The sequence below is a fragment of the Pristiophorus japonicus genome, chromosome 15 (genome assembly GCF_044704955.1).
Source record: "Pristiophorus japonicus isolate sPriJap1 chromosome 15, sPriJap1.hap1, whole genome shotgun sequence".
NCBI classification, from domain to species: Eukaryota; Metazoa; Chordata; class Chondrichthyes; family Pristiophoridae; genus Pristiophorus; species Pristiophorus japonicus.
This window is the reverse complement of record NC_091991.1, coordinates 186,801,925-186,946,103: the sequence shown is the minus strand read 5'-3', so window position 1 is coordinate 186,946,103 and position 144,179 is coordinate 186,801,925. Positions and strand designations below refer to the sequence as shown.

The 144,179-nt window shown below is 48.1% G+C and overlaps 1 protein-coding gene across 2 annotated transcripts; it reads left to right on the top strand.

Annotated features, from left to right (window-relative positions):
• The first annotated feature begins 39,449 nt into the window (after positions 1-39,449).
• gid4 (GID complex subunit 4 homolog) lies at positions 39,450-141,386 on the top strand. Of its 2 annotated transcripts, XM_070901490.1 has the most exons (6): positions 39,450-39,749; positions 55,621-55,680; positions 97,008-97,115; positions 102,819-102,920; positions 114,074-114,204; positions 136,113-141,386. In XM_070901490.1, the coding sequence occupies exons 1-6, from the start codon at positions 39,453-39,455 to the stop codon at positions 136,174-136,176; spliced, it is 762 nt and encodes a 253-aa protein (XP_070757591.1). In that variant the 5' UTR covers positions 39,450-39,452; the 3' UTR covers positions 136,177-141,386. The 2 variants fall into 2 exon arrangements, with proteins under 2 accessions (XP_070757591.1, XP_070757592.1); XM_070901491.1 differs by lacking the exon at positions 55,621-55,680.
• Positions 141,387-144,179: the final 2,793 nt, after the last annotated feature.

Below are 144,179 nucleotides of genomic sequence, written 5' to 3'. Positions count from 1 at the left end.
CGGGCGGCCAGAGTCGGGCGCCTAGAAAAAGAGGTGCTCGACCTGGAAGCCCGTCTCGGTCAAGTCGTCCAGGACCCGGCCCTGCGGACGGTGTACGAAGCGAAGAAGGCCGCGCTGAAGGACCTGCAGCTCGTCGGGTCCCGAGGCGCGTTCGTGAGGTCGCGGATCCGGTTCCTGCGGGATCTGGACCGCGGCTCCCCCTTCTTCTACTCGCTGGAAAAAAGGCAGAGTGTCCGTAAGCAGCTCTTGACGCTGCTGGCCGACGACGGCTCTCTCGTCTCGGATCCGGAGGGCGTCAACAACAGGGTCCGTGAATATTACGGGGCTCTGTTCTCTCCGGATCCGTCCAGCGAGGAAGCGCGTAGAGTTTTGTGGGAGGACCTGCCGAAGGTCAGCCCGGAGGGCGCCGAAAATCTGGAAGCTCCGCTAAGCCTGGCGGAGCTGACCGGTGCCCTCGCCCGGCTCTCGAGGGGAAAATCCCCGGGGCTGGACGGGCTGACCGTGGAGTTCCACAGGGCGTTCTGGGACGTCCTGGGGGGCGACTACGCGCGGGTCCTGGGGGAAAGTCTGGCGACCGGGGAGATGCCCCTCTCTTGGCGCAGGGCAGTCATCGTCCTGCTGCCTAAGAAGGGCGATCTCCGCCTCCTTAAGAACTGGCGCCCGGTCTCCCTCCTCAGCACGGACTACAAAATCTTCGCCAGGGCGATGTCTGCTCGCCTTGGTGCCGTGCTGGACCACATGATCCACCCCGACCAGTCATACACGGTCCCGGGCCGGACAATCCACGACAACATCCATCTGGTCCGGGACCTCATCCATTGCTCCCAGGAGGCTGGTCTGTCGGTCGCCTTCCTATCCCTCGACCAAGAGAAGGCGTTCGACAGGGTGGATCACGACTATCTGCTCGGAACTCTGCGCGCTTTCGGGTTCGGGACGCATTTCGTCGCCCGGATCCGACTTTTGTACGCCGCCGCGGAGTGTCTGATTAAGGTTAACGGGTCCTTGACGGCGCCCCTTCGCTTTAGGAGAGGGGTGCGCCAGGGATGCCCCATGTCCGGCCAGTTATACGCCGTTTGCGTGGAGCCTTTCCTGCGCCTCTTGCGGACGAGGTTGACGGGACTGGCTCTGCAAGGGCCGGGCGTGGAGGTCGTCCTCTCGGCTTACGCCGATGACGTGCTCCTCGCGGTAGAGGATCCCGCTGACCTGCGGAGGATGCGTGAGTGCCAGGAGATTTACTCGGCCGCGTCCTCCGCCAGGATCAACTGGGAGAAATGTTCCGGACTCCTGGTGGGTCAGTGGCGGGTGGACTCCCTGCCGGAGGAGCTCAGGTCTTTTGCCTGGAGCACGACCCATCTCCTCTATCTGGGAGTCTACCTTAGCCCCGACGAGGAAGCCTGGCCGGCGAACTGGCAGGAGCTGGAGGCCAAGGTCGCCGCTCGCCTAGGGCGCTGGACAGGACTGCTCCGAGTGCTGTCCTACAGGGGTCGAGCGCTAGTCATAAACCAGCTGGTGGCCGCAATGCTGTGGTACCGGCTGGTCACTTTGACCCCTCCCCCTGCGTTTGTCGCCAAGATACAGAAGAAGCTGGTGGACTTCTTCTGGAACAACAGGAAGCACTGGGTCTCTGCCGCGGTCTTGAGTCTCCCGCTTGAGGAGGGCGGTCAGTCGTTGGTGTGCGTCAGCGCCCAGCTCGCGACTTTCCGTCTTCAGACCCTGCAGAGATACCTTTACGTCGAGCCCCCTCCTAGGTGGTGCGCTCTGGCGAGGTATTTCTTCCGCCAGCAGCTCGACCTCAATTATGACACGCAGCTCCTGTTTGTGAACTTGGGGGGTGCCAGGACCGCCCTCCGGGAGCTGCCTGTCTTTTACAGGGAACTCATCAGGGTCTGGAACAAAGTCTCCACCAAGCGCAGCTCTCCGCCGGCTGGAGTGGCGGCCGTCCTGCAGGAACCGCTGCTCGGGAATCCGTACCTCCACGGCCGAGGCTTTATGTGGCGGTCGGAAGAGAGGGCTGTGGCTGGTGAGGTGACCAGGGTCAGGGACCTGCTCGATGGCGGAGGAGCGGGCTGGATGGCGCCAGACACGCTGGCGCGGCGCCTAAATTCTGCCAACGTCCGCCACGCGGCCGATGCCATCGAGTCGCTAAAAACAGCTCTGGGCCCTGACTCCGTTAGGTGCATCGAGGAGGCTCAAGCACGTGGGGAGATCCCGTCCGAACTGACCCCCGTCCGGACGGAATTCCTCATCGGCGCCAAACCCCGGAACCTCCCTCGGGGGCCGGCGCCTCACAACTTGAGCCGCCTCCGGGAAATCCCCTCCGTGCCTTTCAGTTCCGCGCGGAGGGGTTTCCTGTACGGGCTGCTCCTGCACACCCTCAACTTTGCCATCCTCGCCGGCCGTCCGGACACGCCATGGCGTACCATCTTGCCGTCCGGAGGAGGCGGGGGTCCCCGATGGAGGGCACTCTACGCAGGGGTCCTCCCACTATTCATCGGGGACTTGGCCTGGAGGGTGGTGCACGGAGCAGTGCCGTGCAACAAATTTTTAAGCCGGTTCACGGACTCCCAGGCCGCCTGCAATTTCTGCGGTCTGGAGGAGTCCGTGTTCCATGTTTTTATAGAGTGCACAAGGTTGCAGCCCCTGTTCCATTATTTGAAGGGGCTGCTCCTGAAATTCTGGCTGCACTTCAGTCCCACTCTCCTGATCTTTGGGCACCCTGTGCGGAGGGGAGCGGGTAGGTCCGAAGGCCTCCTCGTAGGACTGCTCCTGGGCACGGCCAAGGGTGCCATCAGCCGGTCCAGGCAGCGGGCGGTCGAGGGGGTCGTTCAACCTGACTGCCTGCCTCTCTTCCGCTCTTACATCCGGTCCAGGGTGTCCTTGGAGATGGAGCACGCGGTGTCCATCGGTACGCTCGCGGCCTTCCGCGAGAGGTGGGCACCGGAGGGACTGGAGTGCATCATCACGCCCGGCAACCAAATTTTAATTTGATTTTACGTTTTAAAGTTAATTTGTTTTAATTGCCGGTGCTTTTAGTGTCCCCTTCCCTTTTATAGGGGGCACTGGGGAAAAATTGTGATTTTAGTGCCCAAAAAAAAAAAAAAAAAAAAAAAAAAAGGGCTTGAAAATGTCTGCTGTGTCACCCAGGTCGGGTGGCACAGTTTAATGTTGTTTATGTTTTGCAGGTAGACTCCTAAAAGAGTTTCATGCACAAGGAGCCAATGGTAGAGCAGTAGAGGCGTGTCCTGCTCAGTTGGAGCTGTGAGCAGTGAGGAGAGCTGCTAGCAACTTGAGCTCCTGCCTGGAGAGCCCTGAGACCAGCCCAGGAAGAGAAGGAAGGAAGGGGCTTCACCACAACTTCTACCCAGAGGGAGAGGAGGAGAACAGAAAACTTTGCTACAACTTCATCATTCTGCAAGGAGTTGGAGAGAGGGGGAAAAGACAAACAACATCCAGTGTGGAAGGAGGGAGACTCAACATTTCTACAGGTGGGTGTGGGTGCATTTCCCCAAACAGACTTTGTTGTATCGGTGGGGGGAGGAAAGAAGACCACTGAGGGCCGGAACATCGCGGGGGGTGTGTGTGTGTGTGTGGTAGTGTGCGTGGGGGCTGTGCTTACAACTGGGCCCCCCCACAATTGGAACCCCCCCCACCCCCCCCACATTTGCCTAGCCTGGGATAGCTGGAGCTACCAGGCTGAAGAGTCATTAATCACCCTATTGAGGATCGTTAAGAGTGCCTGGTGGCTCCAGCTACCCCAGGTGAAGACATCTTCTCCCCACACCTGAAGACCACCCCAAAGACTTTTGTGTTTTGCCATCTGGGGAGTGCACCCACCCACAGCTGCGAGGGGAGACCTGCCCTCGCAGCCCCCCCCCCTTCCCACCCCCCCCTCTCTCTTTCTCCGTTACCCTCTGTTTCTCCCCTCTCTCTCTGAGAACCCTTTCCTTCCAAATTAATAAAAAAAACCCAATTAAGACAACTGAGCAGAGGGAGCAAGGCCTCTCCCCAATTGTCAACAAGGGGAGAGGTGCCTCGTTAAGGGCTCCTCTGCTCAGTTAACATAAGAGGCCATTAAAGACCATTAAGGCCTGTGACTTTGGGGTGGGTGTAGCCCTTAAAGGGACCCCGTGATGGCGACCCCATCCACGCCGGTGGCAGGGCCAGCAAGGACGTATGCGCAGGCGGTGTCCACATCCACGGCACCTCCTGCGCCACCCGCTGCCCTGCCACCGTTCAGACTTATAACCAGGAAACACGGGGTCAAGAGCTACACTCACCCCACAATGAGCATTGAGGAGTGCGTGCGGGCGATGGCTGGGGTAGTCGGCCCCTCGGCCATTGTCGCAGCCTCCAAGATGTCTGGGAAGGCCGTGTTCTTCCTGGGGTCGGAGCGGGCGGTGTCCCTGGCCCTTGAAAAGGGGCTCACGGTGGGCGGGACGTTCCTGCCGGTGGACCCTCTCGAGGCCACCGCACAGAGGGTCATCATTTCAAACGTCCCGCCCTTTGTTTCCGCTGAGCTCCTCCTCCCTCACCTACAACAACTGGGGGAGGTAAGGTCAGGGATCAACCCCATACCGCTCGGCCTCAGGGAGAGCAGCCTGCGCCACGTGTTCTCCTTCCGCCGCCAGCTCTTTGTCCGGCTGGCGCGGGAGGACACGACGGAGGGAGATTTTAATGTGGTGCACGAGGGGACTGCCTACCGCGTCTTCTGGACGTCGGACGGCGTGCGGTGCCATGCCTGCAAGAACTGCCCCGCCTCCAAGGCCGCCAAACCACCGAAGGCGGCCAAGGCTGGCGCTGCCGCCACCCCTCCCCCTAGTTGCGTCCGCGTGCCGGGAGCCATGGGTGCGCGGGCATCGTCGGAGGCCTTTGTTTTCAGGGCCTCCGGCGGGGGGGAGGGAGAGCGTCCGAGCGGAAAGAAGGCGCGGAAGAAGGAGAAACATCTAGAGGCGGGTCCCCTCGGTGCGCCGGAAAGTCTGACCACCGCGCTCAGCCCAACCCAGTCACCGGCGAGCGCGGGGTGCCCCGAGCCCGTGCCCGGGCCCTTGAATACCACCACAGAGGGGCCCAGGCGCGGGCAAGAAAAGGAAAAGGGGGGGGCGGAGCGGGAGGCCTCGGCAGACATGGAGGTCTCCCTGACTCCGCGCGCCCCCAGGAACAAAAAGAGGCACCGCCCCAATGAGGCGGAGGGGGAACAACATCCCTCCGCGGAGGAGGCGGTGCCCGCCGCGTGTCCCGCGTCCCCCACCAGCGCCCCCAAATTGCGCTGCAGGCGCGAGGAGTCTTTCCCCGGGGAGGGTGAGACAGTTGAGGCTGCCCAGCCTCTGCCTCCCGGGGATGGAGTGGAAGATCTGCCTGTCGTGGGGGGCGTGGGGACCGCGGAGGAATGCGTAGCCGCCGGGCCGGGCGTCCCGGGGACTGAGGCGGGCGAGGCCGAAAAGGCCGAACCTGAGCCCGCCCAGCTATTATCCAACTTCCCCCGGGAGTCGCTCGACCCGGCAGAAAAACAATTAAATAATTATGACACTGTAGATGCTGGGCCGGGGGGTGGCAGCGGGGAGGGGGAGGAACACCCACCCTCGCCCCTTACTTTGGAGCTGGAGCACTTGGAGGGCCTGGGGATTTCCTATGGCCGGGTCTCTCCTTGTTCTCCGGTTCCTGGGGCGGAGGGGGAACCCCTTCCGCTGTCATTTCCCGACCCAGCACCATTTTTAAAAGAGCCCAGTGGGGACTCCTCTGCCGACGATCCTGGGGGTGGGATCGGGGCAGTGCCAGGGCCGGTTGGAGCGGCCGGTTCATTTGCCGTACCTTGTGCGGTCGATGGGCCGGCTGCTGGCGGCCACCTCCCGGAGGAGGACGGGGACTCGGTGGGGGACGCGGGTGAAGACCTAGAGACCACCGCCAGGGAGGCGGTGGATCTGCTCGCGGCCGCCGCTGAGGCCCTCCTCGTTCCTGCAAAGGAACTCCGGGACTTTTTGGCCCAGAGCCGGGGTCGCCGCGACCAAGCCCGACTGGCCCTGGAAAAATGGTCCGAGCCGGAGCTGATCAAGGGGTCCGTCCGCGCCGCCGTTAAAACCTTGGCCGCGGGCGGGCCCTTGACAAAGGAGCAGCACCTTGAGCTGCGCGAGCTCGAGGGACTCCTCGCTGGGCTGCGGAGGGAGCGGAGTTCAACAAAAGACTCCGCTCCCTCCCCCACAATAGGTTAAGGTAGAGGTTGCACTATGCTTTTGTCATGAAGATAACCATAGCCAGCCTCAACATCAACGGCGGCAGAGGGGCACGCCGTAGATTTGACAATTTTTCGCTCCTGCGGGAGGGGAAATATGCGGTGTGCTTCCTGCAAGAAACCCACACCGTTCCGGGAGACGAAGCCACGTGGCTCCTGGAATGGCAAGGAGAGGTCCGCATGAGCCACCTCACCGCCATTTCTAGTGGGGTGGCCATCTTGCTGGGCCCGCATTTTCAGCCGGAGATCTTGGGGGTCGAGGAGCCCGTGCCAGGCCGCTTGCTGCACGTAACGGTTCGCCTGGGGGACGTGCCGCTCCATCTCGTGAACGTGTACGCCCCTCATCCCGGCCCGCAGCAAACGCGCTTCTTTGAAGAGGTGTCCGCTCTTCTTGGCTCCGTCGACGTCGGCGACTGCATTGTCCTCGGGGGGGATTTTAACTGCACCCTCGAGGCGAGGGACCGCTCCGGTGCCCCGCAGTGCATGACGGCGATGGAGAAGTTGAGGGACCTGGTCGGGTCCTTCGACTTGGTGGACGTCTGGCGAAATCTCCACCCCGACTCCAGCGCCTTTACTTGGGTGAGGCCTGGAGTTGGATGGTCTAGAGTCGACCGCCTTTACGTGTCTCGGGCGTACGTTTCCTGCGTCCCGGCGGCCTCCATGCGGCCGGTGCCGTGTTCGGACCACCACCTGGTGTGGGCGGAGCTCGCTTCGCTCCGCGCGAGGACGGGGTCCGCGTACTGGCACTTTAACAACCGGCTGCTGGAGGACGTGCGGTTCCAGGACTCGTTCCGTCGATTCTGGTCCGACTGGAGAAGGAAGCAGGGGGGCTTCCCCTCCTTGAGGCTATGGTGGGACGTGGGCAAGGCTCACGTCCGCGTCTTCTGTCAAGAGTACGCGAGGGGGTCGACCAAGAGGCGGGCGGCCAGAGTCGGGCGCCTAGAAAAAGAGGTGCTCGACCTGGAAGCCCGTCTCGGTCAAGTCGTCCAGGACCCGGCCCTGCGGACGGTGTACGAAGCGAAGAAGGCCGCGCTGAAGGACCTGCAGCTCGTCGGGTCCCGAGGCGCGTTCGTGAGGTCGCGGATCCGGTTCCTGCGGGATCTGGACCGCGGCTCCCCCTTCTTCTACTCGCTGGAAAAAAGGCAGAGTGTCCGTAAGCAGCTCTTGACGCTGCTGGCCGACGACGGCTCTCTCGTCTCGGATCCGGAGGGCGTCAACAACAGGGTCCGTGAATATTACGGGGCTCTGTTCTCTCCGGATCCGTCCAACGAGGAAGCGCGTAGAGTTTTGTGGGAGGACCTGCCGAAGGTCAACCCGGAGGGCGCCGAAAATCTGGAAGCTCCGCTAAGCCTGGCGGAGCTGACCGGTGCCCTCGCCCGGCTCTCGAGGGGAAAATCCCCGGGGCTGGACGGGCTGACCGTGGAGTTCCACAGGGCGTTCTGGGACGTCCTGGGGAGCGACTACGCGCGGGTCCTGGGGGAAAGTCTGGCGACCGGGGAGATGCCCCTCTCTTGGCGCAGGGCAGTCATCGTCCTGCTGCCTAAGAAGGGCGATCTCCGCCTCCTTAAGAACTGGCGCCCGGTCTCCCTCCTCAGCACGGACTACAAAATCTTCGCCAGGGCGATGTCTGCTCGCCTTGGTGCCGTGCTGGACCACATGATTCACCCCGACCAGTCATACACGGTCCCGGGCCGGACGATCCACGACAACATCCATCTGGTCCGGGACCTCATCCATTGCTCCCAGGAGGCTGGTCTGTCGGTCGCCTTCCTATCCCTCGACCAAGAGAAGGCGTTCGACAGGGTGGATCACGACTATCTGCTCGGAACTCTGCGCGCTTTCGGGTTCGGGACGCATTTCGTCGCCCGGATCCGACTTTTGTACGCCGCCGCGGAGTGTCTGATTAAGGTTAACGGGTCCTTGACGGCGCCCCTTCGCTTTAGGAGAGGGGTGCGCCAGGGATGCCCCATGTCCGGCCAGTTATACGCCGTTTGCGTGGAGCCTTTCCTGCGCCTCTTGCGGACGAGGTTGACGGGACTGGCTCTGCAAGGGCCGGGCGTGGAGGTCGTCCTCTCGGCTTACGCCGATGACGTGCTCCTCGCGGTAGAGGATCCCGCTGACCTGCGGAGGATGCGTGAGTGCCAGGAGATTTACTCGGCCGCGTCCTCCGCCAGGATCAACTGGGAGAAATGTTCCGGACTCCTGGTGGGTCAGTGGCGGGTGGACTCCCTGCCGGAGGAGCTCAGGCCTTTTGCCTGGAGCACGACCCATCTCCTCTATCTGGGAGTCTACCTTAGCCCCGACGAGGAAGCCTGGCCGGCGAACTGGCAGGAGCTGGAGGCCAAGGTCGCCGCTCGCCTAGGGCGCTGGACAGGACTGCTCCGAGTGCTGTCCTACAGGGGTCGAGCGCTAGTCATAAACCAGCTGGTGGCCGCAATGCTGTGGTACCGGCTGGTCACTTTGACCCCTCCCCCTGCGTTTGTCGCCAAGATACAGAAGAAGCTGGTGGACTTCTTCTGGAACAACAGGAAGCACTGGGTCTCTGTCGCGGTCTTGAGTCTCCCGCTTGAGGAGGGCGGTCAGTCGTTGGTGTGCGTCAGCGCCCAGCTCGCGACTTTCCGTCTTCAGACCCTGCAGAGATACCTTTACGTCGAGCCCCCTCCTAGGTGGTGTGCTCTGGCGAGGTATTTCTTCCGCCAGCAGCTCGACCTCAATTATGACACGCAGCTCCTGTTTGTGAACTTGGGGGGTGCCAGGACCGCCCTCCGGGAGCTGCCTGTCTTTTACAGGGAACTCATCAGGGTCTGGAACAAAGTCTCCACCAAGCGCAGCTCTCCGCCGGCTGGAGTGGCGGCCGTCCTGCAGGAACCGCTGCTCGGGAATCCGTACCTCCACGGCCGAGGCTTCATGTGGCGGTCGGAAGAGAGGGCTGTGGCTGGTGAGGTGACCAGGGTCAGGGACCTGCTCGATGGCGGAGGAGCGGGCTGGATGGCGCCAGTCACGCTGGCGCGGCGCCTAAATTCTGCCAACGTCCGCCGCGCGGCCGATGCCATCGAGTCGCTAAAAACAGCTCTGGGCCCTGACTCCGTTAGGTGTATCGAGGAGGCTCAAGCACGTGGGGAGATCCCGTCCGAACTGACCCCCGTCCGGACGGAATTCCTCATCGGCGCCAAACCCCGGAACCTCCCTCGGGGACCGGCGCCTCACAACTTGAGCCGCCTCGGGGAAATCCCCTCCGTGCCTTTCAGTTCCGCGCGGAGGGGTTTCCTGTACGGGCTGCTCCTGCACACCCTCAACTTTGCCATCCTCGCCGGCCGTCCGGACACGCCATGGCGTACCATCTTGCCGTCCGGAGGAGGCGGGGGTCCCCGATGGAGGGCACTCTACGCAGGGGTCCTCCCACTATTCATCGGGGACTTGGCCTGGAGGGTGGTGCACGGAGCAGTGCCGTGCAACAAATTTTTAAGCCGGTTCACGGACTCCCAAGCCGCCTGCAATTTCTGCGGTCTGGAGGAGTCCGTGTTCCATGTTTTTATTGAATGCACAAGGTTGCAGCCCCTGTTCCACTATTTGAAGGGGCTGCTCCTGAAATTCTGGCTGCACTTCAGTCCCACTCTCCTGATCTTTGGGCACCCTGTGCGGAGGGGAGCGGGTAGGTCCGAGGGCCTCCTCGTAGGACTGCTCCTGGGCACGGCCAAGGGTGCCATCAGCCGGTCCAGGCAGCGGGCGGTCGAGGGGGTCGTTCAACCTGACTGCCTGCCTCTCTTCTGCTCTTACATCCGATCCAGGGTGTCCTTGGAGATGGAGCACGCGGTGTCCACCGGTACGCTCGCGGCCTTCCGCGAGAGGTGGGCACCGGAGGGACTGGAGTGCATCATCACGCCCGGCAACCAAATTTTAATTTGATTTTACGTTTTAAAGTTTAATTTGTTTTAATTGCCGGTGTTTTTAGTGTCCCCCTCTCCTTTTATAGGGGGCACTGGAAAAATTTGATTTTAGCGCCCCAAAAAAAAAAAAAACCAAAAACCAAAAAAAAAAAGGGGGCTTGAAAATGTCTGCTGTGTCACCCAGGTCGGGTGGCACAGTTTAATGTTGTTTATGTTTTGCAGGTAGACTCCTAAAAGAGTTTCATGCACAAGGAGCCAATGGTAGAGCAGTAGAGGCGTGTCCTGCTCAGTTGGAGCTGTGAGCAGTGAGGAGAGCTGCTAGCAACTTGAGCTCCTGCCTGGAGAGCCCTGAGACCAGCCCAGGAACAGAAGGAAGGAAGGGGCTTCACGATCAACTTCTATCCAGAGGGAGAGGAGGAGGAAGCAGAAAACTTTGTACATCTTTACCATTCTGCAAGGAGTTGGAGAGAGGGGGAAAAGACAAACAACATCCAGTGTGGAAGGAGGGAGACTCAACATTTCAACAGGTGGGTGTGGGTGCATTTCCCAAAAAGACTTTGTTGTATCGGTGGGGGGAGGAAAGAAGACCACTGAGGGCCGGAACATCGCGGGGGGTGTGTGTGTGTGTGGAAGTGTGCGTGGGGGCCGTGCTTACAACTAGGCCCCCCCCACAATTGGAACCCCCCCACCCCCCCACATTTGCCTAGCCTGGGATAGCTGGAGCTACCAGGCTGAAGATTGTTGTTTTTCTCAATCACCCAATTAAAGATCGTTGGGAGTGCCTGGTGGCTCCAGCTACCCCAGGTGAAGACATCTTCTCCCCCCACCTGAAGACCACCCCAAAGACTTTTGTGTTTTGCCATCTGGGGAGTGCACCCACCCACAGCTGCGAGGGGAGACCTGCCCTCGCAGCCCCCCCCCCTTCCCACCCCCCTCTCTCTTTCTCTGCTACTCTGTTTCTCCCCTCTCTCTCTGAGAACCCTTTCCTTCCAAATTTAAAAAAAAAAAAAAAAAACAATTAAGACAACTGAGCAGAGGGAGCAAGGCCTCTCCCCAATTGTCAACGAGGGGAGAGGTGCCTCGTTAAGGGCTCCTCTGCTCAGTTAAATACACGAGGCCATTAAAGACCATTAAGGCCTGTGACTTTGGGGTGGGTGTAGCCCTTAAAGGGACCCTGTGATGGCGACCCCATCCACGCCGGTGGCAGGGCCAGCAAGGACGTATGCGCAGGTGGCAACCGCTTCCACAGCACCTCCTGCGCCACCCGCTGCCCTGCCACCATTTACACTTATAACAAAAAAACACGGGGTCAAGAGCTACACTCACCCCACAATGAGCATCGAGGAGTGCGTGCGGGCGATGGCTGGGGTAGTCGGCCCCTCGGCCATTGTCGCAGCCTCCAAGATGTCTGGGAAGGCTGTTTTCTTCCTGGGGTCGGAGCGGGCGGTGTCCCTGGCCCTCGAAAAGGGGCTCACGGTGGGCGGGACGTTCCTGCCGGTGGATCCTCTCGAGGCCACCGCGCAGAGGGTCATCGTGTCGAACGTCCCGCCCTTTGTTCCCGCTGGGCTCCTCCTCCCTCACCTACAACAACTGGGGGAGGTAAGGTCAGGGATCAACCCCATACCGCTCGGCCTCAGGGAGAACAGCCTGCGCCACGTGTTCTCCTTCCGCCGCCAGCTCTTTGTCCGGCTGGCGCGGGAGGAGACGACGGAGGGGAACTTTAATGTGGTGCACGAGGGGACTGCCTACCGCGTCTTCTGGACGTCGGACGGCGTGCGGTGCCATGCCTGTAGGGAGGTGGGGCATGTTCGTAAGAACTGCCCCGCCTCCAAGGCCGCCAAACCACCGAAGGCGGCCAAGGCTGGCACCGCCGCCACCCCTCCCCCTAGTTGCGTCCGCGTGCCGGGAGCCATGGGTGCGCGGGCATCGTCGGAGGCCTTTGTTTTCAGGGCCTCCGGCGGGGGGGAGGGAGAGCGTTCGACCGGAAAGAAGGCGCGGAAGAAGGCGAAACATCTCGAGGCGGGTCCCCTCAGTGCGCCGGAAAATTTGACCACCGCGCTCAGCCCAACCCCGTCACCGGCGAGCGCGGGGTGCCCTGAGCCCGTGCCTGAGCCCTTGACCAATACCGCGGAGGGGCCCGGGCGCGGGCAAGAAAAGGAAAAGGGGGGGGCGGAGCGGGAGGCCTCGGCAGACACAGAGGTCTCCCTGCCTTCGCGCACCCCCAGGAACAAAAAGAGGCACCGCCCCAATGAGGCGGAGGGGGAACAACATCCCTCCGCGGAGGAGGCGGTGCCCGCCGCGTGTCCCGCGTCCCCCACCAGCGCCCCCAAATTGCGCTGCAGGCGCGAGGAGTCTGTCCCCGGGGAGGATGAGGCAGTCGAGGCTGCCCAGCCGCTGCCTCCTGGGGTGGGCGTGGAAGATCTGCCTGTCGTGGGGGGCGTGGGGCCAGTGGAAGAATGCGTAGCCGCCGGGTCGAGCGTCCCGGGGACCGAGGCGGGCGGGGCCGAAAAGGCCGAACCTGAGCCCGCCCAGCCAATACCCAACTTCCCCCGGGATTTGCTCGACCCGGTAGAAACTGAGAATATGAACAATTTTAATGAATCCGTACACGCTGGGCTGGGGGGAGGCGGCGGGGAGGGGGAAGAACAACAACCCTCGCCCCCTACTTTGGAGCTGGGGGACTTGGTGGACCTGGAGAACTTCCTAAACCGGGTCTCTCCGTGTTCCCCGGTTCCTGGGGCGGAGGAGGAACCCCTTCCGCTGTCGCTTCCCGACCCAGCACCAATTTTAAAAGAGCCCAGTGGGGACTCCTCTGCCGACGATCCTGGGGGTGGGATCGGGGCAGAGCCAGGGCCAGATGGAGCGGCCGGGCCGTTTGCCGTACCTCGTGCGGTCGACGGGCCGGCTGCTAGCGGCGACCTCCCGGAGGGGGACGGGGACTCGGTGGAGGACGTGGGTGAAGATCTCGAGTCCATCGCCAGTGAGGCGGTGGATCTGCTCGCGGCCGCCACTGAGACCCTCCTCATTCCCGCAGAGGAACTCCGGGACTTTTTGGTCCAGTGCCGGGGTCGCCGCGACCAAGCCCGTCTGGCCCTGGAAAGATGGTCCGAGCCGGGGCTGCTCGTCGCATCCGTCCGCGCCGCCGCTAAAACCATGGCCGCGGGCGGGCCCTTATCAAAGGCTCAGGGCCTTGAGCTGCGCCGGCTCAAAAAGTTCCTCGCTGGGCTGCTGAAGGAGCGGAGTTCAACAAAAGACTCCGCTCCCTCCCCCACAATAGGTTAAGGTAGAGGTTGTACTATGCTTTTGCCATGAAGATAACCATAGCCAGCCTCAACATCAACGGCGGCAGAGGGGCACGCCGTAGATTTGACAATTTTTCGCTCCTGCGGGAGGGGAAATATGCGGTGTGCTTCCTGCAAGAAACCCACACCGTTCCGGGAGACGAAGCCACGTGGCTCCTGGAATGGCAAGGAGAGGTCCGCATGAGCCACCTCACCGCCATTTCTAGTGGGGTGGCCATCTTGCTGGGCCCGCATTTTCAGCCGGAGATCTTGGGGGTCGAGGAGCCCGTGCCAGGCCGCTTGCTGCACGTAACGGTTCGCCTGGGGGACGTGCCGCTCCATCTCGTGAACGTGTACGCCCCTCATCCCGGCCCGCAGCAAACGCGCTTCTTTGAAGAGGTGTCCGCTCTTCTTGGCTCCGTCGACGTCGGCGACTGCATTGTCCTCGGGGGGGATTTTAACTGCACCCTCGAGGCGAGGGACCGCTCCGGTGCCCCGCAGTGCATGACGGCGATGGAGAAGTTGAGGGACCTGGTCGGGTCCTTCGACTTGGTGGACGTCTGGCGAAATCTCCACCCCGACTCCAGCGCCTTTACTTGGGTGAGGCCTGGAGTTGGATGGTCTAGAGTCGACCGCCTTTACGTGTCTCGGGCGTACGTTTCCTGCGTCCCGGCGGCCTCCATGCGGCCGGTGCCGTGTTCGGACCACCACCTGGTGTGGGCGGAGCTCGCTTCGCTCCGCGCGAGGACGGGGTCCGCGTACTGGCACTTTAACAACCGGCTGCTGGAGGACGTGCGGTTCCAGGACTCGTTCCGTCGATTCTGGTCCGACTGGAGAAGGAAGCAGGGGGGCTTCCCCTCCTTGAGGCTATGGTGGGACGTGGGCAAGGCTCACGTCCGCGTCTTCTGTCAAGAGTACGCGAGGGGGTCGACCAAGAGGCGGGCGGCCAGAGTCGGGCGCCTAGAAAAAGAGGTGCTCGACCTGGAAGCCCGTCTCGGTCAAGTCGTCCAGGACCCGGCCCTGCGGACGGTGTACGAAGCGAAGAAGGCCGCGCTGAAGGACCTGCAGCTCGTCGGGTCCCGAGGCGCGTTCGTGAGGTCGCGGATCCGGTTCCTGCGGGATCTGGACCGCGGCTCCCCCTTCTTCTACTCGCTGGAAAAAAGGCAGAGTGTCCGTAAGCAGCTCTTGACGCTGCTGGCCGACGACGGCTCTCTCGTCTCGGATCCGGAGGGCGTCAACAACAGGGTCCGTGAATATTACGGGGCTCTGTTCTCTCCGGATCCGTCCAGCGAGGAAGCGCGTAGAGTTTTGTGGGAGGACCTGCCGAAGGTCGGCCCGGAGGGCGACGAAAATCTGGAAGCTCCGCTAAGCCTGGCGGAGCTGACCGGTGCCCTCGCCCGGCTCTCGAGGGGAAAATCCCCGGGGCTGGACGGGCTGACCGTGGAGTTCCACAGGGCGTTCTGGGACGTCCTGGGGAGCGACTACGCGCGGGTCCTGGGGGAAAGTCTGGCGACCGGGGAGATGCCCCTCTCTTGGCGCAGGGCAGTCATCGTCCTGCTGCCTAAGAAGGGCGATCTCCGCCTCCTTAAGAACTGGCGCCCGGTCTCCCTCCTCAGCACGGACTACAAAATCTTCGCCAGGGCGATGTCTGCTCGCCTTGGTGCCGTGCTGGACCACATGATCCACCCCGACCAGTCATACACGGTCCCGGGCCGGACGATCCACGATAACATCCATCTGGTCCGGGACCTCATCCATTGTTCCCAGGAGGCTGGTCTGTCGGTCGCCTTCCTATCCCTCGACCAAGAGAAGGCGTTCGACAGGGTGGATCACGACTATCTGCTCGGAACTCTGCGCGCTTTCGGGTTCGGGACGCATTTCGTCGCCCGGATCCGACTTTTGTACGCCGCCGCGGAGTGTCTGATTAAGGTTAACGGGTCCTTGACGGCGCCCCTTCGCTTTAGGAGAGGGGTGCGACAGGGATGCCCCATGTCCGGCCAGTTATACGCCGTTTGCGTGGAGCCTTTCCTGCGCCTCTTGCGGACGAGGTTGACGGGACTGGCTCTGCAAGGGCCGGGCGTGGAGGTCGTCCTCTCGGCTTACGCCGATGACGTGCTCCTCGCGATAGAGGATCCCGCTGACCTGCGGAGGATGCGTGAGTGCCAGGAGATTTACTCGGCCGCGTCCTCCGCCAGGATCAACTGGGAGAAATGTTCCGGACTCCTGGTGGGTCAGTGGCGGGTGGACTCCCTGCCGGAGGAGCTCAGGCCTTTTGCCTGGAGCACGACCCATCTCCTCTATCTGGGAGTCTACCTTAGCCCCGACGAGGGAGCCTGGCCGGCGAACTGGCAGGAGCTGGAGGCCAAGGTCGCCGCTCGCCTAGGGCGCTGGACAGGACTGCTCCGAGTGCTGTCCTACAGGGGTCGAGCGCTAGTCATAAACCAGCTGGTGGCCGCAATGCTGTGGTACCGGCTGGTCACTTTGACCCCTCCCCCTGCGTTTGTCGCCAAGATACAGAAGAAGCTGGTGGACTTCTTCTGGAACAACAGGAAGCACTGGGTCTCTGCCGCGGTCTTGAGTCTCCCGCTTGAGGAGGGCGGTCAGTCGTTGGTGTGCGTCAGCGCCCAGCTCGCGACTTTCCGTCTTCAGACCCTGCAGAGATACCTTTACGTCGAGCCCCCTCCTAGGTGGTGCGCTCTGGCGAGGTATTTCTTCCGCCAGCAGCTCGACCTCAATTATGACACGCAGCTCCTGTTTGTGAACTTGGGGGGTGCCAGGACCGCCCTCCGGGAGCTGCCTGTCTTTTACAGGGAACTCATCAGGGTCTGGAACAAAGTCTCCACCAAGCGCAGCTCTCCGCCGGCTGGAGTGGCGGCCGTCCTGCAGGAGCCGCTGCTCGGGAATCCGTACCTCCACGGCCGAGGCTTCATGTGGCGGTCGGAAGAGAGGGCTGTGGCTGGTGAGGTGACCAGGGTCAGGGACCTGCTCGATGGCGGAGGAGCGGGCTGGATGGCGCCAGACACGCTGGCGCGGCGCCTAAACTCTGCCAACGTCCGCCACGCGGCCGATGCCATCGAGTCGCTAAAAACAGCTCTGGGCCCTGACTCCGTTAGGTGCATCGAGGAGGCTCAAGCACGTGGGGAGATCCCGTCCGAACTGACCCCCGTCCGGACGGAATTCCTCATCGGCGCCAAACTCCGGAACCTCCCTCGGGGGCCGGCGCCTCACAACTTGAGCCGCCTCGGGGAAATCCCCTCCGTGCCTTTCAGTTCCGCGCGGAGGGGTTTCCTGTACGGGCTGCTCCTGCACACCCTCAACTTTGCCATCCTCGCCGGCCGTCCGGACACGCCATGGCGTACCATCTTGCCGTCCGGAGGAGGCGGGGGTCCCCGATGGAGGGCACTCTACGCAGGGGTCCTCCCACTATTCATCGGGGACTTGGCCTGGAGGGTGGTGCACGGAGCAGTGCCGTGCAACAAATTTTTAAGCCGGTTCACAGACTCCCAGGCCGCCTGCAATTTCTGCGGTCTGGAGGAGTCCGTGTTCCATGTTTTTATGGAGTGCACAAGGTTGCAGCCCCTGTTCCATTATTTGAAGGGGCTGCTCCTGAAATTCTGGCTGCACTTCAGTCCCACTCTCCTGATCTTTGGGCACCCTGTGCGGAGGGGAGCGGGTAGGTCCGAAGGCCTCCTCGTAGGACTGCTCCTGGGCACGGCCAAGGGTGCCATCAGCCGGTCCAGGCAGCGGGCGGTCGAGGGGGTCGTTCAACCTGACTGCCTGCCTCTCTTCCGCTCTTACATCCGGTCCAGGGTGTCCTTGGAGATGGAGCACGCGGTGTCCACCGGTACGCTCGCGGCCTTCCGCGAGAGGTGGGCACCGGAGGGACTGGAGTGCATCATCACGCCCGGCAACCAAATTTTAATTTGATTTTACGTTTTTAAGTTTAATTTGTTTTAATTGCCGGTGCTTTTAGTGTCCCCCTTCCCTTTTATAGGGGGCACTGGGGAAAAATTGTGATTTTAGTGCCTAAAAAAAAACAAAAAAAAAAAGAAAAAACACAAAAAAGGGGAAAAAAAAAAAAAAGGGCCTTGTAAATGTCTGGAGTGTCACCCAGGTCGGGTGGCACCGTTTAATGTTTTATGTTTTCACAGATAAACTCAAAAGAGTTTCATGCACAAGGACCCCCAGGTCCCTCTGCACCTCAGCATGTTGTAATTTCTCCCCATTCAAATAATATTCCCTTTTACTGTTTTTTTTCCCCAAGGTGGATGACCTCACATTTTCCGACATTGTATTCCATCTGCCAAACCTTAGCCGATTCGCTTAACCTATCTAAATCTTTTTGCAGCCTCTCTGTGTCCTCTACACAACCCGCTTTCCCACTAATCTTTGTGTCATCTGCAAATTTTGTTACACTACACTCTGTCCCCTCTTCCAGGTCATCTATGTATATTGTAAACAGTTGCGGTCCCAGCACCAATCCCTGTGGCACACCACTAATCACCGATTTCCAACCTGAAAAGGACCCATTTATCCCGACTCTCTGCTTTCTGTTCACCAGCCAATTCTCTATCCATGCTAATACACTTCCTCTGACTCCGCGTACCTCTATCTCCTGCAGTAACCTTTTGTGTGGCACCTTATTGAATGCCTTTTGGAAATCTAAATACACCACATCCATTGGTACACCTCTATCCACCATGCTCGTTATATCCTCAAAGAATTCCGTAATTAGTTAAACATGATTTCTCCTTCATGAATCCATGTTGCGTCTGCTTGATTGCACTATTCCTATCTAGATGTCCCTCTATTTCTTCCTTAATGATAGTTTCAAGCATTTTCCCCACTACAGATGTTAAACTAACCGGCCTATAGTTACCTGCCTTTTGTCTGCCCCCTTTTTTAAATAGAGCCGTTACATTAGCTGCTTTCCAATCTGCTGGTACCTCCCCAGAGTCCAGAGAATTTTGGTAGATTATAACGAATGCATCTGCTATAACTCCCGCCATCTCTTTTAATACCCTGGGATGCATTTCATCAGGACCAGGGGACTTGTCTACCTTGAGTCCCATTAGCCTGTCCAGCACTACCCCCCTAGTGATAGTGATTGTCTCAAGGTCCTCCCTTCCCACATTCCTATGACCAGCAATTTTTGGTATGGTTTTTGTATCTTCCACTGTGAAGACCGAAGCAAAATAATTGTTTAAAGTCTCAGCCATTTCCACATTTCCCATTATTAAATCCCTCTTCTCATCTTCTAAGGGACCAACATTTACTTTCGTCACTCTTTTCCGTTTTATATCTATAAAAGCTTTTACTATCTGTTTTTATGTTTTGCGCAAGTTTACCTTCGTAATCTATCTTTCCTTTCTTTATTGCTTTTTTAGTCATTCTTTGCTGTTGTTTAAAATTTTCCCAATCTTCTAGTTTCCCACTAACCTTGGCCACCTTATACGCATTGGTCTTTGATTTGATACTCTCCTTTATTTCCTTTGTTATCCACAGCTGGTTATCCCTTCTCTTACCACCCTTCTTTTTCACTGGAATATATTTTTGTTGAGCACTATGAAAGAGCTCCTTAAAAACCCTCCACTGTTCCTCAATTGTGCCACCTCCAGAACCAGGGGTCACAGTCTAAGGATAAGGGGTAAGCCATTTAAGACCGAGATGAGGAGAAACTTCTTCACCCAGAGTAATGAACCTGTGGAATTCTCTATCACAGAAAGTTGTTGAGGCCAATTCACTGAATATATTCAAAAAGGAGTTAGATGTAGTCCTTACTGCTAGGGGGATCAAGGGGTATGGCGAGAAAGCAGGAATGGGGTACTGAAGTTGCATGTTCAGCCATGAACTCATTGAATGGCGGTGCAGGCTCTAAGGGCTGATTGGCCTACTCCTGCACCTATTTTCTATGTTTCTATAGGAGCAGGGAGGTCTTGCTGCAGCTGTACAGGGCCTTGATGAGGCCTCACCTGGAATATTGTGTTCAGTTTTGGTCTGCTAATCTGAGGAAGGACGTTCTTGCTATTGAGGGAGTGCATCGAAGGTTCACCAGACTTATTCCCGGGATGGCAGGACTGACATATGAGAAGAGGTCGGATCGACTGGGCCTGTATTCACTGGAGTTTAGAAGAATGAGAGGCGGTCTCATGGAAACATATAAAATTCTGACAGGACTGGACAGGTTAGATGCAGGGAGAATGTTCCCGATGTTCGGGGGAGTCCAGAACCAGGGGTCACAGTCTAAGGATAAGGGGTAGGCCATTTAGGACCGAGATAAGGAGAAATTTCTTCACTCAGAGAGTTGTTAACCTGTGGAATTCTCTACCGCAGAGAATTGTTGATGCCAGTTCATTAGATATATTCAAGAGGGAGTTAGATATGGCCCTTACGGCTAAAGGGATCAAGGGATATAGAGAGAAAGCAGGAAAGGGGTACTGAGGTGGATGATCAGCCATGATCTTATTGAATGGTGGGGCAGGCTCGAAGGGCCGAATGGCCTACTCCTGCACCTATTTTCTATGTTTCTATGTTACACTCTCTGAACTCGTCCTCAAAGATACCTTTTCCAATTTAATTTGTCCAATCAATATGAAGATTAAAATCTCCCATGATTATTGCAGTACCTTTCTTACAAGCCCCCGTTATTTCATGATGTATCCTGTTCTACTCCCACCAGTGACTTTTTTTCCCTTATTATTCCTTATCTCTACCCAAACTGTTTTTACATCTTGATCTTCTGAGCCAATATAATTTCTCACTACTGCCCTGATCTCATCCTTTATTAACAGAGCTAGCCCACCTCCTTTTCCTTTCTGCCTCTCCTTCCAAAATGTCAAATACCCCTGAATATTCAGTTCCCAGCCTTAGTCACCTTGCAACCACGTCTTTATAATGGCTATCAGATCATACCTATTTGTACCGTCAACTCATCTATCTTGTTACGAATGCTACGTGCATTCAGATAAAGAGCCTTTAATTTTGTCTTTTTACCATTTTTCACTATGCCAACTCTGGAGCTAAATTCTCCCAGGTCATTTGCGCCATTTTTTGGCGTATTTATTTTTTTCCAAGTTTCCCCCTGTGATCTGCGCTGCCTTACTGATTTAGTTACGATTTTTCTCGGCCAGTTTTTTTTGACGTCACATGTCTGTGCCGGGTTTTTTAAGTTTTCTCATTTTTTTTACTCACTCACACGCTACCACCAAATGCCTTGAAGCAGGGCTGAAGGGTTGTAACTTTGACCAGCAGAATCGGCCCCAGGCCCGAACACAGGAACTTGGCTAGAAAACAAGCCGTGGGGGGAGTGGGGATGGTGGAGAGAGAGAGAGAGAGAGAGCGAGGTTCCGATCGGAAGGCTTGGAGCCCGGGGAGCGAGGTGCCGATCAGAAGGCTTCTGAAGACTACAATGGGGCGACGCGGAGGGGGGTAAGAGAGAGAAAGGGAGAAGTCACAAGACTGCAATTAGTTAAGGGGGACGGGGGAAGAGAGGAGAAGTCACAAGACCTTGGGTGTGATCCATCCATACAGACCTTGGGGAGAGAGAGAACTGTGAACCTGTCCTGCCTGCTTTCCTGCCGTTTTGAGCTTCTTTCAAAGGTTAAATTTAAGTATGGAGGCAACACTGACAATGCCATATCCTGTGCGAGTCTTCTGCCTCATGGTGCTAAGTAGGAGACAATTGATTCGACGTCATCACATCAGGAACATCAGAGCCCATAGGGTGCTGGGCAGGAGGCCCTACCCACCTCGGGTATATCGAGACAGGCATTCGTACCTGCACCTGAGTGATGCAGACTTTGTCAGAAGGCTGCATTTCTGCAAATAAGTTGTAACCAAGATCTGTGAGTTGGTCAAACCAGACCTGCAACCTAGAAGCATCAGGAGGACTGCTTTGTCAGTTGAAGTGAAGGTTGCAGCTGCACTTTCATTCTATGCCTCCGGATCATTTCAAGCTACAACTGGGGATGTGTGCGCCATCTCTCAACATGCAACACATGTCTCCATTCGCCAGGCCACGGCTGCACTGTAAGCATGGAGGAATGACTTCAGAAAGTTCCTCATGACCGCCCAAGCAATCCATGACAGGACTGTGGATTGCTGGCTTCCCAAAGGTACAGGGCTGCATTGCTTGTATCCACATTGCCTTCGGAGCACCTTTGGAGGATTCTGAGATGTACAGGAACAGAAAAGGCTTCCACTCCATTAATGTACAGCTCGTATGTGACGACATGCATCATATCATGTCAGTTGATGCAAGATACCCTGGCAGCATGCATAATGTGTTCATCTTAAGCAACAGCATTATATCTGCCATGTTTCAGCAGCAGCCAGAAGGGCAGAGATGGCTACTGGGAGACAAAGGGTACGGCCTCGCCACCTGGCTCAAGACACCCCTACGTGTAACCCGGATGAAATCTGACTGTGAATACAACATGTCGCACATTGCGACGCGCAGCATCATAGAGGACCATTGGCATCTTGAAACACCGCAGGCTATTTGCTGTACTCCCCTGAGATTGTCGGTGTTATGTATGCAATAAAGGTTCAAACTGATTACTGTTTAACTAAGTAAGGTACAACCTTGGCTCTGCTTTATTTAGGCCCAAAGTGCCTAACTCTCAAAATGGCTGGCCTTTTATACCTGAGCAGCACCATGTGCGTGCTGCTCAGTGGCCTCCAACAATGACGCCATCTGGTGGCTACAAACAGAATGTACATACATGACAATATCCCCCGCTGAGATCTTATCACAGTCTTTCACAGGTTGAGAGGGTCCAATGCTTTGCGTCCCGGGTTGACTGTCTCAGTTCGATTCCAGCCTTGGATGAGTGTGCGGGGTCTGTTGTGGCTAATGGTTGGATGACTGACTTGTTGGGGATGGCAGTGGCCATGTCAGGAATTGCAAGTCCATTTTTATTGAACAGGTCCATGATGGAAATTCCAGGTTCACTGATGACCCTTGAGTTCTCTGAAGACTGCTGGTAGGTTGGTTGGTCGTCGATGGTTTCTTCATCTGACTGTTCTGGCTCATCTGTATGTCTCAGCTTTGTCTGATCCATGTGTTTCCTGCAAGTTTGCCCATTCTTGAGCTTAATAAAAATACTCTATTGCCCTCCTTGGCCATGACCATACCAGCGATCCATTTGGGACCCTGACCATAGTTCAATACATATACAGGATCAGTAACAGAAATCTTGTGTGACACAGTTGCGCGATCGTGGTACCCATGTTGACTTTGTCTTCTGTATTCAACATGATTATTTAAATCCGGGTGTACCAGAGATAGCTTGATCTTAAGACATCTTTTTATCATGAGTTCAGCAGGCGAGACCCCTGTGAATGTATGGGGTCTTGTCCTGTAACTCAGCAGTATGCAGGATAAGCGGGTCTGCAGTGACCCTTGGGTTACTCTCCTCATGCTTTGCTTGATAATTTGTACTGCACATTCTGCTTGCCTGTTGGATGCCAACTTGAACGATGCTGACCTGACATGTTTTATGGGTCACAAACTCCTGACTGGTGAAGCGTGACCCATTGTCGCTCACCACTATGTTAGGCAGACCATGTGTCGCAAACATGACACTGAGATTCTCTATGGTTGCCGTGGCCGTGCTGGATGACATGATTATGCATTCTATCCACTTCAAATAAGCGTCAACCACCACTAAAAACATCTTGCCCAGGAAGGGACCTGCAAAAGCTACATGAATCCTGGACCAAGCTTTGGATGGCCACGACCACAGACACAGCAGCGATTCCGCTGGTGCTTTGCTGAATTGCATGCAAGTGTTGCACTGATGCATGCATGTTTCCAGCTCAGAATCAATTCCTGGCCACCATACATGGGACATGGCGATGGCCTTCATCATCACTATACCAGGATGTGTGCTGTGTAACTCACGCACAAACTTCTCTCTCCCTTTCTTGGGCATTACAACGCGATTGCCCCAAAATATGCAATCAGCTTGAATAGACAGTTCGTCCTTGCGACGAATGTATGATTTGGCCTCCTCGCACATTTGCTTAGGTATGGCAGACCAATCCTCTTTGAGGATGCAACCCTTTACCACCGATAAAATCGCGTCCTGGCTCGTCCAGATCTTAACTTGTTGAGCCGTGACAGAGGTTCCTTCACTCTCAAAAGCATCCACGATTAACATTAGATCCGCCGGTTGTGGCGTTTCCACCTCCAGTGTGAGCAACGGCAACCGGCTCAAAGCATCGGCACAATTCTCTGTGCCAGGTCTGTGGCGAATAACATAATCATTGGCAGATGTCAGCACCCACCTTTGGATGCAGGATGAAGCGTTGGTATGGATACCTTTGCTCTCGGAAAACAATGAAATAAACGATTTGTGAGCAGTCTCTAATCGAACCTCAGACCGAACAGGTATTGATGCATCTTTTTAACACCATATACACACGCTAAAGCTTCTTTTTCTGCCATGCTGTAGGCGCTTTCTGCTTTAGACAAACTTTTGGATGCATACGCGACAGATTGAAGTTTCCCCGACCCATTGGCTTGTTGGACAACCAATTCCATATGACGATGTGTCACAGGCCAAAACTAAAAATTTTTGTGGGTCATAATGTACCAGCAGCTTGTTCGAGCAAAACAGCTTGGTGGCTTTCTCAAAAGCTCTGTCTTGCGATGCGCCCCACACCCAGTTGTCGACTTTTCTCAATAGTATGTGCAGTGGTTCTAGTCAGGTGCTCAATTTAGGTAGGAAGTTACCAAAGTAGTTCAGTAGACCCAGGAATGAACGCAGTTCCATCACATTCTGCGGCTTGGGTGCATTCTTGATGGCCTTTGTTTTTACGTCAGTAGGTCTGATGCCATCAGTCGCGATTTTCCTCCCAAGGCATTCGATCTCTGGTGCCATGAAGACGCATTTCGAGCGTTTCAGTCTGAGTCGCACTCTATCCAAACGCAGAAGAACCTCTTCCAGGTTGTTCAGATGTTCCTTGGAGTCATGACTGGTGATCAGGATGTCATCTTGGAACATGACGGTTCTAGGAACAGACTTCAGTAGACTTTCCCTATTCCTGTGGAATATTGCTGCAGCCGAGCGAATTCCGAAAGGGCACCGGTGGTAAATAAACAGTTCTTTGTGTGTGTTAATGCACATAAGTCTCTTCGACGTCTCGACCAACTCCTGTGTCATATAGGCCGTCGTCAAGTCCAGTTTTGTGAACGACTAGCGTCGCAAACAAGTCATCAGCCTTCGGTAACGGGTACTGATCTTGTTTCGGAGCCTTGTAGTCTCCACAGATTCTGACTGTGCCAACACTTTTCAGCACAGGAACAATGGGCTGGCCCATTCATTAAATTCGACCGGTAATATGATCCCTTCATGCTGGAGTCTGTCCAGTTCAATTTCGACCTTCGCCCTCATCATATACGGCACTGCCCGGGTCTTGCATCTGAATCCACGTGTGTCATGTACCCAGACATGTTTACTGCTTGTACTATTACATATGAAGTGCCACCAGAGGGCACTACTATGGGAAACTTGTACACCAGCTGTATGGTCACTAAGGTGTGCCACCAGAGGGCACTGCAGTGTGATACTTGTAGGTTACCTGTACAGATGTGCCAGGCCTAGAATAAAAGGCAGGCCACCATGTGTGATCATTACTCTGGAGTTATATTAAATGGACGAAGGTCACTACAGTTCAAGTGCAATACTTTGCCTCATGGAGTCGTTATCAGAGCATCTAAAGACACAATAATTGGCGATGAGATTACGGACTTTCACGCGAAAAAGGCTAACTTTGGTACGTTGCAGCAGTTCGCCTATGGGGATGATTGGGATACCTTTGTGGGGAGGCTCAACCATTTCTTCACAGCAAATGACCTGGCAGGCGATGATCCGGCCACACCGGCTGATAAACGCAGAGCTATCCTGCTCACCAGTTGTGGGCCCACCGTCTATGGCCTCGTCAGGGACTTGCTGGCACCAGCGAAGAAAACAACCAAGACATACGAGGAGCTTGTAACGCTTATCCAAGAACAACTCAAGCCCAAAGAGAGCATCCTCACAGCCAGACACCGGTTTTACACCCACCGACGGCCTGAAGGCCAGGAAATCGCAAAATATGCTGCAGACCTCAGGAGGCTGGCGGCACCGTGTGATTTCGGCGAATACCTCACCGAAGTGCTGCGGGATATCTTTGTCATCGGAATCGGACACGAGGGCCTTCTTCACAGACTACTATCTGCGGATACCACAGTCACACTGCAGAAGGCCATCACCATGAGCCAGGCATTCACGACCTCGACCTGCGGCTCTAGGCGGATGATTCATCCTCAGGACTCAAACCCGGCAAGTACTGTACACAGACTGGTGCCTTTTAGAGGCTGGACTGTAGAACGTGAATCTCCTCAGGGGAGAGCGAACAGGCCCCCGAGTACCTTAACTCTGAGTCCGCCGAGGGGGGCTAATCGGTTCACACCATGCTGGCGTTGCGGAGGAAATCACCGGGCTCACCAGTGCCATTTTAAGGACTATATGTGCAAAGGGTGCAGCACAAAGGGTCAGCTCCAGTGAATGTGTAAAAGAAATAGGACTCACCATGTTGATGAAGAATCTGCAGAGGGCCATCAATCCAACGCGGATTATGAAGAAGTGATCAGAGAGGCAGCTCAGCCCCACGATGAGGTGTATGGAATGTTTACCTGCACCACAGAATATTCCCCGTTGAGAATGGAAGTCGAGATAAACGGCGCTCCAGTCTTCATGGAGGTGGATACAGGGGCGAGCCTGTCAGTAATGAATCAAGAAGCCTTTGAGAGGCTATGAGACAATCAAGCTGAACAACCCAAGTTGGTCCCGATTCAGGCAAAGCTGCGCACTTACACCGATGAAGTTATCCCAGCCGTTGGTAGTGCAGATGTAAAGGTACTCCATGATGGCACAAGTTACCACTGTGGATTGTTGCAGGTGATGGACCAATGCTACTCGGAAGAAGGTGGATGGTGAAGATCCATTAGATTTCATCCCTCCAGCAATCGACATCCCCCATGCTCAGAGGCAACGCAAGCCCCCACCTGAGGTTGGATCCGGCACCAGAGAGCAGACCAACACAGCACCCGAGGCACAGACCGCTCAGCACGACTGCGTGAAGATGATCCAGCTGAGACGACCCGAACGCACCTTCCAGGCTCCAGTGGCAGGATTCTGGAGGAAGAAAATCGGATCCAAAGGCGACTTCCCAGCTTCCCGGGGAGAAGAGGATCACAACAGTCGACATCATGGATGGAAGAAAGATGGCACCCAAACCACGAGGTGACCCGTTGAAAAAAAATGGCGGCAGCCAGACCACGAGGTGCAGCGCTGATGGAGCAACATGTGGCACCAAGCAAAGAAGATGGTTGGGGTAAAGATGGCAAAGCTCTCTTAAAGGAGGCCAGCAACCCATCACACTTAAAGGGACAGTTCCACATTCTCAATCAATGTAACAGCAACTGTGAGTTAAATGTAAAGCTTGTAATTGATGATCAAAGTTTTATACATGTAATAAGCAAAGAAAAGTCGTGTGATTGCGATCGGAGCTACAGTTTATCTACAATGAGTAACGAAATGTTGTGCGATGAAGGATTTCAACTGTATTCAGATAATGTAGCGAGCAAACACCCATCGGGAGCACACAGGTCCAGCGGGCTACTCAATGCTGTAACCTGCATCCCTGGGACCAGAGTGATGCACCACAGAGTGTGGCCACAAGCAGCTAATATAGACAAGCTGCAGAGCAAGCAATCTCAGGAGGGCAATGGCACTGATTTCGATACCCTGCCCCTGATTGGCTCTACCTCTCAGGCACTCGATGGCACCAATCGCCACGAGCCTGAAAGAGCAAACTGCGCCTTCCCTGACTCTATCGCCACTAAGGCTACACCCGGGAACAAAGGGTCACCCGCAACGGTTCTCCCAAATGGGACCGGGACCAATCAAGATCCCAAACCAATTAACGCCCAGGCAAGCGAGTCAGCAGTTCCCTGTGCACTGCTAGACGACTGCTCCTCAGGGAGCAGCAGTGATCCGGGGCGTAAGGAAAGGACAGGGAGGTCACAGGCATCTGTGAATCTGCCCGACACTAGGAGCAACAGCAAAGGCCCCGAGAGCAGGCAACTTGAGCCAACCAGGTTCCACTGCCAGCACTGGGCACCGCGCCGCTACCAGACTACCTGGACACCATCCGGCAGTTCTGGAACTAGCTTGCCCTCACACACCGGTGCTGACACCAGTACTAATTCCAAGTATGTATCAAGAATGTATCTCACCAGTCAAATGTACTTGCCTCACAACTGTACCACAAATGTAATGATGTTAAGTGCAATTTTTTTTTCTGGACTTGAATGTATATGAATGTAATCTATATGTGGGGGGAAGAGAATGGAGTAATCATGGATTCACAAACAGAAACCACCAGCACCTCTACTGCCAACTAAACACCACCGACTCACCCAAGATGGAAACGACCCTCCAAGGGTCAACCAGATAGAGCTAAGCCCAGAGTACAGTCAATGTATGAAGACGATTTGCACTAAGGACTTGGGGGAGAGTGATGTCATGTATCCAGACATGTTTACTGCTTGTACTATTACATATGATGTGCCACCAGAGGGCACTACTGTGGGAAACTTGTACACCAGCTGTATGGTCACTAAGATGTGCCAGCAGAGGGCACTGTAGTGGGAGACTTGTAGGTTACCTGTACAGGTGTGCCAGGCCTAGTATAAAAGGCAGGCCACCATGTGCGATCATCACTCTGGAGTTATATTAAATGGACTAAGGTCACTACAGTTCAAGTGCAATACTTTGCCTCATGGAGTCATTATCAGAGCATCTAAAGGCATAACAACGTGGATCTGCACCTTGGCTCCCGTGAAGTTGTCGATACCCGGTTCAAACAGCAAGGGAAACTTGCTCAATACTTGGGCACATGTATCTTCCTCCAATGACAACGCCTTTATATCGTTCCAGTCGCATCTGATTTTCTCCAACCAACTCCTGCCGAGCAGCGTTGGACCATTGCCTGGAACAATCCACAGCGGTAACTCGTGAACCGCACCGTTATATGACACATTAATTTGTGCACTGCCAATCACCTTTATCAGTTCTTTGGTGTATGTGCGCAGCTTGGAGTTAACAGGGCTCAGCCTGGGCCTCACAGTCTTAGTATCCCACAGCTTATTAAATGCCCTCTCATTCATGATCGATAGACTCACCTCCGTGTCCAGTTCCATCGATACCGGTATCCCGTTAAACTTCACGTTAATCAAAATTGGTTTACTCTTCATTATGAAGGAGTTCAGTTCATACACTTCCTCCTCTGGCATCTCGGATTGCATATCCGGATCCGCACTAGTCTGACTCTCATCCTCCACACGTTATGTCGCAGCTCCCTTGCTCATTGTGCTGGAGATTCCCCACTCTCAGACAGCCTTTGCAACTACATTGCTTAAATCGGCACTGCTGGTGCCGATGATTTCCCCTGTAGTGTATGAATAAAGAGTCTGGCCAGATACTGTGAGCTCAAAGTAAAGTGTGACCGTAGTCTTTTATTGTAGGTCTCCAGAGTGCCTCTCCAGCCTGTGAGGCCTCCTTAAGTACCGGTTGGATTGTGGGATCCCTTGGGACTCCAGGGGATGAGCGCTCTGGTGGTTAAACAAGGTATTTACAGGTTTACATATATAACAACACTTCCCCCCCAAAGTCAATAGTGTAACTATTTACAAGGCGAGTCGATCTGGGGCCTTTCTTTCCCTGGTTCATCGTCTCGGTGCAAATGTTGGTTTTGGTGAGTCGTTTGTTGGGCCCTCACTGGGCTGCTGTGCAGCTGGCCTTCCTGGGCTGCCTGGTGTAGTGAGTCCTGCTGGGCTGCTGCGGGTGATGGGTTCTGCTTCGTGGTCAACCGCGGTGTCGGTTGCCACTGGTGTGTGTGTTGGAGGGTCAAAAAAGGTCGGGTCTAATGTGGGTTGTTCTGGATAGTCTGTGAATCTCAGTTTGGTTTGGTCCAAGTGTTTCCTATAGATGAGTCCATTTGAAAGTTTGACCCGAAACACCCTACTCCCCTCTATGGCCACGACAGTGCCGGGAAGCCAGTTGGGACCTTGTCCATAGTTCAACACAAGTACAGGATTATTAATCTCAATTTCACATGACACATTTGCGCGATCATGAAATGTACTTTGTTGAAGCCGCCTGCTTGCTACCTGTTCGTGTAGATCAGGATGGACTAACAAGAGCCTTGTCTTAAGTGCCCTTTTCATGAGCAGTTCAGCGGGTAGAATCCCAGTGAGTGAGTGGGGTCTCATGCGGTAACTAAGCAGAATTCGGGATAGGCGAGTCTGCAGTGAGCCTTCAGTTACTCTCTTCAAGCTTTGCTTGATTATTTGTCCTGCTCTTTCTGCCTGACCATTGGATGCTGGTTTGAACGGGGAAGATGTGATATGTTTGATCCCATTGCGAGTCATGAACTCTTTGAACTCAACACTGATGAAACACGGCCCGTTGTCACTCACAAGGACATCAGGCAGGCCGTCCGTGGCAAACATGGCCCGCAGGATTTCAGTGGTGGCAGCAGACGTGCTTGCCGACATTATCTCACATTCTATCCATTTAGAGTACGCATCTACAACCACTTGGAACATTCTTCCTGAGAACGGGCCTGCATAGTTAACATGGATCCTAGACCACGGTTTGGAGGGCCAAGGCCATAAACTTCGTGGTGCCTCCCTGGGTGCATTGCTTAACTGTGAACGTGTGTTACATTTGTGCACGCAGGACTCTAAGTCCGCATCGATACCGGGCCACCACATGTGGGATCTGGCTATCACTTTCATCATTACAATGCCTGGGCGGGTACTGTGGAGATCACTAATGATAGTGTCCCTGCCCTTTTTTGGCACCACTACACAATTACCTCACAGAAGGCAGTCTACCTGTAAAGACATTTCAGCTTTGTGCCGCTGGTACGGCTTTATTTCTTCCTGCATTTCTAATGGGACATTGTAGCAGCTCCCGTGAAACACAGTTTTCTTTACTAAGGACAGTAAGGGGTCCTGGCTCGTCCAGGTTCTAATCTATCAGGCGGTAACAGGTGATTGCTCACTCTCGAATGCTTCCATTACCATAACTAAATCTACGGGCTGTGCCATTTCCACCCCGGTGGTGGGCAATGGCAGCCTACTGAGAGTATCGGCAGTTTTCTGTGCCTGGCCTGTGGCGGATGGCGTAGTTGTATGCGGACAACGTGAGCACCCATCTCTGGATGTGGGTCGATGCATTCGTATTTATCGCCTTGCTATCTGAAAAGAGGGATATCAGTGGTTTATGGTCACTTTCCAATTCAAATTTAAACCCAAACAGATATTGATGCATTTTCTTTACCCCATAAACACTCACTAACGCTTCTTTTTCAATCATGCTGTAGGCTCTCTCAGCCTTAGACAGACTTCTGGATGCATAAGAACCGGTTGCAATTTCCCAGATTCATTAGCTTGTTGCAATACACATCCGACATCATATGACGAAGCATCACACGCTAGTACCAAACGTTTACATGGATCATACAACACAAGCAATTTGTTTGAGCATAACAATTTTCTAGCTTTTACAAAGGCATTTTCTTGGTTTTTACCCCATGCCCATTCGTCTCCTTTGCGCAGACAAGCGTGCAATGGTTCTAACAGTGTGCTGAGACCCGGTAAGAAGTTACCAGAGTAGTTCAGGAGTCCGAGAAGCATCCGCAGCTCCATCACGTTCTGTGGCCTCGGTGCGTTCTCAATTGCCTGTCTGCGAATCGGTGGGCTTGATGCCGTCCGCCGCGATTCTTCTCCCCAGGAACTCCACTTCTGATGCCAGAAAAATGCACTTCAAGCGTTTTAACCTGAGCCCCACACAATTAAGCAGACTAAGAATCTCCTCCAGGTTCTGCAGATACTCGACTGTGTCCCAACCTGTAACCAAGATGTCGTCCTGGAAGACCACCGTGCATGGGACCGACTTCAGTAAACTTTCCATGTTTCTCTGGAATATCGCCGTGGCTGATCGAATCCCAAACGGGCATCTGTTGTAAATGAAGAGACCTTTGTGCATGTTGATCAGGTGAGGCCCTTCGATGATTCCTCCAGCTCCTGCATCATGTAGGCCGAGGTCAAGTCCAGCTTCGTGAACGTCATTCCTCCCGCCAGCGTCGCAAAAAGGTCGTCTGCCTTTGGTACTGAGTATTGATCCTGCAGGAAGAAACGATTGATAGTAACTTTGTAATCACCACAGATTCTGTCGATGCCGTCTCCCTTGAGGACTGGAACAACCGGACTGGCCCACTTGTTGAATTCGATCAGCGAAATGATGCCCTCTTGTTGCAGCTGGTCCAGCTCAATCTCCACCCTCTCTCTCATCGTGTACGGTACTGTTCTCGCCTTGTGATGGATGGGTCGCGCCCCCGGAATTAGGTGGATCTGCACTTTTGCTCCTTGGAACTTCCCAAAGTCTGGTTCGAACAGCGAGGGGAACTTGTTTTGGATCTGGGCACACAAAGCGTCGTCGACGGGCGAGAGCGCTCGGATGTTGTCCCAGTTCCAGCCTATCTTCCCCAGCCAGCTCCTGCTGAGCAGTGTGGGGCCATCGCCCGGTACCACCCAGAGTGGTAACTTGTGCACCACTCCATCATAGGAGACCTTTACTGTAGCACTGCCGATTACGGGAATCAGTTCCTTTGTGTAAGTTCTCGGTTTAGTGCGAATGGGAGTCAGGACTGGCCTTGAGGCCTTGCTGCACCACAGTTTATCGAAAGTCTTTTTGCTCATAATGGACTGGCTTGCGCCCGTGTCCAGCTCCATTGACACCGGAAGTCCATTTAATTCAACCTTCAGCATTATCGGGGGACACTTTTTGGTAAATGTGTGAACCCTATATATCTCTGCCACCTCGGTCTGAGGCTCTGGTTCGTCGTTATCCACCGTGGATCTGTTCTCCTCTGCAACATGGTGGTTTGCAGGATTAACAGGGTTTGCAGCTCGCCTGCACATACGTCAGAGATGTCCCATTGTTCCACAGCCCTTGCAAAAGTATCCTTTGAAGCGGCATGAATGGAAATGATCATCACCCCCGCAGCGCCAACAAGGTGTTAATGGCCTAGCATTCATCACACTTGATGGTGGACTCTGAGACATCTGCGGACGTGCAGCTGCAGGCATGTGAAGCCTGCCCTGTACGTTACAATTCGAAAACATCATTACTTTGTTCACAGTACTTGTAGCAGCACTCTTGTGCTGAGAGATTTGCTTGGTATTGTCACTGGTGGCAATGAACGCCTGGACTATCGCTATGGCTTTACTCAAGGTTGGGGTCTCTACAGTCAAAAGTTTGTGAAGTATTACTTCATGGCCAATGCCAAGTACAAAGTCGTCCCTGAGCATGTGCTCCAGATGTCCTTCAAATTCTCAATAGCCTGCAAGGTGTCTTAGCTCGGCGACATAGCTCACCACTTCCTGGCCTTCAGACCTCTTGCACATGTAGAACTGGTACCTCGCCATCAGAATGTCTTCCTTCGGTTTAAGATGCTCCCGGACCAGTGTGCAGAAATCATCATACGATTTCTCTGTGGGTTTCGCTGGAGCAAGCAGATTTTTCATGAGGCCATACGTTAGTGCCCTGCAAACGGTGATGAGGATCGCCCTTCGTTTGGCAGCGTTCGCTTCTCCTTCCAGCTCGTTGGCCACGAAGTATTGGTCGAGTCGCTCCACGAAGGTTTCCCAATTATTTCCCTCCAAAGATTTCTCCAGGATGCCCACTGTTCTCTACATCGTTGCGGTGGGGTTCGTCATCTGTATGTTGTCACCAGTTGTAGTGTATGAATAAAGAGTCTGGCCAGATACTGTGAGCTCAAAGTAAAGAGTGACATTAGTCTTTTATTGCAGGTCATCAGAGTGCCTCTCCAGCCTGTGAGGCCTCCAAAAATACCGGTGCTCCTTGGGACTCCAGGGGATGAGCCCTCTGGTGGTAAAAAAAGTATTTAAAGGTTTACATATGTAACATCCCCCACAACGCCAACACAGAGAAGTTGGATACGTTCCCGCTGGCGGACTTTGGGCATTCATAGGTTTTGCGAATGCAGCCGGTAGGCCCTGCCGTGTTCTGCTCTGCCGAATGCCGAATCAATTTCATTTACAGTACTTGCCGAGGTTCAGTTCTTCACCGCTATTTGCTTTAGATTCCTGTCTGTCATCATACATGATTGAGCGATCTGGATGGCCCTTTTTAAATCCAACTCCTCCACCACCAGAAGCTTGCGCAGGATCACCTCGTGGTTGACACCGATAACAAAGAAGTCACGCAGCATATCTGCCAACACCGTCCCGAACTTGCACGGTCCCGCTAGACGTCTCAGGTCGGCAACGAATTCTGCCGTGCTCTGGCCCTCCAATCGAACGTGTGTATAAAACCTGTATCTCAAGATGATGATGCCATTGTCTGGCTTGAGGTGCTCCTGTACCAATGTACACAACTCCTCGTACGTTTTCTCTGTTGGATCACTAGGCATGAGTAGATTCTTTATCAGACCGTAGATCTTTGAACCGCACACAGTGAGGAACACGGCCCGGCGCCGATCTGCATCATCAACTCCCTTCATTTTGCTGGCCACGAAGTACTGGTTCAAACGGCTCACAAAGTTTGCCCAATCTTCTCCCTCCATGAATTGCTCTAAAAATCCAATCGTGCTCATTTTGCACAGGTTCTTGTATTCTCGCTGCCAAATGTTATGTATGCAATAAAGGTACAAACGGAGTACTGTTTAACTAAGCAAGGTACAACCTTGGCTCTGCTTTATTTAGGCCCAAAGTGCCTGACTCTCAAAATGGCTGGCCTTTTCTACTTGAGCAGCACCATCTGGTGGCTACAAACAGAATGTACATACATGACAGTCGGTCAGTTCACTGTTGTGTGCTGCAAGCTGCATAACTTAAGCCATCATGAGGCAGCAGCACCTGGTAGTGGAAGACCCACCTGCGGTGAGAGTGGCTGATGATGTTGGGGAAGATGGGGATGACGATAAGGAGGAGGACGAGGAAGCCATGCAAGTGCCTGAGGCTGGAGCACGACGGCGGAGAAGGCCCCTTTAACAATTGCTCAAGTCTTGCGCCAGCAGCTCATCCGTGAACGCTTTATTGATGCCTGAGGGCTCAGCGACAACTATTCCACATGGACCATGTTTGGAGCTATTCCGTAATTTTGTGTTGTGTTAATGGAACAAATAATGGAAATGATACAGTTTTAATGTAAAATATATTTTATTCAAAAGTTTAACAAACAGTTCTTTTATACTTAACTTAAATAAAATGATTCTTGTATCAAACTTTACTTTAAGATCACTTAAAAGCTTAAAGATCACTTACAAACTTTTAAACTTGTAAATTTACATAGCTTACAAAAAACTTTTAATTTGAGAACAGTTATAATAGTAACAACAATAATAACAGCAGCAAAGAAAGGCTGCACCTACCCATCTCTCCTCTCCCTTATTCTAAGACCACCCACTGCGCCTGCCCGCAGGCGGTGGCACAGTGTTTCTGGGCTTGGCACCAAGCTTATTCTTTCTAAGATCTTGGGTACTGCGCACCTGTTGGGGGGGGGGGGGGGGGGGGCGCCATTGGTGGCAGGTTGGAGGGCCCAGCTTTGGACTCTTCAGAAGCTGGTGTGGGGATTGCAGTGGGAGTGGCAGTTGATTCTGTCAATGGCCGCAGGGTCTGAGCATGTTCTCTTATTGCATCAGCTAACTCCAACATGCCGTCCCTCATGCACCCTGACAGTGTCTCAATGACCTGCAACATTCCCTCCCTCATGGTCAGTGATGTGGTTTGCACTACCTCTGACATTCCCTCCCTCATGGCCATTATTCCCTCACTGATCGTCCTGGACATCGTTCCCATTTCTCGTGTCATTGCTGTTACTTCTCTCGACAGTCCCGCTACCTCATCACTCAACCCACTGATGGCATCTGGGAGTAATCAGGTAAGGTCAATGCTCTCCGCACTCAATGACATCATCTGAACCACGTTAGATCCTGCGCCTCAGGAGAGCATGGTCGAGCTCTCCTTCCCCTCCTCCCCACAGGTGCGCCTCGCTGTACCCCAACACTGGGACCCGCAACCTCGGAAGGTGGGGACCTGGGTATGCCTCACTGCACCACACCACTGGGACCCGCAACCTCGGAAGTTGGGAAACCATGGAATGTCCCACCAACACTCAAACCACTAGTCACGGAAGGGGCTTTCAACGCAATGAGTGGCACCTCCTCCAAAGTGAGTAAAACAGTGGGAGCTTCATCCAGCTCCATCCCCTCCCCCTCCCCCCATGTTCTTGGTCTGGAGGGTTGAATTGAAAGATGTTCTCCTCTTCAGGCTCGTCCGCGTCTGAATCTTCTGCTGCATTGTCAGGGTTGGCCTCAAGTTCTGCAAAACATAACAAAATGGTCAAATGGCTAGCAGCAGAGGAGGGGACAGGATGGGTGGCATGAGTAGGCTCACATATCGGAGGCCAGGCAGCAGGCTGATTTGAAGGACCACGATGAATTTGCAGGACTTACCCTCTCCCTTGAATGTGGGCCCAGCTTGTGCAGTGGTGATTGCTTTTCTCTAGGCAGGACCCATCAAAGCAGCGACCCTCTCTTCTAAGGGTGTCAGTGGGTACAGATTTGCCGGGTCTCCTGCTGTTAAGAGTTCTTTCCCTTTTATTATGTGCCACCTTCCTCTGCAAAGATGAAAACCTAACTTTTTAAAGAGGTTGTCTTTCTGCTGGGTGAGACATACAGATGGTCACATTTACAATTGCAATTCCATTGAATAAATGAAAATATTATTTACACTAACTACTTGACCAAGGTCCTGCCACTTCTTTTTACACTGGCCTCCAGATCTCGTGGTGGTCACCATTTCACAGTAATCTTCTGCAAGTTGGTTCCATTTCTTTATGTGACCTCTGCTGGTGTCCGGCGCCCGCCATCTGTTGTCATTCACAGTAACTAGTGCCTCCACTTCTTCCTTGGTCCTTGCACCGCGTTGCATCTTGTATTGCTGCAGATCAGATTTTTCCAATGCTGTCACACAGCATTCAATGTTCTCACACACAATTGGCTCTTTAAGAATGGCCACCAAATCTGAGATGTAATGAACATGCGCTTCCATTGCAACGATGTCAAAAACATAACTTTTTTGTCTTGCATGCGCAGGTGCGGCATCATTTTTTGGCATAAACGGCAGGCTCCACCTCAAATTATACCTCTATCCCCCAAATTATACTGTCCCCTACCACTACATTTCTTTTAATTTCCCCCAACTTGAATAGCCCCCTGTACCACAGTGCTGTGGTCAGTTTGCTCATCCTCCCTGCAGTCCCTGCTCTTGTCCACCCAGGGAGCAAGAACCTCGTACCTGTTGGACAAGAGCAAGGGCTGAGGCTCCTTCAATGCTACCTACTGGATCCCAATACTTGCCTCACTTATAGTCCCCTATCCCTCACACCCTCCTGTCCCTGACCACGGACCAAATTTGAAGTATTTAACCTAAGGGATATGACTGCCTGCTGGAACAAACAGATCAGGTAACTCTCCCCCTCCCTGATGGATAGTAATGTCTGAAGCTTGGACTCCAGTTCATCAACACAGAGCCGAAGCTCCTCGAGCCACAAACACTTGCTGCAGGCGTGGTCGAAGTGGTGTCCACAAGCTCCCATATGCTACAGCTGCAACACATCACCTGCCCTGCCATCTTTGTTATATTTTATTTAAATAATTTCCCCTCATAGGTCCGTTCGCTCTGCTCCCGCTCCCGGCCACTGCCCCTCTGCTCCCGCTCCCGGCCATTGGCCCTCTGTTCCCGGCTGTTCGCTTTGCTCCCGCTCCTGGCCATTGGCCTTCTACTCCAGCTCCCGGCCGTTCGCTCTGCTCCCGCTCATTGGCCCTCTGCTCCTGCTCCCGGCCGTTCGCTCTGCTCCTGCTCCTGGCCGTTCGCTCTGCTCCTGCTCCCGGCCACTGCCCCTCTGCTCCTGCTCCCGGCTGTTCGCTCTGCTCCCGCTCCTGGCCATTGGCCTTCTGCTCCAGCTCCCGGCAGTTCGCTCTGCTCCTGCTCCCGGCCACTGCCCCTCTGCTCCTGCTCCCGGCCGTTCGCTCTGCTCCCGGCCATTCGCTCTGCTCCCGGCCATTGGCCTTCTGCTCCCGCTCCTGGCCATTCGCTCTGCTCCTGCTCCCGGCCCTCTGCTCTTGCTCCTGGCCGTTCACTCTGCTCCTGCTCCCGGCCACTGCCCCTCTGCTCCAGCTCCCGGCCGTTCGCTCTGCTCCCGCTCCCGGCCATTGGCCTTCTGCTCCCGCTCCTGGCCATTCGCTCTGCTCCCGCTCCCGGCCATTGGCCCTCTGCTCCAGCTCCCGGCCGTTCGCTCTGCTCCTGCTCCCGGCCATTCGCTCTGCTCCTGCTCCCGGCCATTGGCCTTCTGCTCCCGCTCCCCTGCTCCTGGCCGTTCACTGCTCCTGCTCCCGGCCACTGCCCCTCTGCTCCCGCTCCCGGCCGTTCGCTCTGCTCCCGCTCCCGGCCGTTCGCTCTGTTCCCGCTCCCGGCCGTTTGCTCTGTTCCCGCTCCCGGCCATTGGCCCTCTGCTCCCGCTCCCGGCCGTTCGCTCTGCTCCCGGCCATTGGCCCTCTGCTCCCGCTCCCGGCCATTGGCCCTCTGCTCCCGCTCCCGGCCATTGGCCCTCTGCTCCCGCTCCCGGCCATTGGCCCTCTGCTCCCGCTCCCGGCCATTGGCCCTCTGCTCCCGCTCCCGGCCGTTCACTCTGCTCCTGCTCCCGGCCGTTCGCTCTGCTCCCGCTCCCGGCCGTTCGCTCTGCTCCTGCTCCCGGCCGTTCACTCTGCTCCTGCTCCCGGCTGTTCGCTCTGCTCCTGCTCCCGCTCCCGGCCATTGGCCCTCTGCTCCTGCTCCCGGCCACTGCCCCTCTGCTCTGCTTCCACTCTTGAAGGTAGAAATGTCTTCACCCAGAGGGTGGTGGGGGCCTGGATTTCACTGCCTGAAAGGGGGGTAGAGGCAGAAACCCTCATTTGCCTTTAAGAAGTACCTGAAGTGCCATAACCTACAGGGCTACGGACCAAGAGCTGGAAAGTGGGATTAGTTCTTTTTCGACTGGCACAGACATGATTGGCCTCAATCTGTGCTTTAAATTTCTATCTTTTTCTTCCCTGAAGGATATCAGCGACCCAGATGGGTTTTTACATCAATCTGGTCATTTCATGGTCACCATTACTAGCACGAGCTTTTTAATTCCAGGTTTATTTAATTAACTAACACGGTGCGACTTGAACTCATGTCTCCAGATCATTAGTCTAGGCCTCCCCAAAGCCTTTCCACCATCTAAAGGCACAGGTCAGGGTGTGAGGGAACACTCCCCACTTGCCTGGATGGTGCAGCTCCAACACTCGAGAAGCTCGACACCATCCAGGACAAAGCAGCCCCCCATTCCCCACCGTCAACACTCACTCCCCCCACCCCCCGGCGCACCGTGGCTGCAGTGTGCACCATCTACACGGCGCAGCACCTCCCTAACCCGCGGCCTCTACCCCGAGACAGGGGCAGCAGGCCCATGGGAACCCCTCCCCCTCCCAGTCACACACCGCCCTGACTGGGAAATATATCGGCCTTCCTTCATCGTCCTGGGTCACAATCCTGGGACTCCCTCCTTCACCACACGGGCCGCAGCGGTTCAAGGCGGCAGCTCACCTCCCGCACCCCTCCCTCACTCTCACCCTCCCCGGCGCCGGACAATAAGCGCAGGCCACGCCCACATCCCGTCACGGCCTTTCCCGCCAGTTGGACGTGGCTTCACGGAGCAGCGTCAGAGCGCGGACTACAACTCCCTGCATGCGCCGGGAGCGCCGCGCAGGCGCAGTGAGCGTGCTCGCCGTCAGGCCACTGTGACCTGGCCCTCGGCTCTCCGCCAATGAGAAGGCGCAGCCAGGTCAGGTGCGCGGTGACGGCGCGCCGTGGGCCAATGGGGAGCGGTGATGCTGGTGTGGGGGCGGCAGTGGGAGGCCCGCGGCCCGCGGCCATCTCGCGTTGTCAGGGGTTGTGGAGAAGCGGCGGAGGCGGCCCGGATACCCACCCGGCCCAGGCCCTGGCTCCGGCCCGCCCCAGGGCACAGCGTCATGCCGGTCCGCACCGAGTCCGCCTCGCTCATCCCGCCGCCCCCCATCAACACCCAGCAGCCCGGGGTCGCCACCACGCTGTTGTACAGCGGCTCCCGCTTCCGGGGCCACCAGAAGAGCAAGGGCAACTCGTATGACGTGGAGGTGGTGCTGCAGGTAACGCTCCGTCCCTCACTCCCGGGGCTCACTCCCAGGGCCCGGTCTGGGGTCCATCCGCCACTCCCAGGGAGGCTCAGTCCCGGGGGGAGGTGGTGCTGCAGGTAAACTCATCATGGCTCAGTCCTGCACTCAATGTTGACATTGGGTTTGCAATCTGATTCACTCCTCTTTGCTGATCAGTGCCACTTCTGATCGCTGGACATATCCAAGAGAAAGAAAAGGCACTTTGGACCACCGAGCCCACTCTATTCCCAGCCCATTCCCTGCCTGTAATGATAATTATCAGATCTTTTAATGTCATTCATCATTTAAGAAGTGACCATTTGAACGCCTGTCTTACTAGAATGTTTTTAGAAACTAAAACAGAAAATGCTAGAAACGCTCAGCTGGTCAGGCAGCATCTGTGGAGCGAACACACTCAGCGTTTTCGGTACTAACTCAAATCTATAACATTGGGAGATTTGTGGTCTGGTTGTCTCATTCCTATTGACTTTATTGCTGCAGATTTATCCTAACACCCTCTCGGCTTGTAGGGAAGGCTCTTCCTTTGCCTGTCAGACCTAATTGTTATTGGGAGTGACAGTTCATTTTAAATAAAAAGTGGCCTTTTTATCAACTTTAAACTACATTCTGTTACCTGCTGGTGATGACTATCATGCCTAATATTACTTTGCAGTTGGAGCTCTAAATTTGCTTCTGTGTGGCCCATAAGAACTTGAGCAGGCCTTTCACCCCCTCGAACCTGATACCTTCGCCCAATAAATATCTATAATTTTCAGTCTTATGTGGAAAAAGTGGTTCCTGATTTCACTCATTGACTGTCCCAGCTCTAATTTTAAGATTGTGCCCCCTTGTTTTGAATTCCTCCAGCAGAGGAAACTTTTTCTGTATCTACCCTAGTGAATACTTTTATAATTTTAAACACCTCAATTAGATCACCCCTCAACCTACTAAACTTGAGGGAATACAAACTCTCAATCCTGGTATCCTTCTGGTGAATTGGTGCTGTAGCCCTCCAAGGCCAATATATCCTGCCTGTAGCACGGTACCCAGAACTGGAAGCAGTACTCCAGATCAGGGTCGGACCAAGGCTCTGTACAAACTCCAATCAGAGTACGTTCCCTTTATCCCTACTGTCTGTCTCCCACCTTCCAACCCATGTAAGGTTGCCTCCAGTTCCAAACACTTTCATTTTTGGTAATAATTCCTTGTGTGGCCCTTTAACAAATGCCACCTGGAGTTCCATATAGGCAACATCCATAGACACCGTCTTGCCCATCACGTTACTGACCTCAAAAAAAAATTCAACTAAATTAGTCAGATGTGACCTGTGTTTCAAATCCATTCTTCCTCTCTGATCAGCTCATGCTTGTCCAAGTGCTCAGTCACTGTAGTTTCCTTCCCTCCTTTCTTAAATAATGGAGTGACATCTGCAACTTTTCAATCCAATGGTACGAGCTTTGGAAAACGATTTCAACGCATTGACAATTTCTTTTAATACCCATGAGTGAAAACCATCAGGTCCTGGAGATTTGTCTCATTATTTGTCCCATTATTTTCTTCATTACCTTTTTTATTTGTATTGACTGACTTATTTTTAGTTTCCCTTGTAACGCTGTTTTCTTTATCCTCTTCCTCTCCTGTAAAGACGGATACAAGTCCTCATTTAACAACCTGCCATGTCCTTATTGTCAATTGCAGTGTCTCCTGTGTCTTTCTATAATGGGTGCACAATCCCCATTACCAGTCTTTTTCACAATATATTTATAAAAATGTTTACTGTTCAGTTTTGATATCCCTTGCAAGTTTTTAAAATTCCTTTTTATACTTAATACGTTCTTTGTATCACTTTTTTTTATAGCTCTTCCAGTATCGGTATTGGTGTCACTGTTGGTTCTGTCAGTAGAAATGTGCACATCAACCTTGATCTAACATTTCTGTCTGTCTCTCTCAATCCCTCTCTTCACAACTGTACGAATATGCACTGCAAATTTCCTCTGATATTGCTGTCTCACTGTGTGGCTCTGCTGATATGTCTGTCACCACTATCTCACGTATGGAGTATGTACCTTGCCTTCACTTTCAAGTGTGTACAGACCATTGCCTCTCTAAGGGTGGGCGTAGCAAAATCACTTGAACATCTACGTGCCTGCTTATATGCTTGTCACTGTAAAACCCCTGTTGAAAATTTTACACCCCTGTTTAAATCCCGCATCTACAGGCCAGTTAGCCCAACATCGATGGGGAAATGTTTAGAGACAATAATCCATAGCTGATGGAGTTTTATATTTTGACTCGACTATTGTTTCCATGCAGATTATGCCATTGACAATACTGGACTCGATGGTTATATTATTTAGGATGCTAATGATTTCATAAGATGTTATTAAATGTGGAGCAGGCCCGAGGGGCCAAATGGCCGACTCCTGTTCCTATTCCTTATGTTGATACACTAGGTGTACAGGATTACATCTACTTGTTTCTCAGTTATACCGATCAGGAAAGGATGAACAGGCTGGGCCTTTATCTCTCTTGAAAAAAGGAGGTTGAGGGGTGACCTAATAGAGGTCTTCAAAATTATGAAAGGTTTTGCCTAGAGTAAACACCCAGAGAGTGTTTCCACTTGTGGGGAAGGGCAAAACTAAAGGCCATCAATATAAGACCTTCACCAAGAAATCAAATAGGAAATTCAGAAGAAACTTCTTTACCCAGAGAGTGGTGAGAATGTGGAACTCGGGCAAAAATATAGATCCTTTAAAGGGAAGCTAGATAAGCTACGGGAGAAAGGATTAGAGGGTTATGCTGATAGAGTTAGATGAGGAAGTACAGGAGGAGGCTCGAGTGGAGCATAAACGCCGGCATGGACTGGTTTGGCCGAATGGCCTGTTTCTGTGCCGTATATCCTGTGTAGTCCAGGACAAAATGAATTGGCATTTGGAAAAGTATGAGCTAATGAATGTCAGTGCGGATTTGTTAAAGGCATATCGTATTTGACTAACTTGATTGAGTTCTTTGAAGTAATGGAGAGGGTTGATGAGGGTAGTGCGGTTGATGTGTATGTGAACTTTCAAAAGATGTTTGACAAAGAACCGCATAATAGTGTTGTTTGCAGAATTAAAGCCCACGGGATTAAAGGGACAGTGGCCACGTGGATACAACATTAGCTAAGGGACAGAGGGCCGCGGTGAAAGGTTGTTTTTCCAGATTGGAGGGAAGAGGTGTTCCCCAGGGGTCAATATGAGGACTGTGACTCTTTCTGATATATATTAATGACCTAGATTTGGAGATACAGGATATAATTTCAAAGTTTGGATATGATATGAAACTCAGAAATACAGTAAACAATGAGAGGATAGTGGAGAGAAAGCAGAGGTAACATTTTGGGTCAACGACCCTTCATCAGAACTGGAGAATGTTCGGAAAGAACGGATTCTTAACGAGCACTGAAAGGAGTGGAAGAAAGACCAAAAAGGAAGGTCTGTGATAGGGTGGAAGGCAGGAGAGATTAGAGAGATAAGAAATGATGGGCCAAATTGAAATGGTAATGACAGAAGTTAGAAAAACATTAGTCAAGATAGGGTGTGAATGGCGGAATGGGGATAGGCTTTTGACTTCTCCGTCTTCATTTCTGGGGATAGGCTTTCAACCAGTATCCACAGATCATCATCATAGACAGTCCCTCGGAATCGAGGAAGACTTGCTTCCACTATTTAAAAAAAAAATTAGGTGGCTGAATAGTCCAATACGAGAGTCACAAGTGGGACAGATAGTCGTTGAGGGAAAGGGTGGGTTTGAAGTATCCACTATAAGCCCACTGACTCCCAAAGCAACCTGGACTACACTTCTTCCCACCCCGGATCCTGGAAGGACTCCATTCCATTCTCCCCAGTTTCTCCATTGCATCTGCTCTGATGACGCCACCTTTCACACTAGTGCCTCTGACATGTCTTCCTTTTTCTCAACAGAGGATTCCCCTCTGCCATGGTTGACATGGCCCTCGACCATGTCCGTTCTATTTCCTGCACTTCTGCTCTCGCCCCTTCCCCTCTCTCAGTACCACGACAGGGTTCCCCTTGTCCTCACCTTTCACCCCACCAGCCTCCACATTCAACGGATCATCCTCCGCCATTTCCGTCACCTCCAACGTGATCCCACCACCAATCACATCTTCCCCTCCCCTCCCCTCCCCCCTCAGCATTCCGTAGGGTCCGCTCCCTCCGCGACACCCTGGTCCATTCCGCAGTCACCCCCAGCATCCCCTCCCCTTCCCGTGCAAGTGCAGGAGATGCAGCACCTTTTACCTCCTCCCTTCCCAATGTCCAGGGCCCCAAACACTCCTCCCAGGTGAAGCAGCGATTTACTTTACTTCTTTCAATTTAGTATAGTGTATTCGCTGCTCACAATGTGGTGGTCTCTACATTGGGGAGACCAAGCATAGATTGAGTGACCACTTTGCGGAACTCCGTTCAGTCCGTAAGTGTGACCCCGAGCTTCCGGTCGCCTGTCACTTCAATCCCACTCTGACCTCCCCGTCCTTGGTCTCCTACACTGTTCCACCGAAGCTCAACGCAAGCTCGAGGAACAGCACCTTCTCATCTTTCGTTTAGGCACTTTGCAGTCTCCTGGACTCAACATCGAGTTCAACAATTTCAGAGCGTAACCACTACCAATTCTCACCCCCGCACCGAACCGGTTTCCTTTTTTCTCCTTGTCCCTAATGGCAGCTGGTCATTATTCCGCCATTCACACCCTATCTTGATTAATGTTTTTACAAGAAATAGGAGCAGGAGTAGGCCATACAGCCCCTCGAGCCTGCTCCGCCATTTAATACGATCATGGCTGATCCGATCATGGACTCGGGTCCACTTCCCTGCCCACTCCCCATAACCCCTTGTTCCCTTATCAGTTAAGAAACTGTCTATCTCTGTCTTAAATTTATTCAATGCCCCAGCTTCCACAGTTCTCTGAGGCAGCGAATTTCACAGATTTGCTCCTCATCTCAGTTTTAAATGGGCGGCCCCTTAATCTAAGACTATGTCCCCAAGTTTTAGTCTCCCCTATTAGTGGAAACAGCCTCTCTGCATCCACCTTATCAAGCCCCCTCATAATCTTATACGTTCCGATAAGATCACCTCTCATTCTTCTGAATTCCAATGAGTAGAGGCCCAACCTACTCAACCTTTCCTCATAAGTCAATCCCCTCATCTCCGGAATCAACCTAGTGAGCCTTCTCAACTGCCTACAAAGCAAGAAAATCCTTTCGTAAATATGAAAACCAAAACTGTACGCAGTATTCCAGGTGTGGCCTCACCAATACCCTGTATAACTGTAGCAAGACTTCCCTGCTTTTATACTCCATCCCCTTTGCGATAAAGGCCAAGATACCATTGGCCTTCCTGATCACTTGCTGTACCTGCTTACTAACCTTTCGTGATTTATGCACAAGTACCCCCAGGTCCCGCTGTACTGTAGCACTTGGCAATTTTTCTTCTTTAAATAATAATTTGCTCTGATTTTTTTCTGCCAAAGTGCATAACTTCACACTTTCCAACATTATACTCCATCTGCCAAATTTTTGCCCACTCACTTAGCCTGTCTATGTCCTTTTGCAGATTTTTTGTGTCCTCCTCACACATTGCTTTTTCTCCCATCTTTGTATCGCCAGCAAACTTGGCTACGTTACACTCGGTCCCTTCTTCCAAGTCATTAATATAGATTGTAAATAGTTGGGGTCCCAGCACTTATCCCTGTGGCACCCCACTAGTTACTGATTGCCAACCCGAGAATGAACCATTTATCCCGACTCTGTTCTCTCTTAGTTAGCCAATCCTCTATCCATGCTAATATATAACCCCCAACCCTGTGAACTTTTATCTTGTGCAGCAACCTTTTATGTGGCACCTTGTCAAATGCCTTCCGGAGATCCAAATACACCACATCCACTGGTTCCTCTTTATCCACCCTGTTCGTTACATGCTCAAAGAATTCCAGCAAATTTGTCAAACATGACTTCCCCTTCATAAATCCATGCTGACTCTGCCTGACCAAATTATGCTTTTCCAAATGTCCTGCTACAACTTCTTTAATAATGGACTCCAACATTTTCCCAACCACAGATATTAGGTTAACTAGCCTATAGTTTTCTGCTTTTCGTCTGCCTCCTTTTTTAAATAGGGGTGTTACATTTGCAGTTTTCCAATCTGCTGGGACCTCCAGAATCCAGGGAATTTTGGTAAATTACAACCAATGCATCCACAATCCCTGCTGCTACTTAAGACCCTAGGATGAAAGCCATCAGGTCCAGGGGATTTATCTGCCTTTTGTCCCATTATCTTACTGAGTACCACCTCCTTAGTGATTGTGATTGTGTTAAGTTCCTCCCACCCCCCAAGCCCCTCGACTATCCACTGTCGGAATATTATCAGTGTCCTCTACTGTAAAGATCCTGCATAGAAACATCGAGCAGTAGTAGGCCATTCGGCCCTTCGAGTCTGCACCACCATTCAATATGATCATGTGGCTGATCCTCTATCTCAACATCTTTTTCCCCATCCCCCTTGATGCCTTTTGTTTCTGGAAATTTATCAATCTCCCTCTTAAATATATTCAGTGACCTGGCCTCCACAGCCTTCTGAGGCATCGACCTCGGCACCAGCTTCGGTCAAGACAACGGCACACTCAGCCCAGTCAATCCCTCACTAACATCTGGGAACTTGTACCAAAATTGGGAGAGTTGTCCCACAGACTAGTCAAGCAAAAGCCTGACAGTCATACTCACAGAATTACACCTTTCAGCCAATGTTACCATCCCTGGGTATGTCCTGTCCAACAATGTGGAAAGCTGCCCAGGTATTCCTGTCCACAAAAAGCAGGGCCGATCCAATCCGGCCAATTACTGCTCCATCAGTCTACTCTCAATCATCAGCAAAGTGATGGAAGGTGTCATCAACAATGCTATCAAGTGGCACTTACTCACGGATAGTTCTATTGATAAAGGATGGAATCACTGCAACAGTGAGAAACGATATTGGCTCAAATGATCAGGATGTTGAAACAGTTTGGGTGGAGTTAAGGAATAATAAGGGGAAAAAGTCGCTGGTGGGCATAGTCTATAGGCCCCGTAACAGTAGCAACTCTGTTGGTCAGAGTATAAACCAGGAAATAGTGGGGGCTTGTAAAAAGGAAATAGCAATAATCATGGGTGATTTTAACTCCATATTGACTGGACAAATCAAATTGGTCAGGGCAGCCTTGAGAAGGAGTTCATAGAGTGCATAAGGGATGGTTCCTTGATCAGTATGTAACAGAACCAACCAGGGGGCAGGCTGGTCCTTATAATGAGACAGGATTAATAAATAATGTCCTGGTAAAGGATCCCCTTGGTATGAGTGATCATAGCATGATTGAATTTCAAATTCAGATGGAGGGTGAGAAAGTTGGATCTCTAACCAGCGTACTAAGCTTAAATAAAGGAGACTATGAAGGTATGAGGGCAGAGTTGGCTAAAGTGGTCTGGGAAGATAGATTAAAGTGTAGGACGGTTGATGAACAGTGGTGTGTGTACATTTAAGGAGATATTTCACAACTCTCAAGAAAAGTATATTCCAGTAAGGAGTAAAGAGTGTAAGAGAAAAGATAGCCATCCATGGCTAACTAAAGAAATAAAGGACAGTATCCAATTTAAAAACAAGGGCATAAAAACTGGCCAAAACTAGTGGGAGAACAGAAGACTAGGAAGCTTTTAAAAGCCAGCAAAGAATGACTAAAAAAATGATTAAGAAAGGGAAGATAGACTATGAAAGTAAACTAGCACAAAATATAAAAACAGATAGCAAAAGTTTCTATAGGTATATAAAAAGGAAAAGAGTGGCTAAAGTAAATGTTGGTCCCTTGGAGGACGAGAATGGGGAACGAGTAATGGGGAACATGGAGGTGGCAGAAACTCTGAACAAACCGTCCGGTTTTATTCTTATTATTGTTTCTTGTAGCAGTTTCTTACAACTGAGTGTCTCGCTGGGCCATTTCAGGGGGCAGTTAAGAGTCAACCACATTGCTGTAGGTCTGGAGTCACATATAGGCCTGACCGGATAAGGATTTCCTTCCCTAAAGGACATTAGTGAACTAGATGGGTTTTTAACGATAATCCAGTAGTTTCATGGTCACCATAACTGACACTAACTTTTTAATCCAGATTTATTTAATTAACTGAATTTTATTTCCTCAGCTGCCACGGTGGGATTTGAACTTGCGTCTCGGGATTATTAGTCCAGGTCTCTGCATTACTAGTCCCGCAGTTTAACCACTATGCTACTGTTCCCATTAGAGTAACAATATTACCAAAGTTGACAGATCATGTGTGGATATGAAACAGAAAGGGTAGCATTTAAGCTCGAATCCATGTGGAGTAAATCCGAGCCAGAGTCAGTAGCTGAGAAAAGATATGTGGCTGTGAACTCCCGTTTTAAGGAACAAAAGATAGGAAACAGATAACAACGAAGGTGATTCGGGTACAAGAGATAAACAAAAATCACATCAAAGGGAAGAGCAGAACTTCAAAGTGAATATTCCTGGAAGATAAATGACAGTAAATTAAACACTAAAACAAAAAGCAAAATACTGCAGATGCTGAAAATCAATATCTGGTCAGGCAACATCTGTGGCGAGAGGAAGGGAGAGTTAATATTTCCGGTCTCTGAGCTTTTGTCAGAATCTGGTTGTGTTTTTTATTAGTAGGGCTGCACTACTGGCGATCTTGGTGCATTTGAGGATATGTGTAGGTTTACCCTGCTGCTTGGTGTGTACAGTGGATCTCTGGTGTTGCAGGTAAATCTTGCCAAACTATTGAATGTGGTAACTCATTCAAGTCAGACATACATACATATAACATGTTTATTTTGCATTACTTCACTAAATAGACCCTGAAGTCAGATCTAAATCAGCAAAAAGAAGTTTGAATTTAATTTTTAACTTGGCCAGTGGGATGAGTTTTGCTTGTCTGCGTGTATAAAGGGATCAAATCAGAAAGTGGCTGTTTAATAGACACTAAACTTCAAGTGGCATAACCCACTCATTGATGGTGTTTATCAATTAGATGCTTGGAATTATTGTGGTTTATTTTCTGTGGTTGACCAATGCCTGTATCTGCCACTGAAGTTATTATTCCAATGTCTTTCTATTTTCTGCCCTTTTAACTCCAATGTAAGGTGCATTTCCTGTACCATGGAGGGATTTGTAAACCAGATGTGTCAACTTTGAGAACATTGCAGGCAGGTAAGTAAACAAGCCAGACTTGCTGCCTATGGAATGTCCATGACAGACCAACAGAGGTTGTTTACTGATAACGCTCGAGGAGGCATTACCTCCATAATAAGTACTCATGTCTTTGATAGCTGACAGCAGGCTAAACCAATCAATGTCTGTTGAAGCAGACAAAGAGGATGCTCCCATAGACATAGTAAAGGAAGAATCCTCCTTCAATATGGGGGGGTGATGCCAGAGGACTGGAGAATTACATTGCAGGGCTACGGGAAAGGGCGGGGGAGTGGGACTGGCTCTTGTACAGAGCCGGCAGGGGCTCGACGGGCCGAATCATTACAGCATGGAACAAAAAACCATTCTATGGACAGTTTGGGGCATGCAGTCCACCTTCACCTGTTGAGTATGGGTGGGCTGATGCTGTGGAATCTACTCTACACTATAAATGGGTGATTTTTGCAGCATCTGGGATCTGGTGCCATCAGAAACAAGAAGCAGCATTTAAACAAGGCCTCTGCAATAGTAAGACATTCCAAGGTACTTCACACAGATGGAGCAGTGATGGGACAAACAGGGATATGAACAGATGTCAGAGGTAGGTCTTAAAGAAGCTTTTGATTGAGGGAGAACGGTTGCAAGTTGGCGGGGTTTCAGGACAGGGCTCCACATGGCTGAAGGCTGTGCTGTGAGAGCCCGTAATGTAGGACTGGTGGAGGTTGCAGAGGGTGGGAACCATCATTGCTTTGAATTGTATCATTGGCGAGCTAGTGGAGGTTTTCCAGGATAATAGGGAAAGACTTGTTGCATGATGGGATGCAGGTAACAGAGGTTTGAATGAGTTGTAGTTCATCTGGGGGGGGGGGGGTGGTCCTGGCCCTGCGGGGGGGGGGGGGGGTGGCCTGGCCCTGCGGGGGGAGGGGGGGGTGGGTGGCCTGGCCCTGCGGGGGGAGGGGGGGTGGTGGTCATGGCCCTGCGGGGGGAGGGGGTGGTGGTCATGGCCCTGCGGGGGTGGGTGGGGGGGTGGTCCTGAACCTGCGGGGGGGGGGGGGGGGGGGGGGGGTGGGTGACCTGGCCCTGCGGGGGGAGGGGGGGTGGTGGTCATGGCCGTGGGTGGGGGGGTGGTCCTGGACCTGCGGGGGGGGGGGGGGGGGGGGGGGGGGGTGACCTGGCCCTGCGGGGGGAGGGGGGGTGGTGGTCATGGCCCTGCGGGGGGAGGGGGAGGGGGGGTGGCCTGGCCCCAGTCTCTCTATAATAATTTGGGTGAATACACATCAGAATACTCAATGTAAGTAATGTATTTTATAATTTCTTCACTATGAATGCAGAGCTCTCCAGCACATTCATGTAAGTTGCAGTGATTGATGCAAAAAAAATAATGCTTTAAGATTAGCCAGAAAGATTCAGGAGTGAATAATATGTATCATGTAAATCACTTTATTATTGGTCTGGTACCAGTAGAGATTTAAAACTAGCCATCTGCTGCACTTTTGTCTACAAATTAAATCCATGTTCTTAGTATTTTTGTATATTTGGAGATCTTGGTGTTCTGATTTAAGACTTAACCACCAGTGAAGCAACAGCGTCACAAACAATCCTTGCCAAGGTTTTTAAAATTCAAATCGGACAAGCCAGCAAGTAAGAGATGTAAATCCAAATAAAAGGGAGTTGCTTTGGCTTTGCTGGCTACGTATGGTCAGGGTTGGACATCCCTGCACTGAGTTTTGACGTGACTGTTTAGAGGTTCAATGTGCTGTGTTATAGAGGGGTAGAATGAATTTGTGCCTGGAATTCACCTTGTAGGGAGGTTCCCAGTGGAGCCAAAATGTGTCTACAAAGAAAGAAAATCAGATGTGCAGTCACTCCCAAACTGGACCAGCACACATCATGTCATTCATGAAAGCTGTGTATCCTCACTGACTGCCTCCTTTGTTACAATCTGCCTCACTGTGCTTCTCCTAAGGAGATATGGTCTTCATGAAAACTTGATAAATTGTTTCAATCTATTTTTATCAATACTGGTCACTGTTGGAGGGTATACCGATCAAGAAAGGATGAGCAGGCTGAGTTTCTTTTCTTTTGAAAAGACAAGGCCGAGCGGTGGCCTCATAGTGGTCTTTAAAATTTTGAAAGGTTTTAATAGCGTAGACAGTGTTTCCACGTGGGGATTAGCACAACTAGAGGCTATCAATATAAGATAGTCATCAAGAAATCAAATGGGGAATTCAGAAGAAAATTCTTTACCTAAAGAGTGGTGAGAATGTGGAACTCGCTGCCACAGGGAGTGGTTGAAGTGAATAGTATCGATGCATTTAAGGGGAGGCTGGACAAGCATATGAAGGAGAAGGGAATAGAGGGTTATGCTGATAGATTTAGATGAGGAAAGACGGGAGGAGGCTCGAGTGGAGCATAAACGCCGGCATGGACAGGTTGGGCTGAATGGCCTGTTCCTGAGCCGTATATCCAATATAATTCCTTTAGGACAAGAACAAACTCAAGTCATTTTACCTGCTCTTCCTCTACCTCTTCACTATTGATATTCAAAATCATTGTACAATCTCCTCAAACTCATTCAGGATCTCAGACTTGTGGCACTCCTTTGGCTTTTCTTCATCCGACAATGCAAACATAATACCCAAGTTTCCAGTCACCAAGCTGCTATTTTCACCTAAAGGTGTTGATTTCTGATAAAGTACGGTTTCACAGCTACTCGCTGCCCTTGAGTACAGCACTTAAGTAGCCCTTCTTAACATGTGACTCTAGACCGTGATTGTTGACAGGCTGTTCAACCATGGAGGGCATCACAACTGAGCCTGATCCTGACCATATTTGATATTTACACATGCATGCTTCCAGCACTGGTCTCTGAAGTGGAAAGCTGGATGATTCCCCCTCCCTTGCCCAAGGTGCAGAACTCATTTGGAGGGCCTGTACTACCCTGGCTGAGCTCTATACTCACCTTGGACCGAGGCTGTAAACTACCTGCAGTAATTGTCACCAATTTCATCTAGTGAAATCTGGGATATGCTCCTATGTGATAATTGAAAAGTCTGCGACCACAAGCTTTTTTCCAGTCCGCCACCCTGTACACTCTTGTTTCTGTGTGAGGTGAAGCTGGGATTGCTGATATTTTGGTCTGTTGCCCTGTATCAAGCTGGGAATTTAAGCAGTTTATCCACACTGACCTGTTTGTGAACTACATTTGCCCTGACTCAAAGCTTTGTGGTGTGTGAAGGATAAGTGACAGCAATTTCATTTCAAATCAATATATAAATGTCTTTTCCCAAGTTAGCAATCTCGCTTCATTGAGGCCCCCTTGTTGTCTTGTGTGGGAAATGGAGATGTTAGATGGGTGAGGGAATGCCCCTGTGAGTTTTAGGACAGTGGGAGGACATTTACTCTGGATCTAACTCTCAATCTGCAAATGCTTGCATGTCAAAAGTGAAAAACTGTCAATTCTTATTTTTAAATAATTTAATTTTACATAAATTTCTCTTGCATTTGACTATCCCAGTGCTAATATCAAAACTCTGTTCTCCCTTCTTCCTGCAGACTACAACCTTTTAAAACCCTGAACTCGGAGTGCCTAACCACATGTTTATTTGGCTCCTGTTTTAAGTTTTGGTGGTGGGGCCCTGGCCTCTCCTAGGTTTCCCAATTTAAAAGGAAGTCATATCATTTTACAGACCTTCACTGATGTCACTCCTTTTTATTACCTTTATCTTTTGTCATTTGCAGCAACTTTTATTGCGTCTCCTTTGCCACAGCTTGACATTGTAATGAAGTTACTTAAAACAGCAAAAATTACGAGAGTGCAAATATAAAGAATAACCCTAGCTGGCTAGTACAAGATAGTAGTTGAACCAAATGGTATTGACAACATTACAAATTGCTGAAGCTTTTGTTCTTGTGGTTTGCAGGCCTCCTTGACTCATTTACTGCATTGTGCCTCCTTGCCAGAAGCTCTGTTTTTGCAGATTTCTATGTAGTTACAGTACATAGTTTATTGAAACTGCTCAAAAGAGCTTGTAAATCCTGTAGCTGTGCGCCTTCAGACTCTGTCCTCTTTTGGGGCTGTTACATTATGTGTACCACAGGCATTATTTTATTCTCAGGATGTGGGTGATGCAAGGCTGTATTTATTACCCATCCCTCACAGCCCTGAATAAATAGGCCTTCTATTTGAAGCAATTGTTTGTACAACTGAGCGCCTTGCTCTAAGGGGATTAAGAGCTAACTCCATTGTGTGGATGTTGGCCAGACTGAGTAAGAGTGGCAGGTTCCCATTCCTGTAGGACATTGGTTAGATTTTTACAACAATTGAGCTTGTTTTGATAGCCATAAATTCAATTTGAGAAGTTGCAATGGAGGATTTGAACTTGTAATCTCTGGGTTGTTAGTCTTGTGCCATGACCAATTGATCCCAGTGGCAAACACCAAATCCATTTCAAGGCCTTTGTTAATAAATGTACCCATTTGACTTCTAGTGAGATCCAATTATGAACAATTTCTTCTTAGGCAGTCTTTCGGAGTCGAGGATGACTTGCTTCCTCACTAAAAATGAGTTCTCAGGTGACTGATGAGTCCAATGCAGGCCTACAGTCTCTGTCACAGGTGGGGCAGACAGTGGGTGGAGTGCCTGGGTTGTCGTGTGCCCCTTCCGCTGTTTGTGCTTGTTCTCCGCTTGCTCCTGGCGAAGAGACTCGGTGTTGGATGCTTCTTCTCCACTTTGAGCGGTCTTGGGCCGGGGATTCCCAGGTGTCACTGTGGATGGACGGGCCACATCGTCTATATGTCTGATACGATACTCCCAAAATAGGCGCTCTACTCGGAGCTCCGACACGGCAAGTGAACCCCGGGTGGGCAGAGGAAATGCTTCAAGGACACACTCGAAGCCTCCTTGAAAAATGCAAATCCTCACTGACACCTGGGAATCCCTGGCCCAAGACTGCTCAAAGTGGCAGAGAAGCATCCAGGAAGGTGCCAAATACCGCGAGTCTCTTTGCTGGGAGCACGCGGAGGCCAAGCGGAAGGAGTGCGTAACAATTCCAGCACCCCACCCATCCATCCCTTCAACCACCATCTACCCCACCTGTGATAGAGACTGTAGGTTCCGTATCAGACTCATCAGCCACCTGAACTCATATATTTTTAGTGTGGAAGCAAGTCATCCTTGACTCCAAGGGACTACCCAAGAAGAAGAGGTTTATTAGCAAAGGTTAAACAATCACACTACACATTACAGTTCATCCACCAGGCTCACAACCACCTGCCTCATCGTGGATACCCTGAACCCAACTGGCTGGGGTTTTATTGAGTCTTGGGAACATCGTGTGACTGGCTAAGCCACTTCCAACTCAACAGCTGTACAAACCTGTGAGCATGCTCACCAGTGCATATATTACAGAACTGTGGAATTTATTTGTGCATCTGGTTTTTGCCTCTCCCAGGAGATCACATGGCTGCAGTTGGGGTGGAGTGTAGATGTTTTTAATATAAGGGGTGTTGCAGTGGCGTGGGGCGGACTGGTTGCTCTTTGCCTTTCCGTTATTCATGGGTTTGTATATAACCTTTAGGGCTGCTGACGAAGGGCCGTGGGGCTCTTTGTTGGCCGGCGCAGACACCATGGGCCGAAATGGCCTCCTTCTGTGCTGTAAATTTCTATGTTTCTATTTAAGTTTACAACAGGATAAAGGATGATTAGCTGTTAAGCTTCGAGTAGAAGCATTATCCACTGTGATGGAGTTTCCTCTGTGGATGCCATAGTGGCTAAAACCAGGATGTTGAGGCTTTGGAGAGGATGCAACACAAGTATGTCAGGTCGTTGCTTGCTATGAGGAAATACAAGAACTAAGAAAGACTTGAAAATTGCGTTAGAACATTGCAGATTACGAGACAGTATAATAATGCCTAAAATTATGAAGGGATGGGATTAAATGCAAGTGATTTAGAAGAGCAGGAGGAAAAGCATCTTCACAAAGTTGTGAGACAATGGGATTCACAGGATTAGTGGTTGAGGCAGAAACTGTCATCATTCCAGATTAGATTGGAAAAGGGGATAGAGGGATATGGGAACAGGGGGGGCTAAATGTGATTAGAACTATTTGCTTGTGTGGAGGGTAAACACTGACACATGACTGGTTGGGCCAAATGGCCTGTTTCCATGTTGTAACTGCTATGTATTTCTCTGTACTGGTGGTGCAAACAATCTGAGCCGATGAATGTGGAATTGTCCCCAGGTATAGTTCAGCATCTGCGAGCGAGATCATCAAAAATTCCACTGCTGTTGATCATCATTGATGATCAGTCACATAGTTGCTGTAGGAGGTCGTTCTGTCCATCATGCCTGTGTAGGCCAAAACACATCCCATTGCTCCCTGCTGTCCCCATAACCCTGTTTCTTACTCAATTTCAAATATTTATCCAATTTTCCCTTAATGAATGCAATGGTCTCAGTTTCAACCGCTACCTGTGACAAAATGTTCCATGCTCCTAATACCTCTGCATAAAGAAATTTCTCCTCACCCCTTTCCTCCACCTAAATAACTTTCCATGGCTCGAATTGTTAAATGCAAACAAATCAAATCCTAACTAACGCATTTGTTTATTTCTGTAGCACGTTGACATGGAAAACTCCTTTCTCTGTGGATACCTAAAGATCAAGGGGCTCACTGAGGTAAGCCATTTAGAGCACAGATTCTGAGCTGAAATGCAAAATTAAAATATCAGTGGACAAAATTGTTTGTGTACAATGTACAAACAAAAATACATTAACATTTTACAATTAGCCCTACTCTTAGTTGAATTGTAGCATATTTACTTCTGACTGAGTATGTGGTGCATTGTCAGGAAAGATAAATCCAGCCAATGCGTTCTGCCAGTATTGCAGAATACACTTCCCACTTCAGTGCGTCCCAGATCAGTAAAAGTTTTTGCCCCAGGTTTTCTCTCCTCCTGATGGGGCTGACTTGCTGGTGTAACTGCTTGGAACAGAGGAGGCTGAGAAGATTCCTTGAGGTATATAACATTTTGAGGGGCCTGGATATAGTGGATAGCAAGGGCCCATTTCCCTTGGTGGAGTGGTCAATTACTAGGGGACATAGTTTTAAGGTGGTTGGTGGAAGGTTCAGAGGGGATTTGAGGAGAGGCTTCTTCACGCAGAGGGTTGTAGGGGTCTGGAACTCTGCCTGGAAGTGTGGTGGATGCAGAAACCATCACCATATTTAAAAGGTGCTTGGATGGGTTACGGGCCTAGAGCTGGTAAGTAGGATTAGACTGGATAACCTCTTATTGGCTGGTGCAGAAGACGGTAAATACTGCAGGTAATCAAATACGGCCAGGTGATCTCCTGGACTAGTTTTGATTGCTTGGATGGGTTGGAGAGGAATTTTCCCAGATTTTTTCCCCCCAATTGGCCTGGGTTTTATCTTTTTTTGCCTCTCCCAGGAGATCGCATGGCTCCTGTTGCGGTGGAGTGTAGAATGTTTCCGTGCAAGGGTGTCGCAGTTGTGTGAGGCGGACTGGTTTCCGCCATTGTTCATTGTTCATAGGTTTATATGTAACCTTCAGGGCTGCTGACCGAGAGCCGTGTGGCTCTTTGTTGGCTGGTGCGGACACGATGGGCCGAAATGGCCTCCTTCTGTGCTGTAGATTTCTATGTTTCTTACGTATGGTTCCGCAATGCAGGTTCCCCTCGGGTAGCTATCTTCATGCATTAGTTTAGACAATGAATATTGGTAGACCATCATGGAAAGTATCATAGCCAAGGCCAATGTTGCTCAAAGACAACATGCATAGTTTCCAGCAGAGGTTGCTGGAGAACGATCAGGACTGGGTACCTTGATTAATTTTTCTCCTGCTTAGCGAAGAGGGATTGAGGGAATTGTGCTCCAATTGCTGGACTTGGAAAACTTGGTACAGATCAGGAATCAAAGCTGCTCCTTCTGATTTGTATGGCTTAGCATTGCACATAGTGGTATGTTCAGCCACGAGACCCTTGAAGAAACATGGATTGGTAAAAGTGATTCAACATAACTGGAAACTATAGACCAGTTAGCCTAACATCTGTGGTTGGGAAAATGTTGGAGTCCATTATTAAAGAAGCAGTAGCAGGACATTTGGAAAAGCATAATTTGGTCAGGCAGAGTCAGCATGGATTTATGAAGGGGAAATCATGTTTGATAAATTTGCTGGAATTCATGTAACAAACAGGTTGGATAAAGGGGAACCAGTGGATGTCGTGTATTTGGACTTCCAGAAGTCATTGGACAAGGTGCCACATAAAAGGTTACTGAAGAAGATAAAAGTTCACAGGGTTGGGGGTAATATATCAGCATGGAAAGAAGATTGGCTAACTAACAGAAAACAGGGAGTCGGGATAAATGGTTCATTCTCAGGTTGGCAATCTAATTAGTGGGGTGCTGCAAGGATCAGTGCTGGGACCCCAACTATTTACAATCTATATTAACAACTTCGTATCCAAGTTTGCTGACGATACAAAGATGGGAGGAAAAGCAATGTGTGAGGAGGACACAAAAAATCTGCAAAAGGACATAGACAGGCTAAGTGAGTGGACAAAAATTTGGCAGATGGAGTATAATGTTGGAAAGTGTGAGGTTATGCACTTTGGCAGAAAAAAATCAAAGAGCAAATTATTATTTAAATGAAGAAAAGTTGCCAAGTGCTGCAGTACAGTAGGACCTGGAAGTAGTTGTACATGAAACACAAAAGGTTAGTATGCAGGTACAGCAAGTGATCAGGAAGGCCAATGGAATCTTGGCCTTTATTGCAAAGGGGATGGAGTATAAAAGCAGGGAAGCCTTGCTACAGTTATACAGGGTATTGGTGAGGCCACACCTGGAATACTTCGTGCAGTTTTGGTTTCCATATTTACGAAAGGATATACTTGCTTTGGAGGCAGTTCAAAGAAGGTTCACTCGGTTGATTCCGGAGATGAGGGGATTGACTTATGAGGAAAGGTCGAGTAGGTTGGGCCTCTACTCATTGGAATTCAGAAGAATGAGGGGTGATCTTATCGAAACATATAAGATTATGAGGGGGCTTGTCAAGGTGGATGCAGAGAGGATGTTTCCACTAATAGGGGAGACTAGAACTAGAGGGCGTAGTCTTAGAATAAGGAGCCGTCCATTTAAAACTGAGATGAGGAGGAATTTCTTCTCTGAGGGTTGTAAATCTGGAATTCGCTGCCTCAGAGAGCTGTGGACATTGAATAAACAGAGATAGACAGTTTCTTAATTATGAAGGTGTTATGGGGAGCGGGCAGGGAAGTGGACCTGAGTCCATGATCAGATCAGTCATGATCTTATTCAATGGCAGAGCAGGCTCGAGGGGCTGTATGGCCTACTCCTGCTCCTATTTCTTATGTTCTTATTCTTGTTATGTTCTAGTCAGATGATCGAAGACCTGAACAAAAGAACAGCCCTGCTTAGCTGGCACTGCCCTTGCACATCATGGTAATCTCAGTGTACAATACCTAGAATAGAAAACTTTTATGACTGGAAAAGGTTATTAGGTGGAACAACTTGACTGGCTGACTTTGATGGTCAGCTGAGATGGGATTTGGCCAAATTGGACTGGGAATGGCTACTTGATGGTTAATTAGTGTCGGAGCAGTAGGAGGCATTCAAGGAGGAAATCCTGAGGGTACAGAACAAGTATGTTTTCCTTTTTTTTAAAAAAAAAAGAGTGGGGCTAACAAATCTGCAGCCCCCTGGATGTTATGGGACATTCAGGTTAAAGTAAAGAAAAAAGGAAAGCCGATGACAGATACCGAGAACTCAACACTGAAGAAACTCTTGCGGAATATAAGAAGTGCAGGGCTGCAATTAAAAAAGGTATCAGGAAAGCAAAGAGAGAGCATGAAAGAATGTTGGTAAATAAAATCAGGGGCAACCCAAAGATGTTTTATAAATACATTAAGAGCAAGAGGATAACTAGAGAAAGAGTGGGGCCTATTAGAGACCATAAAGGTAATGTGTGTGTGGAGGCAGAAGATGTGGGTAGGATTCTTAATGAATACTTTGCATCCGTTTTCACAAAAGAGAGGGGCAATGCAGACATTGCAATGAGGGAGGAGGAGTGTGAAATATTAGACATTTCTGTGGCTGCAGACGTGACTCCAGGATGGTATGTTGCCTCCCTGGTGCCAGGGTCAAGGATGTCACCGAGTGGCTGCAGGAAATTCTGGGAAGAGAGGGTGAACAGCCAGAGATCGTGCTCCATATTGGCATCAATGACAGGAAGAAAGAGGGATGAGGTCCTGCAGGCAGATTTTAGGGAGCTAGGAGAGGGATTAAAAAGCAGGACCCAAAAGGTAGTAATCTCCGGATTACTCTCGATGCCACGTTCTGGTGAGTACAGAAATAGGAAGATATTATGGATGAATAAGAGGCTGGAGAGATGGTGCAGGAGGGAGGGCTTTAGATTCCTGGGGCATTGGGACTGTTTCTGGGGGAGATAGGACCTGTACAAGCTGGACGGGTTGCACCTCACAGAGCCGGGACCAACATCCTCGTGGGGCGGTGGGGTGGGGGAGGAATGCTAGTGCTATTGGGGAGGGTTTAAACTAGATTGGCAGGGGATGAGAACCTGAGAGCATTGTAGGGACAGAAGCCGAGCTGAAAATGGAAGGCAGAACCTTAGTAAGCGAGTTTGGAAGGCAGGGGAAACAGGCTAAGAAATGGCAGTTTGGCAATGCTAAATGGTATGTACTTCAATACAAGGAATCGAGGGAATAAGGCAGATGAGCTGAGGGCACAGATGGACACGTGGGAGTATGATATTATAGCCATTATTGAGACATGGCTGAAAGAAGGGCAGGAATGGCAGCTCAACATTACAGGGTTTTCAGACGGGATAGAGAGGGGGTTAAAAAGGGAGGGGGTTTGCAGTATTGATTAAATAAACAATAAATACAGCTGCAGGGATGATATGTTAGCGGGATCATCAAACGAGGCCATAGGGATTGAATTGAAGAACAAAAAAGGGGCGATCACACTGCTGGCAGTGTACTATAGACCCTCAAACAGTCCGAGGGTGATAGAAGAGCAAATTTACATAAGAACATAAGAATTAGGAACAGGAGTAGGCCATCTAGCCCCTCGAGCCTGCTCAGCCATTGAACAAGATCATGGCTGATCTGGCCGTGGACTCAGCTCCACTTACCCGCCCACTCCCCATAACCCTTAATTCCCTTATTGGTTAAAAATCTATATCTGTGATTTGAATACATTCAATGAGCTATCCTCAACTGCTTCCCTGGGCAGAGAATTCCACAGATTCACAACTCGGTTTTAAATTGGCTCCCCCGTATTTTGAGGCTGTGCCCCCTAGTTCTAGTCTCCCCGACCAGTGGAAACAATCTCTCTGCCTCTATCTTGTCTATCCCTTTCATTATTTTATGTTTCTATAAGATCACCCCTCGTCCTTCTGAACTCCAACGAGTAAAGACCCAGTCTACTCAATCTATCATCATAAGGTAACCCCCTCATCTCCGGAATCAGCCGAGTGAATCGTCTCTGTACCCCCTCCAAAGCCAGTATATCCTTCCTTAAGTAAGGTGACCAAAACTTGTAGGCAAATTTCTGACAAGTGCAACAACAATAGGGCAGTAATAGTGGGGTTTTCAATTACCCGAATATTAACTGGGATACGATCTGTTTAAAAGGTACAAAGAGCACAGAATTCCTAAATTATATTCTGGAGAACCTTTTTTAGCCAATACATAGCCAGCCAAGCAAGAGGGGTGGCGGTTCTAGATTTAGTTTTAGGGAATGAAGCTGGGCAGGTGGAAGGAGTAGCAGCGGGAGAGCATTTTTGTGGTAGTGATCATAATCCAGTTAGTTTTAGCATCATTATGGATAAGGACAAAGAAAAAAACAGGAGTAAGGGTTCTAAATTGGGGGAAGGCCAACATTACTAGGCTGAGAAGTGATTTAACTAAAATGGACTGGAAACAGTTACTTGAAGGTAAATCAGTGCCAGAGCAGCGGGACGCATTCAAAAGGGAGGTACATGGAGTTCAGGGTAAACTGTTCCCGCAAAGAAAAAGGGTAGAACTATAAAATTTAGAGCCCCCTGGATGACGAAATGCATATTGGGTAAGATAAGGCAAAGAATGGAAGCCTGTATCAGATATCGTGAGCTCAATACTACAGAAAGCCGAGAAGAGTATAGAAAATTAGGAAAGCAAAACGAGGGCATGGAAAAATTACTAGCAAGCAGAATCAAACAAAATGCAAAGATGTTTTACAATCACAAAAAGAGCAAGAGGATAACCAAGGAAAGAGTTGGGTTTGTTAGGAACCAAAATGGTGATCTGTGTGTAGAGGCGGCGATTGTGGGTAAGGTACTAGAAACATAGAAAATAGGTGCAGGAGTAGGCCATTCAGCCCTTCGAGCCTGCACCACCATTCAATAAAGATCATGGCTGATCATTCACCTTAGTACCCCTTTCCTGCTTTCTCTCCATATCCCTTGATCCCTTTAGCCATAAGGGCCATATCTAACTCCCTCTTGTATATATCCAGTGAACTGGCATCAACAACTCTCTGCGGTAGGGAATTCCATAGGTTAACAACTGTGAGTGAATAAGTTTCTCCTCATCTCAGTCCTAAATGGCTTACCCCTTATCCTTAGACTGTCTCCCCTGGTTCTGGACTTCCCCAACATTGGGAACATTCTTCCTGCCTCTAACCTGTCCAGTCACGTCAGAATTTTATATGTTTCTATGGTATTCCCGCTCATCCTTCTATACTCCAGTGAATAAAGGCCCAGTCGATCCAGTCTCTCCTCATGTCAGTCCTGCCATCCCGGGAATCAGTCTGGTGAACCTTCGCAGCACTCCCTCAACAGCAAGAACATCCTTCCTCAGATTAGGAGACCAAAACTGAACACAATATTCTAGGTGAGGCCTCACCAAGGCCCTGTACAATTGCAGTAAGATCTCCCTGCTCCTATACTAAAAACCCCTAGCTATGAAGGCCAACATATCATTTGCCACCTTCACCGCCTGCTGTACTTGCATGCCAACTTTCAATGACTGATGTACCATGACACCCAAGTCTTGTTGCAACTCCCCTTTTCCGAATCTGCCGCCATTCAGATAATCTGCCTTCATGTTTTTGTCCCCCAAAGTGGATAACCTCACATTTATCCACATTATACTGCATCTGCCATGCATTTGTCCACTCACCTAACCTGTCCAAGTCACCCTGCAGCCTCTTAGCGTCCTCCTCACAGCTCACACCGCCACCCAGTTTAGTGTCAAACTTGGAGATATTACACTCAATTCCTTCATCCAAATCATTGATGTAAATTGTAAATAGCTGGGGTCCCAGCACTGAGCCCTGCGGCACCCCACTAGTCACAGCCTGCCATTCTGAATAGGACCCGTTTATCCCAACTCTCTGCTTCCTGTCTGCCAACCAGTTCTCTATCCACGTCAGTACATTACACCCAATACCATGTGCTTTAATTTTGCACACCAATCTCTTGTGTAGTACCTTGTCAAAAGCCTTTTGAAAGTCCAAATATACCACATCCACTGGTTCTCCCTTGTCCACTCTCCTAGTTACATCCTCACAAAAATCCAGAAGATTTGTCAAGCATAATTTCCCTTTCATAAATCCATGTTGACTTGGACCGATCCTGTCACTGCTTTCCAAATAGCTGTTATTTCATCTTTAATAATGGATTCCAACATTTTCCCCACTACTGATGTCAAGCTAACTGGTCTATAATTACCCGTTTTCTCTCTCCCTCCTTTTTTAAAAAGTGGTGTTACATTAGCAACCCTCCAGTCCATAGGAACTGATCCAGAGTCGATAGACTGTTGGAAAATGATCACCAATGCATCCACTACTTCTAGGGCCACTTCCTTAAGTACTCTGGGATGTAGACTATCAGGTCCTGGGGATTTATCGGCCTTCAATCCCATCAATTTCCCTAACACAATTTCTCGCCTAATAAGGATATTCTTCAGTTCCTCCTTCTCACTAGACCCTCGGTCCCCTCGTACTTCTGGAAGGTTATTTGTGTCTTCCTTCGTTAAGAACAGAACCAAAGTATTTGTTCAACTGGTCTGCCATTTCTTTGTTCCCCATTATAAACTCACCTGAATCTGACTGCAAGGGACCTATCTTCACTAATCTTTTTCTCTTCACATATCTATAGAAGCTTTTGCAGTCAGTTTTTAATGTACCCAGCAAGCTTCCTCTCATACTCTATTTCACCCTCCTAATTAAACTCTTTGTCCTCCTCTGCTGAATTCTAAATTTCTCCTGCAGTCCTCAGGTTTGCTGCTTTTTCTGGCCAATTTATATGCCTCTTGGATTTAACACTATCCTTAATTTCCCTTTTTAGCCACGGTTGAGCCACCTTCCCCATTTTATTTTTACTCCAGACAGGAATGTACAATTGTTGAAGTTCATCCATGTGATCTTTAAATGTTTGCCATTGCCTATCCACCGTAAACCCTTTAAGTATCACTCGCCAGTCTATTCTAGCCAATTCACGTCTCATACCATCGAAGTTACCTTTCCTTAAGTTCAAGACCCTAGTCTCTGAATTAACTGTGTCACACTCCATCTTAATAAAGAATTCTACCATATTATGGTCACTCTTTTCCAAGGGGCCTCGCAGAACAAGATTGCTAATTGGTCCTTTCTCATTACACATCACCCAGTCTAGGATGGCCAGCCCTTTAGCTGGTTCCTCGACATACTGGTCCAGAAAGCCATTGCTAATACACTCCAGGAAATCCTCCTCCACCATATTGCTACTAGTTTGGTTAGCCCAATCTATATGTAGATTAAAGTTGCCCATGATGATTGCTGTACCTTTATTGCATGCATTCCTAATTTCTTGTTTGATGCTGTCTCCAACCAAACTACTACTGTTTGGTGGTCTGTACACAACTCCCATTAGTGTTTTCTGCCCTTTGGTATTCTGCAGCTCCACCCATACAGATTCCACATCATCCAAGCTAATGTCCTTCCTTACTATTGCGTTAATTTCCTCTTTAACCAGCAACGCAACCCCACCTCCTTTTCCTTTCTGTCTATCCTTCCTGAATGTTGAATAACCCTGGATGTTGAGTTCCCAGCCTAAATGAATACTTTGCGGCTGTCTTCACAAAAGAGGGGGACGATGCCGACGTTGAAGTTGAGCAGGAAGAGTGTGAAATGTTGAAAGTAGATAAACATAGTAAGAGAGGAAGTTTTAAGGGGTTTAGCATCCTTGAAAGTAGATAAATCACCAGGACCAGATGAAATAAATGTTGGGGGTATGATTTAAGAAGTTTGCAGATGATATTAAAATCGGCTGTGTGATAATGAAGAAAGAAGCCGTAGACTGCAGGAAGATATCAGTGAACTGGTCAGGTGAGCAAAACAGTGGCAAATGGAATTCAATCCGGATAAGTGTGAGATAATGCATTTGGGGAGGTCTAACAAGACAAGGGAATACACATTAAATGGTATGACACTGAAAAGTGTAGAGGAACAAAGGAACCTTGGAACAGGAAGGCAGAATATTATCTAAATGGTGACAGATTTGGAAAAGGGGAGGTGCAACTAGAAATGGGTGTCATGGTACATCAGTCATTGAAAGTTGGCATGCAGGTACAACAGGTAGTGAAGAAGGCAAATGACATGTTGGCCTTCATAGCGAGAGGATTTGTGTATAGGAGCAGGGAGGTCTTACTGCAGTTGTACAGGGCCTTGGTGAGGCCACATCTGGAATATTGTGTTCAGTTTTGGTCTCCTAATCTGAGGAAGTTCATTCTTGCTTTTGAGGGAGTGCAACGAAGGTTCACCAGATTGATTCCTGGGGTGGCAGGACTGACCTATGAAGCAAGACTGGATTGACTAGGCTTATATTCATTGGAATTTAGAAGAATGAGAGGGGATTTCATAGAAACATATAAAATTCTGATGGGACTGGACAGGTTCGATGCAGGAAGAATGTTCCCGATGTTGGGGAAGTCCAGAACCAGGGGTCACAGTCTAAGGAAAAGGGGTAAGCCATTTAGGATTGAGATGAGGAGAAACCGCTTCACTCAGAGTTGTTAACCTGTGGAATGCCCTACCACTGAAAGTTGTTGAAGCCAGTTCGTTAGATATATTCAAAAGGGAGTTAGATGTGGCCCTTATGGCTAAAGGGATCAAGGGGTATGGAGAGAAAGCAGGAATGGGGTACTAAAGTTGCATGATCAGCCATGATCATATTGAATGGTGGTGCAGGCTCAAAGGGCCGAATGGCCTACTCCTGCACCTATTTTTATGTTTCTGTGAAGGTCGCAGGCCAAGTAGATAAAGTGGTTAAGAAGATATATGGAATACTTGCCTTTATAAGTCGAGGCATGGAATACAAGCGCAAGAAGATTATGCTTAGGCCGCGCTGGAGTACTGTGTGCCGTTCTGATCACCACATTACAGGATAGATGTGATTGCACTGGAAAGGGTGCAGGGGAAATTTACAAGAATGTTGCCTGGACTGGAAAATTTTGGCTATGAGGAAAGATTGGAGGTGCTGGGTCTGTTTTCTTTGGAACAGAGGAGGCTAAGGGGAGACCTGATTGAGGTGTATAAAAGGGGCCTTGATAAAGTGGATAGGGAGGACCCGTTTCCCTTGGTCGAGGGGTCAACAACCAGGGGGCATAGATTTAAAGTAATTGGAGAGAGGTATAGAGGAGATATGAAGGGAAATGTCTTCACCCAGAGGGTGGTGGGGGTCTGGAACTCACTGCCTGAAAGGGTGGTAGAGGCAGAAACCCTCACCACATTTAAAAAGTACTTGGATGTGCACTTAAAGTGCTGTAACCTACAGGGCTATGGACCAAGAGCTGGAAAGTGGGATTAGGCTGGATAGCTCTTGGTAAGTCGGCACAGACAGGATGGGCCGAAATGGCCTCCTCCCGTGCTGTAAATTTCTTTGATTCTATGAAATATATCCGAGACTATTAAAAGAAGCAAGGGAGGAAATTGTGGAGGCTCTGACCATCATTTTCCAATTCTCCCTGGCTACAGAAGTTGTGCCAGAGGATTGGAGAACTGTAACGTACCGTTGTTTAAAAAGGGAGGAAGGGATAAACCGAGTAATTACAGGCCAGTTAGTTTAACCTCGATGGTGGGCCAATTATTAGAATTGATTCTGAGGGACAGTATAAACCTTCATTTAGAAAGACACAGATTAATCAAGGACAGTCAGCATGGATTTGTTACGGGAAGGTCGTGTCTGACTAACTTGATTGAGAGATCTTTCAGGAGATAACAAGGAGGGTCGATGAGGGCAGTGTGTTTGATGTAGTCTACATGGATTTTAGCAAAACTTTTGACAAGGTCCCACGTGGCAGGCTGATCAAAAAAGGAAAGGCCCATGGGATCCAAGGGAGAGTGGCAAATTGGACCCAAAATTGGCTCAGTGGCAGGAAGCAAAGGGCAATGGTTGAGGGCGGTTTTTGTGACCAGAAGTCTGTTTCCAGTGGGGTTCCACAGGGCTCAGTACTCAGTCCCTTACTTTTTGTAGTATATATTAATGATTTCAACTTAAATGTAGGGGGCATGATAAAGAAATTTGCAGATGATACAAAAATTGTCCGTGTGTTTGAGTGAGGAGGAAAGCACCAGACTGCAGGAAGATATCGATGAACTGGTCAGTTGGGCAGAAAATTGGCAGATGGCATTCAATCCGTAAAAATGTGAGGTAATGCATTTGGGGAGGGGCAACAAGGCAAGGGAATACACAATAAATGGGAGGATACTGAGAGGTGTGGAGGAACAGAGGGACCTTGGAGTGCATTCGTTATAATCTACCAAAATTCTCTGGACTCTGGGGAGGTACCAGCGGATTGGAAAGCAGCTAATGTAACACCTCTGTTTAAAAAAGGGGGCAGACAAAAGGCAGGTAACTATAGACCTGTTAGTTTAACATCTGTAGTGGGGAAAATGCTTGAAGCTATCAAGGTCCCACACAAGAGATTGATGTGCAAAGTTAGAGCACATGGGATTGGGGGTAGTGTACTGACATGGATTGAGAACTGGTTGTCATACAGGAAGCAAAGAGTAGGAGTAAATGGGTACTTTTCAGAATGGGAGGCAGTGACTAGTGGGGTACCGCAAGGTTCTGTGCTGGGGCCCCAGCTGTTTACACTGTATATTAATGATTTAGATGAGGGGATTCAATGTAGTTTCTCCAAATTTGCGGATGACACTAAGTTGGGTGGCAGTGTGAGCTGCGAGGAGGATGCTGTGAGGCTGCAGAGCGACTTGGATAGGTTAGGTGAGTGGGCAAATGCATGGCAGATGAAGTATAATGTGGATAAATGTGAGGTTATCCACTTTGGTGGTAAAAACAGAGAGACAGACTATTATCTGAATGGTGACAGATTAGGAAAAGGGGAGGTGCAAAGAGACCTGGGTGTCATGGTACATCAGTCATTGAAGGTTGGCATGCAGGTGCAGCAGGCGGTTAAGAAAGCAAATGGCATGTTGTCCTTCATAGCAAGGGGATTTGAGTACAGGGGCAGGGAGGTGTTGCTACAGTTGTACAGGGCATTGGTGAGGCCACACCTGGAGTATTGTGTACAGTTTTGGTCTCCTAACCTGAGGAAGGACATTCTTGCTATTGAGGGAGTGCAGCGAAGGTTCACCAGACTGATTCCCGGGATGGCGGGACTGACCTATCAAGAAAAACTGGATCAACTGGGCTTGTATTCACTGGAGTTCAGAAGAATGAGAGGGGACCTCATAGAAACGTTTAAAATTCTGACGGGGTTAGACAGGTTAGATGCAGGAAGAATGTTCCCAATGTTGGGGAAGTCCAGAACCAGAGGTCACAGTCTAAGGATAAGGGGTAAGCCATTTAGGACCGAGATGCGGAGGAACTTCTTCACCCAGAGAGTGGTGAACCTGTGGAATTCTCTACCACAGAAAGTTGTTGAGGCCAATTCACTAAATATATTCAAAAAGGAGTTAGATGAGGTCCTTACTACTAGGGGGATCAAGGGGTATGGCAAGAAAGCAGGAATGGGGTACTGAAGTTGAATGTTCAGCCATGAACTCATTGAATGGCGGTGCAGGCTAGAAGGGCCGAATGGCCTACTCCTGCACCTATTTTCTATGTTTCTATGTTTCTATTAAGGAAGAAATAGCGGGACATCTAGATAGGAATAGTGCAATCAAGCAGACGCAGCATGGATTCATGAAGGGGAAATCATGTTTAACTAATTTACTGGAATTATTTGAGGATATAATGAGCATGGTGGATAGAGGTGTACCGATGGATGTGGTGTATTTAGATTTCCAAAAGGCATTCGATAAGGTGCCACACAAAAGGTTACTGCAGAAGATAGAGGTACGCGGAGTCAGAGGAAATGTATTAGCATGGATAGAGAATTGGCTGGCGAACAGAAAGCGGAGAGTCGGGATAAATGGGTCCTTTTCGGGTTGGAAATCGGTGGTTAGTGGTGTGCCACAGGGATCGGTGCTGGGACCACAACTGTTTACAGTATACATAGATGACCTGGAAGAGGGGACAGAGTGTAGTGTAACAAAATTTGCAGATGACACTAAGATTAGTGGGAAAGCGGGTTGTGTAGAGGACAAAGAGAGGCTGCAAAGAGATTTGGATAGGTTAAGCAAATGGGCTAAGGTTTGGCAGATGGAATACAATGTCGTAAAGTGTGAGGTCATCCACCTTGGGGGAAAAAAATCAGTAAAAGGGAATATTATTTGAATGGGGAGAAATTACAACATGCTGAGGTGCAGCGGGACCTGGGGGGTCCTTGTGCATGAAACTCTTTTGGAGTTAACAATGACCCTAACGTGATTTGAACACACAACCTTCTGATCTGGAGTCAGACACACTACCGTTGCACCATGAGGCCTACAAATAATAAACACCAGAAGTGGGATTTGAACCCATGTCTTCAGAGTAGATTTTGAACTGAACACAGAACCTTAGACCGCTCGGCCATTGTGCATGAAACTCTTTTTGGAGTTTTTCTGCAAAACAAAACACATTATCCCAAAAAGTTAGTTTGCAGGTGCAGCAGGTAATCAGAAAGGCAAATGGAATGTTGGCCTTCATTGCGAGAGGGATGGAGTACAAAAGCAGGGAGGTCCTGCTGCAACTGTACAGGGTATTGGTAAGGCCGCACCTGGAGTACTGCGTGCAGTTTTGGTCACCTTACTTAAGGAAGGATATACTGGCTTTGGAGGGGGTACAGAGACGATTCACTAGGCTGATTCCGGAGATGAGGGGGTTACCTTATGATGATAGATTGAGTAGACTGGGTCTGTACTCGTTGGAGTTCAGAAGGATGAGGGGTGATCTTATAGAAACATTTAAAATAATGAAGGGGATAGACAAGATAGAGGCAGAGAGATTATTTCCACTGGTCGGGGAGACTAGAACTAGGGGGCACAGCCTCAAAATACGGGGGAGCCAATTTAAAACCGAGTTGAGAAGGAATTTCTTCTCCCAGAGGGTTGTGAATCTGTGGAATTCTCTGCCCAAGGAAGCAGTTGAGGCGAGCTCATTGAATGTATTCAAGTCACAGATATAGATTTTTAACCAATAAGGGAATTAAGGGTTATGGGGAGCGGGCGGGTAAATGGAGCTGAGTCCACGGCCAGATCAGCCATGACCTTATTGAATGGCGGATCAGGCTCGAGGGGCTAGATGGCCTACTCCTGTTCCTAATTCTTATGTTCTTATGTATGTCCACAGATCCTTAAAGGTAGCAGGACAGGTCGATGTAGTTAAAAAGGCAGATGGAATGCTTTCCTTTATTAGCCGAGGTATAGAATACAAGAGCAGGGACGTTATGCTAGAACTGTATACAACAATAGTTGGGCAACACCTTGAATACTGTGTGCATTTCTGGTCACCACATTACAGGAAGGATGTGATTGCACTAGAAAGGGTGCAGAGGAGATTTGCAAGGATGGTGCAGGACTGAATAGGCTGGGGTTGTTTTCCTTGGAACAGAGGAGGCAGGGGGGAGATTTAATTGAGGGACCTATATAGGTCCTTCCTATCCACTCTATTTCCCTTAGTGGGATCAATAACCAGGGGGCATAGATTTAAAGTAGTTGGTAGCAGGAAACCTTTTTTCACCCAGAGGGTGGTGGGGGTCTGGAACTCACTGCCTCAAAGGGTGGTAGAGGCAGAAGCCCTCATCACATTTAAAAGGTACTTGGATGTGCACTTGAAGTGCCGTAACCCGCATGGCTACGGACCGAGTGCTGGAAGATGGGATTAGGCTGGGTAGCTCTTTTTTGACCGGCATGGACTCAATGGGTCGAATGGCCTCCTGAGTTGTAATTTTTCTGTGATTCTAACCTCTTGCTCTTTTTCAAGTGGTGCCACACAATCTTTAGCATCCACCTGAAACATCAAGGCAGGCAGTTGGGACCTTGGTTTAACGTTTAACCTGTGATCCTAATTTCTATTGTGGTTTTAGAAGCTAAACCAGGAATGGAGAACCTGAAGCATGGGGACCGATATTTACGGAGGGGGTGCGGGGTAACGCGAGGAAAACCCAGAAAGGCTGGGCACGTGGAGGCCCTTCTGAATTAACGGCAGGACCTCCTTCGTTTTGTCAGTGAATGGAAAGAAGTACAATCCAAGTAAATCGTTGCTTAGGGTCCTGGACGGTGGGAAGGAAGGTGGTAATGGGCAGGTGTTGCATCTCTTGCGCTTGCATGGGTAGATGCCGTGGGAGGAGACGGGGTGATAGAGGAGTGGACTAGGGTGTCACGGAGGGAACGGTTCCTTTGGAATGTTGAGGGGGTCGGCGAGGGGAAGATTTGTTTGGTGCAGACCTGGTGGGTTGCCAGATTGGATGACTGCTTTGTGGAATGCCTCCGTTCAGTCTGCAAGCGTGTCCCCGAGCTTCCGGTCGCCTGCCCCAGTCCCTCTCTGATCTCTCGGCCTCCTACACTGTTCCAATGAAGCTCAATGTAAGCTCGAGGAACAACTCCTCATCTTTCGATTAGGCACTTTACAGCTCTCCTGTCTCACCATTGAATTCAACAATTTCAGATCATAACCTCTGCTGCCATTTCTTCGACCTAACTTCCTGTATCTATACCCGCCTTTGGTTAACAAAAGTCTATCGTTCTCGGATTTAAAATGTAACAATTGATCTAGCATTAACTGCCATTTATGGAAGAGAGTTCCAAACTTCTACCGCCCTATGGCCCCAAGTTTCCACATGATTTGCTCCTGATTTTGAGGAGCAACTGGTGTCGAACGGAGTATCTTAGAAATCGGAATTCTCTACATTTAGTTTTCTGCAGTTCTCGTCAGGTAGAACAGTTTCACTTTGGAACTGAATTTTTTTTTCAAAAGGGGGTGTGTCCGGCCACTGACGCCTGATTTGAAAGTTTCCACAGTGAAAACGTACTCCAAACTAACTTAGAATGGAGCAAGTGAAGATTTTTATACGCTTGAAAAAACCTTGTCTACACTTTAAAAAAAAAAAATCAGGCGCAGGTTACAAATTAGGTGTCGGGAACGAGGTGGGGGGGGAGGGGAGGGAAGGGAAGTCATTAAATTCTACAATTAATCCTTAGTTATACTTATACAAATATTATACAAATAAATTCAACCTGAATAAAAATTTATAAACAAAGAAAAGATTAAATAAACCATGTTCCTACCTGTGTGAAAGTGCTTCAGGCAGGCCTTTCAGGCAGCGGTGTGGAGTCGGTCTCGGGGCCAGGCAGCAAGCATCGCTTCAGGCAGCGGTGTGGCGTCGGTCTCGGGGCCAGGGGCAGGCAGCAAGCATCGCTTCAGGCAGCGGTGTGGCGTCGGTCTCGGGGCCAGGGGCAGGCAGCAAGCATCGCTTCAGGCAGCGGTGTGGCGTCGGTCTCGGGGCCAGGGGCAGGCAGCAAGCATCGCTTCAGGCAGCGGTGTGGAGTCGGTCTCGGGGCCAGGCAGCAAGCATCGCTTCAGGCAGCGGTGTGGAGTCGGTCTCGGGGCCAGGCAGCAAGCATCGCTTCAGGCAGCGGTGTGGCGTCGGTCTCGGGGCCAGGGGCAGGGGCAGGCAGCAAGCAGCCTTGGTGCTTGAGGCAGGCCTTCATTCCCCGTGAAGATGCAGCACCCGGACGGACTTGAGGCCATTCGGCCATGGGATTGCAGCGGCGTCAGTGGCTGGTCGGGAGCAGCAGCAGCCTTCTAGCTGTGAGGGGGACTGACTGCTAAAAGCACTCCCTCACACACAGAAATATCAAGACAATTAAAATGCAAGCCTTTGCAAGGGTTCAATAAATAAATTTTCACATTTTCTGCAGCACTTTTAAAAATGGCCGAGTGCCAATGTTTCCTTCAGACTGCGCGTGCGCGAACGCTCCAACGCGCACGCGCAGGGTTGCCGGCACCAAAAAAACTCATTTAAATGGTACCCGCCCCCTCCTACTTACAAAATCGGCGCGAGTGGTAGGCTCCGCCCCCTGTGCGCCGCACCAAGCAGACATCGAGCTGCAAAGCGCTCGAGAATACCGCGTTTTTTTTCAGGCGCCGTTTTCGGCGCGAAAAACAGGCGCCCAGCTCCGAGGGGCCCCTTTTTCACCGCGTGTGGAAACTTGGGGCCTTTGTGTGTAGAAGTGTTTCCTAATTTCACTCCTGAAAGGTCTGACTCTAATTTCTAGGCTATGCCCCCTAGTCCGAGAATCCCCAACCAGCGGGAACAGTTTCTCTCCATCTACCCTCTCTTCCCCTTATTATCCTGAAAACTTCAATCAGATCACCCCTTAACCGTCTAAATTCCAGGGAATACAGCCCTAGTCTGTGTAATCTTTCCTCGTAACTTAACCCTTGGAATCCGGGTATAGAACAAAAAATAATAAATAGGAGCAGGAGCAGGCCATTCAGTCCCTCGAGCCTGATCCACCATTCACTAAGATCATGGCTGATTTGATCTTGGCTTCAACTCTACTTTCCTGCCTGTTCCCCATAACCCTTGACTCCCTTGACTATTATTCTGGTAAACCTACGCTGCACTCCCTCCAAGGCTAATATATCCTTCTTAAAATGTGGTGTCCAGAATACTCTCAGTACTCCAGGTGTGGTCCAACCAGGGTTTTGTATAGCTGCAGCACAACTCTACTCTTGTATTCGAGTACTCTAGATATAGGATATAAAGGTCAGCATTTCATTAGGGTTTTTGTTATTTTCTGTCCCTGTTCATGACATTTTAATTATATATGTACCTTGCCCCCCCCGCTCTCTTTGGACCGCCACTGTTTTTAGCCTTTCACCATTTAGAAAGTACCCTTTTTGGGTCCAAAGTGGATGACCTCACATTTGCCAACATTGAAATCTATTTGCCACAGTATTGCCCATTCATTTAATCTATCGATAATCCCTTTGTAATTTTATGCTTTTATCTACAATACCACCTATCTTTGTCATCAGCAAATTTGGAGCTGTAAAAATTCATTGATGAGCTGTGGGCGTCGCTGGCAAGGCCAATATTTATTGCCCATCCCTAATTGCCCTTGAGAAGATGATGGTCAGCTGCCGTCTTGAACCGCTGCAGTCCGTGTGGTGACGGTGCTCCCACAGTGCTGTTAGGGAGAGGGTTCCGGGATTTTGACCCAGTGATGATGGAGTGGCGATATACTTCCAAGTCAGTATGTTGTGTGACTTGGAGGGGAACGTGGAGGTAATGGTGTTCCCATGCGCCTGCTGCCCTTGTCTTCTAGGCGTTAGAAGTCGCGGGTTTGGGAGGTGCTGCCGAAGCAGCCTTGGCGCGTTGCTGCAGTGCATCTTGTAGATGGTACACACTGCAGCCACGGTGCGCGGTGGTGGAGGGAGTGAATGTCTAAGGTGGTGGATGGGGTGTCAATGAAGCAGGGCTGCTTTGTCCTGGATGATGTTGAGCTTCTTGATAAGTTTCTGGTCAATGGTGACCCCCAGGATGTTGATGGTGGAGGATTCGGTGATGGTAATGCCGTTGAATGTCAAGGGACGGTGGTTAGACTCTCGCTTGTTGGAGATAGTCATTGCCTGGCACTTGTGTGGTGTGAATGTTACCTGCCACTTATCAGTCCAAGCCTGAATGTCGTCCAGGTCTTGCTGCATGCGGGCATGGACTGTTTCATTATCTGAGGAGTTGCGAATGGCACTGAACACTGTACAGTCATCAGCGAATATCCCCACTTCTGGAGGGAAGGTCATTGATGAAGCAGCTGAAGATGATTGGACCCAGGACACTGCACTGACGAACTCTTGCAGCGATGTCCTGGGGCTGGGCTGATTGACCTCCAACAACCACAACAATCTTTTTTTGTGCTAGGTATGACTCCAGCCAATGGAGAGTTTTCCCCCTGATTCCCATTGACTTCAGTTTTATTAGGTCTCCTTAATGCCACACTTGGTCAAATGCTGCCTTGATATCAAGGGCAGACACTCTCTCCCCTCTGGAATTCAGCTCTTTTGTCCATGTTTGGACCAAGGATGTAATGAGGTCTGGAGCGGAGAGGTCCTGGCGGAACCCAAACTGAGCATCAGTGAGCAGGTTATTGGTGAGTAAGTGCCACTTGATGGCACTGTTGACGTCACCTTCCATCACTTTGCTGATGATTGAGAGTAGACTGATGGGGCAGTAATTGGCCGGATTGGATTTGTCCTGCTTTTTGTGGACAGGACATACTTGGGCAGTTTTTCACATTGTCGGGTTGATGCCAGTGTTGCTGCTGTACTGGAACAGCTTGGCTAGAGGCGCGGCTAGTTCTGGAGCACATGTCTTCAGCACTACAGCTGGGTGTTGTCGGGACCCACAACCTTTGCTGTAACTAGTTTCTTGATATCATGTGGAGTGAATCGAATTGGCTGAAGACTGGTTTTTGTGATGGTGGGGACCTCAGGAGGAGGCCGATATGGATCATCCACTCGGCACTTCTGGCTGAAGATGGTTGCAAATGTTTCAGCCTTGTCTTTTGCACTCGCGTGCTGAGCTCTGCCATCATTGAGGATGGGGATATTCATGGAGCCGCCTCCTCCTGTTAGTTGTTTAATGGTCCACCACCATTCACGACTGGATGTGGCAGGACTGCAGAGCTTTGATCAGATCCGTTGATTGTGGGATCGCTTAACCCTGTCAATAGCATGCTGCTCCCGCTGTTTAGCATGTATGTAATCATGTATGTAGCTTCCCCAGCTTGGCACCTTACTTTTAGGTACGTCTGGTACTGCTCCTGGCATGCCCTTCTGCACCCTTCATTGAACCAGGGTTGGTCCCCAGGCTTGATGATGATGGTAGAGTGAGGCACATGCTGGGTCATGAGGTTACAATTCTGCTGCTGTTGATGGTCCACAGTACCTCATGGACACCCAGTTTTGAGCTGCTAGATCTCTTCCGAATCTATCTGGTGAACAGGTTAGGTGAGTGGGAAATGCATGGCAGATGCAGTATAATGTGGATAAATGTGAGGTTATCCACTTTGGGGGCAAAAACACGAAGGTAGAATATTATCTGAATGGCGGCAGATTAGGAAAAGGGGAGGTGCAAAGAGACCTGGGTGTCAGGGTATATGAGTCATTGAAAGTTGGCATGCAGGTACAGCAGGCGGTGAAGAAGGCAAATGGTATGCTGGCCTTCATAGCTAGGGGATTTGAGTATAGGAGCAGGGAGGTCTTACTGCAATTGTACAGAGCCTTGGTGAGACCTCATGGAATATTGTGTTCAGTTTTGGTCTCCTAATCTGAGGAAGGATGTTCTTGCTATTGAGGGAGTGCAGCGAAGGTTCACCAGACTGATTCCAGGGATGGCTGGACTGACATATGAGGAGAGACGAGATCAACTGGGCTTTTATACACTGGAGTTTAGAAGGATGAGAGGGGATCTCATAGAAACGTATAAGATTCTGACGGGACTGGACAGGTTAGCTGTGGGAAGAATGTTCCCAATGTTGGGGAAGTCCAGAACCAGGGGACACAGTCTTAGGATAAGGGGTAAGCCATTTAGGACTGAGATGAGGAGAAACATCTTCACTCGGAGTTGTTAACCTGTGGAATTCCCTGCCACAGAGAGTTGTTGAGGCCAGTTCATTGGATATATTCAAGAGGGAGTTACTTATGGCCCTTACGGCTAAAGGGATCAAGGGGTATGGAGAGAAAGCAGGAAAGGGGCACCGAGGGAATGATCAGCCATGATCTAATTGAATGGTAGTGCAGGTTCGAAGGGCCGACTGGCCTACTCCTGCACCTATTTTCTATGTTTCTATGTTTCTTATCCCATTTAGCACGGTGGTAGTGTCACACAACACGATGGAGGGTGTCCTCAGTGTGAAAACGGGACTTTGTCTCCACAATGACTGTGCAGTAGTCGCTGCTAACAATGCTATCATGGACAGATGCATTTGCGACAGGTAGATTGGCGAGGACAAGGTCAAGTAGATTTTTCGCTCGTGTTGGTTGTCTCACCATCTGCCACAGGCCCAGTCTGGCAGCTATGTCCTTCAGGGCTCGGTCAGTAGTGGTGCTCTTTGGACATTGAAGTCCCCCACCCGGAGTACCTTCTGTGCCCTTGCTACTTTCTGTGCTTCTTCCAAGTGTTGTTCAACATGATGGCGTACTGATTGATCAGCTGAGGGAGGGCGCTAGGTGGTAATCAGCAGGCGGTTTCCTTGCCCATGCTTAACCTGAAGCCATGAGACTTCATGGGGTCCGGAGTCAATGTTGAGGACTCCCAGGGCCACTCCCTCCCGACTGTATACCACTATGCCCCCACCCCTGGTGGGTCAGTCCTGCCGGTGGGACAGGACATACCCAGAGATGGTGATGGAGGAGTCTGGGACATTGGCTGAAAGGTATAATTCTGTGAGTATGACTATGTCAGGCTGTTGCTTGACTAGACTGTGGGACAGCTCTCCCAATTTTGGCACAAGTCCCCAGATGTTAGTGAGAAGGACTTTGCCGGGTGGACTGGGCTGGTGTGCCTTTGTCGTGTTCGTAGCCAATGCCGAGGTCGATGCCAGGTGGTCCATCCGGTTTTATTATTCATGATTTTCGTAGCGGTTGTGTACAACTGAGTGGCAGTTAAGAGTCAATCACAATGCTGTGCGTCTGGAGTCACATATAGGTTGGACCAGGTAAGGACGGCAGATTTCCTTCCCTGAAGGACATGAGTGAACCAAATGGGTTTTTACAACAATCCGGTAGTTTCATGGTCACCATTATTGATACTAGCTTTTTATTCCAGATTTATTTAATGAACTGAATTTATATTTCCCAGCTGCTGTGGTGGGATGTTAACTCACGTCTCTGGATCATTCGTCCAGGTCTCGGGATTACTGTCTAGTAACATTGCCACTATGGTACCATTCCTGCTGGGTGTGGGGTGTCGAGGAGAAGTTGGGTTGTGGTGTGTGAGGTTGAGGTGGGGTTCGAGTTAGGAATGGGGGGGTCTCCGGGCTGAGCAACAGCCCCGCTCTTTCCCACACTGGTCTGGTGTTGCGGTCGGGGTCAATGATTGAGGAAGTTGGGTGTGAGTGGACTGGGATTGTGTAGTTGGGGTGGTGAGGTATTGGTGCGGGTGGGTGAGTGTGATGGGTGTGTGGGATTGGGTTCGGTGGGGGTGGGGTTTTGGAGTTGGGTGAGTGTGGTGGGATTGGGTTCGGTGGAGGTGGGGTTTTGGAGTTGGGTGAGTGTGATGGGTGTGTGGGATTGGGTTAGGTGGGGGTGGGGTTTTGGAGTTGGGTGAGTGTGGTGGGTTAGGTGTTTGGGTTGGGTGCGGTGGGGTGAGTTTGGTGGTTTGGGCTGGGTTAGGGGCGGAGTGTTAGGGTGGGGGTGAGTTTGGGGTGAGTGTGGTTAGGAGTGGGTGTGGAGTTATTGGGTTTGGGGTGAGTGTGACGGCTGTGTGTGGATGTCTGGGGTTAGATGGGCGGTGAGTGTTTGGGTTTGTGGGGGATGTTGGGTTGGGGTGAGTGATGGGCTAGGCGTGGGGTCGGAGTTGATGAGTGGTTAGGTGTATTTGATTGGAGTTTTTGTGTGGACATGAATGATTGGATTGGGGTGAGTTTGGTGGGTTAGGTTGGGCTAGATGTGGAGTTGGGTTAGAGGGCGGTGTGTTTGGGTTTGTGGTGGGGTGGGATGGGGGGGGGGAGAATGAAACATTGGTGAACCTGATGGGTTTTTACAACAATTCGGTAGTTTCATGGTCACCATTAATGATACGAGCTTTTTATTTCAGATTCATTTAATTAACTGAATTTAAATTCCCCAGCTGCCGTGGTGGGATTTGTACACATGTCTCTGGATCATGTCCAGGCCTCTGGATTACTAGTCCAGTGACGTTACCACTATGCTACTGTTCCCGCTATGACTTTCTATGTCATCATCTAAGTCGATAATAAATACGGTGAATGGTTGAGGTCCCAGCACAGAGCCCTGCGGGACACCACTCGTCACATGCTGCCGATTTGAGTACCTATCCATTAACCCTATTCTGTCTCCTGCCGTTCAGCCAATTTCCTAACCAGGTCAATCATTTGCTCTCAATTCCATGGGCTTCCACCTTAGTTAACAATCACCGATGTAGGACTTTATCAAAAGCCTTCTGGAAGTCCATATAAATAACATCCATAAACATTCCCCTGTCCATTACTTTAGACACCTCAAAATATTCAATCGGGTTTGTCGGGCATGACCTGCCTTTCACAAACCCATGCTGGCTCTCTGCTCAACTGAAAAATTTTCGAGGTGTTCAGTCACCCTATCCTTAATTATAGACTATAATAATTTCCCCACAACAGATGTTAGGCTAACTGGTCTATAATTCCCTGATTTCCCCCTTTCGCCATTCTTAAATAGAGGAGTGACGTGCAATTTTTCAATCTAAAATCAGAACAAATGTTTGACAAATTTAACAAATAAGTTGCCTTTTAATTTAGCCCACAAAATCCGCTATGCTGAATCATTTTATTTTGAATTGTGATTGTAAGCATTTCCCTGCAGCTATTATTTTTAGAAGTGTGAGGGAATGCATTCGAGGAGTGCGAACAAGGGCAAGGGAATACACAATAAATGGTCGGATACTGAAATATTGAGGCACAGCGGAACAAACTATAATTATATAAATAAAATCAGATTGCTAGAGATGGCAGGGCAGGTGATGTGTGGTAACAGCAGCATGTGAGAGTTGGTGCAGGAGGCCATTCAAGTGGGGGACAGGGGTAAGAAGGAATGTGGTCGGGGACAGTATAGTCAGGGGTACATACTGTTCTCTGCAGCCGTGACAGGGAGTTCCGCAGGTTGTGTTGCCTGCCTGGTGCCAGGGTTAAGGATATCTACTCGCAGCTGGAGAAACACTTGCAATAGAAGGGGGAGGATCCAGTTGTCGTGGTCTACATAGGAACCAATGACATCGCTAGAACCAGGAATGAGGTTCTGCTGAGGGAGTTTGAGGAGTTAGGATCTAAATTAAAAAGCAGAACCTCAAAATTAATATTTTCTGGATTCTTACCTGAGCCATGCACAAATTGGCATAGGGACAAGCAGATTAGAGGTTTATATGCGTGGCTCAGAGTGGTGTGGGAGGAAGGGGTTTCAGTTCATGGGGCACTGGCACCAGTACTGGGAAAAGATGGATCTGTTCCGTTGGGACTTGTTCCACTTAAACCTGGCAAACCGAATAACTAGGGCAGTACACAGGGTTTTAAACTAATGAAGAGGTGCGGGGGGAGATTCAGGAAAGAGTAAATTTTAAAGCAGCAAGAGAAATGTCAAGGCTCCAGAGCAGAGCAGAGTTTGGGGTAAAAGTAAGCCGAGTGGGTCAGGAAGGGACAGAGAGTAACAAAGGTCATAGGGCATCAGTGACTAAGGTGACATCAGGGAAAAATATAAAAAGCTAAAGGTACCATATCTGAATGCATGAAGCATTTGCAACAAAATAGATGAATTAATAGCGCAGATAGAAATGAATAGGTTTGATCTAATAGCCACTACAGAGACGTGATTGCAAAGTGATCAAGGTTGGGAACTAAATATGCCAGGATACTTAACTTTTAGAAGAGATAGGCAAAATGGAAAAGGAGGACGGGTTGCCCTGATAATAAAGGATGGGATAAAGGGTGTTAAAAAAACAAGCCTGAAGGCTTTGTGTCTTAATGCAAGGAGTATCCGCAATAAGGTGGATGAATTAACTGTGCAAATAGATGTTAACAAATATGATGTGATTGGGATTACGGAGACGTGGCTCCAGGATGATCAGGGCTGGGAACTCAATATCCAGGGGTATTCAACATTCAGGAAGGATAGAATAAAAGGAAAAGGAGGTGGGGTAGCATTGCTGGTTAAAGTGGAGATTAATGCAATAGTTAGGAAAGACATTAGCTTGGATGATGTGGAATCTATATATGGGTAGAGCTGCAGAACACCAAAGGGCAAAAAATGTTAGTGGGAGTTGTATACAGACCTCCAAACAGTAGTAGTGATGTTGGGGAGGGCATCAAACAGGAAATTAGGGGTGCATGCAATAAAGGTGCAGCAGTTATAATGGGTGACTTTAATATGCACATAGATTGGGCTAGCCAAACTGGAAGCAATACGGTGGAGGAGGATTTCCTGGAGTGCATAAGGAATGGTTTTTGAGACCAATATGTCGAGGAACCAACTAGGGGGGAGGCCATCTTAGACTGGGTGTTGTGTAATGAGAGAGGACTAATTAGCAATCTCATTGTGCGAGGCCCCTTGGGGAAGAGTGACCATAATATGGTGGAATTCTGCATTAGGATGGAGAATGATGCAGTTAATTCGGAGACCATGGTCCAGAACTTAAAGAAGGGTAACATTGAAGGTATGAGGCGTGAATTGGCTTGGATAGATTGGCGAATGATACTTAAGGGGTTGACTGTGGATGGGCAATGGCAGACATTTAGAGATCGCATGGATGAATTACAACAATTGTACAATCCTGTCTGACGTAAAAATAAAAAAGGGAAGGTGGCTCAACCGTGGCTATCAAGGGAAATCAGGGATAGTATTAAAGCCAAGGAAGTGGCATACAAATTGGCCAGAAATAGCAGCGAACCTGGGGACTGGGAGAAATTTAGAACTCAGCAGAGGAGGACAAAGGGTTTGATTAGGGCAGGGAAAATGGAGTACGAGAAGAAGCTTGCAGGGAACATTAAGGCGGATTGCAAAAGTTTCTATAGGTATGTAAAGAGAAAAAGGTTAGTAAAGACAAATGTAGGTCCCCTGCAGTCAGAATCAGGGGAAGTCATAACGGAGAACAAAGAAATGGCAGACCAATTGAACAAGTACTTTGGTTCAGTATTCACTAAGGAGGACACAAACAATTCACTAAATATATTCAAAAGGGAGTTAGATGAAGTCCTTACTACTCGGGGGATCAAGGGGTATGGCGAGAAAGCAGGAAGAGGGTACTGAAGTTTCATGTTCAGCCATGAACTCATTGAATTGCGGTGCGGGCTAGAAAGGCTGAATGGCCTGCTCCTGCACCTATTTTTCTATGTTTCTATGTTTCTAAAGACAGCAGAGAGAAAGGATCTTAGCTCCGAAAATACAGTAGAATCAGTTTGGGTGGAACTAAGGAACAGCAAGGGGCAGAAACCATTGGTGGGAGTTGTTTATAGGCCCCAAACAGTAACTGTAATGTAGGGCAGAGTATAAATCAGGAAATTAGAAACGCTTGTAATAAGGATAATACGGTAACCATGGGGGACTTTAATCTACATCTTGACTGGGCAAACCAAATTTGCAGTAATAGGGTAGAGGACGAGTTCATGGAATGTGTACAAGATGGTTTTCCAGATCAGTATGTTGAGGAACCAACGAGGGAACAGGCTATTTTAGATTGCGCAATGAGAAAATATTAATTTATTAATTAAGTTTGTAGTAAAGGAGCCTTTAGGGAAGAGTGACTATAATATGATAGAATTTTATATTGAGTTTGAAAATGATTTAGTTAAATCCGAAACTAGGATCTTAAATCTAGTTGGCTAAGGTAGATTGGAAAACTACATTAAACGGTATGACGGTAAAGAATTAATACATTATTTACAACAATCCAATTCCTTTAAGGCACAAAAATCCCACTGAAATAGCATTGGGTCAAAGGAACAGGCTTATAATGTTGCTGAAAAGTGTAGTAAGCCTGAGGATAGGGAGGGTTTTAGAATTCAGCAAAAGAGGACCAAGAAATTGATAAAGAAAGGGAAAATAGAATGAGAGTAAACTAGTGGATGTGGTGTATCTAGATTTTCAGAAGGCATTCAATAAGGTGCCACACATGAGATTAGTAAACAAAATTTGGGCTCATGGGATTGGGGGTAATATACTAGCCTGGATTGGTTAAAGGGGAGAAAAAAGAGACTATAGAATCATAGAAATTTATAGCATGGAAGGAGGCCATTTCAGCCCATCGTGTCCGTGTCTGCCGACAAAGAGCTACCCAGCCTAATCTCACTTTCCAGCTCATGGTTCGTAACTCAGTAGGTTGCGGCACTTCAAGTACTTTTTAAATGTGGTGAGGGTTTCTGCCTCTACCACCCTTTCAGGTACTGAATTCCAGACCCCCACCACCCTCTGGATGAAGAAATTTCACCTCTTATCACCTCTAAACCGCCTACCAATTACTTTAAATCTATGCCCCCTGGTTGTTGACACCTCTGCTAAGGGAAATAGGTCCTTCCTATCCATTCTATCTAGACCCCTCATAATTTTATATACCTCAATAAGGTCTCCCCTCAGCCTCCTGTTCTAAAGAAAACAACCCCAGCCTATCCAATCTTTCCCCATAGCTAAAATTCTCCAGCCCAGGCAGCATCCTCGTAAATCTCCTCTGTACCCTCTCTAATGCAATCACATCTTTCCTGTAATGTGGTGACCAGAACTGCACGCAGTACTCCAGCTGTGGCCTCACTAGTGTTTTATAAAGAAAGACTTGGATTTATTTAGCGCCTTTCACGACCATCAGATGTCTCAGAAAAATAGAAAATAGGTGCAGGAGCAGGCCATTCGGCCCTTCGAGCCTGCACCACCATTCAATATGAGCATGGCTGATCATGCAACTTCAGTACCCCACTCCTGTCTTCTCTCCATACTCCCTGATCCCTTTAGTTGTAAGGGCCACATCTAACTCCCTTTTGAAGATATCCAATGAACTGGACTCAACAACTTTCTGTGGTAGAGAATTCCATAGGTTCACAATTCTCTGGGTGAAGAAGTTTCTCCTCATCTCAGTCCTATATGGCTTACTCCTTATCCTTAGACTGTGACCATTGGTTCTGGACTTCCCCAACATCGGGAACAATTTTCCTGCATCTAACCTGTCCAGTCCCATCAGAATTTTTATGAGATCCCCTCTTTGTTCTAAATATCAGTGAATATAAACCTAGTCGATCCAGTCTTTCTTCATATGTCAGTCATACCATCCCGGGAATCAGTCCAGTGAACCTTCGCTGCACTCCCTCAATAGCAAGAATGTCCTTCCTCCAATTAGGAGACCAAAACTGCACACAATACTCAAGGTGTGGTCTTATCAAGGCCTTGTACAACTGCAGCAAGACCTCCCTGCTCCTATATTCAAATCCTCTCGCTATGAAGGCCAACATGCCATTTGCTTTCTTAACTGCCTGCTATACCTGCATGCCTACTTTCAATGACTGATGTACCATGACACCCAGGTCTCGTTGCACCTCCCCTTTTCCTAATCTATCACCATTCAGATAATCTGCCTTCCTGTTTTTGCCACCAAAGTGGATAACCTCACACTTATCCACATTATACTGCATCTGCCATGCATTTGCCCACTCACCTAACCTGTCCAAGTCACCCTGCAGCCTCTTAGCATCCTCCTCACAGCTCACACTGCCACCCAGCTTAGTGTCATCTGCAAACTTGGAGATATTACATTCAATTCCTTCGTCTAAATCATTAATATATATTGTAAATAGCTGGGGTCCCAGCACTGAACCTTGCGGTACCCCACACTAGTCACTGCCTGCCATTCTGAAAAGGACCTGTTTATTCCCACTCTTTACTTCCTTTTGCCAACCAGTTCTCTATCCACGTCAATAAATTATCCCCCAATACCATGTGCCTTAATTTTGCACACTAATCTCTTGTGAGGGACCTTGTCAAAAGCCTTTTGAAAGTCCAAATGCATCGCATTCACTGTTCTCCCTTATCCACTCTACTGGAAACATCCTCAAAAAATTCCAGAAGATTTGTCAAGCATGATTTCCCTTTCATAAATCCATGCTGACTTGGACCGATCCTGTCACTGCTTTCCAAGTGCGCTGCTATTACATCTTTAATAATTGATTCCAGCATTTTCCCCACTACCGATGTCAGGCTAACCGGTCTATAATTCCCTGTTTTCTCACTCACTCCTTTTTTAAAAAGTGGGATTACATTAGCTACCTTCCAATCCATAGTAACTGATCCAGAATCCATGGACTGTTGGAAAATGACCACCAAAGCGTCTACTATTTCTATTGCCGCTTCCTTAAGTACTCTGGGATGCAGACTATCGGGCCCTGGGGATTTATCAGCCTTCAATCCCATCAATTTCCCAAACACCATTTCATAACTAATAAGGAGTTCCCTCAGTTCCTTCTTCTTGCTAGACCCTCAGTCCCCTAGTATTTTCGGGAGATTATTTGTGTCTTCCTTAGTGAAGACAGAACCAAAGTATTTGTTCAGTTGGTCTGCCATTTCCTTGTTCCTCATTATGAATTCACCTGATTCTGACTGCAAGGGACCTACATTAGTCTTCACTAATCTTTTTCTCTTCACATATCTATAGAAGCTTTTGCAGTTAGCTTTTATGTTCCCTGCAAGCTCACTCTCATACTCTATTTTCTCCCTCCTAATTAAACCCTTAATCCTCCTCTGCTGAATTCTAAATTTCTCCCAGTCCTCAGGTTTGCTGCTTTTACTGGCCAATTTATGTGCCTTTTCCTTGGATTTAACACTATCCCTAATTTCCCTTGTTGGCCACGGTTGAGCTATCTTCCCTGTTTTATTTTTACGCCAATTGTTGTAGTTCACCCATGTGATCTTTAAATGTCTGCCATTGTCTTTCTACCATCAACCCTTTTAAGTATCATTCGTCAGTCTATCCTAGCGAATTCACGTCTCATACCATCGAAGTTAACTTTCTTTAAGTTCAGGACCCTAGTCTCTGAGTTAACTGTCACGCTCCATCTTAATAAAGAATTCTACCATATTATGGTCACCCTTCCCCAAGGGGCCTTGCACGACAAGATTGCTAATTAATCCTCTCTCATTACACAAGACCCAGTCTAGAATGGCCTGCTCTCTAGTTGGTTCCTCGACATATTGGTCTAGAAAGCCATCCCTTATACACGCCAGGAAATCCTCCTCCACAGTATTGCTACCAGTTTGGTTAGCCCAATCTATATGTAGATTAAAGTCACCCATGATAACTGCTGTACCTTTATTGCACGCATGCCTAATCTCAAAGCACTTTACAGCCAATGAAGTACTTTTGGAGTGCAGTCACTTGTAACACAGGAAACATGGCAGCCAAATTGCGCACAGCAAGCTCCCACAAACCACAATGTGATAATGACCAGATAATCTGTTTTTTTGTAATGTTGATTGAGGGTTAAATATTGGCCAGGACACTGGGGAGAACTCCACTGCTCTTCTTCGAAATAGTGCCATGGGATCTTTTACGTCCACTTGAGAGAGCAGATGGGGCCTCTGTTTAATGTCTCTTCCGAATTATACAGTACAAGCATAACCTCCCTGGTCTTGTATTCTATACCTTGGATAATAAAGGCAAGTATTCCTTATGCCTTCTTAATCACCTTATCTACCTGGCCTGCGACCTTCAGGGATCTGTGAACCTGCACTCCAAGGTCCCTTTGTTCTTCTACACCGCAGTGTCCTACCATTTAATGTGTATTCTCTTGCCTTGTTAGCCCTCCCCCAATGCATTACCTCACACTTCTCCGGATTGAATTCCATTTGCCACTGTTCTGCTCACCTGACCAGCTCATTGATATCTTCCTGCAGTCTACAGCTTTCTTCTTCATTATCAACCACACGGCCAATTTTTGTATCATCTGCAAACTTCTTAATCATACCCCCTACATTCAAGTCTAAATCATTGATGTATACCACAAAAAGCAAGGGACCGAATACTGAGCCATGTGGAACCCCACTGGAACTAGCCTCCCAGTCACAAAAACACCCGTCAACCATTACCCTTTGCTTCCTACCTCTGAGCCAATTTTGGATCCAACTTGTCACTTTGCCCTGGATCCCATGGGCTTTTACTTTCGTGACCAGTCTGCCATGTGGGATCTTATCAAAAGCCTTGCTAAAATCCATATACACTACATCATACGCACCACCCTCATTGACCCTCCTGGTTACCTCCTCGAAAACTTCAATTAAGTCAGTCAGACATGATCTTCCCTTAATGAATCCATGCTGAGAATAGGAATAAGTGGGTCATTTTCAGGTCGGCAGACTGTAACTAGTGGGGTACTGCAAGGATCGGTGCTTGGGCCCCAGTTATTCACAATTTATATCAGTGATTTGGATGAGGAGACCAAATGTAATATATCCAAGTTTGCTGATGATACAAAGCTAGGTGGAATTGTAACTTGTGAGGAGGATGCAGAGACTTTAAGGGGATATAAACAGGCTAAGTGATTGGGCAAGAACATGGCAAATGGAATATAATGTGGAGAAATGTGAAGTTAGCCACTTTGGTAGGAAAAATAGAAAATGATGAGAGATTGGGAAATGTTGGTGTTGAGGGACCTGGGAGTCCTTGTACTCAAATCACTAAAGTTAACATGCAGGTACAGCAAGTGATTAAGAAAGCAAATGGTATGCATGTTGGCCTTTATTACAAGAGGATTTGAGTAAAGACATCTGACTGCTATTATATAGGGCCCTGGTGAGACCGCACCTAGAGTATTGTGTACAGTTTTGGCCTCCTTATCCAAGAAAGGATATAGTTGCCATAGAGGGAGTGCACCGAAGGTTCCTGGAATGGTGGGGGGTTGTCCTATGAGGAGAGATTGTGTAGACTAGGCCTGTATTCTCTGGAATTTAGAAGAATGAGAGGGGATCTCATTGAAACATACAAAATTCTTACAGGGCCTTAACAGGGTAGATGCAGTAAGGATGTTTCCCCTGGCTGGAGAGTCTAGAACCAGGGGTCACAGTCTCAGAATAAGGGGTCGGCCATTTAGGACTGAGATGAAGAGGAATTTCTTCACTTAGGGTTGTGAATCTTTGGAATTCTCTACCCCAGAGGGCTGTAGAAGCTCAGTGATTGAGTAAATTCAAGACCGAGATCGATAGATTTTTGGATATTAACGGAATCCAGGGATATGTGGACAGTGCAGGCAAGTGGAGTTGAGTTAGAAGATCAGCCATGATCTCATTGAATGGTGGAGCAGGCTCAAGGGGCTGAATGGCCTACTCCTGCTCCTAATTTTTGCGTCCTTATGATTTTGGAGTGCAGGTCCACAGATCCCTGAAGGTAACAGCCCAGATAGACAAGGTGGTTAAGAAGGTATATGAAATACTTGCCTTTATTAGCTGAGGCATAGAATATAAGAGCAGGGAGGTTATGCTTAAATTGTATAAAACACTAGTTAGGCCACAGCTTGAATGCTGCGTGCAGTTCTGGTCACCGCATTGCAGGGACGACGTGATTGCACTGGAGAGGGTACAGAGGAGATTTAGGAGGATGTTGCCTGGACTGGAGAATTTTAGCTATTAGGATAGATTGGATAGACTGGGATTGTTTTCTTTGGAACAGAGAAGGCTGAGAGGAGACCTCATTGAGGTGCATAAAATTATGAGGGGCCTAGATCATCATCATAGGCAGTCCTCGGAATTGAGGAAGACTTGCTTCCACTCCTGAAGTGAGTTCTTTTGGTGGCTGAACAGTCCAATATGAGAGCCACAGACCCTGTCACAGGTGGGACAGACATTCGTCGAGGGAATGGGTGGGTGGGACTGGTTTGCTGCACGCTCCTTCCGCTGCCTGCGCTTGACCTCTTCACGCTCTCGGCGTTGAGATTCAAAGAGCTCAACGCCCTCCCGGATGCACTTTCTCCACCTCGGGTGGTCTTTGGCCAGGGTCTCCCAGGTGTCCGTGGTGATGTTGCACTTTATCAGAGAGGCTTTGAGGGTGTCCTTGTAACATTTCCGCTGCCCGCCTTTGGCTCGTTTGCCGTGAAGGAGCTCCGCATAGAGCATTTGCTTTGGGAGTCTTGTGCCAGGCATGCGAACAATGTGGCCCACCCAGCGAAGCTGATCGAGTGTAGTCAGTGCTTCAATACTGGGGATGTTGACCTGGACGAGGACACTGATGTTGGTCCGCCTGTCCTCCCAGGGGATTTGCAGGATCTTGCGGAGACATCGTTTGTGATATATCTCCAGTGACTTGAGGTGTCTTCTGTACATCGTCCATGCCTCAGATCCATACAGGAGGGCTGGTATTACTACAGCCCTGTAAACCATGAGCTTGGTGGTAGATTTGAGGGCCTGGTCTTCGAGAACACTTTTCCTCAGGCGGCCAAAGGCTGCACTGGCGCACTGGAGGCGATGTTGAATCTCTGCATCAATGCCTGCTTTTGTTAAGAGACTCCCGAGATATGGGAAGTGGTCCATGTTGTCAAGGGCCACGCCGTGAATCTTGATGACTGGGGGGGACAGTGCTGTGTGGAGAGGACAGTCTGGTGGAGGACCTTTGTCTTACGGATGTTAAGCGTAAGGCCCATGCTTTCGTGTGCCTCGGTGAATACGTTGACTATATCCTGGAGTTCAACCTCAGAATATGTGCAGACGCAGGCGGCGTCCGCGTACTGTAGCTCAACAACAGAGGTTGGGGTGATCTTGGACCTGGCCTGGAGGCAGCGTAGGTTAAACAGCTTCCCACTGGTTCTGTAGTTTAGTTCCACTCCAGCGGGGAGCTTGTTGACTGAGGTGAAACATGGCATCGAGGAAGATTGAGAAGAGGGTTGGAGCGATGTCACAGCCCTGTTTGACTCCGGTCCGGACGTGAATTAGGTCTGTAATGGGTCTGTTGGTAAGGATCACGGTCTGCATGTCGTCGTGAAACAGGCGAAGGATGTTGACAAACTTTTGGGGGCATCCGAAATGGAGGACAACGCTCCATAGACCCTCACAGTTGACCGTGTCAAAGGCCTTTGTAAGATCGAAAAAGGCCATGTATAAGGGCTGGCGCTGCTCCCTGCATTTTTCCTGCAGCTGTCGCGCTGCAATGATCTTGTCCATTGGGCCCTGTAGGGGATGAAATCCGCATTGTGATTCCGGGAGGAGCTCCTCGGCCACAGAGAGAAGACGATTGAGGAGAACTCGAGCGACAACTTTCCCAGTGGCTGATAGCAGGGAGATTCCCCTGTAGTTGCCGCAGTCGGACTTGTCCCCTTTTTTAAAGATGGTGACGATCACTGCATCGCTGAGATTTCCTGGCATGTTCTCCTCCTTCCAGATGTGAGTGATAAGGTCATGTATCCGCACCAACAGTGCCTCTGCGCCATACTTTAGCGCCTCAGCAGGGATTCCATCCGCACCCGTAGCCTTGTTATTCTTGAGCTGTTTTATGGCTTTGTCTACCTCGTGCAGTGTTGGGGTTTCACTGAGGTGGTGGCGGGTCGCATGCTGTGGGATGGAGTCGAGAACACTCGAGTCAAAGGCAGAGCCTCGATTGAGGGACCCTGACCGCCTCAGTGTCCTTGATGAGTGTTTCCCCATTCTTGGCCAGCAGTGGGTTGGGAGTTTGGACCGTAGGTGGTGGCCTTGACTGCAATGAAGAATCCTCGCATATCGGGTCTGTCGGCCAGTTGTTGTATCTCCTGTGCTTTCTCCATCCACCACCTGTTCTTTAGGTCCTGCGTTTTTTGTTGGACCTGAGCCTTGAGCCGTCTGTAACGTTGCTTTGCTGCTCCCGAGTTGGGTTGTTGCTTGAGGCTCAGAAATGCTCTGAGCTTGCGATCTATTAGTTCTTGGATCTCCTGATCATTTTCATCAAACCAGTCCTGATGTTTTCTGGTTGAGTGATCAAGTGTCTCTTAGGCACTGATTATGGAGGCCTGGAGGGCAGACTAAGCGCTGTGGGCATTCAGCATCTCAGGGTCATCAAGGCACGCCAGATTGGCTGTGAGGCGCTGGCTGTATAGGGCTCTCTTAACTGGGTCTTTAAGTGCCCCAGCATTAACTTTTTTGCGGCACTGCTTCTGCTGTCCCCACTGCTTTGGAGCTATGTTAATGTTGATGATGGATCGGATTAGGCAGTGGTCCGTCCATCAGTCGTCAGCTCCTGTCATGGCGCGGGTGATGCGCACATCCTTGCGATCCCTGGCTCGGACGATGACATAGTCAAGCAGGTGCCAGTGTTTGGAACGAAGGTGTTGCCACGATGCGTTGTATTTGTCCCTCTGGCGGAACAGAGTGTTGGTGATGAGGAGTTCATGTTCTAGACATTTTGTCAGGAGTAGGGTACCGCTGGAGTTAACTTTCCCTACCCACTCTCTGCCAATCACACTTCCCCAGAGGGCTGTGTCTTTGCCGACCCTGGCATTAAAGTCACCTAGGAGGATCAATTTGTCGCCCGTGGGGACGCGGGACAGGGATGTCTCGAGGTGGGAATAAAAACCCTCTTTAGTCTCATTCGTTGCATCGAGTGTTGGGGCGTACGCACTGATGACTGTGGCGTATTGTTCCGGGACAGGGTTAGACAAAGAGTCATGAGGCGTTCGTTAACCCCACAGGGGGAGTCTTTGAGGCGGTCGATCAGCTCATTTTGACGGCGAAGCCGACTCCATGAAGACGCCGTTCACCATGTTCCTTGAGCTGGCCTTCACCTGCCTGCCAGGTCTTGCTTAGGGCGGCGATGTCGATGTCAAAGCGTCTAAGTTCCCGGGCAACTATGGCGGTGTGGCGTTCCGGCCTGTTGGTGTTGGAATTGTCCATGAGGTCCTGACATTCCAGGTCCTGAACTTCATATTAACGAAGTGGAAGATGCCTGTGTGTAAATTCTTTTAACGTGGGGTGGCCGCTACACACACCGGCTACCACACGGGCTTAGCTGAGCAAGATCGTGGTCCAGTGACAAGGGGGTCCAAGACGACTGGAGACCAGGCACGGCTGTATAAGCTTAATTGCCTACAGCGAAGTGTTGGCCGCAAGCTCGGCGCCGAGTAGCACCATTGATGCTGGGTGGCCCAAGGCTTGGTTAGGGGGCAGGCATTAGGAAGGTCAGCTGTCCGCTGGAGTTCCGAGGGATGTTTTAAAAAGTTTCTTCCAAAGTTTCAAAAGTTGTTTAAAAGTTTAAAGTTATTTCCAAATTGTTTAAAAAGTTACTCAGGTTGATTTAAAAGTTTAAAAGATAGATTGAGAGTTGGTTAAAGATTGATTAAAAAGTGTAAAATGTAAATCAGTAGTAGATTATAAAAGTTTTCCCAAATTGTTTAAAAGTTGATTAAAAGTTTAAGATGTGAGTCAGTAGAAGGAATTCCTGCCCCTCGAAGAAATTACGGCAGCTTGGTCCCTTTGGCCTGTTCAACACCGGTCCTGGAGTCCCGTCGATCGGTTCAACGCTGGCTCTGGTGTCCCTTCGGCTGGTTTTAAAAAGTCTTGGATGATGTCCCCGGTGTAGGCCGCAGGCCGTGTGGGGGTCCCTTCGGCCCGGGATAGAAGCGGGCCGGTGCGGAGTCCCTTCGGCCTCGGATAGAAGCGGGTCGGTGCGGAGTCCCTTCGGCCTCGGATAGAAGCGGGTCGGTGCGGAGTCCCTTCGGCCCGGGATAGAAGCGGGCCGGTGCGGAGTCCCTTTGGCCCGGGATAGAAGCGGGCCGGTGCGGAGTCCCTTTGGCCCGGGATAGAAGCGGGCCGGTGCGGAGTCCCTTCGGCCCGGGATAGAAGCGGGCCGGTGCGGAGTCCCTTCGGCCCGGGATAGAAGCGGGCCGGTGCGGAGTCCCTTCGGCCCGGGATAGAAGCGGGCCGGTGCGGGGGTCCCGTCGGCCCGGGATAGAAGCGGGCCGGTGCGGAGTCCCTTTGGCCCGGGATAGAAGCGGGCCGGTGCGGAGTCCCTTCGGCCCGGGATAGAAGCGGGCCGGTGCGGAGTCCCTTCGGCCCGGGATAGAAGCGGGCCGGTGCGGAGTCCCTTCGGCCCGGGATAGAAGCGGGCCGGTGCGGAGTCCCTTCGGCCCGGGATAGAAGCGGGTCGGTGCGGAGTCCCTTCGGCCCGGGATAGAAGCGGGCCGGTGCGGAGTCCCTTCAGCCCGGGATAGAAGTGGGCCGGTGCGGAGTCCCTTCGGCCTCGGATAGAAGCGGGCCGGTGCGGAGTCCCGTCGGCCCGGGATAGAAGTGGGCCGGTGCGGAGTCCCGTCGGCCCGGGATAGAAGCGGGTCGCTGCGGAGTCCCTTTGGTTTGTTCAGCTGGCATTCCTACATTACCAGTACAAACCGGACGGTCTGCACCTGGGCAGGACTGGAACCAATGTCCTAAGGGGAGTGTTTGCTCGTGCTGTTGGGGAGGGGTTAAACTAATATGGCGGGGATAGCAACCTATGCAGGGAGACAGAGGGAAGTAGAATGGGGGCAGAAGCAAAAGATAGAAAGAAGAAAAGTAAAAGTGGAGGCAGAGAAACGCAAGGCAAAAATCAAAAAGGGCCACCTTACAGCAAAATTCTAAAGGGGCAAAGTGTGTTAAAAAGACAAGCCTGAAGGCTCTGTGCCTCAATGCAAGGAGTATTCGTAATAAGGTGGACGATTTTAACTGTACAGGCAGCAATTAATGAATGATATAATTGGCATCACGGAGACATGGCTCCAGGGTGACCAAGGCTGGGAACTCAACATCCAGGGGTATTCAACATTCAGGAAGGATAGACAGAAAGGAAAAGGAGGTGGGGTAGCGTTGCTGGTTGAAGAGGAAATTAACGCAATTGTAAGGAAGGACATAAGGAAGGATGATGTGGAATCTGTATGGGTGGAGCTGCGGAATACCAAAGGGCAGAAAACGCTAGTGGGAGTTGTGTACAGACCACCAAACAGTAGTAGAGAGGTTGGGGACAGCATCAAACAAGAAATTAGGGATGCGTGCAATAAAGGTACAGCAGTTATCATGGGCGACTTTAATCTACGTCTAGATTGGGCTAACCAAACTGGTAGCAATACGGTGGAGGAGGATTTCCTGGAGTGTATTGGGGATGGTTTTCAAGATCAATATGTCGAGGAACCAACTAGGGAGCTGGCCATCCTAGACTGGGTGATGTGTAATGAGAACTGTGTTCAGTTTTGGTCTCCTAATCTGAGGAAGGACGTTCTTGCTATTGAGGGAGTGCAGCGAAGGTTCATCAGACTGATTCCCAGGATGGCAGGACTGACATATGAGGAGAGACTAGATCGACTGAGCCTGTATTCACTGGCGTTTAGAAGGATGAGAGGGGATCTTACAGAAACATAAAATTCTGATGGGACTGGACAGGTTAGATGCAGGAAGAATGTTCCCGATGTTGGGGAAATCCAGAACCAGGGGACACAGTCTTAGAATAAGGGGTAGGCCATTTAGGACTGAGATGAGGAGAAACTTCTTCACTCAGAGAGTTGTTAACCTGTGGAATTCCCTGCCACAGAGTGTTGTTGATGCCAGTTCGTTGGATATATTCAAGAGGGAGTTAGATATGGCCCTTACGGCTAAAGGGATCAATGTGTATGGGGAGAAAGCAGGAAAGGGGTACTGAGGTGAATGACCAGCCATGATCTTATTGAATGGTGGTGCAGGTTCGAAGGACCGAATGGCCTACTCCTGCACCTATTTTCTATGTTTCTATGTTTACAACAGTAACTACACAGACTCAGAGGCTCGAGGCCTAGATATAGTGGATAGAAAGGGCCTATTTCCCTTTGCACAAGTGTCAACAACCAGGGGGCATAGATTTAAAGTAATTAGTAGAAGGATTAGAGGGGAGTGGAGGAAAATATTTTCACCCAGAGGGTGGTGGGGGTCTGGAACTCACTGCCTGAAAAGGTGGTAGAGGCAGAAACCCTCACCACATTTAAAAAGTACTTGGATGTGTGGCTGAAGTCTGTAACCTACAGGGCTACGGACCAAGAGCTGGAAAATGGGATTAGTCTGGGTAGCTTTGTTGGCTGGCACAGACACGATGGGCCAAATGGCCTCCCTCTGTGCTGTAAATTTCTATGAACTAAGTTTAGACTAATTAGATATCCAGGCTGAAGAGTGAGATGGGAAACCTTGTGATGTCTCCGTTATTAATGGCTGCCTGTTGTTGCCTAGAAGCAGACTGGATGATACCTTTGAGCATAAGGAGATAATCAATTCTTGCTTGTAGGGTTAGGGTTTGGGATTGCTGCACTGTTGCAGGTGAGTTCTTTCGTTTGAGATGTTTAAACCGAGGTCCCGTCTGCTCTCAGGTGGACGTAAAAGATGCCATGGCACTATTTCGAAGAGGAGCAGGGGAGTTATCCCTGGTGTCCTGTCCGATATTTATCTCTCAACTAACATCACCTAAACAGATTATCTGGTCATTATCAATTACGGTTTGTGGGAGCTTGCTGTGCACAAAATGGCTGCTATGTTTCCTACATTGCAAAAGTGACAACACTTCAAAAGTACTTCATTGGCTGTAAAGCACTTTGGGCCATCTGAGGTCGTGAAAGGAGCTATATAAATGCAAGTCTTTCCTATGAGAACTCCGTAAGCCTGGTGGCAGGCACCTGGACCAAACCTTGCAAATAAATTCCGTAGCCCCATGATATGTCTGGATAATTCCTGGTGGGGTGGATCTGTTTCTGTATAAATGTCGTACCAAACATCTGAAAGCCTATAAACACTACTGTGAAATCAGCTTTTGATGGTATATGGAGTGATGGACCCTGTATTTTCTATCTTCTACCAGACTCTGCTTACGTGTATCATGCCAGTGTTGCTGGGTGATGGTCCCGACTGGAGACATGACAAAGGCCCACCAAAGAAATGAATTTTTCCCTTCCTTAGCAAAATACTTGCAGTTATTTAGCACCTTTCATGACCTCAGGATGTCCGAAACAGCTTTTGAAGTGTGGTCACTGTTATAATGTAAAACACAACAGCCAACTTATGCACAGCGAGCTCCCACAAACAGCAATGAGATGATGAATAGATAATCTGTTTTGATTAAATAAAAACAGAAAATGCTGGAAATACTCAGCAGGTCATCGAGCTGAAACTAACTGTTTCTCTCTTCCCAGATGCTGTCTGCCCTGCTGAGCAATTTCAGCATTTTCTGTTTTTAGTTCAGTATTCCAGCATCTGCAGTATTTTGCTTTTGTATCTGTTTTGATGATGCTGATTGAAGGATAAATATTGTCCAGGTCACTGGAGAGAATTCCTCCTGCTCTTCGAAATAGTGCAATGGGACTTTTGCATCCACCTGAGAGCAGATGGGGGCCTCTCTTCAATATCTCATCTGAAAGACGGCACCTCTGACAGTGCAGTGCTCCCTCAGTACTGCATTGGGGTGTCGGCCCAGGTTTTTCTTGTGTTCACACTTGAATCCACAACATTCTGACTCGGGCATGAGTGCTACTGACTGAGTCACAGCTGACACGGTGATGGTGAGGTAGAGGTGGGAAGGGGAGCAGAGGAGTTATCCCCAGTTCCTGGCTAATATTTATCCTTCAATCAACATAACAAAAAAAAATTATCTGGTCATTATCACATTGCTGTTTGTGGGATCTTGCTGTGTGCAAATTGACTGTCGTGTTTCCTACAGTACAACACTAATTCCACTCCAAAAGTACTTAATTGGCTGTAAAGCACTTTGAGACGTCTGGTGGTCGTGAAAGGCGTTATGTAAATCCAAATCTTTTCTTTCTCTCGACCCTCCACGGTCTGTAAATTGTCAGACTGCTTGTCCGACATCCAGTACTGGATGAGCAGAAATTTTCTCCAATTAAATATTGGGAAGACTGAAGCCATTGTCTTCAGTCCCCACCACAAACTCTGTTCTTTAGCCACTGACTGCATCCTTCTCTCTCGCATCTGTCTGAGGCTAAACCACACTGTTTGCAACCTTAGTGTAATATTTGACCCTGAAATTAGCTTATGACCACATATCTGCAGCATAACTAAGACTGCCTATTTCCACCTCCGTAACATCGCCCGTCTCCACCCCTGCCTCAGCTCATTTGCTGCTGAAACCCTCAGCCACGCCTTTGTTACCTCCAGACTTGTGTATTCAAACGCAATCCTGGCTGGCCTCCCACGTAAACTTGAGGTCGTCCAAAACTCGGCTTCCCGTGTCCTAACTCGCACCAAGTCCCGTTCACCCATCGCCCCTGTGCTCGCTGACCTACATTGGCTCCTGGTTAAGCAACACTTGGATTTTAAAATTCTCATCCTTGTTTACAAATCCCTCCACGGCCTCGCCCCTCCATATCTCTGTAATCTCCTCCAGCCCCACAGATATCTGCGCTCCTCTAATTCTGCCCTCCTGCGCATCCCTGATTATAATCGCTGCACCATTGGTGGCCGTGCCTTTAGCTGCCTGGGCCCTAAGCTCTAGAATTACTCCCTAAACTTCTCCGCCTCTCTACCTCCTTTTAAGATGCTCCTTAAAACCTACTTCTTTGAGCAAGCTTTTGGTCATCTGCCCTAATTTCTCCTTATGTGGTTCGGTGTCAAAATTTTTTGTCTTGTAATTCTCCTGTGAAGCACCTTGGGACATTTCACGGCTATATAAATATAAGTTGTTGTTGTATTTATCTTGTACTTGGCCTTTAAGATCTTGAATAATTCTGCAACACTGCGCCATCTTATTGAGTTTTATCTAACTGGTTCCAGGTGCAGGTTTACAATGTCCATGCTGCTGATCGAACAATTATGAAGTAGCAAGATATAATAATGAGGGATGAATTTTGTTTGAAGGTTCCTAATGAAATGGTGGGGTCTTACAGTCTGTGTTAAATTTATACCTTTCAGGAATATCCAACTCTTACCACCTTCTTTGAAGGAGAACTCATCAGTAAAAAACACCCATTTTTAACGAGAAAATGGGATGCAGATGAAGATGTAGATCGAAAACATTGGGTAAGTGAGAAATGTTTTACACTTTCACTTTGTGGCCTGGATATTAACGGGTGGGTATGTGATGGAGGGGGTGGGACCTGGATATTAACGGGTGGATATGTGGTGGGGGGGGGGGTGGGATCTGTATATTAACGGGTGGGTATGTGGGGGAGGGGGGGTGGCACCTGGATATTAACGGGTGGGTGTGGGAGGGGGGGGGAGATCTGGATATTAACGGGTGGGTATGTCGGGGGGGGGGGGGGGGATCTGGATATTAACGGGTGGGTATGTAGTTGTGGGGGGGGGGGTGAGATTTTGGAAGTCCGGGATTTCCCACATGCTGTGGAATTTTAATTCCAAAACCGTGCGCCTTTTGTACTTGATCGATTCCCTGACCGGATGTCAGCCTGGTTGACTGGCTTGGCTTCGAGTTGGGTGAGGAGCTCCAGAGCAGGCCTCAGGAACATGCAGGTCTGATCCTCCACCCCGGGAGGGGGGATCAGATTGTGTGGTTCTTTGTATTGGGGGGCGGCGGCGGTCGGAGGGAAGCACTCGTGCTCCTCCTGGCCCATAAACAGTGTTGTAAAGGCACTTGCCCTTTCCCCAAAGCTGTCCACGCCTCCCCTTAGTTGCTGGGTTCCCGAAACCTGGCCAACCACTGTAAAACCTACAAAACAGGTTAAGTCATAGGCTACCAGTCTCATTAAAGTGTTTAATTTGCCAAGTCGCCTCCTGGGAGCGGGTTGGGCTGCCTGCCTCTTGTCCCGCCTCTGTTAAATCCAGAAATAGGCGGATTAAGGTCAGGTTTCAGATTTTAAAGATTTTAAACATTTTAACATCAGATGCAACCTCAACCCACCCATTTTTGGGTGTTAAAATTCAGCCCTTTGTGTCTTGTACAGTTTGCATGAACATTATGTTCATCAATGTTACAGATACTGGGAAGTGGAATATTGATCACTCCTAGGTCGGGTACAGCATGAGACTGGATGTAAAATAAGGTTCCTATTCTCCCCCAACAATGTGTCTCGCCCCAGCCTTAGAAGAGTCATGTGTCCGCCCCACAACCCTGTCATTTTTCCATTTTGCTTAGCAGGCTTCTTAATGTGTAACAACGTCATGAGCCATGTAACATGCTGTGCCACGGAGGGTTGGAAGGTGGGCCTCCACCTGCAGTTCCTCCGTGTGGTGAGTTTCCAGTCACAACATAGTGCTGACATGAGATGCTGGAAGTTGCTGAGGTGGGCCAGGCACTTCTCAATGAAAGGCAATGTAGGAGAGATAGTCACTCCAGTTCACCTGTGCAACTAACTAAAGACTGACATTGGCAAAGACCTGGAGAAAATGAGTGGTCTGTTGTTGTTATACTTCTTTCACCAGCAACAACGTTTATTTAAGCATGTGTGAGCACAAGATGGTCAGAACATCAGATGACAGCAGTGTTCAGAATAACAAGCTAGTGTTCTCTAACCCAGGGATGCTGAGATATAACCACCATCTCCATCCCTCAATTGCTGCCTTGGCTGCGATCACCTAACTCAGCACAGACCAGGGCGAACCTGAGACCATCCAGTGGCTCAATGCTGCACCAGTCAGTGTCTTTTTATATCAGTAAGTAACCTGTTAACAGTGTTGTCGCCAAATTAAGTGTATCTAAGGGTTAAGTCATGGCAGGAGAGCTCGGTCACGTGATATGCTCCTCATGTACCATGTGGGAACTCAGGGACCCTTCCGGTGTCCCTGACGACTACGTGTGCGGGAAGTGTATCTGCATCCAGCTCCTGACTGTCCGCGTTGCGGAGTTGGAGCTGAGGGTGGATTCACTCTGGAGCATCCACGATGCTGAGAATGACGTGAGTAGCATGTGTTGCGAGTTGGTCTTACCGCAGGTGAAGGGTCCACAGCCAGATAGGGAATGGAAGACCAGCAGGAAGAGCAGTGCAAGGAAGGTAGCGCAAGGGTCCCCTGCAGTCATACCCCTGCAAAACGGATACATCGCTTTGAGTACTGTTGAGGGGGATGACTCATCAGGGGAGGGCAGCAGCAGCCAAGTTCATGGCACCGTGGCTGGCTCTGCTGCACAGGAGGGCAGGAAAAAGAGTGGGAGAGCGATAGTGATAGGGGATTCAATTGTAAGGGGAATAGATAGGCGTTTCTGCAGCCGCAACCGAGACTCCAGGATGGTATGTTGCCTCCCTGGTGCAAGGGTCAAGGATGTCTCTGAGCTGGTGCAGGACATTCTGAAAAGGGAGGGTGAACAGCCAGTTGTCGTGGTGCACATTGGTACCAACGATATAGGTAAAAAAAAAAAGGGATGAGGTCCTATGAGACGAATTTAAGGAGCTAGGAGCTAAATTAAAAAGTAGGACCTTAAAAGAATCTTGTATGTTTCTATGAGATCGCACGGGGTAGCCTGGAGGAGGAATTCATAGAATGCATACGGGATTGTTTCTTTGAACAGTATGTTACAGAACCTACAAGGGAGCAAGCTATCTTAGATCTGGTCCTGTGTAATGAGACAGGAATAATAAACGATCTCCTAGTAAAAGATCCTCTCGGAATGAGTGATCACAGTATGGTTGAATTTGTAATACAGATTGAGGGTGAGGAATTAGTGTCTCAAATGAGCATACTATGCTTAAACAAAGGGGACTACAGTGGGATGAGGGCAGAGTTGGCTAAAGTAGACTGGAAACACAGACTAAACGGTGGCACAATTGAGGAACAGTGGAGGACTTTTAAGGAGCTCTTTCATAGTGCTCAACAAAAATATATTCCAGTGAAAAAGAAGGGCGGTAAGAGAAGGGATAACCAGCCGTGGATAACCAAGGAAATAAAGGAGAGTATCAAATTAAAAACCAATGCGTATAAGGTGGCCAAGGTTAGTGGGAAACTAGAAGATTGGGAAAATTTTAAATGACAGCAAAGAATGACTAAGAAAACAATAAAGAAAGGAAAGATAGATTACGAAAGTAAACTTGCGCAAAACATAAAAACAGATAGTAAAAGCTTTTACCGATTATATAAAATGGTAAAGAATGACTAAAGTAAATGTTCTTCCCTTCGAAGATGAGAAGGGGGATTTAATAATGGGAAATGTGGAAATGGCTGAGACCTTAAACAATTATTTTGCTTCGGTCTTCACAGTGGAAGACACAAAAACCATGCCAAAAATTGCTGGTCATGGGAATGTGGGAAGGGAGATAATCACTATCACTAGGAGGGTAGTGCTGGACAGGCTAATGGGACTCAAGGCAGACAAGTCCCCTGGTCCTGATGAAATGCCTCCCAGGGTATTAAAAGAGATGACTGAAGTTATAGCAGATGCATTCGTTATAATCTACCAAAATTCTCTGGACTCTGGGGAGGTATCAGCGGATTGGAAAGCAGCTAATGTAATGCCTCTGTTTAAAAAAGGGGGCAGACAAAAGGCAGGTAACTATAGGCCGGTTAGTTTAACATCTGAAGTGGGGAAAATGCTTGAAGCTATCATTAAGGAAGAAATAGCGGGACATCTAGATAGGAATAGTGCAATCAAGCAGACGCAACATGGATTCATGAAGGGGAAATCATGTTTAACTAATTTACTGGAATTATTTGAGGATATAACGAGCATGGTGGATCGAGGTGTACCGATGGATGTGGTGTATTTTTAGATTTCCAAAAAGCATTCGATAAGGTGCCACACAAGGTTACTGCAGACGATAAAGGTACACGGAGTCAGGGGAAATGTATCAGCATGGATCGAGAATTGGCTGGCTAACAAAGCAGAGAGTCGGGATAAATGGGTCCTTTTTGGTTTGGAAATCGGTGGTTAGTGGTGTGCCACAGAGATCGTTGCTGGGACCACAACTGTTTACAATATACATCGATGACCTGGAAGAGGGGACAGAGTGTAGTGTAACAAAATTTGCAGATGAGACAAAGATTAGTGGGAAAGCGGGTTGTGTAGAGGACACAGAGGCTGCAAAGAGATTTAGATAGGTTAAGCAAATGGGCTAAGGTTTGGCAGATGGAATACAATGTCGGAAAATGTGAGGTCATCCACCTTGGGGGGGGAAAAAAACAGTAAAAGGGAATATTATTTAAATGGGGAGAAATTACAACATGCTACACTGCAGAGGGACCTGGGGGTCCTTGTATATGAAACTCTTTTGAGTTCCTTGTATATGAATCCCAAAAAGTTAGTTTGCAGGTGCAGCAGGTAATCAGGAAGACGAATGGAATGTTAGCCTTCATTGCGAGAGGGATGGAGTACAAAAGCAGGGAGGTCCTGCTGCAACTGTACAGGGTATTGGTGAGGCCGCACCTGGAGTACTGTGTGCAGTTTTGGTCACCTTATTTAAGGAAGGATATACTAGCTTTGGAGGAGGTACAGAGACAATTCACTAGGCTGATTCCGGAGATGAGGGGGTTACCTTATGATGATAGATAGAGTAGACTGGATCTTTACTCGTTGGAGTTCAGAAGGATGAGGGGTGATCTTATAGAAACATTTAAAATAATGAAAGGGATAGACAAGATAGAGGCAGAGAGATTGTTTCCACTGGTCGGGGAGACTAGAACTAGGGGGCACAGCCTCAAGATATGGGGGAGCCAATTTAAAACCGAGTTGAGAGGGAATTTATTCTCCCAGAGGGTGTGAATCTGTGGAATTCTCTGCCCAAGGAAGCAGTTGAGGCTAGCTCATTGAATGTATTCAAATCACAGATAGATAGATTTTTAACCAATAAGGGAATTAAGGGTTATGGGGAGCGGGCGGGTAAGTGGAGCTGAGTCCACGGCCAGATCAGCCATGATCTTGTTGAATGGCGGAGCAGGCTCGAGGGGCTAGATGGCCTACTCCTGTTCCTAATTCTTATGTTCTTATGTTTACCCACCTGCTGCCACATGTGCTAAATCTCTTGTTAAACACTGCAGTGTCCCATGAGGTTTCTGTGCTCTTCCTGGAGAAGCCCCCCTGTGAAATATTTCTGATTCTGGTACCGGTACTGTATGTGGAAGCATGTTGGGAAGTTGCTTGTTGTTGAGGCTCCAAGCAAAAACATTGCATGTCCAGAGTCAATACCTTTCAAAAGAAGCAGAAATGTAACCTGAATCGGGAGAAGAGTTAAACTTAAATGTTTCAAGAGAGCTATATTGGGACTTAATAAAAAAAAAATTTAAAAAAATTGAATGTGAGCCCAGTCAAGATTTTTTATCCTGAAAAATTCTTTTAAAACCAGCATCTCTGGAAAGTGAAATTTAACAAATAAACGCTGACAACCTTTAACATGTAGGCCAAAAACTATCTCTGGGCTATCATGGCCATCAACCAGATAACTTGTTCAGTGGCAGCACTTCCTATTTCAAAACATGTCAAGCGTCGATATGGTTGTGTTTGTGATGTGGCTGTGCAAATCTTGCATCATTTGGTTGAAAAACTGGACTCATCTTGGAAGCAAGTTTTCAGCTGGAGGCTGATTTTTTTTTAATGTGTCAAAACAGACTGAGAGACTCAAGAAAATCACCCTATACATTATTATGTGTTATTGAATCCTTGTTGGGGTCATTTCAGTCCCTCTCTTCTGAATTCTAATCTTCCTGAATAGTAACTAGGGTTATGCACCTTCAATGCCTTGTGACTCCAACCCTGCTGCAAGATTGTAAAGTGTTGGCTGTACAGTGCTTTCTTTGGCTTTTTGATGTGCTTTATCAGCTTATTTTTAAAATTATTTTTTTCAGGGGAAATTCTTGGCATTTTACCAATATGCAAAAACATTTAACTCCGACGAGTTTGATTATGAAGAGTTAAAGAACAGTGATTTTGTCTTCATGAGGTGGAAGGTAACCTGGATTATTTAAGTATGTGTGTTGAAGCCTATGCTTTATTCTTACAGGCAAATTACAAGATCTGTGACCAAACTCGAGTGCTGTAATTTTATTTGTTATATAAGAGAGTGAAGCCAGGGTAAAGGTTTCAAAATGTTTTCTAAATTACTCTGGTTGCTGCTGTGAGCAAGAAAAGGCCTGGTAAATTTGTGCTAAGCTTCTAAGGGATAAATTCAAAGGCTTTCCATGGCTAACAACCTGCCTTAAAATTCTTGGTGTTTACATTTTTTCTCTCTCCCATTGTTGTCCTGAAGTTGCTGGCTCGTGCTGTTATGATTCCACAGGCACTGTGGCTTTATGGTGCCTCTTCCAAGTGTTCGTTCTTCTTTATAATTGTGTTAGCAGGCTAATAGACAATTGGAATGCACTAAATCCTGTCCCCAAAGATGCACTTTCCTACTGGAATTACTGGATAATGATCAGGAGCAGGAACTCTAATGTTCCCAATTGTAAAGCCCTTGCAAGCTGACTCAGCATAGGTGAGGGATTGAAGCTGGGATCTCCATGCTCTGTGTGTCTCAATACACTTGGTGATGCAACTGTCAACAGAGCGATTACTAGTATAATTACTGTCTTCATGGGGCAAATTTCCACATAATGACACTGGAGAGAGTTCCACAAGCAGGAAAAAATATTGTTTAAATGTTCTGTGCTGGTATTGTGTGCAGACTGTTCCAAGTTGAAGCGTTTTGAACATTATGTTCAAGTATAGCTGGAAATCTTTTGGTCGAATAAGTAACGGTTCCATCGTATCTGCAACGCTGCAGGGGTTGAACACGAGTATGACTATGTGACTGTGGACTATGTTTATTTAAAGAATAACAGATTTTTTTCTCTAGTCTGCTGAACTGGATTACAATAATCTACCGCTCAATATCTGTTTTAAAAATACTAAATGTAGAATACCATTGGGGTGATTTTCCATGGCATTTTTCTTGCTCAGCTACTATGACCTCGGTGAAAACCCCATTTCCGTGCATAAACGGGACTTCCGCCGATGTTATGGCCACGAAGCGTGAGAAGCTCTGAGGAATTTCACTCGCTAAATATATCTCTCAAATGTCAGTTTCCTATAGATTTGCTATCCCCTCCCTTGGGGAGGAGATGACCCAGGAAGGGAATCTTAATCTGAAGAGCACTTGCATAGATGTGTAGAGTGAGGACGAAATGTTTTCAGGAGAATTGTTACCTTCGATCCAATTCCTGATGTACAATCCATGGAGGTGCTGTGTTATATAGGTTTGTGTATGAAGTAGATGAGGAAATTTCATAGGGAGAAAAGCGGGAAGCTACATTTATTTCAAAAGACACTGTTCTGCCCTGGGTCCTTTTACAGCACATGACCTTCCTTCATCTGAAAGGGGGCTACGTGGCCTGTGGCCCGGCAAGCGCTATCGCTGCTCCGAAATGACTCCTAGTAGTTGTCTGTCTTCCTTCAACATCAACTTTAATTTATTCATGCATCTACTTCAATCTCCTCTCCTTTTTCCCTCCCCCTCCAATCCACTTTGTGTGAGGAAAAGCCAGGTTGTGCCAGTGTTTATGTCTGAGCTAAAATACATAACCAGCATTTTTTTTGTAAAAACAATAACTTCGAAACAAAGTAACACAAGCAAATTAACAAACCACAATGCATCTTATCCATATACCTCTTCAATTCCCCTTCTACACTTCCTTATATTACACCAAAAAAGGAGTAATCTTGTCGGACATCATTAATCACACTCGAATGTTGCTGTCTCTAATATATATGTTGATTCAAAGTTCTTCTCGAGTTGGAAGTTGCACTTTCCAGGGTATAATGATTGATTATCAAACTATTAGCTCAAATATCATGCTGCTTTTGAGTTTGTGACACCTATATTTTGTTTCCCCTTGCACAGTGGGAGAATAATGCGTAAGTCAAAACAAGCAACTTAAGGGTACTATTTTCCCTGTTTGCAATTTCTTGTAGGTCACCAGTTGTTACTGGGCCTGGTGCAGGCCTGCATGCTCCAATGTTACAACGGTTTGGGCACCCTTGAATAATTGTGTCCTGGATGCCACGTGTGGTGTGGAGTTGCGAGTATCTGGCACCAATTGCTGAGGGCAAATGATCACGGTAAAACTGTTCTTACATGTTGTAGACCCAGCTCTGTTAGCTTGTATTCATGCCCCTCAGAAATCATTAAAAATGTTAATCCAATCCCTGGATCCCCTGTTATTGTGCTTTGTGGTTTCAGCTTTATCATAAAGCTTTATATCATGGGGCATTCCCGGTGTAAATGTAAACAAGCTCACATTTTAACCTGATGTCTCCCAGTGTTAGAAATGTGTATACCCATTGTAACCAGTCTACCTGGTCGTGAATATGATTTAACTGCCTTATCGTACAGAAGTTGCAGACGGCCCTTGGAGAAGTTTGTGTCAATGCACCATTTAAGTATTTCTTCATAGACCAGTGTTACTCCAGTATAGTCTGAGCAACACTTCTGATCTTCACCTCGCAACAAACCTGTGCCTCTGGGCCTTCATTCACAGGCTGACTGATCAACATGAGATTGTGGCTCTTCTTCTTTTTCTTGGTCTGCAACTAAAACAACAACAACTTGCATTTATGTAGCGCCTTTAACATCGTAAAACGTCCCAAGGTGCTTCACCGTTGTAAAATAGAATTTGACACCGAGCCACATAAGGAGATATTGGGGCAAGGCTTGGTCAAAGAGGTAGGCTTTAAGGAGTGTCTTAAAGGAGGAAAGAGAGGCGGAGAGGTTTAGGGAGGGAATTCCAGATAGTGGAGCCTTGGCAGCTGAAGGCACGGCCACCAATGGTGGAGCGATTTGAAATCAAGAATGCTACAGAGGGTAGAATTAGAGAAGCATAGATATTGGAGGTTTGTGTGGCTGGAGGAGATTAGAGATAGGGAGAGACGATGGAGAGATTTGAAAACCAGGATGGGAATTTTAAAATCAAGGCGTTGCTTAACCGCAAGCCAATATAGGTCAGCGAGCACAGGGTGATGGGTGGGCGGGATTGGTGCGAGTTAGGACACGGCAGCTGAGTTTTGGATGACCTCAAGTTTACGTAGGGCAGGATGTGAGCGGTCAGCCAGGAGTGCATTGGAATAGTTAAGTCTAGAGGTAACAAAGGCATGGATGAAGGTTTCAGCAGCAAATGAGCTGAGGCAAGGGCGGAGACGGGCGATGTTCGAGGTGGAAATACAGAGAAGGAAAAATTATATTGAATGTGTCTACCAAAAATGGACTTGACCAAGATGAGACACAAGTACTTTACGTTGAAAATACACTCCACCTCTTTTTTTAATTGTCGATTTGATTTGGGATGCTGATAAACAAAAAAATGGGTGGATAAATTCTGTAACTAATTCCTTTCACATACCTGTAATCCTTAACCTCTAAGAAATAATTGGTCTATGCTGTAATCTTTAGATTTCTGTTCCACCATGATTCAGAACTCATCAATCAAATGCTTCTATCAACATAATATTTATTCAGTGGCTTTTGTATAACATTTTAAGTAAAATGTGAATTTAATATCTTCACCGTCAAACCTTTCTGGGTACTCCATGGGCCTCGGTTTCAGGGAGGAAGATGTTCAAAACCCACGATGATTTGTGATTTACTAAGCTTTATGTTCTTCAGTCTGAAGGTCTCCTGATTACTAGTCATTTATTTAGCAGATAATATATCCTATTCACCCTGATTGGCATGTAGTAAGGTGGAAGATTTGGGGGATGTAGGAATCACTGACCACAGCCACGGCTAGGGTGGCTCTTTTGATGTAAGTTTGAACTTTGGGCACCGGATTGCAAACTGCCTGGGCATCGACTTTATTTTTAGTTACTAATTAGTTTAAATCTATTTGGTTAATTTTGAATAAAGTTTGCTTACTAAGCTCAACCACAAACCAATAGATTCTGAAAATCTGTCAACCTTTGAAAATGTTCAAACCTTTCTGTTTTGAAATCCACGTTCAAGGAATCATAGTGAAAAGTAAATCTCTGTGAGTATATGATTTGTGGAAAATGAAAACTTGTTTTTAAAATGTGCCAATGGGAAGTGTTGCCAGTTCTCAGTATCAAATCCTAGGTTTTCAAACTGGGATCTGTGGGCTCCGTTTTTTTTGAGTAACTTGGTTTTTCTGGCGTAACTTAAAAATCCCCATTTTCCCCAATCAATTTGCACCAGTGTAACTGAGTTAGTTACGATTTTTTTAGTTCTTTTTTCTCAAAAGGGGGCGTTACTAGCCACCTACGCCAGTTCTGCCCATTTAGGCAACTTTGGCCAGCTAATAGTTACTCCACATCTACTTAGGTCAGCGTATGTGGCCACTTCAGAAAACCCTTGTGGAGAGTTAAAGAAATCAGCGCATGTAGGTACATCGGAGGCCATTCGGCTTGGGATAGGGGCGGGAAGCGGAGAGGACCTGCCTGCATCTAAATCACCAAGCCTTACAAACCACAAAACCTTATAAACAAAAAGTAATAATCTTCAAACTTGGCCCTGGAAGGCAGCGGGCCGGCGGGTGCGAGAAGCCACTCGGCCAGGGCTAGGGGCGGGCAGGAGAACAGATAGTGCTCCTGCCTGCCGATGATTTCTATCTGTTCTCCTGCCTTCCCGCCCCTAGCACTGGCCGAGTGGCCTCCCAGTGCAATTTCTAAGATTAAAGTGATTAAAGCTTCAAATCGATGCATTTACCAAATTAGGGTTAAGGCTTTTCAATATGGGTATCTAAAGAAACATGCTACTTAAACTGACTGCATCACCTATTAATGCACACACAGCTCCCCAATAAGCAATGTATTTTCCAATTTAAGTCCACAAATAGGCATTTTCCAACCAAATTAAAACTTCACAATGTTTCTCCTCTACCCTCTTCCCCCTTACATTCGCATGTTATTAAACACACTACCACCTGCCAACCTCTTCAGCGAGCATTTTGACACAGTCTGGCTCATATGATTCAGGCAGCACTGTTTCACATAGATCAATGGAACTAAGCAATCCGTGCAATTGCCACTCCATACCCCTACTCACAACATTTGGACGGCATCGGGACCCACACAGTGGCTGCAGCAAGACACTGAGAAGCTGGGGGCAAGAAGCTACTGCGCATGCATGGACGCTCCACTGCGCATGTGCAGACGTCCCGGCACTGTTTTCGGCGCAGGACGCTGTATCCACCCCCCCCGACTTGACTGGCCACGCTGCACGACCACAGGGAAGAGGCCGGACAGCGGTCAAAGTGGGAAGAAAATTTTTCGCTGCACTTCGGAACGAAGAAAAGTGGCACAACTCCGGTAAGTGCGCCGAAAAACAGGCTGGGCCAAAATTGAGGCCCGTCACTGGATCCCAGGGGTTCCTCAAGGCAATTGTATTTCTGTCTGATCATATTTATTTATCTTGTACTAGTAAGTCAACAAAAACTGCATTATTTTTCACTTTATATATTAATTGTTTACTCCACTGTTTTGGAAGTTAAGACGGGTGTCTCAGAAAAGGCACATTTTGAGTTAATGTAATTTCCAAATTCTGCCAAAGGAAGAAAGATTTGCATTTAAATAATACCTTTTACATCCTCAGCACATCTTAAAGCACTTCAGTCGATTCATTACTTTTGAAGTGTAGTTACTGCTGTTAAATACTGCAGCCAATTTGCACACAGCGAGGTCCTGCTGATAGCAATGAAACGGGTGACTAGTTGACCTGTTGAGGTGATTGTTGGGCACCAGGAGAGAGAGCTCTCTGCTTTTCTTTAAAAAAAAGTCACTGGATTTTTTACATCCAACTGAACAGGCAGTCAGTGCCTCAGTTTAATGTTTTGTCCTAAAGACGGCACCTCCAAGTATACAACACTCCCTCAGTACTGCACTGCGCTGTCAGCCTAGAATATGTGCTCAAATCTTGGAATGGGTTTAAACACAGAGGAGGGAGCGCTGCCACTGAAACAAACTGCCCTCAGGATCAATCATTGAAACTAAACATACATTTGGGCACCGTGAAGTATTGGGACGTGGCGTCTACACACGATTCACCACGTCTAAGCCAAGCTGTGCTGGGGAAACACAGGCCAGGTGCCGTTCCTCTATCTGGAAGGGAAATACTGGAACCCTTGGACAGTTCTTGTGTACCTGCTAGAAGTCGTTTAATAAAACGGCTCAGGAGCAGGTCTCCAGCATTTTGCATGTCGGAGGAAGCAAGTGATGGCAGGAAAAGTCCTAAACAGATCTCGCATTTAGCGGGAACATTATTATGTTGCTTTTCTCGTGACTGCCTACGATCTAAAAGAAAAACTTGTATTTTATATAAGCGCAGCAAATGAGCAGGATAAGGTTGACTTTGCGAGCATTTTATTTTAACAGCACAGCAACTTTTTGTTATGGTTACAAAGTTTTAACGTTTTGAACATTTTAGGTTTTAAAAAGCGATCAATTATTGTCAGAAGCTGAAAATTTGCTGTCAGTCACTGTGCTGGGGTGATCTGCTATCTGGATGTGTGCGATGCTGCATTACAATGAGACCAAACTGACTATGTTTGAGTCATCAATAAATTGCATATGTTCTCCTTTTCTAGGAAACACTCAATTTCTATTTGACCCATGATTAGTATTTGCTTTGTGGAGAGGGGGACGAGAAGGAGGGGAATGGGAAGAAAGAGAGGAACAGGCTGGTATTCAGAGGCAAGGCACTTCTCCATGAGGAGGGAGGGAGGAGGAATCATCAAAGCCACTCTTTTGGGGTATTAAATCCCATGACGACCACGTATGCACCAAGGAAAAAAGGAATTCTGGTGCAGAGGAACCAAGGGTTTCTTTTTTCATCGCAGCATAAATAGATTAAATTTCTGCAAAAACTGCCTCAAATTGCAAAGGATTGCCAGGATGTTGAACTCATTAATGTTTTGACTTCATCCTTCTGCAACTGCTCCGCAAAAATCCGCCAACTCAAATAAATCTCAACACCTCTTTTTAGTCCCGTCTACAAGCGCTCCACGACGTGGATGCCACGGCTGCCTCTACCAGCCGATGCACAGCAACTTCTCTCCATGATTGCGAACCTGACTCACAGGACCTCAAAGTACCCTCCATGCACAAAGGCTGCCAGCACAGTAAGTGTATAAATTAAAAGTCTGTACTTCTTGCCTTATAAACACAAGCCACACAGGGATAGGCAAGTATGTTTGATTCATAGTACTTTCCACAATTTGTCTCCCAAAAAAGTTGCCAAAGTATCTGTTCCACCAGTGGATATGTGGAGCAGTCTGCCAGAGGTGGTCATTGATTCAGGATAAATTGACAACCTTTTAAAAGTAGCTAGATTGATATCTGTTGAGAAGGGGATTGAGATTAAACATTGTAAAAGCATTATTATATCTCTTTAGGGAAAGTAGCAGAAGAAACTTGGCACCCTTTTAAAGTAGGTGCTCAACAGATGGTGTCGGAGCATGTCCGTGATAGAATGGGCTTGATAAGCTGGATGACCTTTTCTCGCTCCAGAGTTTGTCCTTATTTCATAGAATCACAGAACGGTTACAGCACAGAAGGAGGCCATTCGGCCCGTTGAGCCCGTGCCGGCTCTCTGCAAGAGCACCTCAGCTAGTCCCACTCACCCACCCTTTCCCTGGAGCCCTGCAACATTTTTTCCTTCAGGTAATTATCCAACTCCCTCTTGAAAGACATGATTGAGTCTGCTTCCACCACCCTCTCAGGCAGCGTATTCCAGATCCTAACCACTCGCTGCATAAAAACGTTTTTTTTATGTCGCCTTTGCTTCATTTGCCAATCGCCTTAAATCTGTGTCCTCTGATTCTCGACTCTTCTGCCAATGGGAACAGTTTCTCTCGATCTACTCTGTCCAGATCCCTCATGATTTTGAACACCTCAATCAAATCTCCTCTGCTCTAAGGAGAACAACCCCAGCTTCTCCAGTCTATCCACGTAACTGAAGTCCCTCATCCCTGGAATCATTCTCAAATCTTTTCTGCTCCCTCTCTAAGGCCTTCACATCCTTCCTAAAGTGCGATGCCCAGAATTGGACACAATACTCCAGTTGAGGCCGATCCCGTGTTTATCATTATTTCCACACTTTTGTACTCCAAATCTCTATCCAGGATCCCGTAATCTTTTTAACCGCTTTCTCAACCTGCCCTGCCACCTTTAACGATTTGTGCCCATATACCCCCAGGTCTCTCTGTTCATGCAGCCCCTATAGGATTGTACCCTTTAGTTTATATTGCCTCTCCTCATTCTTTTTACTAAAATATATCACTTCACACTTTTCTGCGTTAAATTTCCATCTGCCCCGTGTCCGCCCATTCCATCAGCCTGTCTGTGTCTTCCTGAAGTCTATCACTATCCTCCTCACTGGTCACTATACTTCTAGGTTTTGTGTCAAATGCAAACTTTGAAATTGTGCCCTGTACACCCAAGCCCCAGTCATTAATATATATCAGGAAAAGCAGTGGTCCCAGTACTGACCCCTGGGGAACACCACTGTATACCTTCCTCCAGTCCGATTTTTTAAAAAAACGTTCACCACCACTCTGTTTCCTGTCACTGAGACAATCCCGTATCCATGCTGTCACTGTCCCTTTTATTACATGGGCTTCAACTTTGCTGCAAGCCTATTATGTGGCCCTCATTAACCCTCTCTATTACCTCATCAGAAAGCTCAATCAACTTCGTTAAACGCGATTTGCCTTCAACGGATTCGTGCTGAAAAAGAATGTTCAAAAAAATCAGCTTTAACGAAGCTTTTGACGGTGATGTAACAAGGTGGGGGGTGGCGGGGGGAGGGGTTTGTGGGGGGCGGGGGAGGGGTTTGTGGGGGGCGGGGGAGGGGTTTGTGGGAGGCGGGGGAGGGGTTTGTGGGGGGGGAGGCGGGGGAGGGGTTTGTGGGGGGGGAGGCGGGGGAGAGGGGTTTGTGGGGGGGGGAGGCGGGGAGGGGTTTGTGGGTGGGAGGGGTTTGTGGGGGGAGGCGGGGGAGGGGTTTGTGGGGGGAGGCGGGGGAGGGGTTTGTGGGGGATGGCGGGGGAGGGGTTTGTGGTCGGGGGAAGGGTTTGTGGCGGGGGGAGGGTTTGTGGGGGGGAAGGGGTTTGTGTGGGGGGGAAGGGGTTTGTGGGGGGGGAAGGGGTTTGTGGGGGGGGGAAGGGGTTTGTGGGGGGGGGAAGGGGTTTGTGGGGGGGGGAAGGGGTTTGTGGGGGGGGGAAGGGGTTTGTGGGGGGGGGGAAGGGGTTTGTGGGGGGGGGAAGGGGTTTGTGGGGGGGGGGAAGGGGTTTGTGGGGGGGGGGAAGGGGTTTGTGGGGGGGGAAGGGGTTTGTGGGGGGGGGGAAGGGGTTTGTGGGGGGGGGGGAGGGGTTTGTGGGGGGGGGAAGGGGTTTGTGGGGGGGGAAGGGGTTTGTGGGGGGGAGGGGGAGAAGGGTTTGTGGGGGGGGGAGGGGTTTGTGGGGGGGGAGGGGTTTGTGGGGGGGGAGGGGGAGAAGGGTTTGTGGGGGGGGGAGGGTTTGTGGGGGGGGAGGGGGAGAAGGGTTTGTGGGGGGGGAGGGTTTGTGGGGGAGAGAGGTTTGTGGGGGGTGGGGGAGAGGGGTTTGTGGGGGGTGGGGGAGAGGGGTTTGTGGGGGGCGGGGGGGGGAGAACGGTTTGTGTTTGTGGGGGGAGGGGTGGCGGGGTGGCTGTACTACCAATGTTGCGGCAGGGGACGTTCAGTAGAGTAGAAATGATTAGCAATCAAATATTAAAACGAAAAACTAAATGCTGAAAATCTGAAATACAACATTGAAAATGCATAGCTGGTACAGCAACAAACAGACTTGCATTTACACAGTGCTTTTCATAGTCTCGGGTCATCCCAAAGCCTTTCACAGTCAGGAAAGTACTTTTGAAATGTAGTTACTGTTGTATTGTAGGGAAACCCAGAACCAATTTGTGCACAGCACGATCTCTCTAAAACAGCAAGAAGATAGATGATGATGGTTGAGGGCTAAATGTTGGCCATGAGACCTCCCGATGGTGCAGCATTCCCTCAGTACGACACTAATGTGTCAGCCTATATGCTCAGGTCTCTGGAGCAGGGCTTGAAACCACAACCTTCTAACGTGCAGCAAAAGTGCTACAACTGAGCATAGGCTGACACCTGATTATGTTTCTGTTTCAGTATTGGCCCTTCATTAAACCTGGGGATCTGATAAAGGATCTACACATGAAATGTTAGCCTTCGTCTACATAACGGAGACTGGATTTAAAAAGTATGAAATGCTCTGGGGTGTTTGGTGCTACATAAGTTCATTCTTTTGCTTTTGTACATCCAGAAAATGTGTGTGTTGTTAGCATTTTGTTTTCCTTTTTCTCCCTTCCACTCAAGTAAATTTTATAAATGGTAGAAAAGTTTTACAACTCTGTGTGATAGTGGGAGGATACTTCAAGCACAAGTACTTCCTCTAATTTCAATTTTTAAAAGTTGTCTGTAGGAAAGTGCTGTAATATACATGGGAATTGAATCATTAAGCAAAATGGGCTAATGTATAATCATTGGACAAGGTTCATATCTCCCTGTTGTCTAGAATGTGACCATGTGCTTTTGCAGCCATAAACAAGCATCTTGTCCCCTTGTACTTATTTGTATCTAAACAGTTTATAATCATTTTATCAAAAAGTATCTTGTATTTCTTGTGGACTTTGTCTCTTGTTTTCTAGTTTTTTTTGTAACTTAGCTTTTCATAAGGGAAAATACAATGTAATGTTTCCCCACTGTTAAAACCTGTTGTATGCGAGTACACCCCGCTTGGTGCCATCCCTCACAACATAATACCTATGTAAGAAGCATATTGCTTTTCAAGGTATTTTAATTACACTAATCTATGCAAGTGTCTCCTCATTATTCTCTTTGTTTGGCACTAAATGTGCAAAGTGTACCATGCCTCTTTTACAGGTATCAGCCTTTTTGACCAATGTAATTGTCTTTGATTCATTCATGCCTGGTATCAGTACAATATTTCAGAAACTCACAATGGGTGTGATGGATTGGGGAATAAATTAGAGTTTATAATGTCTTTTGTCAGATTAGTCTGTAAATTGATTTAATTGTACCAAGTTTTTCTTTCTTCTTCAACAGGAGCAGTTTCTAGTCCCTGATCACACAATCAAAGACATCAGCGGTGCTTCCTTCGCAGGCTTTTATTATATTTGCTTCCAAAAATCCACAGCTTCAATTGAGGGCTATTACTACCACAGGAGTTCTGAATGGTGAGAGGCACCAATGAACATTTCAATGCCAATCAATCTTATTATTTACATTCAGGATTGCAGAAATCGGCATTATTTGGTACATCCAGACACATTCCATTGATCATACAAACATAGGAACAAGGGTAGGCCGTTCAGCCCTTTGAGCCTATTCCAACATTCAATTTGTTAACCGCTGATCTGCATCTCAATTCCATTTACCCACTTTTTCTCCATATCCTTTGATAGCCCTAACAAAAATCTATCGTGCTCAGTTTAGAAAATTGCATTGCCCTGCAGCATTGAGTTTTCTGAGGAGAGTATTCCAGAGTTCCATTACCTTTGTGTGATTTCACCCCGAACTGTCCCAGCTCTCATTTTAAAATTATTCCCTTGTTCTGGATTTCCCACAAGATGAAATAATTTCCCTGCATGCACTCTATATCGAGAACCTTTTAAACACTGCAATTTGATCACTGCTCAACTTTCTGAACTCTAGGGAATACAAACCAAGTCTATGCCATTTACATAGAAACATAGAAAATAGGTGCAGGAGAAGGCCATTCGAGCCTGCACCACCATTCAATAAGATCATGGCTGATCATTCCCTCAGTACCCCTTTCCGCTTTCTCTCCATACCCCTTGATCCCTTTAGCCGTAAGGGCCATATCTAACTCCCTCTTAAATATATCCAATGAACTGGTATCAACTACTCTCTGCGGTAGGGAATTCCACAGGTTACCAATTCTGAGTGAAGAAGTTTCTTCTCATCTCAGTCCTAAATGACCTACCCCTTACCCTAAGACTGTGTCCCCTGGTTCTGGACTTCCCAACATCGGGAACAATCTACCCGCATCTAACCTGTCCCGTCCCGTCGCGTCGCGTCAGAATCTTGTATGTTTCTATGAGATCGCACGGGGTAGCATGGAGAAGGAATTCATAGAATGCATACGGGATTGTTTCTTAGAACAGTATGTTACAGAACCTACAAGGGGGCAAGCCATCTTGGATCTGGTCCTGTGTAATGAGTCAGGAATAATAAATGATCTCCTAGTAAAAGATCCTCTCTGAATGAGTGATCACAGTATGGTGGAATTTGTATTACAGATTGAGGCTGAGGAAGTAGTGTCTCAAACGAGCGTACTATGCTTAAACAAAGGGGACTGCAGTGGGATGAGGGCAGAGTTAGCCAAAGTAGACTGGGAACACAGACTAAACGGTGGCACAATTGAGGAACAGTGGAGGACTTTTAAGGAGCTCTTTCATAGTGCTCAACAAAAATATATTCCAGTGAAAAAGAAGGGCGGTAAGAGAAGGGATAACCAGCCGTGGATAACCAAGGAAATAAAGGAGAGTATCAAATCAAAAACCAATGCGTATAAGGTGGCCAAGGTTAGTGGGAAACTAGAAGATTGGGAAAATTTTAAACGACAGCAAAGAATGACTAAGAAAGCAATAAAGAAAGGAAAGATAGATTACGAAAGTAAACTTATGCAAAACATAAAAACAGATAGTAAAAGCTTTTACTGATTATATAAAACGGAAGAGATTGACTAAAGTAAATGTTGGTCACTTAGAAGATGAGAAGGGGGATTTAATAATGGGAAATGTGGAAATGGCTGAGACCTTAAACAATTATTTTGCTTCGGTCTTCACAGTGGAAGACACAAACCATGCCAAAAATTGCTGGTCACGGGACAATCACTTGAGACAATCACTATCACTAGGGAGGTAGTGCTGGACAGGCTAATGGGACTCAAGGTAGATAAGTCCCCTGGTCCTGATGAAATGCATCCCAGGGTATTAAAAGAGATGGCGGAAGTTATAGCAGATGCATTCGTTATAATCTACCAAAATTCTCTGGATTCTGGGGAGGTACCAGCGGATTGGAAAGCAGCTAATGTAACGCCTCTGTTTAAAAAAGGGGACAGACAAAAGGCAGGTAACTATAGGCCGGTTAGTTTAACATCTGTAGTGGGGAAAATGCTTGAAGCTATCATTAAGGAAGAAATAGCGGGACATCTAGATAGGAACAGTGCAATCAAAGAGACGCAACATGGATTCATGAAGAGGAAATCATGTTTAACTAATTTACTGGAATTCTTTGACAATATAACGAGCATGGTGGATAGAGGTGTACCGATGGATGTGGTGTATTTAGATTTCCAAAAGGCATTCGATAAGGTGCCACACAAAAGGTTACTGCAGAAGATAAAGGTACGCGGAGTCCGAGGAAATGTATTAGCATGGATAGAGAATTGGCTGGCTAACAGAAAGCAGAGTCGGGATAAATGGGTCCTTTTCGGGTTGGAAATCGGTGGTTAGTGGTGTGCCACAGGGATCGGTGCTGGGACCACAACTGTTTACAATATACATAGATGACCTGGAAGAGGGGACAGAATGTAGTGTAACAAAATTTGCAGATGACACAAAGATTAGTGGGAAAGCGGGTTGTCGAGGACACAGAGAGGCTGCAAAGAGATTTAGATTTAGATAGGTTAAGCGAATGGGCTAAGGTTTGGCAGATGGAATACAATGTTGGAAAATGTGAGGTCATCCACCTTGGGAAAAAAAAACAGTAGAAGGGAATATTATTTGAATGGGGAGAAATTACAACATGCTGCGGTGCAGAGGGACCTGGGGGTCTTTGTGCATGAAACTCTTTTAGAGTCTACCTATAAAACATAAAACATTAAACCGTGCCACCCGACCTGGATGACACACCAGACATTTACAAGGCCCTTTTTTTTCCTTTTTTTGTTTTTTTTTGGGTTTTTCTTTTTTTTTGGGGCACTAAAATCACCTTTTTCCCCAGTGCCCCCTATAAAAGGGAAGGGGACACTAAAAACACCGGCAATTAAAACAAATTAAACTTTAAAATGTAAAATCAAATTAAAATTTGGTTGCCGGGCGTGATGATGCACTCCAGTCCCTCCGGTGCCCACCTCTCGCGGAAGGCCGCGAGCGTACCGGTGGACACCGCGTGCTCCATCTCCAAGGACACCCTGGACCGGATGGAATCCCAAAAAGTTAGTTTGCAGGTGCAGCAGGTAATCAGGAAGGCGAATGGAATGTTGACCTTCATTGCGAGAGGGATGGAGTACAAAAGCAGGGAGGTCCTGCTGCAACTGTACAGGGTATTGGTGAGGCCGCACCTGGAGTACTGCGTGCAGTTTTGGTCACCTTACGTAAGCAAGGATATACTAGCCTTGGAGGGGGTACAGAGACGATTCACTCGGCTGATTCCGGAGTTGAGGGGGCTACCTTATGATGATAGATGGAATAGACTGGGTCTTTACTCGTTGGAGTTCAGAAGGATGAGGGGTGATCTTATAGAAACATTTAAAATAATGAAAGGGATAGACAAGATCGAGGCAGAGAGGTTGTTTCCACTGGTCGGGGAGACTAGAACTAGGGGGCACAACCTCAAAATACGGGGGAGTCAATTTAAAACCGAGTTGAGAAGGAATTTCTTCTCCCAGAGGGTTGTGAATCTGTGGAACTCTCTTCCCAAGGAAGCAGTTGAGGCTAGCTCATTGAATGTATTCAAGTCACAGATAGATAGATTTTTAACCAATAAGGGAATTAAGGGTTATGGGGAGCGGGCGGGTAAGTGGAGCTGAGTCCACGGCCAGATCAGCCATGATCTTTTTGAATGGCGGAGCAGGCTCGAGGGGCTAGATGGCCTACTCCTGTTCCTAATTCTTATGTTCTTATGAGATCCCCTCATTCTTCTAAACTCCAATGTATAAATGCCCAGTTGATCCAGTCTCTCCTCATATGTCAGTCCAGCCATCCCGGGAATCAGTCTGGTGAACCTTCGCTGCACTCCCTCAATAGCAAGAACATCCTTCCTCAGATTAGGAGACCAAAACTGAACACAATATTCCAGGTGAGGCCTCACCAAGGCCCTGTACAACAGCAGTAAGACGTCCCTGCTCCTATACTCAAATCCCCTAGCTATGAAGGCCAACATACCATTTGCCTTCTTTACTGCCTGCTGTACCTGTGTGCCAACTTTCAATAACTGATGAACCATGACACCCAGGTCTCATTGCATCTCTCCTTTTCCTAATCTGCCACCATTCAGATAATATTCTGTCTTTGCGTTTTTGCCCCCAATGTGGATAACCTCAGATTTATCCACATTATACTGCATCTGCCATGCATTTGCCCACTCACCTAACCTGTCTAAGTCACCCTGCAGCCTCTTAGCATCCCCCTCACAGCTCTCGCCGCCACCCAGTTTAGTGTTATCTGCAAACTTGGAGATATTACACTCAATTCCTTCATCCAAATCATTGATGTATATTGCAAAGAGCTGGGGTCCCAGCACTGAGCCCTGCGGCACTCCTCTAGTCACTGCCTGCCAGTCTGAAAAGGTCCCGTTTATCCCGACTCTCTGCTTCCTGTCTGCCAACCAGTTCTCTATCCACGTCAGTATATTACCCCCAATACCATGTGCTTTGATTTTGCACACCAATCTCTTGTGTGGGACCTTGTCAAAAGCCTTTTGAAAGACCAAATACACCTCATCCACTGGTTCTCCCTTGTCCACTCTATTAGTTACATCCTCAAAAAATTCCAGAAGATTTGTCAAGCATGATTTCCCTCTCATAAATCCATGCTGACTTGGACCGATCCTGTCATTGCTTTCCAAATGCGCTGCTATTTCATCCTTAATAATTGATTCCAACATTTTCCCCACCACTGATGTCAGGCTAACCGGTCCTGAGATAAAGGTCAGCGTACCATTAGCCATTTTGATTGCTTTCTGTACCTGTCCATTAGCATTCAGAGAATTGTGAACGTGGACCCTCAAATCCCTTTTCTCCTCTGCAACACCTAGTATCAGCAATAAGAAAATACTCCCATTTGTCTTTCTTGGATCCAAAATGGATGACCTCGCGTTTGTCCACGTGGAACTCCATCAAGCAGAGAATGATGCAGTACAGCAGACCATTCGACCCTTTGTGCTTGGCCCAGCTCTTTGTAAGAGTTATCCAATTAGTCCCACCCTGCCCACTTTGTAACTTCCTGCTCTCATCCTACTATACCTCTTAACTTGGTGTCATCTGCAAACTCGGATATATAGCCCTCTGTTCCTTCATCCAAGTAATATGTGGTGAACAGCTGAGTTCCCAGTACAGATCGCTAGATAATACCACCCGTTACATTCCTCCAATCCGAGAACATTCCCTTTATCTCAACTCATGTCATAAGGCTTACCTCCAATCCCACACGCTTTCATTTTTGCTAAAAGTCCTGTTGTGATTTTCTGGTGATGGCACATTTTTTTGTAGGATTTCCAATTAATGTGATAGTCTGTGGTACTGGAACCCTTTGAGAACTGTTTTGTGCTGCATGCAGTTATGGGCTCTGGCCATCAGGTGGTGCCATGGAGAAGGTTTCCACTTTGAAGTTGCTCTCAGCCAACCACAGGATCTCGGCAAGTAGAGGTAGAATTTTAAATGCACATTTGAACTTATTTTCATTTTAGCCCTATTCTCTTGCATAGAGCCCAAAAAATTATCTTCAGTTGTGACGCAGGATGATGAATGATCAAGTCTGAGACAGTGGAGGTCACAGGGAGCAAAGTTAAGTGGGTTCTTCTGCGTTCAGTCAGTCCTGTTAGCTGCACTCTGCCTGAGTGTGGCACTTCTTCTGTTGCCAATCTCACCCGGTTCCAAGTACACCCGCCAGCAGTTCATAGTACCATCCTTGCACACTGGGGAATGTGGTGTCTCCTTCACTACATTGGTCCTGTTCCCACTGCCACCTCCAGCTGCTTACACCACATGGCACCCCACTGGCCACCTTGGTGATTCTGCAGTGTTGGCTGTTAACTAGTTCCCCCAGCACACTCCACAATGGTGCTGGCTGCTTCCTATGGCTTACCTGACCTCTGTCTAGGCCCCCACCCCCATAATTCCACTACCATTTGTGTGAAAAATTGCTTCTTCATAGAAATTAAAGAAATTTATAGCACGGAAGGAGGCCATTTCGGCCCATCGTGTCCACGCCGACCGAGAGCTATCCAGCCAAATCCCACTTTCCAGCTCTTGGTTCGTAGCCCTGTAGGTTACGGCACTTTAAGTGCACGTCGAAGTGTCTTTTAAATATGGTGAGGGTTTCTGCTTCTACCACCCTTTCAGGCCGTGAGTTCCAGACCCCCACCATCCTCTGGGTGAAGACATTTCCCGTCATATCTCCTCTAAACCTCCCCCCAATTACTTTAAATCTATGTCCCCTGGTTGCTGAGGGAAACAGGTCCCTCCTATCCACTCGATCCAGGCCCCTCATCATTTTATCAGTGACTGTTTGTGCTGTGGGGTGCCCGCCCGCGATGCCTCCCGCCCGAACCGGAAGAGCGGCCCCCGGACCGCAATCATTCCCATCCACCACGTTGCCCGCTGAGCCACTGACTGAGTGGCCCCAATCCGGCGGACGGTCGCGAGGTTGCGGGGGGGCTGCAGAGAGCGAGAGCCTGGGGGGGGGGGGTGGTAGGGGAGAGAAGAGAGCTTGGGGGAAAATCGGAGGGGAGGGAGGGAGCTCAAGGAAGACGGATTACCTTCTTACAAGCCCCTACAAGGGACATCGTTGGAGTGGATGACAGTCACTATTCAGTTCATACCCAATAAAACTCTTAACAATTCGTAGACAATGCCCCATCTCTGGTGGGTGGGGTAAGGTCATGAACTTGCGTTGGGGTAAGGGACTTCGGCTGGGGATGCAGCACTTGTGTTGGGGGAGGAGGGGAGGAAATGCACTTGTGCTGGGGTATGGGAATTTGGCTGGGGGAGGGATGCACTGGGGTACGGGACTCCGGTTGGGCGAGGCAGCGCTTGCGCTGGGGGCGGGGGCAAGGGACTTTGGCTGCAGGAGGCAGCACTTGCGTTGGCTGGCACTTGGTGGCCTCTGGGGCGATCGATCCTCTCTGGCCTCTGGGGAGATCGATCCTCTGGCCTCTGGGGCGATCGATCCTCTGTGGCCTCCTCGGCTGCTCCGATCTTCTTTTTCTTTTTTCTCTTCTATAACAGTGAATAAACGTTAACATTGTTGTTGCCAATTTAAGTGTATCTAAGGGTTAAGTCATGGCGGGAGAGCTCAGTCCCCAGAGGCCAGAGGATCGATCTCCCCAGAGGCCAGAGGATCGATCTCCCCAGAGGCCACCAAGTGCCAGCCAACGCCAGTGTTATGCTCCTCCTGTACCATGTGGGAACTCGGGGACGACTCCAGTGTCCCTGACGACTACGTGTGCAGGAAGTGTATCCACCTCCAGCTCCTGACAGTCCGCGTTGCGGAGTTGGAGCTGAGGGTGGATTCACTCTGGAGCATCCACGATGCTGAGAATGACGTGAGTATCACGTGTAGCGAGTTGGTCGTACCGCAGGGAAAGGGTCCACAGCCAGATAGGGAATGGAAGACCAACAGGAAGAGCAGTGCAAGGAAGGTAGTGCAGGGGTCCCCTGTGGTCATCCCCCTGCAAAACAGATACACTGCTTTGGGTACTGTTGAGGGGGATGACTCATCAGGGGAGGGCAGCAGCAGCCAAGTTCATGGCACCGTGGCTGGCTCTGTTGCACAGGAGGGCAGGAAAAAGAGTGGGAGAGCGATAGTGATAGGGGATTCAATTGTAAGGGGAATAGATAGGCGTTTCTGCGGCCGCAACCGAGACTCCAGGATGGTATGTTGCCTCCCTGGTGCAAGGGTCAAGGATGTCTCGGAGCGGGTGCAGGACATTGTAAAAAGGGAGGGAGATCAGCCAGTTGTCGTGGTGCACATTGGTACCAACGACATAGGTAAAAAAAGGGATGAGGTCCTACGAAACGAATTTAAGGAACTAGGAGGTAAATTTAAAAAGTAGGACCTCAAAAATAGTAATCTTGGGATTGCTACCAGTGCCACGTGATAGTCAGAGTAAGAATCGCAGGATAGCGCAGATGAATACGTGGCTTGAGCAGTGGTGCAGCAGGGAGGGATTCAAATTCCTGGGGCATTGGAACCGGTTCTGGGGGAGGTGGGACCAGTACAAACCGGACGGTCTGCACCTGGGCAGGACCGGAACCAATGTCCTAGGGGGAGTGTTTGCTAGTGCTGTTGGGGAGGAGTTAAACTAATATGGCAGGGGGATGGGAACCAATGCAGGGAGACAGAGGGAAACAAAAAGGAGGCAAAAGCAAAAGACAGAAAGGAGATGAGGAAAAGTGGAGGGCAGAGAAACCCAAGGCAAAGAACAAAAAGGGCCATTGTACAGCAAAATTCTAAAAGAACAAAGGGTGTTAAAAAAACAAGCCTGAAGGCTTTGTGTTTTAATGCAAGGAGTATTCGCAATAAGGTGGATGAATTAACTGTGCAAATAGATGTTAACAAATATGATGTGATTGGGATTACGGAGACGTGGCTCCAGGATGATCAGGGCTGGGAACTCAACATCCAGGGGTATTCAACATTCAGGAAAGATAGAATAAAAGGAAAAGGAGGTGGGGTAGCATTGCTGGTTAAGAAGGAAATTAAGGCAATAGTTCGGAAGGACATTAGCTTGGATGATGTGGAATCTATATGGGTAGAGCTGCAGAACACCAAAGGGCAAAAAACATTAGTGGGAGTTGTGTACAGACCTCCAAACAGTAGTAGTGATGTTGGGGAGGGCATCAAACATGAAATTAGGAGTGCATGCAATAAAGGTGCAGCAGTTATAATGGGTGACTTTAATATGCACATAGATTGGGTTAACCAAACTGGAAGCAATACGGTGGAGGAGGATTTCCTGGAGTGCATAAGGGATGGTTTTTTAGACCAATATGTCGAGGAACCAACTAGGGGGGAGGCCATCTTAGACTGAGTGTTGTGTAATGAGAGAGGATTAATTAGCAATCTCGTTGTGCGAGGCCCCTTGGGGGAGAGTGACTATAATATGGTGGAATTCTGCATTAGGATGGAGAATAAAACAGTTAATTCAGAGACCATGGTCCAGAACTTAAAGAAGGGTAACTTTGAAGGTATGAGGCGTGAATTGGCTTGGATAGATTGTCGAATGATACTTAAGGGGTTGACTGTGGATGGGCAATGGCAGACATTTAGAGACCGCATGGATGAACTACAACAATTGTACATTCCTGTCTGGCGTAAAAATAAAAAAGGGAAGGTGGCTCAACCGTGGCTATCGAGGGAAATCAGGGATAGTATTAAAGCCAAGGAAGTGGCATACAAATTGGCCAGAAATAGCAGCGAACCTGGGGACTGGGAGAAATTTAGAACTCAGCAGAGGTGGACAAAGGGTTTGATTAGGGCAGGGAAATGGAGTACGAGAAGAAGCTTGCAGGGACCATTAAGACGGATTGCAAAAGTTTCTATAGATATGTAAAGAGAAAAAGGTTAGTAAAGACGAACGTAGGTCCCCTGCAGTCAGAATCAGGGGAAGTCATAACGGGGAACAAAGAAATGGCGGACCAATTGAACAAGTACTTTGGTTCGGTATTCACTAAGGAGGACACAAACAATCTTCCGGATAAAAAAGGGGTCGGAGGGTCTCGTAAGGAGGAGGAACTGAGGGAAATCCTTATTAATCGGGAAATTGTGTTGGGGAAATTGATGGGATTGAAGGCCGATAAATCCCCAGGGCCTGATGGACTGCATCCCAGAGTACTTAAGGAGGTGGCCTTGGAAATAGTGGATGCATTGACAGTCATTTTCCAACATTCCATTGACTCTGGATCAGTTCCTATGGAGTGGAGGGTAGCCAATGTAACCCCACTTTTTTAAAAAAAAGGAGGGAGAGAGATAACAGGGAATTATAGACCGGTCAGCCTGACATCAGTAGTGGGTAAAATGATGGAATCAATTATTAAGGATGTCATAGCAGTGCATTTGGAAAGAGGTGACATGATAGGTCCAAGTCAGCATGGATTTGTGAAAGGGAAATCATGCTTGACAAATCTTCTGGAATTTTTTGAGGATGTTTCCAGTAGAGTGGACAAGGGAGAACCAGTTGATGTGGTATATTTGGACTTTCAGAAGGCTTTCGTCAAGGTCTGGGATTGGGGGTAGTGTGCTGAGATAGATTGAGAGCTGGTTGTCAGACAGGAAGCAAAGAGTAGGAGTAAATGGGTACTTTTCAGAATGGCAGGCAGTGACTAGTGGGGTACTGCAAGGTTCTGTGCTGGGGCCCCAGCTGTTTACACTGTACATTAATGATTTAGACGAGGGGATTAAATGTAGTATCTCCAAATTTGTGGATGACACTAAGTTGGGTGGCAGTGTGAGCTGCGAGGAGGATGCTATGAGGCTGCAGAGTGACTTGGATAGGTTTGGTGAGTGGGCAAATGCATGACAGATGAAGTATAATGTGGATAAATGTGAGGTTATCCACTTTGGTGGTAAAAACAGAGAGACAGACTATTATCTGAAAGGTGACAGATTAGGAAAAGGGGAGGTGCAAAGTGGCCTGGGTGTCATGGTACATCAGTCATTGAAGGTTGGCATGCAGGTACAGCAGGCGGTTAAGAAAGCAAATGACATGTTGGCCTTCATAGCGAGGGGATTTGAGTACAGGGGCAGGGAGATGTTGCTACAGTTGTACAGGGCCTTGGTGAGGCCACACCTGGAGCATTGTGTACAGTTTTGGTCTCCTAACCTGAGGAAGGACATTCTTGCTATTGAGGGATTGCAGCGAAGGTTCACCAGACTGATTCCTGGGATGGCTGGACTGACCTATCAAGAAAGACTGGATCAACTGGGCTTGTATTCACTGGAATTCAGAAGAATGAGAGGGGACCTCATAGAAACGTTTAAAATTCTGACGGGTTTAGACAGGTTAGATGCAGGAAGAATGTTCCCAATGTTGGGGAAGTCCAGAACCAGGGGACACAGTCTAAGGATAAGGGGTGAGCCATTTAGGACCGAGATGAGGAGGAATTTCTTCACCCAGAGAGTGGTGAACCTGTGGAATTCTCTACCACAGAAAGTTGTTGAGGCCAATTCACTAAATATATTCAAAAAGGATTTAGATGAAGTCCTTACTACTCGGGATCAAGGGGTATGGTGAGAAAGCAGGAATGGGGTACTGAAGTTGCATGTTCAGCCATGAACTTATTGAATGGCGGTGCAGGCTAGAAGGGCCGAATGGCCTTGTCCTGCACCTATTTTCTATGATCTCCCTCCACTAACTTTCCGCCATTTTGTTTTTCCTTGATTTCACTTTAATTCACGGGCCTAGCTTTGATAAGATTGTGCCTCCTTGTTTTCGATACCTTCACCAGAAAAAATAGCTTCTCTATCTAAAGTACGGTGCCCAAAAATCAGCACACTACTCCAGATGGGGTCTGACATGGACACATCCCTTTACTCCACGGTTTCTAGTCTCTCACCATTAAGAAAATATTCCGATTTGTCTTTCTCAGATTCAAAGTTGATGACCTCATACTTTGCGACATTGAACTCCATCTGATGCAGTTTTCCCATTCTGTGTCCCTTTGTAACTTCCTGCTCCGATCTATACAACTTGCTTGCAGCCTCCTAACAGTGTAATTTACAAACTTGGACATACAACTCTATTCCTTCATCAAAGGCATTGATAAATATGGTGAAAAAAGCTGAGTGCCCCCTGGGGAACAATTATCACATCTCGCCAATCAGAGAATGTTCCCTTTTTTTCCTCTTTTCTCTTTTTATTCGTTAGGGGATGTGGGCGTCGCTGGCAAGGCCGGCATTTATTGTCCATCCCTAATTGCCCTCGAGAATAATAACTTTTATATATGTAGCGCATTTAATGTAGTAAAGCATCCCGAGGGGCTTCACAGCGGTGTTACAGATAAAACAGATACATTTGACACCGAGCCACAAAAGAAGAAATTAAGGCAGATGACTAAAAGCTTGTTTAGAGATAGGGTCTTAAAGGAGGATAGGGAGGCGGAGAGGTTTAGGCAGAGAGTTCCAGAGCTTAGGGCCCAAACAGCTGGAGGCACGGCCACCGATGGTTCAGCTGTTCGAATGAGGGATGTTGATGAGGCCAGAATTTGAGGAGCGCAGTCACCTTGTGGTGAGCTGCCGCCTTAAGCCGCTGCAGTCTGTGTGGTGAAGGTGATTCCCCCAGTGCTGTTATGGAGGGAGTTCCAGGGTTTTGACCCAGCAGCAATATACTTCCAAGTTTGGATGGACAGAAGAAAATGGGTCATTTTCGGGTTGGTAGACTGTAACTAGTGGGGTACTGCAAGGATCAGTGCTTGGGCCCCAGTTATTCACAATCTGTATCAATGATTTGGATGAGGGGACCAAATGTAATATATCAAGTTTGCTGATGATAGAAAGCTAAGTGGAAATGTAAATTGTGAGGAGGATGCGAACAGGTTTCAAGGGGATATAGACAGGCTGAGTGAGTGGGCAAGAACCTGGTAAATGGAATATAATGTGGAGAAACGTGAAGTTATCCACTTTGGTAGGAAAAATAGAAAATCAGCGTATTTTTTAAATGGTGTATGATTGGGAAATGTTGGTGTTCAGAGGGACCTGGGTGTCCTTGTACACCAATCACTGAAAGTTAACATGTCCTTCTAGGTGGTAGAGGTTGTGGGTTTGGGAGGTGCTGCCGAAGAAGCCTTGGCGCGTTGCTGCAGTGCATCTTGTAGATGGTGCACACTGCAGTCACGGTGCGCCGGTGGTGGAGGGAGTGACTGTTGAAGGTGGTGCATGAGGTGCCAATCAAGCGGCTGCTTTGTCCTGGATTGTGTCGAGCTTCTTGAGTGTTGGAGCTGCACTCATCCAGGCAAGTGGAGAATATTCCATCACACTCCTGACTTGTGCCTTGTAGATGGTGGGAAGGCTTTGGGGAGTCAGGGGGTGAGACACTCGTCGCAGAATACCCAGCCTCTGACCCGCTCTTGTTACCACAGTATTTATGTGGCTGGTCCAGTTAAGTTTCTGGTCAATGGTGACCCCCAGGATGTTCATGGTGGGGTATTCGGCGATGGTAATGCCGCTGAATATCAAGTGGAGGTGGTTAGACTCTCGCTTGTTGGAGATAGTCATTGCCTGGTACATGTGTGACATGAATGTTACCTGCCACCCAACCGATAATAATCCCATGTCATAAGGTGGCGCTTATTTTTGTCTCTTTTATATTTGTTAGTCTCTTGTGTGGAACTCTATCAAATGCCTTTTGGAAATTCATATCGAAAACACCCAGAGTCACTCCCCCGTCCATGTTGCCCCCCCTGTCCATGTTGGAGACCCCCCCCCCCCCGGTCCATGTCGGTGACCCCCCCCTCCGAGTCACCTCCCAGTCACACACCATCCCGACCGGGGAAATATATCGGCTGTTCCTTCATCGTTGCTGGAACTCCCTCCCTAACAGCACTGTGGGAGCACCTTCACCACACGGACTGCAGCAGTTCAAGGCGGCGGCTCACCACCACCTTCTCAAGGGGCAATTAGAGATGGACAATAAATGCTGTTCTTGCTAGCGATATCCATATCCCGAGAATGAATTAAAATAAATGTTAACCCTGACCTACACCGTCACAAATCCATGCCAACTCTCTGATCAGCTCAGACTTGTTAAAGTGCTCCGTCATTCTGTCCTTGAATTTGGATTCCAGTAACTTTCCCACAATTCGCGTTAAACTGACTGGTCTATACTTTCCTCATTTCTTCCTTCCTTTCTTAAACAATGGACTGACATTTGCAATTTTTCAGTGCAATGGAAAGCTATGAGCATCACATAATTTCCTCGCCTGTATATTTAACACTCGGGTGAAAACTGTCGGTGATGGAGCTTTGTCTTCAAGTCCCATTCTTTTCTCCATTACCCTTTTTTTAAACGTATTAAATCCAGTAAGCTCCTCCCTGTGATTTATTGTTAGGTTTTATTGAACTGTTGTGTTCTGTCCTCTCTCTCCTCTGAAAATGGAGACAACATATTCATTTAACAAGTCTGCCATTTCCTTATTATCCATAGTCTTACCTGCATGCCCCCGCTACCACTCTCTTTCTCCTAATATATTTATAAACAAAGATTTTTCTGTTGGCTTTCTTATCCCTTGCAAGTTTTTAAAATTTACGTTTTGCACCTCACATTTTATAGCTCTCCCAGTCCACGGGATTTCTACTTTTCCGTGCATTTCTGTAAGCTTTTACTTTGAACTTGATACTGTCACTTACCTCGTTTGTTGACCATGGCTACTTAACTGCACAAGTGGAGCCTTTGTCCTTCAGGGGTATGAACTGATTTTGTATCATACCAGAAACTTCTTTGAATCTTTTATCTGTTCACCCATCAGCAGCCCAGCCCAGTTTACTGTCGCTTTTTTATTTCTCATCTCTCTGAAGCTTGCTATACTTAAATTTAAAATCTTGGTTTTGAAGTCTTACTTCTCCCTTGAGCCTACAATCAAATTCAGTCATATTAGGGTGACTATTCACAAGATGTTCCCTTGCAGTCAGATTGTTAACTCATTCTGGTTTCTTACTCATCACTAAATCTAGTACAGTCTTATCCCTTGTCAATTCTAAAACACATTGTTCCAGAAAAATGTCCCAAATACATTCTACAAATTCAGTGCCTGTACTCCTTGAGCTGTTTTGCTTCTCCCAGTCTGTGAAAAATAAGATCTTCCATTATAACCACGTTGGTTTTGCAACATGCTTCCCTGATGCCTGTATTTATACTCCCCTCCCCCCCCCCACCCCCACCCCACCCCAAAAACTACGTCACTACTGACAGACATCTGTAGATAACTCCCACCAGAGTCTTGCATCTTTTGCTGTTCCTTGCCTGTTCAGTCTCACTGAAGTCCTTTCTCTCCACTGCTCTAATTATTAAACTAATTTCCAAACTATTACCTGGAATAAAATGCCTCATTGCGAAATTGATAATTGTTCATCATAGAAACATAGAAAATAGGTGCAGGAATAGGCCATTCGGCCCTTCAAACCTGCACCAACATTCAATAAGATCATGGCTGATCATTCACCTCAGTACCCCTTTCCTGCTTTCTCTCCATACCCTTTGATCCCATTAGCCGTAAGGGCCATATCTAACTCCCTTTTGAATATATCTAATGAACTGGCATCAACAACTCTCTGCGGTAGGGAATTCCACAGGTTAACAACTCTGAGTGAAGAAGTTTCTCCTCATCTCGGTCCTAAATGGCCTATCCCTTATCCTTAGACTGTGTCCCCTGGTTCTGGACTTCCCCAACATAGGGAACATTCTTCCCGCATCCAGCCTGTCCAATCCCGTCAGAATCTTGTATGTTTCTATGAGATCCCCTCTCATCCTTCTAAACGCCAGTGTATAAAGGCCCAATTGATCCAGTCTCTCCTCACATGTCAATCCAGCCATCCCTGGAATCAGTCTGGTGAACCTTCGCTGCACTCCCTCAATAGCAAGAACGTCCTTCCTCAGATTAGGAGACCAAAACTGAACACTATATTCCAGGTGAGGTCTCACCAAGGCCCTGTACAATTGCAGTAAGACCTCCCTGCTCCTATACTCAAATCCCCTAGCTATGAAGGCCAACATACCATTTGCCACCTTCACCGCCTGCTGTACCTGCATGCCAACCTTCAATGACTGATGTACCATGGCACCCAGGTCTCGTTGCACCTCCCCTTTTCCTAATCTGCCGCCATTCAGATAATATTCTGCCTTCCTGTTTTTGCCCCCAAAGTGGATAACCTCACATTTATCCACATTATACTGCATCTGCCATGCATTTGTCCACTCACCTAACCTGTCCAAGTCACCCTGCAGCCTCTTAGCGTCCCCCTCACAGCTCACACCGCCACCCAGTTTAGTGTCATCTGCAAACTTGGAGATATTGTAAAATATATTGGACACACAAATGAGATTGCAGAAAGCAAGAATGGTCTGTGAAATCAGAGTGGAAGCATTCCTTAAAGCAGAGTTGGAGGTTTGTCTGGAGTTTAATCTTTTTTTGAAGAACTTGCCTCTCGAGCATGGTACCTGGGAGAGCAGCAATTTAACCTGTGTTTCTTTCTATATCTCTATTTATTCATACACGGATTAATCCAAATATCTCAATACTGAAGCTTGCAGATTTTTAATTAGGAAGGAAGGCAGGAACATCATCATAGGCAGTCCCTCGAGGTGAGGATGACTTGCTTCCACGCCAAAAAGGATGAGTTCACAAGTGTTTCAATGAAGGACCTAATATTCCAAATCTCGAACTATATGTTGAAGAGTGGAAGATGCCTGTGCGTATGGTGGCCATTTGCACACCAGCCACCACACTGGCTTGACAGAGCTAGGTCTTGGTCCAGTGGCAAGGATTACCCAAGAGACCAACTCTGCTGCACAGACCGAGTGCGCACACATATCTCAATGTGGGCTGGCCCCGTGCTGCCCCTGGGCCTTCGCCTCTTCTGGCTCCAAACTCACGCCTCTCCTGGGCCCCGATCACATCCCTCTACATTCTCTCACTGCTCCTTCGCCCCGACCTCGCCGCTCCTGCTGTACCTCCCCACGCTCCAATCACTGACCTGGACCTTGATGACGTCACTCTTCGCTGCCGTCCCCCTCCTGCACCAGCTCGCACTGTACTTTGCCGTGGTACACCGCTACACTGCCCATGGCCACCGCTCACCGCTCCTTTTATGGCCCCACCCTGCCGCTGATGGTCTCTCGCAGGTCGGGGCCCCAACGCTGTTCAATTCAATTAGATCATGGCTGATCTGTATCTTAACTCAATCTGTCCACCTTAGTTCCGTGACCTTTAATACCCTTATCCAACAAAAATCTATCTCAGTTTTGACATTTTTAGTTGAGCCCTAGCACCTTTATTTGCAGGGGTGAGTGGGGCGGGGGAGGGAAAAGAGAAAGTTCCAGATTTCCACTAACCTTTGTGAAAAAATGCTTCCTGATTTCACACCTGAATGCCCCAGTTGTGATTTTAAGGTGACGCCCCCTTGTTCTGGACTCCCCCACAAGAGGAAATAGTTTCTCTTTATCGACCCGATTAAATCCTTTAATCATCTTAAACAACTCAATCAGATCACCCCTTAATCTTCTATATTCAAGGAATACAAGCCTAGTCTTTGTAGCCTGTCCTAATTTAACCATTGCCGCCCTGGTATCATTCTGCTGAATCTGTGCTGCAGTACCTCAGAGGCCGATATCCTTCCAGAGAGGCAGTGCCCAGAACTGAACGCAGAGCTCCACGTGCGATCTAATCCAAGCTCTGTGCAGCTGCAGCATAACTTCCACCACTTTCTATGTCAGCCATCTTGACATAAAGACCAACATTCTATTGGCCTTTTTAATTATATCTTTGTACCTGTCCACTAGGATTGTGATTCTGTAGTTGGACCCCCTGCATCTCCTCCTTTATCCACAGTTCCTAGCTTCTCGCCATTTAGAAAATACTCTGATCTAGCTTTCCTGGGTCCAAAGTGGATGATCTCACACTTTCCCATATTGAACTCCATCTGCCACAGATTTGCCCAGTCACTGAATCTGTCAATGTCCCTTTGCAACTTTCTCCTTCCATCTACTGTATTTACTGTGGCACATCACTTGGTGTTGTCAGCAAACTTGGACATACAGCGCTCTCTTCCTTCATTCAAGTCTTTTTTTTTATTTGTTCCAGGATGTGGGCAACGCCGGCATTTATTGCCCGTCCCTAATTGCCCTTGAGAAGGAGGTGGTGAGCTGCCTTCTTGAACCGCTGCAGTCCGTGTGGTGAAGGTGCTCCCACAGTGCTGTTAGGGAGGGAGTTCCAGGATTGTGATCCAGTGACGATGAAGGAATGGTGATATAATTCTAAGTCAGGATAGTGTGAAACTTAAGGACATATGAACATAAGAAATAGGAGCAGGAGTAGGCCCTACGGCCCCTCGAGCCTGCTCCGCCATTCAATATCATGGCTGATCATCGACCTCAACTCCACTTTCCCGCCCGATCGCCATATCCCTTGATTCCCCAAGACTTCAAAAATCTATCTGTGTCAGCCTTGAATATATTCAGAGACTCAGCATCCACAGCCCTCTGGGGCAGAGAATTCCAAAGATTCACAATCCTCTGAATGAAGAAATTCCTCCTCATCTCTGTCTTAAATGGCCTTCCCCTTATCCTGAGACTGTGCCCCCTGGTTCTAGACGTCAGCCAGGGGGAAACAACCTCTCAGCATCTACCCTGTCAATCCCCTTCAGAATCTTTGTTTCAATGAGATCACCTCTCATTCTTCTAAACTCCAGAGAGTACAGGCCCATTCTACACAATCTCTCATCATAAGACGGCCCCTCACCCCAGGAATCAATCTAATAACCTCCATTGTACCACCTCCAAGGCAAATATATCCCTCCTTCGATAAGGAGACCAAACCTGTGCACAGTACTCCAGGTGTGGTCTCACCAAGGTCCTGTACAATTGTAGTAAAACTTCCTTACTCTTGTACTCCAACCCCCCTTGCAATAAAGTACCTGCATGCTCGCTTTCTGTGTTTCTTGCACAAGGACACACAAATCTCTCTACACCAACATTTAAAGGTTTCTCACCATTCCAACAAATGTTCTGTTTTTCTATTCTTCCTACCAAAGTGATAACCTCACATTTCCCTACATTATACTCCATCTGCCACCTTACTGCCCATCACTTAGTCTATCTATATCCCTTTGTAGATGCTTTGTGTTCTCCTCACAGCTTCTGTCCCACCTAGCTTCGTATCATCAGCAAACTTGGATACATTACACTCGGTCCCTTCATCTAGGTCATTAATAGAGATTGTAAATAGCTGAGGCCCCAGCATTGATCCTTGCGGCAGCCCACTAGTTACAGCCTGCTAACCTGTAAAAGACCCATTTATCACTAATCTCTGTTTTCTGTCTGTTAACCAATCCTCTATCCACATTAATACATTACCTCCAATCCCATGAGCCCTTATCTTGTGTAATAACCTTTTATGCGGCACCTTACCGAATGCCTTTTAGAAATCCAAATATACTACGTCCACTGGTTCCCTTTTATCTACCCTGCGAGTTACATCCTCAAAAAAACTCAAATAAATTTGTCAAACACGATTTCCCTTTCATAAAACCATGTTGGCTCTGCCTAATCATGTTATGATATTCTAAGTGCCTTGATACCACCTCCTTAACAATGGATTCCAGCATTTTCTCTATGACTGATGTCAGGCTAACTGGCCTGTAGTTCCCTGTTTACACTCTCCCTCCTTTCTTGAATAGCAGGGTTACATTTGCTACCTTCCAATCTGCTGGGACCTTTTGAGAATCTAGGGAATTTTGAAAGATCAAAACCAATGCATCCACTATCTCTGCAGCCACCTCTTTTAGAACCCTGGGATGCAGGCCATTGGGTCCCGGGGATTTATTGGCTTTTAGTTCCATTAGTTTCTCTAGTACTTTTTCTCTACTTATATTAATTTCACTAAGTTCCTCACCCTCATTAGACTCTTGGTTCCCCACTATTTTAGGTATGTTTTTTTTCATCATTTACTGTGATACAAAATGTTTGTTTACCGTTTCTGCCATTTCCTTATTCCCCATAATAATTTCCCCTGCCTCAGCCTCTAAAGGACCGATGTTTCCTGTTTACTTGTAGAAGCTCTTACAATCTGTTTTTATATATCTTGCCAGTTTTCTCTCAGTCTATTTTCTCCCTTTTTTATCATTTTTTGGTCACCCTTTGCTGGTTTCTGAAACTCTCCCAATCCTCAGGCTTACTCCTATTCTTCACAACATTATAAGCTTTCAATCTAATGCAATCCTTAACTTCCTTAGTTAGCCACTGATCGATCACTTTCCCGCGGGGTTATTATTTCTCAATGGAATGTATATTTGTGAGAATTATAAAATATTTCCTTTAAATACTAGCCACTGCTTATCTATTTTTCCAATCTACCTTAGCCAACTCGCCCTTCATACCGATATAATTGGCTTTATTTAAGTTTAAGACTCTCGTTTCGGACTAGGGTAAGTCACTCAAACATAATGTGAAATTCTATCGTATTATGATCACTCTGTCCCAGAGGATCCCTTACTATGAGATTGCTAATTAACCCTGTCTCATTACACAATACAAGATCTAAAATAGCCTGTTCCCTGGTTGGTTCCATGACGTATTATTCTTGGAAACTGTCCTGAATGCATTCCATGAACTTGTCCCCCAGACTCCCTTTACCAATTTGATTTGATCAGTCTATATGAAGATTAACGTCCCCCACGATTATCACATTACCTTTGTTACTAGCTCCTACTATTTCTTGATTAATATTCTGTCCAATGGTATAGCTATTGTTAGGGGCCCTATATACGACTCCCACCAGTGTTTCTGACCCTTCCTTCACCCACACTGATTCCAATTCCTGATCTTCCGAGCCAATATCCTTTCTCTCTACTGTCCTTATGTCATCCTTTATTATCAGGGTTACCCCTCCCCCCATTACCATTCTGCCTGTCATTTCGAAACGTCAAGTACTCTGGAACATTGAGTTCCCAGCCTTGGTCACCTTGAAACCACGTCTCTGTAATGGTTTTTAGATCAAACCCATGTATCTCTCTTTCTGCCACTAGTTTGTCTATCTTGTTACGAATGCTCCGTGCATTCAGATAAAGAGCCTTTAATTACATTTATTACTATTATACCCTGCTTTGACCTTATTACCTGTTGCACTGCTACATTAAACTCTCTGTCCCTTCCTGTCACACTCTACTCATTTTTACCCAAATCACTACACTGATCTATTGCATTGACCTTTCTCTTATCTAAATTCCCCTCACCTGACCCCTCCCCTTGTCCTTTTAGGTGGTAGAGGTCATATATTTATAAATATAGTGAAAAGCTGAGGCCCCAGTACAGTCACATCCTGTCAATTGGGCTACATACCCATTATCTCCACTTGGTCTCCTCCCTCCTAACCACTTCCCTAAGCCAATGGGCTACCTCCAATTACATGCACTCTCATTTTTAAGTCTCTTATGTGGAACCTTGTTAAAGTGGAAGTCCATATAAATAACATCCATAGACACGCTTATCTATCATGTTAGTTACCTCCTCAAAAAATTCACCTAGGTTCATTAGACATGACTTACCTTTTACAAATCCATATTTGCTCTCTCTGATCAGCTCATGTTTGTCCAAATGCTCAGTCACTGCTTAATAACTGATTCACTAACTTCCCCACAACTGGTAGACATTTAGGCCAATCATTTCCTAGTTTATGTCTCTTACTCATTAAATAGTGAAGTGACATTAGCATTCTTGTGAGCAAGGCCGGAACGATGATCTGTCCAACCTGTAAGTGACCGCATTCAATTTAATAATGCCGAGCGGTCACGGGTCGGTCTCTGCATATCAGCAACAGATTAATGCATTGGTTTACATTGATACTCTTCTTGCTGCATTCTCTGACTTCCCCGAGCTGTGACACTGGAGATTCGCTGGTAAAATAAAATGTTGAACGTGAGCGGTAACATGTGTTGCTGATTGAAGTATTTGACCAATAGAGCAGCAATAATCACCTGTACGGTTTGGGAAGCTGAAGTTTAAACTGGGTGAAACAAGAGCTATGTTGTACAGGAATCACATTGTTCATTCTGTTCCTCCTGCCAGCTTTTTCTCCCTTTCTGCCAGCCCCTTGTGAAGGCAGTGATTCTAATGGGCACTGACCATCCACGGGTACTTCACCCAGTTGGGACCTTTCTTCATGCAAGCCTAGGCTGTACAATCTGACTAATTAACTGTGGCTGGGGGACACCTTTGCTCAGCTTAATCCTGTCCTGGCCCAACTTCATACATGCAAAGGGTCACCGGATAATAAGCAAGAGCCCTGGCTGATAGTTTTCCCTCTCCGTAATCCTGTATACCAAGGTCAATTGTTGGTTTGCTTTTTAATGATAAAAGTATAAGTTTGAATCTTAAGTTTTGATTGAAGTATTTTGTTTGTGTTTAACAGGTACCAGTCCTTAAACCTGACCCATGTCCCTGAACACAGCACTCCCATCTACGAGTTCCGGTGACATTCATCAATGCAACCCTCCTGAGACAGTTGGGGGTGAGGGAGTATGCAGATAGTGGAACTGTTGAGGGGAGAGAGAGAGAGAGAGACAGACACACTGTTCTGTAACTGAGAACAATGACTGTTTTCTCTGCTGCTGACAGACCGACCACAACGTGACGAGGAGCTCGAGCACCAACCCAAGTGCATGACTGTTGGAGCTTGTCTGCACCCAGTAAAAGACAACTCCTTTTAATCTCACTTTTAATGCTAATTTAAACTGATTTCTAATTTTGGTGTCTCATTTGTTAAAGTTCTTTTTGTAGTTCTAACTTTATTGTACAAGAACTAACAATAAGCCGATAGCACGAGCTGTGTGCTGTTGTGTTTTTGTTTTGTTGTTCCCCTTTTTTCTGTTGCAGTTTGTATACATTGCTAATCAAGCTTGAATTCTTTAGACGGTCTTTTTAATCTACTGTGCTGGTGCCGTTGCACATGTTCTGTGCTAGGTTTTTATGGGAGAACAGAAGTGGCCTTATCTTAACAGAGAGCAAATGATTTAGATATCACAGCAGTATTGGGGGAGAGAAGTTAAAATAAAATACTCAATGAATAAATAACTGACTTCTGCAAGACTCAAGTTGTATAGAGAATTTCTAAAACGATATATATATAATGGATACCTAGCAGTGTGTTGATAAGGCCTGTGACCTGATTGAGAAGCTGAGGATGAAACCAAACTCTTTGTAAGCAGTTGCTGGGCTGCAGCTTTGTCATTTCCTGCTAACACATACGTACTACGTGTGCAATTTGAGTTGTAATTTTTTGTGTTCCATTGTTGGTGCTATACCAGATGTTCACAGGATAGATACTGTGTGCCTTTCGTGATGTAATTCCTTTGGATTTACACAAACACAATTTACATTACAACAGTGGGAAATTGCATGCACAGTATATTTCTCATTTGGAGGTTTTGTTCCAGCCCATTGTGCCCTTTCCCAGGAAAGCATTTGTGCAGAACATGTGCAAAGTGTTGGGTCAAGACTTCATGTTCAGTATGCACAAAAGGAACACATTCACCTTGGATCTAGCCATGGGTCTGACTATCCAGTTGATGGTGGATGTTGCACTTAAATAGTGGGTGGGGAGAGGAAAAAAGGTTTCCAAATTGGACAACCTATTTAATATAATAAATATATAGATGTTTAAATGAAATTGGTGCAAAAACAATTTTTCTTCAGCTAGTTCTGACTAGAGATGCAGGATTTTAAAATGCTGACGGTGAGTATGTGAAAATTTACTGTACTCACAATGACACTTTAATGAAATTCTCGTTATAACACGGCAAGTATTCCAATTAAATATACTGGATGCAGAGGACCCAGTCGAATTATTGAATGAAATGGGAATGCTTGCAGTGTTGTGGCTAGGATTTTAATAAAACATAATAGTGAAATTATGTAACTCGAGCCATGTACATTTTAACATCCAACTAAACACTTACAGGGGTATATCTTCCTCTTGTGTAAAGTCAAAGAAAAATTCTTTTATTACAACTGTTGTAAACCAATGACGTACAGAGGAATGTAATACCACCACTTGTACTAAATGTATTGCACCAGCTTCTTTGTCCATTGTGACTTCTTTAAAGATAGTTGCATCCTGATAAACGCTTTACTGATTTGCCAAGAAAGATGCTATGCCTGAATCAGGATGTGTATGTGTGTGTGCGCATGTCTTCATTCCTTCATGGGATGTGGGTGTCACTGGCAAGGCCGGCATTTTTTGCCCATCCCTAATTGCCCCTTGAGAAGGTGGTGGTGAGTCACCGCCTTCAACCGCTGCAGTCCGTGTGGTGAAGGTGCTCCCACAGTGCTGTTAGGGAGGGAGTTCCAGGACTGTGACCCAGCGACGATGAAGGAACGGCGATATATTTCCCAGTCAGGATGGTGTGGGACTTGGAGGGGAACGTGTTCCCATGCGCCTGCTGCCCTTGTCTAGGTAGTAGAGGTCGCGGGTTTGGGAGGTGCTGCTGAAGAAGCCTTGGCGAGTTGCTGCAGTGCATCTTGTAGACGGTGCACACTGCAGCCACGGTGCGCCGGTGGTGGAGGGAGTGAGTGTTAAAGGGATGCCAATCAACGGGTTGCTTTGTCCTGGATGGTGTCGAGCTTCTTGACTTCTTGGAGCTGCACTCATCCAGGCAAGTGGAGAGTATTCCATCACACTCCTGAATTGTGCCTTGTAGATGGTGGAAAGGCTTTAGGGAGTCAGGAGGTGAGACACTCGCCGCAGAATACCCAGCCTCTGACCTGCTCTTATTGCCACAGGATGTTGATGGGGATTCGGCGGTGGCAATGCCGTTGAATGTCATGGGGCAGTGGTTAGACTCTCAGCCATTGCCTGGAACTTGTGTAGCGTGAATGTTATTTGCCACTTATCAGTCCAAGCCTGAATTTCGTCCAGGTCTATCTGCATTCGAGCATAGACTGCTCCAGTATCTGAGGAGTTGTGAATGGAACTGAACACTGTGCAGTCATCAGCGAACATCCCCACTTCTGACCTTATGATGGAGGAAAGGTCATTGGTGAAGCAGCTGAAGATGGTTGGGCCGAGGCCACTGCCCTGAGGAAGTCCTGCAGTGATGTCCTGGGGTTGTGATGATTGACCGCCAATCACTACAACCATCTTTTGTGTTAGGTATGACTCCAGCCAATGGAGAGTTTTAACCCTGATTCCCATTGACTTCAGTTTACTCGGGCTCCTTGATACCACACTTAGTCAAATGCTGCCTTGATGTCAAGGGCAGACACTCTCTCCTCTGGAATTCAACTCTTTTGTCCGTGTTTGGACCAAGGCTGTAATGAGGTCTGGAGCAGGATAGTTCTGGTGGAACCCAAACTGAGCATCAGTGAGCAGGTTATTGGAGAGTAAGTGCCGCTTGATGGCACTGTTGATGACACCTTCCATCACTTTGCTAATGATTGAGAGTAGACTGATGGAGTGGTAATTGGATAGATTGGATTTGTCCTGCGTTTTGTGGACAGGCCATACCTGGGCAGTTTTTCACATTGTCGGGTTGATGCCAGTGTTGCTGCTGTACTGGAACAGCTTGGCTAGAGGCACGGCTAGTTCTGGAGCACAACAGCCTTCAGTACAACAGCCGGGATGTTGTCAGGGCCCACAGCCTTTGCTGTATCTAGTGCGCTCAGCTGTTTCCTGATATCACGTGGAGTGAATCAAATTGGCTGAAGACTGGCTTCTGTGTTGGTGGGGACCTCAGGAGGAGGCCGATATGGATCATCCACACGGCACTTCTGGCTGAAGATGGTTGCAAACGCTTCAGCCTTGTCTTTTGCTCTTGCGTGCTGGGCTCTGCCATCATTGAGGATGGGGATATTCATGGAGCTTCCTCCTCCTGTTAGCTGTTTAATGGTCCACCACCATTCACGACTGGATGTGGCAGGACTGCAGAGCTTTGATCCAATCTGTTGATTGTGGGATCGCTTAGCTCTGTCTATAGCATGCTGCTCCCACTGTTCAGCATGCATGTAGTCCTGTGTTGCAGCTTCCCCAGGTTGGTACCTCATTTTTAGGTACTCCTGGTGCTGCTCCTGGCATTCCCTTCTACACTCCTCATTGAACCAGGGTTGGTCCCTGGGCTTGATGGTAATGGTAGAGTGAGGGATATGCCGGGCCATGAGGTTACAGATTGTGCTGGAATACAATTCTGCTGCTGCCCAGTTTTGAGCTGCTAGATCTGTTCTGAATCTATCCCATTTAGCACGGTGGTAACAAAACACGATGGAGGGTATACTCTGTGAAGACGGGACTTTGTCTCCACAATGAATGTGTGGTGGTCGCTGCTACTAATGCTGTCCTGGACAGATGCATCTGCGGTAGGTAGATTGGTGAGGACGAGGTCAAGTAGGTTTTCCCCTTGTGTTCTCTCTCCACCTGTCGCAGGCCCAGTCTGGCAGATATATCCTTCAGGGCTGGGTGTGCTCAGTCAGTAGTGGTGCTACTGAGCCACTCATGGTGATGGACATTGAAGTCCCCCACCCAGAGTATATTCCATGCCCTTGCTACTCTCAGTGCTTCTTCCAAGTGTTGTTCAACATGGAGGCGTACTGATTGATCAGCTGAGGGAGGGCGCTAGGTGGTAATCAGCAGGAGATTTCCTTACCCATGCTTGACCTGAAGCCATGAGACTTCATGGGGTCGGAGTCAATGTTGAGGACTCCCACCGACTGTATATCACTGACCCGCCATCCCTGGTGGTCAGTCCTGCCGGTGGGACAGGACCTTCCCAGGGATGGTGATGGAGGAGTCTGGGACATTGGCTGTAAGGTATTATTTTGTAAGGCTGTTGCTTGACTAGTCTGTGGGACACCTCTCCCAATTGTGGCACAAGTCCCCAGATGTTGGTGAGGATTTTGCAGGGTGGACTGGGCTGGGTGTGCTGTTGTCGTGTTCGAAGCCAGTGCCGAGGTTGATGCCGGGTGGTCCGTCCGTTTTTTATTATTTTCCGTAGTGCTTGTGTTACAACGGAGTGTCTCGCTGGGCCATTTCAGAGTGCAGTTAAGAATCAACCACATTGCTCTGTGTCTGGAGTCACATATTAGCCAGACCGGGTAAGGGCGGTAGATTTCCTTCCCTAAAGGACATTAGTGAAGCAGGTGGGTTTTACGACAATCGGTGTGTGTGCGAGTGATGAGAGTAAATGGATGGAATTTTACCCTTGGATCAAGATTATACTTTGATTATGTTTTTTTTTTAAATTGAAGCCTCTCCTAAAAACATCTGAATGGACTGTAATTATGGAATCTCACATCTAACAGTGTTTTATTTTATCCTATCCAGCCTTTTTGGAAAATAGGAACTTCTAATTTCACACAAGTCAAGACTTTCTTTTCATTTGAATTTTACATAGTTTTTGGAATTCTGAAATAAGCTGAAAGTCCTTTTTTATTTAAAACATGAAGAGTTGTGTAAGTGGGAGGAGGGACTGCTGTCTGGGGCAGAGCAGCCCATGTACATTGAGTTTGACCTCTTGACACTTGAAAGAGTGTGACTAACTGGTTTGAAAGTGCGTTGATTTTATTGTATAAATCAGAGCATGGGAATGATGTTTTATTACATTACATTGTTCATGGGACATCAGGAGCTTTAAGTTTCAGATCTGTGTTGAAATAAAAGAGGGTACCACATCCAATAAAGTTCCTTGTGAAAGACTTTGAGTTTGGATTCTTTTTCCCTTTGATGGAATTGGGTTTTATTTGAATGTTGTCTCCCTCCCTGCCTGCGCCCTAGTAATTGGAATAGGAATACTTACAATATTAGCACAGTAAAATATTAAAGTGAACCCATTAACTCATCACAAAACTACACTGGGCACCTTGATATCCATCAGGACAATTCTAGATTTATCTGGAGGAATATTTGGAGCTTTATAAAGAGTAGTGTGAAGTACCAGTGGTGAAAAGGAGAGGTCTCTGAATTAAGATGATCGTAAAAGTGTATAGCCCCATTAAAGCTCATTTTGTCTAAAGCATAAGGTACCAATTTGTTAAATCAGCCCAGTAACATCACTGGTTCAGCAGTAAGCAACATTTAATGGGCTTTACCATTTTCAGTATCGAGCTAGAACAGGTCAACCTAGAGCTATAATAACAGCAAAAACTGCTCCGTGTATGAGCAGTATTATCAACACTATAGTGAGACACTGCAACCAGTGACACGTGAGCCGCATCTCGGAAAAAATGCTTGAATGCATAAAACCACCTGAGCTGTTTGTGTTCAGAACCATCTGAGCCTTCAGTATTGTGAGGAGAAATATGGATCCAATTGTACCTCTCATAGGGACCGATGGCAGCCTGTATTAAAGGAGTGTCTGGAACATACGATGCTAGCACTTTTGTTGCTAACGGTTACTCTGAAGTATCTTTGGTCTAAATAGCAGCAATAAAACTGAATCTCAACTTTTGGACTTGGATATACTGATTTATCAAAGGTTTAGAAACCCTCATCTCTGAGAATATTAATGTGGAGCTTCAGTAATTTTTTCTGAGCATTATTGTTTTTTTAGTTGCTGGAGTATATGTATATTAAAACTACCAGTGTAGAATCCCAAATTCCTGAAAAAATATCCACAGCTTGCCATTGAATGCAATACTGAGCATCCCCACACAGTCAGTGAAAGAACAATTCAATAAAATGATTCACGTTATTTGTTAAAATATGCATTAGAAAGATCAACGCTATCCTATCTCAAAAAATGTTCAAATTCGTCTCCACAGATTTGGGTTGATGAATTAGTTTACTGCTGGAGACACTCGGAGACTGAAATGCAATGCCTGGAGTTTCAAAGTGGTGTGTATACACAATTTTAGGTTCCTTGAGTGGAGTCTTGGTGTGAACATGAGATGGTAGATGGTTTGCAATTGTTACAAGAGTGCAGCCTTTAATGCGTGGTAGATAGGGTCGCCAACCCTCCACATTATCTCCAGGAATTAAAGATTAATCTCCAGCATACTGCTTCAACAACCCAGGACCTCAATCATAGAGGCATTAAAGCAAAATTGTGGGATTTTTAACTTTTATTTGAACACTTTTTTTGTTTATGAAATATTGCAGATGGGGAACAATTATCTGGATAGGGTGGTTGGAGGCATGAGGTCATGTGATGAAACATTCAGGAATCATCCAACCAGAAGTGCCAACCGCAGGACTAGAGACTGCATCCATTTGCAGTCAACTTTCAGCACAGCTTTCAATGGTTGCAGAATGGTGACAGGACCTGATTGGCTTTGGAGTGAGCCCCTTGACTTGATGGTGAGCCTATCTGGTCACTTTGTCCTCTTCAACTGATTTTTGAAGTTTGCAGGAGTGATGAAAAACCTTACTGTATGTTTCATTTTGATATAGGGGGGTCCTTCCCTGTAATTTTCCTGTTATAGTGGTCAGCTTTATAGATGCAAAGTGAGTGCTAAGTGGGATAGATTAACAGATCGAACCAGTTACCGCTCAAGGGGCCCTGTGCAGCTGGTGAGCGGTTTTTAAATTGAAAAAACTGTGTATGCATTGAATTTTGAATGGACCACGCACCCCGTTAAACGGGCCACGTGGTTCAAAGGAAAATTAAAGGGATCATTGCTCATAATTGGTTGTACATGAGGTGCTGTGTCCCATTAATAGCAACCACCACAATCTGTACCTCATGGTGCGGCATATCACTCCTCCCCTCACCATCAAGCCAGAGGACCAATCCTGATTCAGCGAAGAGTGTAGGAGAGCATGCCAGGAGCAGCACTAGGCGTACCTGAAAATGAGGTGCCAACCTGGTGAAGCTACAACACAGGATTATTGGCATGCTGAACGACAGAAGCAGCATGCTATAGACAGCTACGTGATCGCACAATCAACGGATCAGGTACAAGTTCTGCAGTCCTGCCACATCCAGTCGTGAATGGTGGTGGACAATTAAACAACTAACTGGAGGAGGCGGCTCCACAAACAGCCCCATCCTCAATAATGGTGGAGCCCAAGCATGAGTGCAAAAGACTAGACTGAAGCATTTGAAACATCTTCATCCAGAAGGACCGAGTGGATGACCCATCTCAGTCTCCTGAAGTCCCCATTACCACAGATGCCAGTCTTCAACTAATTTGATTCACTCTGTGTGATATTAAGAAACCTGGGTGCATTGGATACAGCAAAGAGTGAGTCTAGTCAACTGGCTGTCGTGCTAAAGACTTGTGCTCCAGAACTATCCGCACTAGCCAAAGAAAGAAAGACTTGCATTTATATAGCGCCTTTCACGACCACCTGATGTCTCAGTGCTTTACAGCCAATGAAGTTGGAATGTAGTCACTGTTGTAATGTGGGAAACGTGGCAGCCAATTTGCGCACAGCAAGCTCCCAAAAACAGCAGTGTGATAATGACTAGCTAATCTGTTTTTCTTATGTTGATTGAGGGATAAATATTGGCCAGGAGACCGGGGATAACTCCCCTGCTCTTCTTCGAAA

Excerpts from the sequence above, each read along its gene's own strand:
- gid4 (XM_070901490.1), top strand. The coding sequence starts at position 39,453 with ATGCTGGTGTGGGGGCGGCAGTGGGAGGCCCGCGGCCCGCGGCCATCT. Across the intron at positions 102,921-114,073 it reads TTGTCTTCATGAGGTGGAAG|GAGCAGTTTCTAGTCCCTGA; the intron begins GTAACCTGGATT and ends CTTCTTCAACAG. Across the intron at positions 114,205-136,112 it reads TACCACAGGAGTTCTGAATG|GTACCAGTCCTTAAACCTGA; the intron begins GTGAGAGGCACC and ends TGTGTTTAACAG.